The sequence below is a fragment of the Solanum verrucosum genome, unplaced genomic scaffold (assembly GCF_900185275.1).
Source record: "Solanum verrucosum unplaced genomic scaffold, falcon-dt-bn FXZP01000022.1, whole genome shotgun sequence".
NCBI lineage: Eukaryota > Viridiplantae > Streptophyta > Magnoliopsida > Solanales > Solanaceae > Solanum > Solanum verrucosum.
In genome coordinates this window covers 4,214,829-4,326,761 of record NW_026020086.1, presented here as the reverse complement: position 1 = coordinate 4,326,761, position 111,933 = coordinate 4,214,829, and the positions used below count along the sequence as shown (strand labels likewise).

Below are 111,933 nucleotides of genomic sequence, written 5' to 3'. Positions count from 1 at the left end.
GAAAAATAAATAAATACAAAGAAAGTTTATTTAGATTTTAGGCTTCTAATTAAAATTTTGCTTTAGGCCTCGAATTATGTTGAGCCGCCTGGTAGCTGGAACTATTATATCTCATCTCATAATGAATAATATGTGATAGTTACTAATGAGAGTTGTTATGGATTATAATTGAAGAATTGGTAGCAAAAAAAGCTTAAAGTAGAATTTACAATTATGGTTTGCTTAAACTTGAATCCAAAAAAGATGTTTCAATAATTAATCTTTCTTGATTTGAGAGCTTCATATTTGATTGCCATAGGTTTGTTAGATCTATGAAACTTAATTATTTCATTATCATGCCCTTAAACCACTAAAGTTCCTAATTATCATGATGGCCATAAGCTAATATTTGTTTACTATGAATGTTCGATCACTTTTCGATTTATGTGGCTTTGACATAGGTTATGCGACTCGATTATTTTATCAGATACTTGATAATTTTAACAACTAAAGCTTAGCCTAATGAGAGGAAATCACTATAGCGTTCTTTGTTTGTGTTGGAATTCATTGTTTTTTTTATTGTTAAATTAAGTAAATCTCTTCATGATTTTCATTATTTTGCTAAAATTTGAGAATTTAATTGGCAAGTAACAAATTGAATATTTGTGGGGTTTAGATGACTCTCTAAAGGTTGGTTTTTAATTTTAGTGCTTGTCAATTTTCACATTGTTTTCCAAGTCCATTTTGGTGTTTCTAGTCAAAGTAAAAAACAAAAAAAATGCACTGTATTTATTAGATAAACACAAATCATCATCCAAATCTTAAGATTTTAAAAAAGCAGATTATTAAAGAATCAAAATTTGCACCATTAAATTACTCCCTCCGTCCCATTTTATGTGGCACCATTTCCTTTTTGGTCAGTCCCAAAAAGAATGTCACATTTCCTTATATGGTAAGTTTATAAAGGTACAATTCCTCTTTTATCCTTGTTGGTCCCACTTAATCTTAAAATAATACTCCAATACATTTATGAGGAGAGAGAAAAAAGAGTCTACTTTTTAAAGGGCAATTTGGTAAACATTTCAAAGTCTTCATTTATTTCTTAAACTCCGTGCCCGGTTAAATGTTGCCACATAAAATGGGACGGAGGAAGTACTAATTAAGATATGATAAATAAATTATTACTTAATAAATATGAGTTGTTTTGGCCACTTTTTTCAAGTTTTGTGGCTGCTTTTCAGGTAAGGGTAGGGTCAGGTTATGAAATTTCCATTTGGAATTAAGTCATTTAATTTAAATTCAAGTTGGAAAACAATGATTAATTGAACTAAAATTCAAAACAAAATAAAATAATGACGACTTTATTTTTTATAGGAAGATAGAAAGACCACCAAAATATATTGTACGAGACTACTCCTCTCTTAATCAGAGATTTTAAATATTATTTTGTTTAAAGGGAATACTTTCATCCAAATAAAGTCTATGTGGCGTGAAATCAAATTAGTCAATCTTTAATATAAGTACCGATCGATGATTTTTTTTTAAGAAAAAAGGAAGATAGAAAGATAAGAAAGACTTCCAATTTTGACTTGGTCAATGGCAATTTGCAGTTTGGCAAATGGGAGTTACAAAGGTCAATATGTTGATGGCTTAACAAATGAATATAACCATTCATTTTGATAACAGAATAATACAAGTATTTATTTTATATTCACTATCAATAAAATAATTTTTTATATAATCAGTGAAATTTACCATATCATAAAATATTACATATCTTAATTGAAAAGAAATAGGGGTAAAAATTTCTTGAATTATGAGTCTTGATTGGATTTTAGCTAGACTTACGTAGGAAGCGAGAGAATAGCAAATACAAATTATATTTTCTCGTATATTTTCGGAACTTAACATCGATAACATATTCCATGTGATTTTACAAGTACAATATGCAGAGTGTATGTAGATTTTACCCTCCACCTCCACCCCTACCCCATCTCCACCACCTTATATAAGGTAGAAAAAATTATTTTCGATAGATCCTCAACTCATAGTAATTACAAGAACCATTTTCATTTAATTATTGACAAATTTATCCACAAAAACCCTGACAAATATAAATTCATACCTATATATATATTTTGGAATTTTTAAGTTGACTAGCTAGCAATAAAGTGATGAAAAAACATAGAAAGATCGTGGTAGACCTTACTGTCATTTTACGTGCAATTTGGTCCTCCTAGACTTTTTAATTTCAATGTTCTAAAGCAAAAAAAGTCCATTAATTTAAAATTCAGGGAAAATGGCTAAATTTTTCGTCTGACTAAATCTAAATTCGCAACGCTTTAATCCTAACAGTTTTTTTTTTCATTCCCATGTAGGCTCGTATCCGAGACCTTTGTTGGTGTTTTGTGGTCTTAATGTTAATTTAGAGCCTGTTTGGATTGACTTAAAAAAAGTAGTTTTTAAGTCAAAAATAAAAAGTCAAACTGAAATGACTTTTAAGTCGAAAAATAAAAAGCAGAGGGAGACCTACTTTTGATTTTTGACTTATTTTAAGTCATTTTTACCTTGCCAAACACTTCGTAACTTATTTTAAGTCATTTTTGACTTATTTTAAATTATTTTTTATATTTGTCAAATACTTTCAGAAATAAAAAACTGACTTAAAAGTAGGTTTGACCAACTTTTAAGCCAATCTAAACGGACTCTTAGTCATGACTTATTGAACAACCTTTTAATTTGTGGACTTTTTCATCACTTCACATAAAATTGATGATAAATTTATTTAACAATCTTTTTTTATGTGTTTTTTTTCTTAATTAGCTTTTATTTTGTGTGTAGGAACTTCTATATGTTAGCTTAACAATCGTTATCTAAAATTTGTCAGCTTAAGTGATTAATAGTTATGTTAAAACATATGATAGGTTGATTAAAGTGGAAATGACCTTCCTAAACAAAAATATAAACATCAATCAAAAAAGAAATGAATTCTTTATTAAGCAATTCTAACTAGCATGGATTTTTTTATTTAAATTGATAGATAGATTTTTTTTTATACATTTTGGATAAAGCATAATACTTTGTGAAAATGTATTATTCATTCATCGAAGAAGTGTCTAAATGGTCACAAATTAACAAAACTTATAGTTGTCTAATCACTAAGATGGTCGCAATGCATGATTTAGCTCAAGCACTTATACTTTACTAAAAACACAAGTCTTTAGACTCTCCTCAAAATTGTAAAATGTAACCATATATGAAGGCTAATGCATGTCTAAGGGCTAATTGCAATATAGAAAGATAATGTTGGCGGTAATATTTACGTATATCTTATTTATATGTTAAAAAGTTATTAAATATTTATAAATATTTGAATGTGAATTTATCAAATTGTTATATATTAACTTTGAGATAATTATAGAGATTTATATACTTTAAATTTTCGATCCGTCTATATTTGAATCCATGAAAACTCCTACAAAATTATTATAAGCAAAAGTCATGCATGCATGTTTAACGTATAATAATTTCCTCCATAGAAACCAGTCTGCACGTTAGGATTAATTTAATTTAATATATACTGATTAAATTAAAGTCTGAGAATCTAGGAATCCTGGAATTTATTTTTTTAATCTTTTTGCACAATATTAAAAAAAATTTATTCATAAAATAATGTTTTTTGGAATACGCTATAGGCTGAATATTAAAATACAATATAATGATTGATCTAATTATTATAATTAGTTGATATATTATTAGTTTCTCCCACCAGAAGTATATTAATGGATGTTTTGTTACAAACATGAGTTGTGGTGCACTGGTGGAAGTGTTTCACCTTAACCAGAGGTCTCGGGTTCGAGTCCTAGGTCTGGAAAATTTTTTGTTGGGAACGCCACCCCCGAGTGAGCCCTGCAGTATGCGATCCGGATTTAGTCGGAGCTCCAATATGGGCTCCGACACCAGGTGAGAAACCAAATTTTTTTTTGATGTTTTGTTGCAACTTGCATCCACCACAACTAATTGTTAAAAAAATCATTTCTTGTTTCATATTAATTTATGTGATATTTTTCGTTATTCATGGTCACGATTTAAGTTTTGACCTCGTTAAACAAAATTAGAAAATAATTTTGTGACCAACACATTAAGTAGCAAAATCCTAATATATCATATGTGTTTAAAATTGAGCATTTAAAGTTTGAACTTGGAATCAAATAATACCATTGCTTAGAAACACACTTAAATCGTAATAGTGATTTCACTGACAAATTTGAGAGAATAATCTAAGTAATTTGATCATTAGGTAGCATGTCTTGGAGTCTTAATATTTATAGTGAATGTTTTCTCTTTCGTTGAAGGGTTGGGCCATAATAATTTGTTTACTAATAAGAGAAGAAAACGAAATTTTCATGAATATATCTAGTGGCATAGGAAAAAAAATAAAATCAAAAGATGTTCAAACTTTGTATAGTGAGTAATTTTTTTTTTTTTGATGATTGGATGCTTCAAAATAATAATAATAATCAAGCTACACAATTTAACTAAATTATAATTTTTTTAACAATTTTAATTAAAAATAGTCTTTTATGAAACTAAACACGATTTTTAAGATTGGATTTACGTTTTTGATCCATTTTAGTTTCATGACCTTAGGCCCAATTTCATTCGAATAATAACAAATTTTACTTTTCGATAATTGGGTGCACCAAGAAAATAATAATCAAACAACATAATATTTACTGAGATTATAATTTTTAAATAAAATTAATCATGATTTTTAAGGTTGAATTTTTGTTTTTGGTCCATTTTAGTTTCAGGACCTTAGACCCAATTTTAAAGCAAAGGTCCATTTGATTTTAAAAGCGGATTAGGCGCAGCAAGACAAAGTTTTGAAGCAATTTTTTCTGAAAATGTTATATATAGAATTATATAGTAATTTTTAGTTTCTTTATACAATTTAATTTTTTCGACGAATATTGTTCGGATGACCATCCTAACATCATACTAACTCCGCCCCTCGATATATTACTATGTGTTCTCCTATCTTCGTACATATATAGAAAAAATAATTTCCTTCAAAATTTAATATAACAAAAACCAATAGAATTTTGATATATATATATATATATATATATATATATATATTTATTTATCTTATTTATTTTATATCCACAACTTGAACATATATATATCCTCTCATTACGTCTTTCTAATCATGGTAGTTAATTATAATTAAAGAAAATTTCAACGTTAAGTTTGTATTCTACGGATGAACAACATGTCACTATATATAGTTTGGGGTTATTTCATCAAATTGTCATATTATTTCATGGAGAAACTTAGATATATTTTACCATCATATATATTAAAATTATCTGTACTTTTAATATATTATGTATCTTACCACTAATTAAGAGTTTTCTACCATATATTGAGGAAGATACACTTAGATACATGTATTTTTGCTACATGTATCTGACCACTAATTAAGAGATTTCGACCATATATTGTGGAAAATACACTAAATACATGTATTTTTGCTATTAGATACACTAAAATAGGGAGAGAGGCCAACAAGATGGGGAGGCAGACGAGCAAAATTTGTTATGTAATCCAGATAATGGGAATCACACTAGATATATGTATCACACTATGTATATATATCTAGTGTGATTCGCATGTATCTCGAAACCAAATACATAGGAGAGTTGTTGTGAGATGGGAGAGAGGCGAACAAGATTTGTTAATGTATCTAGATACATGTGAATTCATTTGGATACATTGTATCTAGAACAAATTACACATAATTTTGATCCCACAATTCCAAGATACATGTATCTGAACGCACCAAAATCTAGTAAGATACTCTAATATTACAAATTAGAGTGTATCTAAGTAATTAGTTCATAAACTAATAGGATTTAGGTAAATTTTCTTTATTTAATCAAATAGTGTCAGGTTACTAATTTTGTATTAAATTTTGACTGGTCACTAGAATTGTTGGTCAAATCCTAAAAAAACACCTCCAAAATTAATCACAATTTTTGATAAATCACTAAAATTTAGCCACAAAATCTTTGACGGATCACCAAAACTTTTGCGTAAAAAATTCACCAACACATTTTTTTTTGCTTCAAAATTTATCTTAATTAATTAACTCCAAATAATTCCAAATTGATATACAACCTTCTTATACCCAAACACAAATATTGTGGGACAAAGCCCAAAGCATGTTATGTATAGCTGGTGAGAGCTCATTCTGTATGGTCCAAGTTAATACAAGCCCATTAACTTAATTGCAACCACTGTCTGGTGTTTAATAGGTTTTAATTTCATACAATTATTTGGTATTTGATATTTTCTAGTTATATATATATATTATGTCTAAATTAAACAAGTAAACACATATGTCCAATGTGGCCATTTGTGTCTTATGTGTATTATAATGTCATGCAGGCTGTGTGCATGTGTGTCTATTTGTTCAACTTTATATAAGTTTAAGTTTCTACTTGTATACATCTAAAATTGAAGGACATATATATTAGCTGAGACCAAACTAAATGACACATTTATGTAAGTTTTATTGTCTACTATAAAAATAAAAATAAAATACTTTCTGTACATTATATAAGTACTGGTGTTACCATTTGAGACAGTGAATTGAAGAGGACATGAATATTATATTATATAGTATATACAAAGGGCAACTATTAAGTATTTGTACATTTGGAATTATATTCAAATCTTTCAAATACGTTGTGATGTTCTAAACGAAAGACTATACCAAGCATTATTAATAAATGACTGAGTTATTGATCTGTTCAATAATTATATAAGTTGAAATGAATTGAGCTAAAATATCGATTATAATTCTACTTGCTTAATACTTACTAAGTTTTAATTATCTTGTTTGTACATTTATAATTCTAGGTACCTAATAAAACTTCATTTCTTTATTAAGACTATATAACATACTAATAAAAAAATTGTCTTTGTTGAATATATTTTTGACAAAAAAATTCATGAGTCAATATTGGCTATGTATCAATCCATTTTTTATGGATTGAAATTAGTTAAATTAATAAATGGACAGAGGTCACTCAAAATTGAGCGAATTATGTTTTTATTGACTAATTTGACACCTCGAAAAAATAAGTAATTAACAAAATCAATTTCCTTAAGATTTAATACAAAAAAATATGTACAATATATTAAACTCTTGTTATGCGTGTATACAAAAAAGCTTGGTTTAATAGAATTTTATCTTATATTTTTCTATTAACGACGTGAACATACATGTGACTTTTCTTCACACAATAACAACTTTTACTTTTTGCCAAGATTAAAATCTTTTTTTTTTTCAATGTACATAGATCATTAAAAAATTTCTATATAACAACATATCATTATAATAATCATTAAATTCTCACACAAATAGTTCCAAAATTTGACCATAAATGCCAACTTATCATAAAGATAATCCACTTTTAGGTTCCATGCATCGTCTTCATGGATATATTCAATGATATAGTCAAAAATTTTATAAATAGTATTTAAATTTTGGATAATAAGTAATTTTTTTCTGATGATTGAGTGCACCTAAAAAATAATAATCAAGCTAGATAATATTTAACTAAATTATAATTTTTAACTAAAAATAGTTTTCTTAATAAAACAAAATATGATTTTTAAGGATGAATTTACGTTTTTGGTCCATTTTAATCTCAAAACCTTAGGCCCAATTTCAAAGCAAGATCCATTTGATTTCAATTGCTAATCAGACCTAGCTAGACCAAGTTTTAAAGCAAAAATTGGAAGGCCACAAAATAATATAACTTTCTGTGGACGATGGAGCATAAGCATCTTGCATCGAGGAGATTTATGCATATTCTTAACTAACTATCGAGCTACTACTTTTTATTGTATTTACGGATTTTTAAAATACTATATATATAATTATATAGTAATTTTTTCTACAGAATAGTGTTCGTATGACCGTTCTAACACCCTAGTAGCTCTATCCCTGAAGCTATAACTAATTGAGCTACTACTTTTTATTGTGTTTACGGATTTTTAAAATACTATATATATAATTATATAGTAATTTTTTCTACAGAATAGTGTTCGTATGACCGTTCTAACACCCTAGTAGCTCTATCCCTGAAGCTATAACTAATTGAGCTACTACTTTTTATTGTGTTTTACGGATTTTCAAAACGTTATATATATAATCATAAAGTAACTTTTTCGGAGAATAGTGTTCACGTGACCATCATAACACTACGATAGCTCTATACATTTAACCTATAACTAATTGTTCTCCTATCTTCATATATCAGAAAAAAAAAACAATTAAGAAAATCAATTTCATTTGAAATTTAATATACTAATAACGCGCAATATACTAAATTCTTACTTTACACGAATACAAAATAGCTTGACTCAATGTAAATATTATTATACATTTTATTTTATTTTTCCATATCCATGACTTAAATATACATATATCCTCTCATTTGAATAATTACAATATTCATGTCTCGCCAAGACTAAAATCCAAATTCCCTTTAATCCTTTTCCCCCCTTACCTTAAAACCATAACAAATTTCTTTCAAAATTTAATGATAGGTAAGATAAATAATGTAGTGATTTTAACATTAAAATTTCCATTAACATGGGTTGTGGTGTACTAATGAGAATATTTCACTATTAACTAGATGTCTTGGGTTCGAGCCTTGAGTATGAAGAGAATCCTATTTGGAACGCCACCCTCGAATGGATCCTGCAGTGCGTGATTCGAATTTAATCGAGACTCCAATGTGGGCTCCGAACACCGAATAAAAAAAATAATTAAAATTTCCATAATTTTTCTAACGTTCAATTTCTACCACTAATCATATTACAATTGACTTCTTCAACCTCACAAAAACCACAAAAAAAAGTATATTTTTTAAATGACAAAAGTACCCCTATATGTACATGTGTCAAGTTCCTATAACCTATCTAATGTATCGCGGAACAGCGTAACACCTTACTATATCTGTTTTACCTAGTAGGGTTTTAAGCTTCTCTTTTAGCTCGTCTCTTTCTCTAAGAGCCGAAATACTCAAACCCCTTTTCATTTTTTCACAATTGTTCAGTGAATTTCTGGTGAAAAACCCAATTCGTTTCATATATTTATGCTAACAAACGAGTGAAAATAGAGGAAAACAGGCAAAATATCCAGTATCCTTTGATACTTTTATGTGGAAAGTAGAAGAGGGGTTTAATGGGTGAAGCTACAATGGATAGAATGGAGGAAAATTTGGGTCAAGAATTATCTGGGTTAATTGGGTCGGATCCGGGTTTGGATACATCATCGTCGTCGTTGTTTCATAGGAAGATTGAGTTTCATTTGGCGAAGAAACCGTTTAATGGGTTTATCAGTGGGAAAAACAATGCTGGGTTTCAGCTGGAAACACTGAACCCGAGTTCGGAGACCCGTAAAGAAAATGGGTCACTCGTCGCCGGGAAAAAGGGTGGCGGTGATGTGGTGATGGAAAGTAATGGGATGGATCCGGAAGTGAGCTTTGGAATTGCTTTCAGAAAGATTATGAGAATTGTGAGTTTCTCTAAAGAGGTTCTGTGCCTTTTTTGGAATTTTTTAGCTGATAAATTTATATGTTCTCGCATCTATTATTTATGTCAATTGAAGCTTTTGTCTTCCATTTGCTATATTTGCCCAGCTAAATATGGATAGTTTAGAATTTCTTTGCTTTTGATATTTGGGTTTTGTTTATATTTGATACTGCTTTTGAGCTCAATCTTTGGGTATTCTGAATTTTATTTTGATGTTTAGCTTTCAAAGCCTCTTCCTTTTTCCCATTTGTGATTCTAATAGCTCTGAGTATGTTTAGCATCATTAGTAGTCCTATGAATTTGCTTGTCAAATTCCCCTTAAGTCGCTAAATTGTGCTCTCTGTTACACTTTTTGGTCCATCTGTATCCTTGCAATGAGCAAATAACAGACTCGTCTATGAAATGGGTGGACTCTATGTGTCCAAATTCTACGAGATAAGGAAGTCCAGATTTAACGCGGAACTCTCAACTATGGTTTAAAATTACCTTTATATTGGAGCTCCGTCCGGGGTCATGGGCAAAATGAGGCTTTTTACTGATGTCGATGATAGTATTAGCCCAAAAGTCCAACGGAGGGCGAAGTTTCTCAATTTCGGGTAGTTCTGGGGCAATTTGATTTGATCTTCCCTACTTTTTTGGTAATTTATTGTTGAGTTGGTTTTCAAAAGGGATTTGTTCTTCTCTTCTTTTTTCCTCTCTTTCTCTTTGTTAGATTTGTTTTCATTTCACTACTAGTATTCAAGTACTTTGACATGACTATTTTCACTTAATTTGCACGTGGTTGCACGTATAGTCTGTTAGCTCCTTTATACTAGGAAGAATATCTTTTATATAAAAGGGTTGAGATGGAGGTCAGAAAGGTGATTCTATCAACACAACCACAAGTGCTCCTCAGTCCCAAGTCAGCTATATAGATTCTCACTTCTCCATTTAAGCTCAACTCATGTTGTGATTATACCAGATATTGAGTTAAATATAACTCATTATCCCAATTCGTAGATAATCAGCTATATGGATCTTTTTCTTCTATTGTGCCATATCTTTGGTTAGGTCTGAATTGATCACCTAAATGAAAAGGTTATTCTATGATGACATTTTTTGTGTGCTTGGCTGGAAAAGTATTGATGTTTTCTCCATTCTTCAATGCCTTCCATCCATTATGGCTCAGAACCTGTACAAAGTCACCTTTCTATGCGTAACCTTCAGTAGAATATAGGGTTCTGTCAGATGATTGTCTGGTAAACATCATTTTCAAAGCTTTAGAAGTCCCAAAAGACAACTTGTTATCCAACACTTACCAAAACAAATACGACGAGTTATTGGGTTCTGAGCTAAGCCTTGGAAATTGTAATGCCATAATGCTTTTCAAATTCTCCTAGCCCTATTTCCTACCCTTGCCCTTTGGGTTGATTATATTGCTCGAATCATGATTATGTATGCTTTTAGGTCACATTTTTCTATTTTCCCATGAAAACGTAAGGTAATCATGTGGCGTGAAGGGGTTGCTATGTTCAAAACTTATATACAAGCAAGCTAAGAGCTTCCTTGTTTAATTTTGCAAGGAGCTGAAGGACAATCTGTCTCCCACTCTGAAAGAATCTTATACCTTTATGTAACGGTACAATACCACTATTATCTGTTTGTCAGAGAAGTGAATCCCCACTTACATTAATCTGTTCCTTCTAATAGAGGTGTGTATTTTTGTGTAGGCTGTATAGTTGTCTACGGATGTAAAATGGTTTATAAAGCTTGTGGGTTGCCTTAAATCTTTTAGGTAGGATACCACAGCAATCATATTTTATGATAATCAACTTTTGGTAAGCTTATTCTGGCAATTTTTGGTTTACATTAAAGTCTACATGTTTTAACCCAAAAGAAATTCCGGTGTAAGGAAGGGTCTTTTTTTATGAAGTAAGATGAGAGAGATGTGATAAGATACCAAAGGCTCTAGGAGTTAAAAGCGCTGGTTTGATAAGATAAAATGGTTTATTTTGTGATTATATTGTCTTGTCCCTCACGAAGTGGGCAAGGGATGAAAAGAGTTTATATGTATCTTGTGCTGCTCTACCGTTCTTTGAAAGGTTTTGATTGGAGGCCCATTATCCTGTCGCATGTTATTGGAGATAACTTTTGGTCGTACAATGTCACAATCAAATCTGCACTAGACTGCATATGTGAACCCCAAACTAGTGTGTATCTTTTCTGTTGTCTTCTTTTCCTTAAATTGAGGCACTCTTTCCTTGTAGAGTGCTTTTTACCATAAAAATTAGTAGATGTGTGTCCTAATATTATGAACTAATTGATGTGATGTTAAGTCATGTACTTTTTCTATTTCAAGTAGCTCTGAGATTGTAGCTGCTGGAATGCGTGGAACTTATAGTTTCTTCCTCTTGGTCCTCTGATGAGTGATGCTCTTTAGTGGATTATGGAATTTGATCTTGATCTATGGTGGGCAAATTGAACTACTTTATGCTTTACCTTGTTCTCGTTTAACGAGTTCAAGAATATTGTTGGACAAGAATTACCAGATGAATCAACGAGGCCTGCTAAGACCATTTTATTTACGCTTGGAGACCAATTGTATTTTATGGAAGTCTCCACATTGCTTAATTATGGGACCGGTTGTTGTTGTTACAGGGAGCTGGCTTGCAAAATCTTGGGAATACCTGCTTCCTCAATTCAGTATTACAGTGTCTGACATACACTGAGCCATTAGCAGCATACTTGGAAAGTGGGAAACATCAAAGTTCCTGTGAGTCTCTCTCTCCTGCATATGCATGTTTGTTTTCAGCAATCTTAAAATCTTCTGACCTCCTTAGAGGAGGTGGTTACATTAATTTGTATTCCAGCATTTCACCTACCTTAACCGGAAGAAGTTTGCAGGTAAACTGCTAATGTGCTGTCTGGACCTCTTCTTAGATCTTTGAACCAATTGCTGAAATCAATCGGATTTGAATTGATAAATGTCATTATATTATTTAGTATTTACTGCTTCAGAGATTTCTCTTTCACCAGAATAAATGGTACCAAATGCACTCAAAACATGTCAAATTGGATTTGTTAAAAAATGTCTTACCCTACCTTTCTGACCCGTACTGTAAAATTTGATAGAAACTGGATAATATACAAAGTTTAATGGTGTACTGCATGAAAAGAAGTTTAAGCTATAGTAGGAGTGGAGCTGTTAAATAATTTAATACGAATGTACTTTTGGAGATGCATAGAGCCTCAGCTTACGTGGAATAACATTTATGTGTTTGTCTTTCAACTATATTGCACGCTTATAAACATGTTCATGCTAAGTCTGTCCATCTAAATTCATAAAAAGGATATGAACTTCTTTGGTCTTTTTGAAATGAATATTTGAGTGGACTGTATGAGCTGTCCACATAAACTAAACTTGGGTTTTGGTTTCTGCATATAGATATTATGTCGGTTCTGGACTTGAATCCTTAATTTTGTCAGAGCATATATGTTTGTTAACTTGTGTTTTATTGTTTTATTGAAGGTCGTATGGCTGGTTTTTGTGCTTTATGCGCCATCCAAAAACACGTGAGTCGTGCTTTGCAGGCAACTGGGAAAATACTGGCGCCCAAGGATCTTGTGTCAAACTTAAGATGTATCTTTCCTATTCCCTGTAGTTTATTAATTTATTTTGAATCTGTGACTTCTGCTATTAATCTACAATTTAAAGTTGTTTCTCTGGTTATTATTCTCTATTCTTCCGATGATTGATTTACCCCTTCCTCACTTGTTCTTAGTGTCCTTTTTCCCCAACAAGAGCAATGCAATTTCAGTCATGTATTGTTCGTAAACTTTTTATTTTTGTTAGGATATGCTGAGTTATCATTTAAGTCTGATGTCCAATATTTTTCAAAATCTGATGGCTTGACTTTTTATTTTTGTTTTATTTCCATGCAAAGTTTAGTTTAGTCAGAAAGTTAATAAAGGGATGATAACAGCAACTATGCCTCCGTCTCTAACAAGCCGGGGGTTTAAATAAGGGTATGATAAAAATTTTTTAGAGGCTGACAATAAAATTCTTGCTTCTCTATCCTTGAGATTTACACCAAGTATACTGCTTCAGAATATGCCTATTATTTTTCTTATTATTCCATATTTGAAGGCTTTTAGACATTTGACTATCAGGGTTAATCCTTAATTATGTGTTTAGGCATATCGCGGAATTTTCGAAATGCTAGACAGGAGGATGCACATGAATACATGGTGAATCTGCTCGAGTCGATGCATAAATGTTGCTTACCTTCAGGAGTGTCTAGTGAATCCCCCAGTGCTTATGAGAAAAGTTTGGTTCATAAGATATTTGGTGGGCGTCTTCGCAGTCAGGTGCATTTCAGTTGTTCTTCTGTTAGTGTGGTAGATCTAGTAACTTTTGGGGGTTCAGAAAATTTTTACTTGCTGTGACTTGATCTCCCTCCCCTCCAAAAAAAAAGAGAAGTGTTTTTTCGTTGTGTGTGGGTGGGGGTGGGGGATATTTCCTTGGTTCCTTTTCTAACAGTTCTTTGACTCCTCGCCCATCTGCATCTTTCCAAATCATCTGCAGGTGCAGTGCATGCAGTGTAAATTTTGCTCCGACAAGTTTGATCCATTTCTGGATCTAAGTCTAGAAATTTTAAGGGCAGATTCACTACTCAAAGCACTTGACCATTTTACTGCCAGAGAGCTATTAGATGGTGGTCAGAAGCAGTACCAATGTCAGCAGTGCAAACAGAAAGTGAAGGCTACTAAACGGCTAACAATTGACCAGGCACCTCATGTTCTAACCGTCCACTTGAAGCGATTTGGTTCACATGTCCCTGGGCAAAAGATCGATAAAAAGATTCACTACGGGCCTACTTTAGACTTGAAACATTTTGTATCTGATACCTATGTAAGAATAGTTTTCCTCCTCGCAGTCGAGAACTCCTTTACCTTGTTTCATTTAATATTTGTCATGTGAACCTGCTCTTATTTTATGATTTGACTAATCTCCAAATAAGAAAATTAGCAGCCTATAAAATGGACGATGAATTGACGTGAATGTTCTGGAAAATTCATTGCATTGCATGTCAAGTAGTTGAGAAGATGTTTTTTTCCATCAATTCTGATGATATTCTTGTGTGTGATAGTTTTAGACTTCACCAATGATGTATCAACTTTACATAACAAATAGTGGAAACAATTCGTATAGGCTCAAATACATGCAATACTGGTGCTTACTTTACTTGCTATTATCCTGCTTTGATACTTCTGTGATACTTTTTTGGTAGTTCCTTTATATCTTGAATTCCTCTATTTTTGGAAACTCATGGGATTCCCTCTTATTTTGCAGAGTGGTGAATTGAAGTACACACTCTATGGTGTGCTGGTTCATGCAGGTTGGAGCACCCACTCTGGTCATTATTATTGCTTTGTTCGCACTTCAAGTGGAAATTGGTACTCCCTTGATGACAATCAGGTATATACATTTTGCTTTCTATTGTTTGGCTTTTAAATGTTTCAGCGTTTCGGGAATTATTATTATTTTCATAAAAAAAACTTAAGCAAATGGTTTATGGTAGTGTAGTTTGGCTGTCGTAAGAATAGCTTCTGAATATTTCTACTCTTCTATGTACTTGTAGGTTGTTCAAGTGAGTGAGAGAAAGGTGTTGGAGCAGAAGGCATACATGTTGTTCTATGTTCGGGATAAGAAATCTCCTGTGCCTAAGAAGTCGGTAGATGTTGCCCGCAATGATAATGTGATTACTAATGGCATAGGAAATAAAATATATTCTAATCACAGCCAGAGATTTAAGGATACTGTTCAAAATGGATTTCATTTGAAGAATGAGGATTCCTTATCTGGTACAAAAGACCAAAGGGAGACATTAAGTGCCGAAGTTTCAAAGGGAACTTCAACAAAGGATCTGGCACCCCCAAAGGTTAATGGTGCAGTAGTTAGTGGGTTCTCTTCTCACGGAGGGGCTATACGGCCTGAAAATTTGTCAAAAGTACAAGAAACAGGTGACAGTGTAAAGGACCCTTCTGTTGTAGACACAAATGATGGAACATCCTTACTTAAAGCTAAGCCTGCTGTTCCAGTCTCCAATGGAACTCATAGACTTGATAACAAGGGTGGAACAAGATGCGGAGACTCTACCTCACTACCTAATGCCAATGTAACCATCAAAGAGTTGACTTGCTCTGCTGCAAAACCATTTCACTGTAGCAGCGTAAATAGTGACAAAGATCCAAGTACTCCTAACAAACTGTTGAACAAAGTCAAACAAGTGGAATGCAGCAAGGCAGACACCAACTCTCGAGTGGTAATATATATATATATATATATTTCTTATTGATTATTGTGCTATGCTCCTCCTTATGTCGTATCTTATTTCTTTCATGCTGGATCCTGGATACTGCTAACCAAACTAGGTAAAGAAGCAGTGCTTTTCTGATACAGCTAACCTAACTAGGAAAAGCAGTGCTTTTTCTTTGTCTTATGTTTATTGATAAATTTCCTTTCAGGTAAAAGACATCTCCAATGGCAGTTTAGGTGGTCCAGCTGTTGAAGTTAATAATGATGTTGGACAGAGAAAAGCAGGTGCTGAATCGTCCGGAGTACTGAGCCAACCAACTATGACTAGCTCAACAGAAAAGGTAGCTATTGACAAGGCATGCTTGAAAGCCAAAAAGAAGTCTTTCAAGAGTCGTGTCATCAAGATGCATCTCAGTTTTATGATCTTAGATCCAGCTTTGGGATTGAATAGGAAGAAAAAACTCAAACGAATGAAACATAAAATTGGAAAGAGAAAGCGTAGCAATCCCAGTTCCGTGGATGAGAGTAATTCTGATCTTGGGCCATCTACATCCAACTTATCCCATACTTTGATATCTTCTCCAATGCATTCTCAAAGAAAGAAGTCAAAATTTGGTTCCAATGAGAAAGTTTCCAGTGTAGATACGAAAACTGCTGGACACAATGGGGATCTGCTGAGGAATACAGTTAATGATGCAAGAGTTGTGAACAATGGCACTGTATTAGCAAATGACAAACAACAACAAAAAAGTTCTAGCTTGGCACCAGTAGGTAGTCAAGGTGTTGACAATAAACAGTCTACCGATTCTAAAGAGACTAAAGTAGTTGCAACACGGAAAGGTCTGTTGAATATGCTTACCAGAGGGTTGGAGTCAAGCGGTAAGTACTTATTTGCAACTACATGTGCCTTTGTGATTGTATTATTGCCTTTGTCAGCTGAAACATAGCTGCTTCCTATTTGATTCACAGTTGCTCGTTGGGATGACGTCGAAGTTCGTTCCTTGAATGGTGTAGAAGCACAGAACGGAAATTGTGTCACCATTGGGTACATTGGGGATGAGTGGTGAGTCTCTCTGTCAATCATGGGCATTCTTGTGTTTAAAGATCATAAAACGTATGCTCTAAGAATGCTGTTTGATCTTTTTTCTTGATGTGGATATTCTTTTGGGGAGTAAGGTCTCCGTACATCCTACCCTCCCTAGACCCATTGTGGGATTACATTGAGTATGTTGTTGTTTGTTGTTATGTTTCAAGTACAACTTTTGACAACATTTATTTTTAGGGATGAGGAATATGACACAGGTAAGAGGAGGAAGATTAGGAGCTCCAAAATTGAATTTGGTGGACCAAACCTTTTCCAAGAAATTGCAAGCAAAAAGACGAAGGTTAAGAAAGGGAGGCTTGAGCGTTCTAGCTCTGCAAACCAGCCTTTCAGGATATTATAATGAACCTGCGCAAACATATTTTAACTTGACCTATCGAGGAACACAACCCAATGAATTCCACACAAGGCGTCACTGAGATGGTAACGGTCTGCATCCCGGGCTTGGTCCAGTTTTAACTTTGGCTGCTAAGCTAATTTTTAAGCCTACCATTGAAGGCTTGAGCAGGTAATGTGTATCTTTTTTGTAGCAAGTGGTTTGCCTCAGTTTTGGCTTTGTGAGGTCTTGAGAAAGATGTAATGTTTGTGGACATTAGATCATATGACTCATCAAATGAATGACATTTGTGTTTGAAAATGTTTGTTTCACTTTCTCTTTGTCCATAAATGATATTTCTGTATTTCTAGATCTGGTGAAATATTTTTTTAAAAATTGTTCTTTCCTAAAACCTCAACTTTTTTTTCCAAGTAAAATACAGGTGCAAAAACAAAAGTTGAAACTGACAATGTTGATTTCATTATGTCAAATCTTCTTGATTTGGCTCACCATGTATGCTATAGATTTTGGGTGCTTTGTATGGTGAAGTTATTTTCGAAAGACTCTTGAGCAAATCAAAGAATATATATAATAAAATAAAAGAGAGATATAACAACTATTATAGGAAGGCATCACATCGCGTTATCATTTTGTCTCGGACAATATAAAATTCCAAAAAAAAATATAAACACATTGTAGTGTTTAAAAAATTGTAACTTAAATTAATTAGAAAGTAATCTTGTCGTTAAATAGCTTGTAGTTAATTATTTTTTTGATGATTTATTGTGAATTCATTGTTAAACCCTCTGCTGATCACCACAGAAATTGAGAAGATAATACACGCATAAGTGGCTGAGTTGAAGAAATGTATATATAAATTATTGTGCATTACATAACATTACAAATGTTTATATCTTAGGAAAATTCTTATTAGGTGGTGTTGAATTCGTTACAATTGCTAGTTTTAAAGGCAAAGAATGGAGGTAATCAAATTTTCTTATGATATCCGATCCGCTCAATAAGATTATATTACATAAGCGACTTCACTATAGGATTATAGGATAGGGAGCAAAAAGGAAAATGCTAATAATGATGAAGACGATGATAATGTAATATATTTTAATCTCCATATGTCTTCGATCCAAAAAGGTAAAAATTCTATACTTGGTTTAGGGTCTTAAAGAAATATCTTTTCATAAATCGTTTAAAATATGATGAGGGTCATGTTGAGCTATTCGTCATGAAGGAATATGGTGACTATTTCATTTCATGAATCGTTTAGATTATCACAAGGAACTTCAAGCATCCACCTTCCAAATTCACTCCATATTTTGTTGAAATTTTTTGCATATACATATTCATGTATAAAATATTGGATTCGGTTAAATCCATAATCGATACTTAGAATATTTAATATTCAATCGCTTTTATTTGACCAATAAAAAATCATGTGTTTCCTTTTTTAGTATTAAACAAGAACATAAATGGTAAGTTTTAACTTAATACATTGTTGAAGAACTTGTATTATTGTTTTTTTTTTTACTACTAGTCACTTACCCCTATCTCTCTTAGGTGTGGTATCAGAGCGAGCTTGTCTCACATGATAAGGTAACTCTAAGTTTACGCAAACACAAAGATATTATCGAGTAATTTTTTTTAGCTTCCATTGAAATTTAATGTAAGATGGCCTCATGATTCTCTTCACATTTTATTATCACTAGATTATGCTCTTTAATGATTTTTAAAAAAAATATTCAACCTCTTTTATTTGGCAGAAGGAACAAAATGATTGGAAAAGGGAAGAAGATTTAAACAAGAACATAAAATTCAAGTTTAAAATAGTAGTAAAAGGTATGGCCTCAATCATGTGTACTTAGAGGGATCAAAGTTGGAACTCTTTCAATCACATTATTTATTTGTTAGTCCATGAATATTGTGATAATATAATTTTTGCACGATTTTTTTGCAAAAATATTCACGGAATCCTCCGTATGAAGCTGGGGGAGCGGTACACACAGTCTCACCATTGATACGACATTTTTGGATATTTAGGAGTCAATTTACAAAAATAAGGCGATTTTCTTAGTTTTTTCGGGTGCATTAGCCCATGGATGCTTGGTGATATGGCTGTCGGACAATTTTTTTGTAAAACCGTTACGAAATCCTCAATAAGAAGTTGAGGGAGCGGTACATACAATCTCGCCATTTTTACAACATTTTGTGGGCAATTTACATGAATTAGACAATTTTCTTAGGTTTTCATGTGTCTTAGCCCATGAATATTGTGGTGAGATGAATTTCAAATGATTTTTTTTGAAAAACCTTCATGAAACCCTCCGTAGGTAGTTGGGGAGCAGTTCTAGTCTCACCATTTTTGTGACATTAGGGGACAATTTACAGAAATTAGCCATTTTTCTCAATTTTTGTGCATGTTAGCTCATGAATATAATGGTGATATGACTTTTATACGATTTTATTGCAAAACCTTTATGAAATCCTCCGTAGGGAATTGTGGGAGCGTTAGTATAGTGTCACCATTTTTACAACACTTTTGAGCATTTATGAGCCAATTTATAGGAATTAGGTGATTTTCTTAGTTTTTTGAATAACACACATGAATATTGGGGTGATATGACTTCCAGATTGCAAAACCCTTTGGAACCTTCCATAGCGAGTTGGGAGAATGGTACGTACAATCTTACCATTTTTACGACATTTTTAGGGGATTTTCTTTACAAGAATTAGTTAATTTTCTAAGTTTTTCGTGTGTGTTAGCCCATAAATATTATGTTGATATCACTTTCAAACGTTTTTTCTTACAATACCTTCACGAAACCCTCTGTAGGATAATGAATGAGTGGTACATAAAATCACGATAAAGAATGTTGAAACCTTACACGAAAGCTCATGCACGTAAAATTCAAATAATATTCATCATCATCAATGACAGAACCACATGTATTCGAAAGGTGTCAATTGATACCACTTTACACAAAAGGTACTATGTAGATAGGTGAAAAGTTTTATTTATATGCAATAAATTAAATTTACTATTATATTTTAACAACCCTTTAAAAAGTTTAGTTCCTTCATTTTATTCAAGGTATAATCTTTAAGTTGATACTCACAAAAGGACAAATAAATCTTAGACAAGTAAATCTCACTTTGCATCAACCATTTGCAACAACTATTCTCATTTTCTTGTAGAAAAAAAATCTAAGAAAAAAGTTTCTACTTAAAATATTGGACAAATACTCACTCTCTAGAAATACTTTTTCTTGTCCTAAAAGAATCAAAACTCACTCTTTGATTGTTTATTTTCAAGAATTAATGGAAGATCCATTGGTGGATGAAAGAGAAGAGTTACGTTGATGATTTCAACACTTGGTGGAATCCCACAACAAAGAAATGCCCATTTCTTAATACCGGTTGGTTCATCGATTGAAGGTTTAAAATTGAAAGTTGTTTTGATTAGTTTCTACGCCATCAAAGAAACTTTTAATGGCCAGTCACATTCGGATGGAAAAGGAATTGAAGGATGCTTCAATGGTCATTGAAAGTCTCATTTAATGGAGTAGAAACTAATAAAAATATCATTAAATTTTAGACCTTCAATCGACGAAACAATCGATTTCAAAAAATGGACTTTTCTTAGTTGCAGAATACCACCAAGCAGTGAAACCATCAACTCTTCCGTTCATCCATTATTGGATCTTCCATTGATTCTTGAAAATGAACAATTAAAGAGTAAGTTCTGGTTCTTTTAGGACAAGAAAAAAGTACTTCTATAAAGTGAGTATTGTTCAATTTTTAATGTTAAAATCATTTTCTCAGATTATTTTTGAAGATGAGATCGACAAAATCTGTCACAAGTGGTATTGATCCCTTGATTGGATTCAATCCAGTTGAACTAATATTTGGATGAAAAATAGCTAAAAAGATACAAAACAACTCAAAGTAAGAGATAAGGTCCACAGATCTACAACTTAATAATTTTTTGATCAAATCAAAACAACAATAGATCATGTTCAGAAGCATACCTTTTCCTCGAAGATAATTAAGAAATAGTCATTAGCGTTTGAGTGATGTTGAGGTTTAAGAAGAGTAGGAGCGGATTTGAGACTTCAGAGTGGAGGTCGATGAGCTGGATGTCTCTCTTTCACTTTTCTTTTTACTGCTTTTGAGTCCTTTCACTTTTTATTTTATTTTGTTTAAGTATTTATGTGGTTTGAAGTGGGCTTGTAAGGCTAAACTTTTATCATTTGGGAAAAAAAATAATATTTAATTAAGCATCTATTGCAAAGCACACTTTTACATTGTCTATTATTCATGAATCCATCTATCAATATATTAAATAATGTCCAAATAATGATGACTCAATTCATTTGAAGCAACTGTGTAGGAGGGAGAGGAAGACACTGAAAAAATTAGAGCAATTTACAAAGGCCTTGAAGGCAACAAAAAAAGAGAAATTATATCTAGCCTATGTTGTTTAAGCCAACAAAAAGGACTCGACAAAATGGTTGGATCTGGAGTCAAGAATGGAAGTTTTAAACCTGGAGGAAGCCATCAACACTTTTAAAGGGCGGCAGAGTAGAGCTAACCTTGCACTCTGTCACATGACCATTTGTAGGAAGATAGTGAACAAATATCAGAGGAAGAAAAAAGGAAAAAAAATAAGGAAAAAGACTTGCCAAATGAAGAGGCTCTCCTCCTTTAGAAAAGATCCGACAACAAAAAACAAGCACAACTCATGTAATCTGAAACACAACTGAAAAAGAACATTGAAGTCAATAGCAAAAAGGAGGACAAATTCAGAAAATAAAATACTTATTCTTGTTAATTGATTTATCGGCAATCAGGAGGAATATCAGTATCACGTTGATAATTTATAGCCAGAGAAGGTGGAGAAATGGATTAGTCACAGGAAGCAACATTCTCAGGTGAGGAAATGAAATTATGAAATCAAGGGAAGAAGAGGAGAAAGCGGCGAAGGGACAAAGAAGAATGAGGAGATCAAATTGGGAAACCCTACCTTGAGACTTCAGGGTGGAGGTCGATGAGCTATTTGAGAAAATCTGGATGTATATATATTCATATCTGGATTGGGTGGACCTGGGTCTTATTTGTTTTTCTGTTTTTGGTTAATGGTTTCTTATTTTAGTTTGGGCTAGTTAGGATTGGGCTTTGCCCATGGTGGTGTAAGGAGGTGTAAATCTATTTTCTTGATTTTGCAAAGACATGAATAAATACCAATTTTTACTTTTTTAAAAAAAAGTGTTATGAAGTGGGCTCAAGCACTTTGGCTATCCCACATGTACTTTCATTTTTATTCTAATAAAATTAGACCCAATGAGTCTTTGAGGAAAAACATGTGGTTATTTAATGTCAAATAAATATATATATCGCTAAAAAATTTAAATAAATTATTTATTGTCAATTAAGTCTATAAGTTGTTATGCTATATCAATATTTTCCTTTTATTTTCTGAATAGAGAATATCACAAAATCTATAAAATCAAAATTTACTATGAATTTCACCGCTAAATAACTCATAATCAATAGTAATTTTTATAATCTATCGCTATTCTATTACTAATAGAATTAACGAACGATTATTTTGATCACCTTACAACACAAACATCATTATTCAACATCATCTGAATAGAAATAAATGGTTAATCTAGAATCATCCATATATATAAACCCTAGTTATGGATCTACGACGAAAATGATCTCCGAAAAAACGAATAGCTACTTATCCATATCAATTTTGACGCTTGAGGAAGATCTACGGAGAAATCATTCTCCATGTGTTCTCTATCTATACCTTTTAAGAAACTACATTGCCATTTGTTGTCACCGACATCTTTATTAATCTCTCTCTATATATATATAGAGTAGCTTGCAATGTGGTTAATCCAAGTGACAAGCTATTGAAAAGCCACTTGACAATTTTAAAACATAGCTAATAAATATTATAATAAAAGATTGAATTAAAAGATTAAAAATATATTTGAATTTGAAAAATACATTAGATTTTTTAAAAGAAAGAAAAAAACCATTAGTTTAAAAACAAATGCCACAGTAGAAGAGTTCTAAATGAACTCTTACTTTTAGAATTCTTACAATTTCATAAATTTATTATTTTCAGATATTAAAAAATATATTTAAATTTAGTATTATGGAGAACTCTTAGTAAGTAGTAGTAGTATAAATGAGGAAAAGAAAACGTAGATTAATAAATTAATTTTTTTGAAAGATAACAAAAGAACAAAGGAGAAAGAAGAAAGAAAGGGAGATATATGAGGGGGAAGGGGGGAACATACAAAATTTAAAATTATCTCACTAATATCAAATATTTAACTTCTAAGAAAAAAAATATGAATTTAAGAAGTGTAATAAAAAGATCTTCTTTTGAAAAATTTATATAATATTTGAATTCGAATTTAAAAGTAATTTGAGTTGAAATTGAATTCTAACTCCTTAACCTCTCTTATATATACTCCTATAATTGTATATAATGTTAAGCTTTGAATTTAAGAAGAGTAATAGAAAGATTTTCTTTTAAGAAATTGATATAATATTTGAATTCGAATTTAAAAGTAATTTGAGTTGAAATTGAATTATAACTCCTTAACTTCTTTTATATATACTCCTATAATTGTATATAATGTTAAGCTTCCTTCACCTTTTTTTTATATTGATCATTAATTTTATTAATGAATTTATTGACTGCATTCTTCATATATAACTATCCATAAATTTTGAAAATATGATGAAGTAACTAGACCATACATATATTACTGTCCATAAATTTTAAATTGAAGAAATGCGAATAATAAAATACATTTGTTTTTTATTAATAAGAAAAACTTTTGACAATTATATATTAAATCAAGTGATAAGCTAATAAAATCAATATTAATAATTTAAAACATGATTCGTTGTCTCTATTCATATGAAAATCAAAGACGTAATTTACTGAAAATTTCCTCTTCTGCTTCATATTGAGAACACATAGTTGATTTTTTTAAAAGATAATATAATTTAATAGGTCAGAACAAGACATTTCAATCTAAAGTACTTAAAATAATATTTTAATATCATTCGCGCATCGAGAGGAGAAATATAGTGAAGATGATGTGACACCTCCCTATGACCTCTATTTTTATCTTTTTTCTCCTATTTTTGGCCTTTTCTTATCTAAATTATTTATTTTATTATAAAAATATAATACTTAATTTATTACAATTAAATATTTTACTAATGAAAAAACATTTACAACAAAGACTTTACCCTTGTCAATTTATATCCTCACCTTTTCCTATTTTCCCTTTTAGAATCCCAAAAGTCATTCTCTAATTAAAACATAACTCTCTCTCTTTTAATTCATACAGAAAATTTCAATTGCAATTTTATCTATTTATTTGTTCTTTAAATTATTATTATATTTTTGAGGGATAAGGCAATGAGACATATCACAACATTAATTGCCCAAATTAATTTTCTTAGTTGCTAAACATAACTTCAAGATTTATTTCATAGAACAACTAACAATAGTATATACATATCTATACTTAATAGGAGTAACAGACAGTATATCATAAGTCAGAAACTTATTTAATGTTAGTGTACAAAAAGTAATGGCAAATAATATGTTGGTACATTATTATTACCCTACAAACTAAATTAATTGCTTCATATATACCAACATGTTGTGATGGAGTGGATTCCTTCATGTTTTGGGTTTAAGTTCAGATTATAAATCGTTTTTGTTATAAGTATTTTATTTTTTATGTGAGATTTTTTAACACAAATTCTAATTTAATTAAATCTCAGCATGAATATTGAATATCAAATTTAAAATAAAATAAAATAATTGTTTTATACCGATAAGTTGTGGTGGAGTATATCTTTTCATCTTTAGTTATAGATCTTGTGTTCGAACTTAGAGTATACAATTATTTTGTTGGGAACACTTTACACTCAAATTTAGATACTCCTACTGAATGGACCTCCCCCCTCCACAACAACAACAATAACAAGAACAAATTTTCAGGCCAATAAGTTGTGATGGAGTGTACTCCTTCATACATAATTAGAAGTCCTGTGTTCGAATTCAAAATATATGATTATCTTTATTGAGAGGCGTTATCTCAATTTGAAATTTTTCGACTCGAATTCAAGTCAAACCTCTATAGGAATACCAAATACCGAATAGAAGACCAAAAAATAACAATAATTGCTTAGTATTGACAAGTTTTTGGTGGAGTGTACTGCACTCTTTTATTCTTAATCTCAAGTCTCGAATTTGAATTTAGTGTACAATTATTATTTTTTAGCGAGTGGTTCATCTCTTATATAAAAAATTTTGATAAACATTTTAATTAATCAAATTTAATACAAGTATCAAATAAAATAAAAAATTAATTAATAAAGTGGTATTGATGAAAATTGCATGGAAAGGAAATAGACAAGCTGTGGTGTGAAGAATACGTTAGGATAACAATATCATGTGACATAATGTATGAATGAAACTATATAATTAAAAAAATTAATAATTAAAGATAGAAATTGTAATTATTTATGTTAGTGGGGACTATGAAAGCAAATAATAATTTTTTAAAAAGGTGTTGATTGATTTCTTTTTACTCATCTCGTCCCCTCAATCAATGCAAATCATTAAACTCCCCACTAGTTTTTCCCTTGTCGGTATTGGCGTGCTCACACATTCGATCAAATTCACCCACCCACATCCTTTGGAAGAGGGTGGGGGTGGGGTCGTAAATATTTATCCGCACTAGATATTCATATTCTCGATCAAGTAATATAATTTGAGCAAGTAAATTTTAAGTGAGAATGCATATTATTTGTTGATGGTTAAGAAAGAAATCGAAATATGTAAGACATTTTTTTTTCATTTATTGTTGATTTGGTGTTAGTACTGACTGAGAACGAATAGAAGTGATTTTTTCTTTGAATAGAGATTGATAGTAAAGAATTCATCGTGAAATTTGATATAACTCGTGATTTATACATGTGTTGTGTGTTATATATACTTTATAGTTGAGTCAAATTGAAATAAATAGACCTGATAAAGTTAGGTTTAATGCGGTTGATTCAATCTCAACATGGGTCTCAATTTAATCTAATCATGTTTTGAAATAGTGAAACCTACTCGAGCTTAGGATTACGAGCCATCTGATTTCTCCAAGTGGGTTGGTCTAGTTTGATCTAACTTCTTTTCTTTCCTAACTTTTATGGTTGCAATTATTTAAATTATACGAAAATGGTGAATTCAAATCACTTTGATCGCTAAATTTATTATGTGTGTTATACTTGATTATTGAGTTGAATCAACATGGATCGACCTCATGTGCCTCATCTTGATTAATTGAATTTTAATAAAAAAAATTACTAAATAGAATCGTAGGTAAGTAGTACTCTTAACTCTCCTCATACTACAATTATTTTTTTATTTGTAGAATGTGACTAATGTCCACTAATTATTTTTTTTTAAAAAAAAACATTTTTATTGGACTAAACTACCAATTATGAAACCAATAGTCAAGATTTAAAAAAGACATTTGTGGAATGATTAGGCTTGTGGGGTACAAAACAACTCAAATAAATCAAAGACTAAATACATTAAAGAACAAAATAAAGTCCAAAAATGTTGATATTAACCTAAACCTATGATGTTTGAACAACAAACATTACTTACAAATCACAATCCCTAACTTAGTGATGTGACAAATATACCACAAAACTTGCTCTTTTGTCTAATTTGGCCCACAAAGTTAATGACTTTTATAATAAGTGGTCCCCTTTTAGCCCACAATGTGGCTAAGTCCTTATCACAAAGTTTACTATTTGAGGTGAAAAAAGAGAGCACCATCTTCTCATTAATAGAACATCAAGAAGATTTTGGAAAGTGGGGAGACTTTTCCGACCAATACAAATATCGAATAATTTTGTCCATCAAAATTTATATGAATACGAGGAAATCAATTAATATTCTGTCTTCATTAAGATCGGAAGCGAAGCTACAATTTTAAATTTATAAATTCAGAATTTTAGAAATACAGCTTATTGAGTTCTTGATAAGTTATTTGTATATATAAAGTGATTTAAAAAAAAATACAAGTGTAAGTTGAAATAAACCTATTAATTGTATCGAACTGTAGGCAAAGTTATAGCTCTACACTTAACATCTATTGTTTGCATTGACTTCATGACTACTAAGTCACACCGAGGATCGAGTTAGGGTGCACAAGGGATTTAATCTGAAGCTCATTGTTAATAAGTTAACTATGTAATATTAAAATTATTATTATTATTATTATTATTATATAGTAAATATTAAATTTTGTTAATTTTTTATGTGTTTATTTTTTTATATTTTAAATATATTTATTAAAATTTCTCACTACGCCACTAACTAACTAACTCCACTCTACATAGAGTTGGGGGACATTTTCTTTTGGAACTAAAGTCAATAAAAGTACAATTCTCACCCATATTTTCTCCTTATTGTCTTTTTTTAAAAAGAAAAAAAAAGCCTTTTTCCACCATTCATTTTATAATTAGAAAAAAAACGACATTGAAGAAAATGTATTTTGTGTTCATACTATAAAGAATTGATCTGTTTCTTTTTATATTAAAAATAATAATAAATTTTAGTTCTTAGGTTGTTGTTTGTAGATCAATTGTAAAAACTCACATGAGGATAAATCCGTCACATCAAATTAAATTATTAGTTGAACCTTAAATTATATAGAATAACAAAAAATAAGTCAATTACTTGTTATTTTCTTTTTTATAATTATTTTATTATATATAATGATTATTATTATTTCTCCATTATTTTTAACACAATTTTTTTACTATTACATTCTTTTTTATAGTAATTTTGTTATGCCTTACTTAAATTGAGTGTGACTCTGTATGAGGATCATGTTGCAAAGCAAGCGGGAGAATTTATTGAAAACAAAGTATTTACCCTCATAAGATAAGAATAAAATTACGTACGAACCATCCTTAACAAACTTTATTTGTGGAATTACACTGAGTACATTGTTATTATTTTTAAAAAATAAGTCTGTTAGGCACACTCTTATTTAAACCTTTCCAATCTCTCTTAGCTTCCGACCAAATTAAGGTATAAATTTGACAACTTGATATTCAACATTATATTTCCTTGCTTTTTTTTTCGTTTTATTTTACATAAAATATTTAGACAGCAACCTATTCCAGTAGTTATATTCCAAATATAATCTGTCTAATATTCCTCCAAAAAAAAATAGTTGGCACAAAAAAAGCTATTATCATATTATAGATAATTAGATACTATATAGTACGCGTTTTAGGTATAATTCAATATTCATCAATTGATATATTAATTCATTTTACACTCAACTAATATTTTTTTAGTATTTAATGAGCTAAATTTTTCAAACAAACAGGAATTAAAAGTAATTTTTATTTGTGTCAGTCAAAATTCAGAGAATATTTTGTAGACCAAAACAGTATCATATATAGTCAGTGGGTTGGGTACAAAAACAGCCAAATTATGAGTTTAAATTATTAGTTTTCTTCTCTTAATTTAATTAATTAGTTAATGTGTTTCCTTAGTGGGTGGTAAGTACTTCTTCATATTTAATTAGAGGTCTCGGGTTTGAATCTCCTTAGATACAAAGTCGTCTTTGTTCGGGAGAGATATAACCCCTATACTTTCCAGCGCGAGTCTGAATTTAATCGAGCTCCATATGTATTCCTTCATTTTTAATTAGAGGTTTCAGGTTCTAATCCCTTTGAATATAGAGTCGTATTTGCTAGGGAGAGATTTAACCCCTAAATTTTTTTATGCGAATTCGAATTTAATCAAACTCCAATATGAATACCAAACACTGAATGAAATACTCGATTTTGATATCACTATTTGAGTTATATTTATGGTGCATAAAAAACATATAAATCTATTTACTTTGGATTGATTATAGATATGCAATTAATATGATTAAAGTTTAAGTATGATTAAAGTTAAATTATTTTTGCGAATCATATCAATCACGACTGGTATGTGGCTGAATTAAGTTATTTTATCTGAATTTTTAGTTATATATGACTACATATCAATTATATATATGACTAAAATTTAATTATTTTTGCTTAAACTTCACATAAAAATGCTCGAACTTAGATTCATATTTGACACCTCATATTTGAAGTTGCTTCAAAATATAAGTTAAACAATAATGACGAATAAATACCTCATGAAATTTTCACTTTCTTTCTTCGTTCGCATTTGGACATAAATTTTGATTAAACTTTTTTAAAAAAAATGAAGTTAAATTTGTGTTTGATAATGCATTTCACTAGATTTTTTTTAATTGGATTATTACAGGAAGGAAAGACAGGAATATCTTAATTGATTAAGTGAAAATGTGAAGTAAAATGAAAAAGGAAAATTAAGATAATGATTTCATTTACTAATTGCATGGGATTAAACTTGTGGGAGAAGTAATTAATTATTAGGAAATATATGGTAACTAGATATCAATTACATTATAGTTTGATTAAAGAACCAAATAAGGAGATCATTTAATTCATTGATTTATTTGCTTTTCTTGGATAAAATTTAGTTTTATATATATATACTACCATTTTAGTTTGAGTTATTATATTAAACAAATTTTTTTGCTTGAATTAGGTGTAGTGTTGGTCATCAATAGTAGAAATTACCTTTAACTAATTCCTACTATTTTCTGTAATAAAGGTAATTAATAACACCATATTAAAAATAAAATTACATCTCAATCTTATGATATGATCTTCCAAATCTAAATAATGAAAGGGTTACAGTAAAAGTACAATTTTATTTGCTTGTTTCCATTGAATCCACTAATTTTAAATTCGAAATCTTAAAGTTACTTATAGTGGTAAGTTGACAATCCAATAAAATTGGTTAACTTTATTATTTTTATATAATTTTATAAACTCAAAATTAATTGTATTATTTTAATCATATAGGCCTTTGAGAGATATTTGAATAAAATGACAAAACACATAAAAAAATTTACATAAGATGCATTTAGTGATGTAGGTGGATGAACTGATCAGCATTGTGTTTGTTTGCATGTCACGCGTATCCCATGACTCATAATGTTATTCAGAAAATATTAAATTATCTATCGTGTTTTTTTTAGTTTTTTTTTAAGTAATTAGAAGTTATTTGGACTAATTTAATCTCATTTATATCCCAAATATAACATGTTTTTATTAAATATTTATGTTAGTGAGATGCTTGTAGTTTAAGACCAATTATCACTAAAAATAAAACGAGAACAAAATAATTAATATTGTCTATTTCTAAAAATCGCGATAAATAATTTGAGATGAATGAATAGTTTGAACAAAATAAAATATAATTAGAAATATAATATAAAAAAGTAAAGTATAATTTATTTTATTTTATTGGAAGTAAAGTATAAATTTTATAATAAGCTACTCCACTATTAAGGGTACGTAAGAAGCAAAATTTAAGCAATTATTCACGGAATTGTTTAAATTACATCAAATACTAAAATATCCAAACAAAAAGATAATAATAATCAAAATTTCCACAATTATTGCTCGTTATAGATCTTCCAAAATTTGAAGTACAAAATAAAAAATAAATAAAAATAAAAAGGTCAAAAAGAATATAAGACCAAAATTAGTAAAGAAATATTGAAAATCTCTCCTTGTTAAATAGCCATAAATAAGTTTAGGTAAAACTCATCTTTTAATATTAGAAAGTCTTTTGTTCTTATTTTTTTTAACTCTATGACAAAAGTGTTCATAAAGTGATAAGACCATTTATTTAAATTGATTTCCATTATTTACTATTTTAATTTAGAGTTTAAAGTTTTTTATATAATAAAAAATAGTGTAAAAAAAATACTCCCCATTCCAAATTAAATTATGTGAATTTTGATCAACATTATAAAATACATTTTTCAACATGTATATATTTAAAAAAATTCTCCTATAACCTATAATATTTTTGTATAATTTAAATCTTTTAATTTTGTGTTTGGTGATTGCATCTTGTTGTCTTATTGCAATTTTTATTTGAATTTGAATTTTGCTGCACTTAAACCGAAAGTGTTTCAAAATCAATATTCTCTACCTCTACGAAATAATAATAAGCTTTAAGTCCGCTATGTTCTCAAATATATAAATAGTCATATCACCTATAAGGTAACTACATACAAATTTTCAACGAAATAAATATTGATTTAAAGTAGCCAAAAGTAATTACTTTATTTTCTTTAGAATATAATATTAATAATAATTAAGACTCAAGAGGATCATAAGTATGTATTACCACTTGCTATGAAGTAAAATGATGATATGAATGAATGAGCATAATGCAGAATCATTGAATTCTCATCCAACACCTTTACTCCAAAACTTCACCAACCCAAAAATTTCTCATTTATGAACCCCCAAATATTTGACCATAACACATAAACTGTCAATTTTTACCATAAAGTTTCTTGATTTTTACTAGCTTCATTAGGCTCTCCTGGTTGTGTTTTTTTTTTTCATTTTTTATGAAAAAAGATTTGAACTTTCTTTTGTCTAGTTGAAAACACAGAGACAAAGCATTTATGTTTTGGTGTTTGTTTTCTTTGTTGGCTTTTTCATGCAGAGGTCAGACAAGGTAAGTTCACATTATTCATTCTTTCTTCCAGAAACCCCAAAAATCTTAGTTGTCCTCTGAAATTCCATTATCTTCTGAGCTGCTGTTTTTCATTTTTCTAAAGAAAGATTGGATTTTTATGCAGTTTGAGCCAATTGTGTATACTTCTTGAACTTTTGGTTTTGTGGGGTTCTGCTGAAAGTGTTTGTTTTGCTGATTCTTGGAAAGTAGAACAACTTTTATGTGTAAAAAATGGTGTTAAAGTTCTGAAAAAAGGGAGGTTTTTGGAGTTGTTTGGAGGGATTTTTTTGCTTCTTTCTTTTTCTCTCTGAGTTTTACAGTTGAAGTCATATCTTTCTCATTTTCTCACAAGAAAGATTTGATTTTTATGCTTTCTTAGTCAATAGTGTACTCTTCTTGAACTTTTGGCTTTGTGGGTTGTGGTAAAAATGGTGTTGGAGTTCTGAAAAAGGGAGATTTTTGGAGTTGTTTGGAGGGTTTTGCTTCTTTCTTTTACACTCTTGAGTTTTATAGTTTAAGCCTTATCCACAAATGGGAATAGGCATTCTTGGTTATTTTCTGCTTTTGACTGTGTTCTTTAGGCCTTCGCTTTGCCAACAGCCAAATACTGATGGATTTTTTGTGTCTGATTTTCTTCAAAAGATGGGGGTTACTAAAGTTCACAACTTTTCAGCTCACTTTTGTTCTTGGCAAGGGGTGGGATGTGATTCCAAGGATGAAAATGTTGTTAATTTGACAGCTAAAAGTTTTGGTTTATCTGGTGTGATTCCTGATAACACCATTGGTAAACTCACAAAGCTTAAGTATTTGGATCTGAGCAACAATAAACTCACTGGTTTGCCTTCTGATATATGGAGTTTAGGTTCACTAAAGTACCTTAACCTCTCACACAACCATATCTCTGGTGACCTTTCAAGTAACATAGGCAATTTTGGTGGTCTTGAAATCATGGACTTTTCTGTCAACAATTTCTCTGGGAAAATCCCAGATGCCATTAGCTCCCTTTCAAGTTTGCATTCTCTTAATCTTAGTAAGAACTTGTTTGATTCAGAAATCCCTTCTGGAATTTTGGGCTGTCATTCTTTGGAATCCCTTGATCTTTCAGAAAACAGACTCACTGGTTTTCCTAATGATTTTGGTTCTACATTTCACAAGCTCAAGTTCTTGAATCTTGCAGAAAATGAGATTCTTGGTAAAGATTCAGATTTTTCAAGAATGGGTTCAATCACTCATATCAATATTTCAGGCAATCTGTTTAAGGGTTCTGTTGTTGGTCTTTTTGAGGGGCCATTGGAAGTGATTGATTTGAGTAGAAACCAGTTTGATGGTCACATTTCTCAGGTAAACTTCAGTTCCAGCTTCAATTGGTCTCATTTGGTTTATCTTGATTTATCTGAGAATCACCTTAGTGGAGGGATCATTAGAGAATTAAAGAATGCTCGAAATCTTCTATACCTTAATCTTGCAGATAATAGATTTTCACATCAAGAATTTCCACAAACTGATATGTTATCTAGCTTAGAGTATCTGAATTTGTCTGGAACTAGTTTGATTGGCCAAATTCCTCAAGAGCTCTCGTCGTTGAGTCGCTTGAAAATCCTTGATATATCCAAAAACCATCTTAGTAAACGCATTCCTCCGCTGAGCAATAGAAATCTCCTGGTTCTTGATGTTTCATACAACAATTTGACTGGTGATATCCCATTGCCACTTGTAGAGATACTCCCAAGGATGGAAAGGTTCAATTTTTCTTACAACAATCTAACTCTTTGTGCTACTGAATTCTCCCCTAAAACACTCCTTTCGGCTTTTATCGGGTCATCAAATGGATGTCCTATTGCTGCCAACCCAGCTCTATTCCACAAGAAAGCTCCGAAACACAGAGGACTTAAACTTGCTTTGGCATTAACTTTCTCTATGGTCTTTCTGCTTCTTGGTTTACTGTTCTTGGCATTTGGTTGTCGAAGGAAAACCACGATATGGGCGGTTAAACAGAACTCTTACAAGGAAGAACAGACTATTTCTGGTCCTTTTTCATTCCAGACTGATTCAACAACTTGGGTTGCTGATGTTAAGCAAGCAAACTCAGTGCCTGTTGTGATTTTCGAGAAGCCACTGTTGAATTTCACATTTGCAGATCTCTTATCTGCAACTTCTAATTTCGATCGAGGCACATTGTTAGCTGAAGGGAGGTTTGGTCCAGTTTATAGAGGCTTTTTACCAGGTGGCATTCATGTGGCAGTGAAAGTGCTTGTTCATGGTTCCACTATGACAGACCATGAAGCTGCAAGAGAGCTCGAGTATCTTGGCCGGATAAAACATCCTAATCTTGTTCCATTGACAGGATACTGCTTGGCTGGTGAGCAAAGAATTGCCATTTATGATTACATGGAGAATGGGAATTTGCAGAACTTGCTTCATGACTTGCCACTCGGGATTCGAACTACTACTGAAGACTGGAGCACAGACACGTGGGAAGAGGAGGATGATAATAACAGTATTCAGAATGTTGGTTCTGAAGGATTGTTAACCACTTGGAGATTTAGGCACAAAATCGCGCTTGGCACTGCTAGAGCACTTGCATTTCTACACCATGGTTGTTCACCTCCCATTATACATAGAGATGTCAAAGCTAGCAGTGTTTATCTTGATATGAACTTGGAGCCTAGACTATCCGATTTCGGATTGGCCAAAATTTTTGGCACGGGACCCGAGGATGAGATCACTCGCGGTTCACCTGGATACATTCCCCCAGAGTTTCTTCATCCAGAGAGCAGCTCACCTAAATATCCTACACCAAAGTCAGATGTGTATGGATTTGGAGTAATCCTTTTCGAGCTAATTACCGGGAAAAAACCAGTTGAAGATGATTATCCACAACACAATGATGCTAATTTGGTTGGTTGGGTTAGAGGATTAGTAAGGAACAACGAGGGATCAAGAGTTATCGATCCAAAAATTCGTGGAACTGCATCACAGACACAAATACTAGATGCCTTGAAAATCGGTTATCTATGCACAGCTGAAGTTCCCGCGAAACGACCAAGTATGCATCAAGTAGTTGGACTGCTTAAGGATATTGAGCCTACACAACAATGAAGATAAGAGGACACAAAGGCATTGGCAACAATGCAATTTTTACCTCTTGTGTTTTTTGGTATTTTGAGTTCTCTTTTGTGTTGTTACCTAACACAAGGGGAATTGTACAGTAGTCCAATATTTTTGTTTGCTACTTTATGCAATGTTCTCATTTTCCACTGGAAAAGTTTTTAAGTTGTAGTACAAAATAGGCATTTTGCTTGACCCTTGATGAAGAACAAATTTTCCACTCATTGTCATTTGTCTTTCAATTCTTTGAGATCTTTACGAGTTACTCTCCCCGTTTCAATTTGTTTGTGTTACTTTCGTTTTTAGTCCGTTTAAAACAAGAATATCACCTTTTTTGTAGTGTCAAACTTTTGTGCTTGGTTCATGATGTTGTAAAGATTAAAATCACTGTTAAGAGTTCATGGGGCCTCCCAGAATTAGTCAGATTCTTGCTTGCTGAGTGCTGACAAAGAACAGCATCCAAAGACACTTTATGTATCCAAAAGTGAGATGGTCACTTTTTTTTTTGGTGAATACTCACAGCGAAAACAATCGCTTGTAGAAATATTAGGTACAACTTATGTGGTCCGGTTTTTTCTCGAAGTCTACATATAGTGGAAGTTTAGTGCATTGTGCCGCTTTTACTCTTATACAAGTATTGCAATACGTGTTTGAGCCCTTCAAAAATATTGTTGCATTCATATAAGTTTTTTTAAAAAATAACATAGATTTTAAATAGTCCAACACACATCCGATGATATTTTTAAGAGTCGAAGCAACAAATGTGTCGAATGCTTTAAAAAAATGCTTTTACATCCTTCTCATTGTATCTTCAAAAATATTATTAAATCCATATCAAATCATCTAAAAATATATAAGTTCAGAATGATTCAATGGTTGACACACTAATAGTATTCTTAAGAGTGTGAGCAACATACGAGCGGAACTCTTTAAAAAATGTTGTCACTCTCATGTTAAATTTTATTGAATGAATAGGTTTCAAAGAATCCGACACATACTAATAGTTTTAAAGAGTCTGAACAATATAAGAAATTTATAAAATCTCAACAACATAATTATTAAGGCAGATTTTTTTCATTATATATTATGATGGACCTGGTTGGTGTTAATTTATGGGGCTCCATTCAATTCTTGGAAATAGTAATTGCAGAAAAACAATAAAGCACCACTGTTTCTAGCGGTCCTTTTCATGAAGTATGTGTAATTGTGTATATAGGACAAGAAGTTTAGAATATTCTAATTCCTCTAACATTAATTTAATTAATCACTTTTGACTAATTTTCTGTGTTGTTTATGTTCAATCATTTAGCCTTTTATTGCACAAAGGTGGAATGGTGAATGAAGTGAGTGAAAATTATATATAAAAAAATATTAGCATCTACTTCCTTGGAATTTATGTTGATGAGAAGTAACATGTATTTCGGTGAATTAGTTAAGATATAGATAATCTGATATGCATAAGTGATGTATATCAGGTGGTGAAATAGTTGAGGTACGAATAAATTGATTCGTACAAGTAACATGTATCGAACGGTGAAATAGTATAGGATATACAAACAAGCTTGTAGGTACTAGTGACAGTCGTAACAAGTAATCCGATGATGAAATAGACGAGGATCTTGTACGAACAAGTTGGTTCATATAGGTATTCATGTATCTAACGGTGAAATGGTTGAGATAAAGACAAGCTTGTCTGTACAAGTAACATGTATCCTATGGTCATATGGTTGAGATACGAATTAGATGGTCTGCACAAGTAACAAGTATCTAATGGTGAAATAACCGAGGTACGAACAAACTGATGATCTGTTTCAAGTAATCAGTATCCGTTGTCATAATATGATTTCAACAAGAGAAGACAAACAAATGTGTGAGTACTAGATACTAGCAAGATACTTTCTCTGTCCCTAATTACTTGTTCATTTTTCCTTTTATAGTTGTCCCTAATTACTTTTACATTTTGACAAATCAAGAAAGGATAAAAAATTTTTTACCTATTATACCCTTAATTAATCTTAAATTTTAATTCATTCACTTCATAATTAATAGAATTAAAATGATAAACTCACTATGTTAATAATTATTTTCTTAATAAATATGTCATTTTAAAAGTGGACGAGTAATTGGGGACCGAGAAAGTATGTCCTTACAACATACTGTAGTAAGTCACAACCAACATAATCAGTAATGTCATGATCTTGGAATCTTGAAAAAGTTACCTGTCACAAATGTAGGTACATTAATGGAGTATAATAATAATTCAATATTTTGAAGACATGCATGACAGCTTGGTCACTATTAGTACTAATTTATTAGTATAATTGTTAGTATTTCATTGGTTTGGTTTTGGAGCATGTCTGAAAAATTTCTGACTCAATGTACTGAAGGATGGAAAACACTGACACCCATAAGCACTCTGTACTACTTTTCCGTCTCAAAATATTTATCGTATTTTTTTACTTACTTCTCTCTTAAGTAAATATTTTCTCTATTCCTAATTACTTGTTCAATTTTTCTTTTTATTTATTTCTTTTTACTTGTCTATTTTGACAAATCAAGAAAGAATAAACTTTTTTTACCTACTAAATCTGAATCGTGCACTACATTACTGATTCACGGATGGCGTTTCAAGCTAGATTTTCTTCATATTCGAGGCTCGAACTTGAGACCACTAGTTAAGGGTGAATCAGAAAAGGTATTGAATGTTCAAGCCAGCTGCAGGAGATATGGCTTGTAGTATTTAATATTTGGCCCTTTTTTTCTTGCTATAATTATGGCTGAAGTTCATCAGTAACCACTTTTTGGACCGCTATTTAAAATATATCTAACATCAGCAAAGTATTTCAAGTTTAGCTACAATTATTTCTTGAAGTTTGATTTAAAAAAAAATAAAATACAAGACATAAATGTTTACTTGTTTAACTTTATACAAATTTAAATGTCTATTTATGCACATAAAAAGTCAAAAGACATAAATGTCAGTTAAACTCATATTCAAGGGTATTATGTGTAACTTTTTTTTTTTACCCTCCCTAGGAGCTCCCACCCCTTTTGTTCCCTTGGTGACTTAAACTCGCAACCTTCAGGTTGGAAGTGAGGGGTGCTTACCATCCGAGCAACTCCCTCTCGTCGGTATTATATGTAACTTATTTGACCCCATTATACTTTTTCTCATCAACAGAATTACAGAATGAGTTGATAGTCTCCAAAATCATACATCATTAGTAGAATGCAGCTACTATAGTTTCCATTCCAAATGTATATATTAAAGTTTCACAAACTAACCAGTAAAGTTGTAATCACTAACAGGGAAGAGCAAAAAAATAAATACATTGAAGGGGGGAGAAAAAGTGAAAAATAAAATGATAGCATTATACAACATTCTACTGTTTCTGTGTTCATAGAAAGGACAGATGATTGGCATCACAGGTGACAGGGATGGGAATAGCCTTCGGGTTTTACCTGTCATCATACAATATTCTACTCTTTCGTATGACGTTCATGCTTTCCGGTGTATACCTATTTTTCTTCAAACTCAACATCAATAATATCTGGTTGGGATTTTGAAGGACTGGTACCACCTCGACTGCCTCTAGAAAAGAAGTCGTCTCCTTTCGGCTGCCACACAACATTTCCACAGTTGGCACAGCGAACCGTTGAATTCTTGTTTCCAATAAATTGCCTCCTACAAGATGGGCACTGACCCTGCACGGATAAACAAGACGTGTGACAATGGGCTGAAAGCTGCAAACTAGTCATCGTAGCAACACAGCATTTTCTCACAATGTAGCTCATAAGCATAGAATTAAGATTCAAGAATGTGCCAATTATCTGTATGTAACAGTGTTATCGAAGGTGCATTTAAGCCCTAAAGAGAGGCACAAAACATGTTGATCATCAAGGCTATATGGCATACTTTCCCTTGCTAATGAACGTAAACCTGAAGAGGCGACACTAAATCATTGATGTTTCATTTTATCATAACTTTTTCAATTTGTTTGTCCATATATTTGTTAGAGAATTTTTTATTATAAATATTTGTATTTTTTTCTCTATTACCCCCTTTTTTCACTAAAGCCCGTGTTTTGTTTGTGCTTAAAATGGGCCTTAGAATTTTTTTGCGTTTTACGCTTTTCACAACACTGGTATGTAGTGGAGGAAGATGTAGGAGGCAGCCACAACTTAGCACTTCTTCCTCCTATAAGAAAATCCCACTTGTTGTGTTCTGCTGCTAATTGCTATATAAGCCTTTTCCCTTGTAGAACATTCAAAATGAACAAATACAGTCTAATGATGGTAACACACTTATTACTCCCTCCGTTCAAATTTTTTGTCTTATTTTTCTTTTATAGTCCATTTCAAAAAGAATGTCTCTATCCTTTTTTATGGCAATTCTTTAATTCAACTTTTCATGTGACATGTTTAACACCACAAGATTAAAGAGTATTTTGGTACATTTTACATATTTTTAGATTAAAGTTACAGAAAGTATCCCATTTTCTTCCCCTTATCAATTGTGGGATTGAACCGCCAAAACACTCGACTCAACGTAATAATACAACACCCGCCCACCCCACACACAAAAAGGCATAAACATCATATCAGGCTTATATAACACTTCGAATATAAGCTTATCATGTCATGACATCAACTCGTCAATTAGCTTAAGAGGCAACTACCAAAAGAATAATGTCCAAGCCAAAGATCCATTTAAAATTTTACTACACTGCCTCTTTCTCCAAAACCTGAATTATTTTTATTATTAATTGAGGAGTTGGATCAACCAGTAATGTTACTTAATAAAACTCAGTCAAAACAACAGTTCAATTCATACATAATTACTTCTAAGCACAAGGGTATTGAGAAATAAAGTTACCTTGACGACTAGATTGTTGGCAACAACCCCAATAAGAAGAGGTCCAGCAAATGGTAGAACCCATGTTGCAATTATCAGAATTCGAAATAGCCAACCCGATAGAGCAAACCACAGAAAGAATATTGTCTGCAAACAACACATAAGACTCAGATTTTGAGCAAGATAAAAGACTTGGATTTAGAACAAGGTAACTTCGGAGATATTACGATATGTTGAAAAAAGGCTCCTAGAAGCTTCAAATACATATGACTACCTTAAAATATAGAATAGAAAATATCCAAGCTCATGATGATAAGATCTGTAGAAGTATATCTGCCAATAACCCACAGCCCAAGATAGAAAAATTGGAGAAGGATGTATGACCAGTTAGTATGAACTGAAATGCAATTAGATACCAACTCATAGCAATTTTTCTAATGACTTTTACAACAGAATTGTGGCATTCGGAACTGTACTCTGAACTAGCAACTGCATTTGCAATGATTCAAAGGGTATATGAAAAGGTTGAAATATACTACAATGATCAAGCAGCCACAGCATATTGAGAACAACTTACATTATATGAAATCAGAATATCGAGCTTTATACCAACTTTACTACTAGAGTAAATGAAACTTCTATGACAGGAAGTGTTGTTCCTATTCTCACGTCCATAGAAGAAAAAGTAAACAAATCCCATATACTTAACACTTCTATGATCCTTCTCCACCTCATAAGAGGACAGAACAAATGAAATTCAGCTCATCAATTTCCCCAGCACAACTTGCAAATGTATCTAAATTCTCATAAGTCATAAGAAATCAATGACATGTGGTCTAAGGTATTTAAGAACTGTGCTATAAGTTCACATGGCATGTGTCTTCGAAAAACAAATAACACTTACAGCAGCACTTCTTCCCAGCGGAGTATCCATAAAATCATTCAACTGCTTCCTATACTGCAGCAGCAACAGAAAAAACAATTAGCATGATGCTCACTGGCAGGAGCAAAAGAAATCCCATAACAAACTTGAAAACACCAACTTAAATCAACTAACTTATACGTTTTAGCTGAAATAGAAAAAACAAGTTGACCTAATTCACATGAAACTAACTCATAGGATGGATAAGAATCCATAATACAACAACAACATACCCAGTGAAATTCCACTAAGTAGGGTATGGGGAGGATATAGTGTATGCACACCTTACCACTACCTTGTGGAGATAGAGAGGTTGGTTTTGAAAGACCCTTGGCTCAAGTGCATCAAACCAAAAATCCATAATGAACTTTACGAATCAATTAACTAATCGCTGAAACCATAAACCTGATTGGCATGAAGAAGAGTCCGGCATGGAAGTAAAAGATCCAGAACATACTCTATGGCACTAAATCAACTAACTAATTGGAAGGATATTAGTACTATATTATATCTATAACATGTTGGAAAATCCAGAGCTTTTACTCTCTATCCCATAGTTTCAGTACTAATAGCTTTTTGAAAAAATCCACGATTAATTGGGGAAACTCAAGGTGATCTATGCCCGAAGGGTTATACAAGGATGAGTTGGCATATCCCATGGGATTAGCTATTCCACTTTCTATATGGGATAGCTGGGATAGCCAATCCACCATTTTAGTACATTCCATGGGATTGTTATCCCTTCACCCACAAACCAAATGTGAGATAAAATAATCCCACATTTTATCCCATGATTCTTATGTCTTACCCCACCAACCAAACAAACCCCAATAATAGATGCGTCCTTCCCAAAAAAAAATAACCTTCTGGACCATTTCTGGATTTGTGCATCTCATCCTTGCACAATCTTCTATTTATTACTCCTTCCGTCCCAAATTATTTGTAAAGTTTCGCTTCTCGAGACTCGAGAGTCAAACAATTTGAACTTTGACCAACATTTTTAAATGTATTTTTTCATCAAATTGACATGAGAAAAGGCGCTACATGTTATAATTTTCGTATAGTTTTTATAGTATCTAAATTTTCATTGTAAAAAATGGAGTTGATCTTGATACAACCTTAGGAGAACCACACCCTAAAAGCTAGCTATTGAGGTGGGAGAACCTAAGGAAATATAAGCCCCACCACATCAATTCCCCATTTAACCGCCTTGGGATAATCTCATAACAAACCATCACGCTCGACGTCTGCACGCTATACATTGTTAGCCCCAGCCGAACACTACCCTACCGGCATCACCATCCAAGACACGATGGTCCCAGAGGGTGGTAGGTGACTCGAACACCATTAATACAACCTCAAGAGAACCACACCCCAAAAGCTAGTTATTGAGAGAACCTAAGGCAATATAAGCTCCACGTCAGCTCCTCATTTAACCAATGAGGAACTCAAAGTCCAATTCCTTGCAATAATATTATAACAAACCACCAGGCTCGGCAGCTGTGTGTGGTGACTCTGACACCATTAATACAACCACAGGAGAACGGAGAACCACACACCAAAAGCTAGTTACTGAGAGAGCCTAAGGCAATATAATCCCCACGTCAGCTCCACACCCATTTAACCGACGTTGGACTCAAGTGTTATTCCTTGCAATAATATCATAACAATCTAATCCAATTTAGCTTCGAAGATTAGTTAAATTGAGCACAGAGAGAGTACTATCACAACAGTAATATCATAACAATCTAATCTAATTCAGCTCCGAAGATTAATCAAATTGAGCACACAAAGAGAGTACTATTCTCCGCATACAATACAATCAAACTAAACTTACTATTAGTAAATAGAAAGGAGCAATAGGATAAGCAAACAAACCCTAGGCAAATTTGATCTAAAATCAAGAGAAAAAGTACGCCACTTCCGAGTAATCTCAAATTCACGGTCAATTTCTCTAGCACGATCAGCAGCAGACTGTGCAACATCTGATGCTTTCCTTGAAACATCATATCTCCTATCAACACGCTCCGCAGTCTTCTTCGCTTCATATAAAAACTGTTCAAAACCATCGTTGGCATTCCTCCACACATCTTTCCATGCTTCACCGGATCTAACTCGTTTAGCGAATCCATCAAAATCACTCCGCCTGAAAGCATGTGCATAAGTAACTTGCCGAATAGGTAGGACTACCTTTGTTGTTGTTCGGTTAGTAAAACGTAGGGTTTTAGTAGGGTTTAAGGGATGCCATGGTAGGCTTATCGCCATAATCGCCTGAAAAATTGAAGCTTTTTTTCGTTTTCGGTTTCAGTGGTAGGCGATTGAATTTTCTGGTGGACAAAAGTTTGAGGAAATTTTAATTTAGCCCTTGTATTCTTGAGAAAATGATAAAAATGGTCCCTCATGTTTGATGGTAGGTTCAAATTAGTACCTTTAAGTCTATGAACTTTATAATTTTAATCTTTTTAAGTTTGTCAAAAATTACTAGTCCCTCTATCCAAATTTATGTGGGATTTTATTTTTTGAGAGTCAAATAGTTTAAGCTTGATCGAAAATTTATGTATGGAATTTTCAAATTTTTTGAAATAAAATTTATATATTTGTAATCTATGTAAAAAGTATTATAAATTACAATAATTTACATTTTAAAATATATGAAAATATTTACAATTAAAGATAGATTTGTTTGAATTTTAAAATTTTGAAATGTGTTACGTAAATTAAAATGGGTAGAGTAATATTTTTAGTCTATGTCAAATATTTATTGAACATTATATATTAGATTTGATGGGAACATTAGCATAAAGGAAATTAGCAGAAACTAACATTTAGAGGTTCGAATTTTGTAGTTTCTGTTATTTTTTATTTACTTATTGGAGTTTTATGTAAATTTTTGCTAAATTTTTTTTTATAGCTTTGTAGGAATTTCTCACAATTTTGTATTGTGTATTTTGAAATTTGATAGGATTTAATGTATTTAGAGTTTATAATTTAAGGAAATAAAGTTGTATTTGAAGCGGGTAAATGAAATGGAGGTTTAAATTTGGAGTGTTGTGTAACAAGAATGTGTCACCGAGACTTAAAAGTAAATTTTATATAGTGATGGTGCTCCCAATAAAATTGGATCGTATATTATAGGGACAATTCAGAGGTGGTGCTTTCGATAAAATTTTCTTCATTCTCAGAGTTCGAATTCGAATAGTTAATTAAACGTAAAACAATTTCATCACTGCACCACCTGGTCGATGATTTGATATGTTAGCATCTGTATGTGGACTAGTTCTGTCCATTCACTAGAGGCATCTCATTCCTTCTCCAATAGTCATAAAAATAAATAATTAAATAAATGTTGTCAATTTCAAGATTCTTTTTTTTTTTCAATTAACCAAAAAAAAAAAAGAATTAGTGAAAGATGTCCATCATTTGGATATATAAAATATTAGCTATAGTTTTGTAATTATTTTTTCGTCGTTTGTACTTTGTACCACATTGATGGTTTATCTAATTTAATAAACAATCTCAATTCGTAAAATAATCTCTTAATATTTAATTAACTATACAAAGTAGTAACTAAATTTAGAATTTCAAATTATTATTAGTAAAATTAGTTTATTAAAATACATCCCTAATAAAACTTGTTAAGAATTATACTGAAATAGCTTTACGTATTCTATTTCGCATACCAAATAATCTCTTAATGTATAATTAACTATACAAATTAGTAATCAAATTTAGAATTTCAAAATATTATTAGTAAAATTAGTTTATTAAAATACATTCCTAATAAAATTTCGTTAAGAATTATATTTTATGAGTCAAGAAAAATAAATCGGTGAACTAATTATCTCATTCTTTAAGACAAATAAGGTAATTATTGTAACATTAAATTCTTAAATGGTTAGAGAAAGTCAAAGATATAAAATTAAATGTGATGGTACAAAACATTAAAATATTCATATGTACCTTTCGACACGAATTTGGTCATAAAGTCATATTCACCTTTTTAATGGGACTCTGTTGTTCAAAGCAATATGGGACTTTTAGGGAAACTAGCACTTATAGTCCATGACATATTGATAAATTATGATTTAGAGTAATTTTGATGATATATGGTTAAATATATTTAATTTTCAACTAATTTATGGTATGTACAATTTACTCTTGGTCTAGTGGACTATAAATTTTCACAAATTTTAAGTTTCTCAAAGGTAAGCACTTTTGATTTTTGTTAAATATTTAACAAATTCTTACTGCTACATTTAATCAGAAAAGTGATGAAAAGATTAAGCAAAAATAATAGAATTTTTTGTCAAAATTTTTGAAACCGCATCATAAAAAAGATTACACCGAATATAATTAACGAAAATTGCAGTAGACTCCGAAATAAATAAAAAATAGTACAAACTATAAAATTGTACTTTCAAATGCAAGTTTGCGTTGATATTTTTTTATAATTACCGATCAAACTTAACAATCGTAGTTTGATAAGTATATTGGGTTTTTAATTCAAGAAAATGTGTAGATCGACAAATTCACACACCGTTTTGGTGAAGATGACTAAATAGAGGCTCATTGTTAGAGTCTTGTATGACAATAATGTAGCACCAAAGTTTAAATATAAGTTTTACATAATGGTGCTTAGATCGACTATATTGTATGTGAAGGATGTTGGCCTAATCAGAACTTTCATGTTCAAAGGATAAGAATAGCGGAAATGAGGATGTTGAAGTATTGTGAGAAGGATAGATGTAGATACTCCAATGAGGAGGTGTGACTAGTTTGTTATAGTGTGATTAAGAGGTGTAGGGATAGGGGAAAGAAGCATTGAGGAGAGGCGATAAACATGACATGATATATCTCCAGCTTACCGAGGACATGATATTGGATAAGAAGTTATTAAGATTACAAATTAGAGTTGAAAGTTAGTAAATAGTTGAGCATTGTGCCGTTGTTTAGGGAAATAGGTTTCTCCTTGCATACTAATAGTATTAGCACTATTATCATAATCTTTGGCCTCTCAATTCTCTTTATGTTGCTTAAGCATATTTCTCGTATTATTTGTGATGTCTTCACTAATGTTTTCTCCTTTTAAATCTGTTTTGATATGGATTACTTGACTCAAGTAAGGTCTTCTACACTCTACTCTTCGTAAAACTCACATGTGAGATTACATTGAATATGTAATTGTTATTGTTGAAGATAAAAAAGAGCTCATTTTTTAATAATTTTAAAGAACCAAAATTACTTATATACAAATACTTAGGGACTATATTGAACATCACGTAAAAACAAGGGACTATTTTTGTCATTTTTTCTATGCAAAAGAGGGTTACATTTTTTTTCTTCCCTGAATAAAACAAGCTTTCACCTCTGTTGTGTTTGGGTCCTCAAATTTTGTGTTAGTCCTTTTTGCTCTTTCCCCCAGATAGCAGAAGAATCCTAGAGAGAGAGAGAGAGAAAGGGAATCCTAGAGAGAGAAGCATGTCGGACGAAGAACACCATTTTGAGTCAAAGGCAGATGCTGGTGCCTCAAAAACTTACCCACAGCAAGCTGGAACCATCCGTAAGAATGGTTACATCGTTATCAAAGGCCGTCCCTGCAAGGTCTTTTTTCTTGCTAGTAGTTCATATTTATGATTTTTTATGAATTGGGTGTGTGTAAAAATCAGATCTTTATGAACCCTTTTGCTTGTTTTGTTGTATAAAAAAGTTTCACTTTGCTAGTAGTTCATATTTTATGAATCTTTATGTGTTTTTATGAATTGAGTGTGTGTTAAAATCAGATCTTGATGAACCCTTTTGTCTGTTTTTGTTTGTGTATTAAAAAGTTTCACCTTGCTAGTAGTTCATATTTTATGAATTGGGTGTGTGTAAAAATCAGATGTTGATGAACCCTTTTGCCTTCTTTTTTTTTCTGAATCTGATTGGTCAGATTTTCATTCTGGATCTTATTACAGCTTTATTTTTTTAGATGTATTTGCTGATTGAAGAAAAATGGTGTGCTTATTTTATTAAGCTGCAAATCTGAACTTGTATTGGTGATTGATTAGTGTTATTACTCCCTAAGTTTCTAATTTATGTGATTGGTGTTTGACCAGGCATGGAGTTTATGGAGTTTGCACCTGTTTGGCCATAGATTTTAGTAAAATAAACTTGTAATAATCCGTCTACTTTTACTTGTTCACTCTACTAAAAAATGATGTCCACTCTAACTTGTCCAGTTTAGAAAATCGAAGCCGTCCCTGCAAGGTTTTTTGGTTTTATGATTTCACCTTGCTAGTAGTTCATATTTTATGAATCTTTATGGGGTTCTATGAATTGGGTGTGTGTAAAAATCAGATTTTGCTGAGCCCTTTTGCCTGTCTTTTTTGTATGCTACAATCTTTCACCTTGCTAGCAGTTCATATTTTATGAATCTCTTTATGGGGTTTTATGAATTAGGGGTGTGTAAAAGTCAGATCTTGATGAACCCGTTTGGCCCCTTCTATTTCATATATTTGTGCCTGTGAAGAGGCGGATCCAGGATTTAAGTTTTATGTGTTCAACCTTGAAGATTCTTAGTTATGGATTCATATCTACTATTTGTTGCAAATTTCATAGATTTTTTCACATAAATTTATCATCGCAAAGGAAATACTGGTTCAGATGAATCCAGTATGGGACTCTGCCTCTGCCAGCCTGTGATGTTTTCTGCATCTGATTGGTCAGAGTTTCTTCTGGATCGTCCTTTTGTTGATTGTTAGATCTATTTACTGGTAGAAGAAAAAGGGTGTCTTTAAGCTAATTGACTAGATTTAGAACTTTTTTAAGAAAAAGGGACAATTTTTTCAAGGGAGTCTTGGCATTTCTAGTGCTGGATATAGCCAAGTGGAGCAAGGCAGTTGATCGGAACTCAAATTTATTATCTGCTGAACACATTGAATCCCTTGCTCTCAAGATAATAAACTTTCTCTGTCCGATGACTCTTTGTAATGTATATATACCATTTGTTCATTCAAATACCATCCTAATAATGAATCATGGCTTTGCCTGAACTTGGAACTGCCTCGCATTGTCTGGAGAAGGTTGTCAAAGAGGATATAATATCTCAATATTTCTCATGCTCCTAGGTGATAATGGACCTTCCGGCAATATACAAGCTGAATGGTCTAATTACGGAAGATATTCAGGGTTTAAAGTTCATGAAAAAAGACTAACAAGATAGTATAGCAGTATTAACAAGTCTTGAGTTATTTGTAATTTTGTTTTTATTCTTTTCGTTGCAACCTTGTATATTCATTTACTGGTCTAGTTTTGGATGCATGGCTCTTCAAAGAAGGTTCTTGAGTTTTATTATGATAATCTTGAGCAGGTTGTTGAGGTCTCCACTTCAAAAACTGGAAAGCATGGACATGCTAAATGTCACTTTGTGGCAATTGACATTTTCAATGGAAAGAAACTCGAAGATATCGTTCCATCCTCCCACAATTGTGACGTAATGAAGTGTTTCTTTGCCGTCTTTTTGTTTCTACTGTTGTATGTTTGGTTTACCAGCAATGGAAGTTTCATTTTTTCTGTTTTGTACATGTTTTTCTCAGGTGCCACATGTCAACCGTACCGACTATCAGCTGATTGACATCTCTGAAGATGGTTTTGTAAGTTTTCTTTTACCACTTATGTGAAGTGGAACAGTCGCTCTACTCTACCTGGAGCTAAAAGAGAAAAACTAAACATGACCACATTGTTTTTTATGACCGAGATTTTATGGCAGACCGGTTTAGATGAATATCAACAACTGAGATTTCTTGAGTTTTTAATCCACTTGTTTTTGCATAAGGTTCAGTTTTTATTTTGAGCGTAATCCAAATGATGCGTCTATGGTGGGTTCTATTCCTTTCTTCCTTGTAATACACACACACTCATATGCATAGACACACAAATGCTTCGTTTTCTTGAAAGCCACCAATTAAGTTATTTATTGCAAATTATGTCAGCAAAATAAACAGAGACCTTAACTAAGTTTCTATAACATATATTGTAGTACGTCAAAAGTATTTTATAGGCTTCATCTATGTTGCTCAGACTCTCCAAAAATGTTGCCGCACTACTTTTGGAAGTCCGAGCAACATAGGTCTTCATTTGGTTAGCCTTTTGGTTAATCATTTTTTTCACAATGAAAACTTCAATCTTCATCATTTTCTTAAGCTCAAAATGGTATGGTGAAACTGGTTGATATCACATTATGTTAGTGTGTGCAAAGAAGAAATTACGAAATGATACTTTTTTAGGTGTTAGTAAGATCAAATTGATTAATGGCAGGCAAGTGATAGTAGAAAATAACTTGAATATCAAAGTGAGGCAATATTTTTTTTTGTCATGTTCCTATCCCTTGAAGTTCTGTTTTCAAAGCTAGAGGTTTCTTTGGCTGATTCTTTCTTGTGGCAATTTGTTCGTTTTGTTTTCTTAGGTCTCCCTTCTTACTGAAAGTGGAAACACCAAGGATGACCTCCGGCTTCCCACCGATGAAAGTCTGCTGAAGCAGGTATGAACTTTGGACAACAAGGGAAAGAACGTTCCTAATATCTTATCGTACAGTATCAAAGGGAATAATGACTTCTTGAACTTACCGGCGCAAGTCATTTTTCTTACAACTATATCTTATCGTACAGTATCAAAGGCATTCCCAGTGGCTGAGCTTTTTTGTTTTACCTTACGTAGGTTAAAGAGGGGTTCCAGGAAGGAAAGGATCTTGTGGTGTCTGTTATGTCTGCGATGGGCGAAGAGCAGATTAATGCCATTAAGGATATTGGTACCAAGAATTAGTTGTGCCGCGACATCATAAAATCACTGCCAAAGCTATAAGACATTATTATATTCTAATGTGGTACTTTGATATCACTAGATTATAATCTCTGTTATTTGCACTGTTGAAAACAAAAGAAAGAAAACTGCTGCTATGGCTAGAGAAAGTATTGGCTTTGAGCTTTTGACAGCACAGTTGAAGTGAAAATCCTACTTTTATTTATAAAAAATACTGCTGCTTTTATGTTTTGCATAACCTGCCTGCATCCATTTCTTCTTTGGATTGTTTATTGTTTCTCATTAAGAAATAAAGCTTGTTTCTTTGAGACAGAGGCTCTATCGGGAACAACCTCTTTATTTCTGAGATAGGAGTAAGGTTTGTGTACACTTTACCTTCTCCAGACTCCACTTTATAGGACTACACTATGTGTGTTACTATGTGTATTGTTGTACTAAGAAATCAAGCTTTTTTTTAAGCAGAGGATTTATCGGAAACTAACCTATTTGGGGTAGGGGTAAGGTTTTTATATACTCTACCCTCCTTAGACTCTCTGCGGGACTTTACTAGGTATGTTGTCGATGTATTAAGAAATTAGGCTTGTTTTCTTGAGCTATAGGGGTAAGGTCTGCGCATATTCTTTCCTTTGTAGGCTCTACTTTGTGTGATTATGCTGTGTATATTGTTGTACTAAGAAATTAGGCTTGTAACAATTTGATTGCATATTTTAATAAATCACGATGACTTAAATGGTCTACGTCCTATAGTCCTTTAGGCAAAGAAAATGTCCTTTAAACAAAATTTCTTATCATTTCATGTCTCGGTAGATGGAGTAGATGGAGTTACCTAGTATTTGTATATGTCGAGGGAGAAAATAGTTGTAGAGCTAAGTTCAATGGGATAGATTCATTTGAATCTATTTATTAAAAAATTATGAATATGTACGAAGGTAAAAATAATTTATTGTTTGTATTTATACTAGTTTTTGAATCTCCTCAACCCAATGGGAAAAATAAATGGGATATTCTTGCACTTTTTTCTTTTAGAAATCCCTGCTAGCGAGTTGCGAAGCTAGAAAGTTTATTGGAGATTCAAGATTTAATATATATATATATATATATATATATATATATATATATATATAAAGAAAATATTTTGGGTTATTTACCTTATATATTACTATGACGAAAAGTGTTTAATTGTCAAGCCTTAGCTACAAATTGATGGCGTGTTTGATGATATTTCACATTCACTGACTTAAAATCTTGAACGTCGACTATTATTGAACACCTTTGGAGACAAATAACAATCTATACATCTTATAAAAAGTTTTATTTTAATGTAATTTGTCTGAACTTTTCATTACAACATTGTGGGTTTCTAAATGAATTGGGTATTAAAATTAGAAGAGGATCATTTGATTTTGAACTTGCCACATGTCATTTCGTCAAAATTAAGGGCAAATTTGTGTTAAGTGTATTGGGAGGTTTATATTTGGACCAAAAGTATAACAATGATGATATATTTATACTAAAAATATTACGATAGATATATTTAAACTATTTTTTAATGGTAAAAGGGTATATTTGACCTTTATTCCGTTGCGTTTTTGCCAGCTGATTCAATTTTTTGTTTGGACTACATACATGACTATTATTGTAATAAATAAGTTTTAGGTTAATTCAAGAACGTAAATCCGTTGTAGTCTAGTTGGTTAGGATACTCGGCTCTCACCCGAGAGACCCGGGTTCAAGTCCCGGCAACGGAATCTTTTTTTCTTTTTATAACCGTGAATCGACCACTAGCTCACGTCCTTTGAATGCATTTTCTTCTCTATTTAATTTTTCAAAAGCTGCATGTTTATAGTTTGATTAAATTCATGTTCTTCACAACTAAAAGAAAAACCAAGAAAATAGAAGAGTATCAAACAATCATTTTTTGCTTCTTACCAATAATAATAATATAATAAATAGTAAAAATCATCACAACCAGCCATTCCTCATATATATCTCTACCAAAAGGGAGATGTCCAAAGTAACTCATTAAGGAAAACTCGATATTTATATCAAATCAATAAGTAATGTCCTAATTTGTTAGCGATTATTTTAACTTTGTACTTCTATTTATCGTATTGGTTGGATTCAAAGCTGGTGTTAAAGGGTACGAATAAACTTACTATACCTCAAGTACTAACCTCAAAAATGGACAAGTTTCTTCGATTAGGAACAGATACAAGATTCGTCACTATAAAAAAGGATAATGGTAACCCTACCTTTAACTACTATATTTATGAATTTCAGAGTAATAGAAATACATGTCCTATCGAGACAAAATTTGGAACTTGCTATTTTCCTTCATATAGTTGGTTTTCAATCTTTAGGATAAATACATTACATCATTGCTCTTATACATTCCAACCACTATCAATCAAACAACCATTTCTGCTTCTTTGATACTGTTAGGAATCCCCACATCAAACCTCATAGTTGGCTTATATTGCTCAGGGACTTCAGCACCAGCCTGTACACATATTTCTACCACTGCAGGAGCTTGTCCATAGAAGCTCCGAAGCTCTCGTTGCAACGGTTGAGTTACATCGGGTACATGCCACACGTATCTTGGTGGTATTAAGTCGTCTAGCACTGCTGTCTGCCAACCATGTTGCCCGTTTCGTTGTTGGTGCTTGTGAGCTCCACAGTTTTGTGCTTTGTGTCCACTTGGACCAACATGAACTTCTGGACAGTATCCACAAACTCTTACTGGATACATCTTTATCAGCTTATTGGCTCCGGCCCTCATTTTTTCCCACGCTACGAGTGTTTCTTCAGCTAGTAATATCGTTTCTTCAGTGCTTGATGGTGGTTCTACCTCTGGATCGGGTATCTCGGCTAGAATTGGAGGTTTTGGAGATTCTGGTTCGGGATCAGGCAATTCGCTTTCATCTGCATCAACAAATTCTTTTTTTCCGGTCCATATGATTGGCTTTCTTCTCCTTTTTGTAGGATATTCAGGTAAATCAACGCCTGCTTGGATACAAAGCTCCACTATTGCAGGGATTCGAGGGATAGAAAATCTCTCCTCATGTGTAATACGTTTCCCTAGGCGATCGTATAGATGGTAGGATTCAAGTGGCACTATTATGTCTTCAAGAACTGCCTTTCCCCACTCGTGATGTCCTTTACGTTGCGAAGCTTGTGATCCTCTACATGACTTGAACGGATGCCCAACAGGTCCCACATGGATTTCATTACACCACCTGCAAAATTGGCACATGTAACGTCAAAAGAGTAAAGATTTTGAAGCAGTCATAACTGAGCAGTAAACTTTCTCATACAAGTAAAAATCACGCTTCTTTGAATTATCATTGAATATGAGCTAGAACTTCTGGAAGCATTACATACAGATTTAAGAATGATGATTAGTAGTTTGCTATTATAAAGCTTAAGGCACTGGAAAGAATTGCATTGAAGCGTAGTGCCTTTTGAAACACTAATCATTTACTAATAAGTCAAGATCAGGAAGAGAATTACTTGCAGCCATTAACAGTTACTACTTTCAAGAGCCGCTTAAGATTGTTAATCACTGTCATTCGTGAGTTGAACACATTGTACGCAGCAGGAACTAGACTTTTGATAACTAATCCGATCTTAGGTGGAGGCACACGTCTTTTAGGTAGTCGATTTTTCATTCTATCCCTGGCAGCTCTCCGTAGCTCCACAATAGGTATTGGGAAGGGCTTCTTCTCTTTTCTTGAATAGTAACGAGGCAAATCTGCATTTTGTGGATGATCACATCTAATACCAGCAGTTTGGACAGGACATAACTTCTCTGATGGCCTTCTAAGCTTCAATTCAAGTACCACCCCACTGCAAGTTTGCTGCAAACAGGTTCAGACACGAGTTTTATTTCAAAAATAAGAGAAGGATAGAGTATATCAACTCATAAACAAATCCTTTCACCCTCTCATTGCAGAAGAAAAGACTCATGATTTGACATAAACCAATGGTTCACCAACAGGCCAGTTATATGAAAGAAAAGGAAAAAAGATCCAAGTGAGGGAACGATTATCAATATCACCCGCTAGAGTTACATGACAGCTAAAGCAGGATAGGAACACACATAATAGCTAAAGCACTATACATCATTTACGGATCATAGCCAAAGTTATCTTTTGATCACCACACTGTACCTATTACGGTTGACTCATGACTTCCAAACCACAAAACTATGAACATAAGGAGCTAGTACAATGTCTGTTCTGATGTAAAAAAAGAAAATTGTTTCTATCTCGAACAAACTTTAGTATCTATCTCGAATAATCTTGAACCAAAAGCATAAGATATGAGAATTACAAACACTTCACAAGCACTAATAGATACATTTCAGTGATTTCACAAACAAAGCTGATATCATGGTGGCAAATATTTACCTAAACAGTTAAAAAAAAGATACTTCAATCTAAAATATAATGGGATAATATAGTATGTTATCATAGTGAACTAGGCAACAATTTATAGATAAGGACAACGTGGTAATCTCTCAAATATGATGAATTTAACATCAATACAGAGCTTAACTACAGCCTAATCACCTCCATTACATTACAACCTCATTTTGTTTTGTTGTATACAAGAAAGTTGTTACATTCTATTTTATTACACCTACTCACCCTAGATCTTGGAAGGACCTTTCTATTGCCCCCTCCCCTTCAGAGTAGGTTGGGGCGCCTGGAATTAGAAAATTAGCCACTTCAATGTATGTGCTAGGATAAGAATCATTTTTTTTAAAACAAAAATGATGTACGGGGCTGATAAGTCTTTCAGACAAAACAATGTACTCACACTGTTTTCCGGGACATAACATTACAATAAAATTCCAAATTAAAACATTGCCACTAGAAAAACAAACAGTTCTTTAATCCCAACTCCGCCTCAATCCCAAGCTAGTTGAGGTCAGTTACATGAATCCTCACTATCTATTCAGTGGTAATAATGTGAAATAATAGTTTATTACTAAGCAATATAATGCAAGTTAGCATTGGCAAACCTTCAAAGAATCAAGTGAACTTAAATTCAGCTGGGGTTTGCATCTCAAAATTCTAAATTTAGGCGGTTGACTTCTCCCTTTGCTATGCACCGAAACTGTGGTAGTGAGTTGAGAGTGCAGACAGCCACAATCCATTCTGCAACCAGAAAGCTAGTTAGGCTCACATCTAATTCTTGTTAGGTGCAGGCATAGAGACAAATCACACTTGCTTTTGGAAATAACATGTTTTGCGTTTGTGTCATACCATTTCCGTTCATACATTTAACTTGACTTGGATAACTATAGAAGTATACATAAGTCTTGATGTTGTCTTTGCAAACACACTATTTTGTATGTACTATAACATATTAACATTCACGTCTAACTTTTAATCCTAGCATAGCTTACGATTACCAATGCAAATCCTCAAAATTTGTCTGAACTAAACTTGAACCAACTCGAGCTAGCCACAAATTAATTTGTAAAAGGGAGAGACTAAATGAAATAAAATCTAGCCCCCTAAACACACATGAGCTAAGTCATAATGCTCCCCCTTAAAGCAGAATACAAGCTTCAACAACTCATCAAGGCAAATTAAAATAGTAAACTACTCAATTATAGATAACTCATAACCCCATAACAAACCATGCAATAGGTAGCACCGTAGCAGATAGAGAGCACTAATTATAAAAATAGAGATAATGGTCAAAATCACACCTGAACTAACACTTTTTTTGCGAGTTTCACATCCAACAATCACCATCTATATATTAGAACACACCTAGTTAAGTAGATGGTGACAGCACAGGTAGGAAAAGGGAACAACAGAAATCTATACATTTTAATACACAAAATGAACTTTCCCTCTTCAAGATTATTTTTTTTTCATGTTAAACTGAATTTCAATCAAGATAACAAAACCCCACGAGCTAAATTTATCCAAATGCCTCAAAATCAGCCCAAAAATATTCATATCCCAATTAAATTATAGCTCCAAAAAATGGTGCTAAACCAAAGTAAAATACAACAAAAATGAAAAAAACTAAAATTGAAATTGCATTACGGGAAGTTTTGGATTTCACCTTAAATCACTTGGATGAATATTTCATCGGAATAGGCAAAGCTCAAATTGAAGCCAAAAATTTTGTGGAGCTTTGAAACTCCGCGAAGAAGAAGAAGAAGAGTACAGACTAGTATTACTGGATAACGTTCTCGCCTTTTAATGGGCTTGAAATTATAGTGTCCAATGGATTAATGGGCCTCTAGTTTAGGGTCTAATTACGTGTCTTTCCGTGAATTGTTGAAATTATTATTCGTGCTAGAGTTTGGTTCTCAGATACATATATAAATGTTCAAATATATATGATCAAAATTAAATGTAATTTGTCCCAGATACACTATATATTCATGTGGATTCGTATGTATTTGTCTCTCTCACAACTAGAACTAGTTTTTCAAAACAAAATTTCTCAATGTCTAAACTCCAAACACAACTTTAATTTTTATAGCAATAACTAATTAATGAAGTTAGTTTTTACAATAACTATAGGACTAATTAATAAGTATACAACTTTCATAACTATACAATATATATTTTTTGTTACATTATATTTTAGTTGGCCTCTCATTTTCTTTCTATTTTTGAGGAGTCTTTCTTTATTGAAAACCACTTAGAGTACTATGAAAAAGGTTAAGCCAAAAGTCTTCAACAAATCCTATTTTAATGCTCTCACAAAGAATTCAACCGAACAAATCCAATCCATTAAACATTTGTCAAATTTTTCACATTTCCACTATTTATACTGCTAAAAAAACACATCCAAAAGTCACTAAAAAAATCACTTTTAATTTCAACAATAAAAAAAAAAAAAAATTTAAAAAACTTACTCAAAACAAAAAATATGGTTGGACAAAAAAACATGAAGTCTGCCGGAGTAAGGGCGGCGCCACCATCAGGGCAGCCACACACCTCCATTAGGGCGCCCGGTATGGCGGCACCACCACCGTCAATGGGGCAACAAGTTTCCATGGCCGCGACAGCCGCGACCACAGGAAACCAAACGTCACCAAAATTGCCTTCACCAGCTAACATGAACACAGAAGTGCTCAACCAAACACGTAAGATGCCTTTTTGCCCGGCTAAAGCTGTCGTTGGCGGCCTTGCCATAGTAATGTCGATCGCGTATTTGACCTTGTATTCCAAGAAAAAGCCCGAGGCAAGTGCCATGGATGTTGCTAGAGTCGTCACAGGAACTTCTAATCCAGAACACACTCGTCCTCGTAACTAATTATATACACTAATAGTGTAATCATAAATTTTTACATTATCAATATACTTAAATTAGGTTCGTTGATACGTAATTGGTGTTACGTATTCAATTGTTTTTACTTTTATGTTACAAATTTCTTTTGGTTAGTCACGTGCATGTGTTTTTTTTTTCTCTCTTTAAAATACAAGGCAATATATAATTGCTTGGTGTATCGTGCATATGTCACGATTTATAATAGTGTATGTAGTATATACTAAAAAATAAATGATATTTACCATTAGAATTTGACTTACAATTTTGATTTTCTTTAATTTAAGTGCTAAAAAATGGTAGAGATAGCAAAAAGAATGGTGTTGGCAAAAAGTTTGGTTAAAGCATTTTTGTTGAATTTTATGATTTTAAATTTAAAATGCGTATAATATAATGTATCAAAATGTTTTTTTGAATCATTTTGTGTTAAACAAGTTATATGAAATATTACAGAATAACCAAATATAAATATATATATTTTTTTTAAATAAAAGAACATACTAAAAAAAGCAAGAAACTTAACTTATAAGAGATAAAGTTTATTTGAAACAACTTAAAAGCTACACATAAGAATGACCTTTTGGGGATATATGTGGGCTTAGTCCAAAACGCAATATGACACAATGTTAAAAATATTTAAAAGCTAGATAAGCTTGACAATCCATATCAAACTAATAATTTGTTGGAATAACCATAAAGATATTAAAAATTATATCGACATGATTATGAATGAGACTCAATTTACTATATTTATCATGTTAAAAATGACTTGAAGACGCACATAAATATGAAGAATCCTACTCTAGTCTTTGGTGGTTGTACAATTGTTAGCATAAGATAAGTGTCACCTCAGTTATTCAAAATAAAAATGTTTCATTTTACGTGACACCCCTATTTTTTAGTTCATTTTCAAAAGAAAGTAATTTTATTATAATTAAAAATTAACTTCAAAATTCTTATTTAATCCTTAATAAAATGACTTACAACAACATAAATATTTAAAAATTATTTTAAATTACAAATTTAAATGTTTATTCTTTTTAAATAATGTACCAAATCAAATAATGGCTCATAAATAAAAAGAAAGAGCTATATATTTTGATTCTATCTCTTAGGGCCCGTTTGGCCATGTGATATGGTATCATGATATGGAATCATGAGATGAAATTGAAGGTTTGTTTGGACATGCGATATGAAATTTTTGTGTTGTATATTTTCTCATAAACATAAAAGTCCATAAGTTGTAAAACTATTAAAATAGCCCCAATTGTTTATTCAATCTTATCAAATAAACAAAAATTATAAAATCGCACAATAAATTATTACAAAGTTATTTGTTCTTCAGTTAAATAATTGTTTCATCTAACTTTAATTTAATTAAAAAAAATTGAACATAATTGTACTTGATATGTTCATATCTCTCAACTACTCTTACAAATAACCTATAAAGTAGAAAAAAAACATACATTAGTGAGTAAATATTAACTTAGAAGTTAAATGCACTAAGATAAAAATTAACAAACATCACTAACTTCTAACTATTTACAAGAAAAATCAATAGTTAAATATTATTGAATAACGAAATTTTAAAAAGTTACCACTAGTTTGAGTCAAAAAAACTTCTAATAAAATTAAATCAAAAAAATTATAACTAGTCCACTTGACTAAATATTAATAACTAATTGATCAAATTTTTCTAAGTCCTCAATCAATTGGACTTGATATCCTTCAGTCATGTGAACGAACATTTTGCAAATACTAAGATTAAGAAAGTGCGGCACCGCCAATGAAAATTGTCTTTATCAATATTATGCTTAGTCATAAGATTAAGACGTTTTTTTTTATTATGAAAAATCAAAAAAGTATTACTCCCTTTGTTCTCATTTATATTCACCAAATGAATTTCTACTTTATCATTTATATTCACCAAATTTAAAGTGATAATAAATTTTATATTGGTGAGAATAATAAATTTTAAAAAGTAATGATGTGATTAGAAATTTTATTTACATATGAAACAAATGGTTAGTAGATATAAATGTGGGGTTGTTTTAACAAAATATAAACTCATGGATCAATTATTGTATTAAAATATCTCAAATCATGATATGAAATCACATGGTGATTCCATATCATGGTTTTTGGAGAATATGATATCACCTCTCATGATATGGAATCATGAGATGAAATCAGCGTAAAATCGCATGTCCAAACGCTGATTTCATCTCACGACACCATATCGTGATATGATATCGCATGGCCAAACGCCTACTTAGTAAATTTCATTTTTTATCACATAAAAATAATTTAATAAATTATTATATTTATTAATAACTTTTTAATGAATACGATTTTTATCGAGGTGACACTTATTTTAGAACGAGACAGGAATTAGAGTATACTAATCCAATTGCATAATCACAAACGCCAACGCTATGTCCAAAATCACTATCCCCGAGGTGTTCTCCTCTCTATAACACCCGCCGCTCATTTTCCGATTCTCAATCAGTAGCTCCTCCGATGCTCGACGTTTAACTCCGACTCCGACGAAGATTCCGACGAAGATTCCGACGAAGACTATGGAAGTCTGTTATCACTCAAAAGTCAACAATTTTCACTTTTTTCAATCACCTCCGCTCCATTTCTGTAATTATCTCTCTATTTTTATGTTTTTCCTATGTTTGTTTGATTTTTCGTATTCATAATAGCTCGTGTGATGCGTAAATTCATTGTAAAATCATGTGAAACATCTTCTAATCCACATTGTGATTTGATTTTGTTTTTTTAGGGAAGAAGGAAGGAAAGTTATCGCTGTCTCTATCGCCATCTCTGCATCCAGTAATTTTCTAATTCCGGCTAATTTTTTGTGTTGTTTTTGTTTGCTCTTATTGATAGAGCAATGACTTACTTTTTGGCAGTGTTCTGTGTTTTAATTTTGTGAATTTAGTTAGTATTTGAAATTCTGTTGTTTTGAGTGAATTATTAATAAGAAGAAAGCATTGCGTTAGGGTTGCGAACATCTTTAGTGTTGCCGATACCAGTTTTATTTGTTTGAAATGTTGAACTGCGTAGCTGCTGGCGATTTGGATTATTCACTGTTCTACATTGAATTGGTATTCGGTAAGTAAGCCAAATACAGGAAAAGGACTGTGTGTGAGAGAGAGAAGAAAGCCGATGGGACTAGTAGTCCACTTGGAGGAAAATAGGTTCAATCAATGAATATATATATGCTACTCTTTCAAAATAGGTTCAATCAATGAATTATATGCTTTAACAATGTTATGCATGGAAGGAAATAATTTATACAACAATAATAACGCCTTAGTCGCAAACAAGTTGGGTCGGCTACATGATCCTCACCAATAGGTTCCCGTTTAAATTCTTCTCAGGTTATGCAAAATAAAAACCAAAAAATGAAAAGTACTAGAAGATCTTCATATTGTCTACTTGCATATGAATCTCTAATAGGGATAGAAGACTTCAAAAGCATAGGACCTAATGCCTCAAGGACCATCAGCTTAGTGTAGCCACTTGGGCAAGCCCGCACTGGATGAATGTAGAGGTTACGAACATACTCGATATTGATGGGAATTGTTGTGATGGAAGAATTGTTTACAGTGAAAAGGAAGTAAAATGAGCATAGTCTAGGAAGTGTCATGATGATAGCTAGTACTATATTGATGAAAAAGCTTAGAATCTTAAGCAGTCAATTGAACCTACGTATGGGGAGTTGAATAGTGGTTGACGAAGTATACATGGAACTCCGTTGGTAGAACATCAAAGAAGAGTCATTTTACTTATTATCAGCTGAAGCGTTAAAGTTTACTCTAGCTTGAAAATGGAAATAAAGTAGGTTTGTGCCTTCGCTATTTCTTGTTCTTAGTGAGAACTTTGGTCCTCTCCGTTTGCACCTCCCTTAAGCATACTATAGCCCTTCAAGTCTTCCTGAATTGATAACTTAAGGTTCCTTAATTTCTTGAAGGATGTTGGCAAGCTCCCAAATCCATGATCGCTATCTTGGATGCTATTGGAACTGTTGGAAGCTAGAATTTCATTCTCCTTCTTGAACGAAGCTTCACTTACTAGCGAAGTGATGCTATTATGATTTTGTTCTGCATGGCTGCATTCTTTGCTGATCAGCAATCAGTACGTTAAGCATACACATACGGCCCTTCTTTGTGAGAAGCTATTTTTCCTCAATTATTAGTTGACTGCTATAAATTTCGTAATCCAAAAAAGAAAAAAAAAGGAAAGAATTGGGAGTCAACATGCTATAAGGTTGGAATATCGCTTTTGTTGACAACAAATATTGCATGTGTGACAAGATGTGATAAAGGCATTTAATTCTGACCATGTTGAATTCAACTTTCCAATTGATCGGATCCATGGTGTAGTACATACAGTTTTAATATGACTGTTAGTAATTGAAGAATTCTTAGAACTGGAACTTGTTAATTAAATGGCTGAATTGTGTATGTAGAAGCATGAGAGATGCTTTCTGCGTGTAGAGGGGAGTGATAGTGAGAGGGGTGTAAGAGATAGAGGACATAGATTAACTGAAGAAACTCATTACACCATTCGAGCACATACAACAACATACCCAGTGAAATCCCACAAGTGGGGCTCTAAATCCCACAAGTGGGGCTTTGGGACGGTAGAGTGTATGTAGACCTTACCCCTACCTCGTGGAGGTAGAGAGACACCATTCGAGCACATAGCCCCAAACAAATGTGGCTCCCTTTGTTCTAATTTGCAAGATTGCCAGAGCAGAGATGTACTTCTATTATATTTATACTAAACTGGTTCATGTAGTTGTGATGCATAGTAAGTTGAGGACAGCAAACATCTATTTCTGAATGGTCCTGGACAATCACTATTTCTAAACATTTTTGGGGTGCAGTAGTGATATAAATGCTGTCAAGGAGTTTTTTTTTGGTGCTGGATGGGCTGAAACTGCAGAAAATGACTGAGGAACATTTGGAAGCAATTCAGATTGTGGTTGTGGGATGACATGGGAGGAAAGGAAGTAGAGATGCTTTGAGGACAAGGCTACAACTGCACATGCTCTTTAATATTATGTTAAAGTTGTTTATTCGCTGGTGTAATTTACGTCTTGTATATGAAAAAAATTGTATGACTGTGTTCACTATATCAATACAATAGTGAAAAGGTGTAATGTACTAATGTCCAGCAATATCGTGGTACTTGGCTTCTGCTGTTAATAAGAGTGTTGCTGAAAGGCAAGAAGGAGACTCCGTCTCTGTCCCCTCCTATCTGTTCAGGACTCTTGAATCAGGCTCGGTTATTCATTTATGGAGGGTTGGGGGGGGGGAGGGGGGGGAGGGCGTCACTGAAGATAAATTAGCTTCTTGAAGAATTTATTTATTTGTAAAAGTGTGTCATTCTAGTTCTTTTCTTTTTAAGGTAATAACATGTTTGAAATGCATCTAATTATGAACAAGGGGATGATGCTTGGCAACACAAAAAGGAATGTAGAAAAGCTAATTTCTAATAGAGGGAAAAATATGTTCAAGGACCGTCACCAGTAGGCGTGAAATTGTGGTTTCAGACTTTCAGGAGAAAGTCATTTCTTTGTGTTCATATCCAAGTTTAGCATACACACTGTTGTTGTCCCTGGCTATAATGTTATATTGTTTATGGTGACTACAATCATTTTCTGCAAATGATATTCATCATTTTTGTGAAACAAAAGGGAGTGCAGTGATATTAGCTACTCATTTTATTTTACTGCATCACTCATGTTGAATCCAGCTAATTTCCTGTGGCTTCCTTCTTTCCAGCTCACATACTTGGAGAAAAAGAAAGGAAAATAAAAAGGAATTTTGTGTAGGCTTTATGGAATGCTAGCATGTGATCTTATACTTGTAAAATCCAGAAGCTGCAGAATTGCCAACATGTTATTTTATAATTTGTAAAATACTTAAATACCTAAACTGCTGCATTGCTACTATGGCTGCCCAGAGATTTTGGCAACTGTTTGCTCAAGTGGCTTTCATGCCCGAGCTTGATTTCTAAATCATTTGGCATTATTGATGGATAAGAGAAATATGTATTGTTTAGGAATAGGATTTTGTGCACTATCCATTTTGTTTCTCTTAAAGCCTTCTCCAAAACAAATGCAAGCTATTAGGCTCTTCAAGTCTCTCCGTCTTCCTTTAACTCTCTTTATCTTCTGCAAAATCTGGCACCCTCCCCACCCCTTCTGTATTTCTATCTCTTCCAACATCTGCAGAAGAAGACAAAACTGTTGTATCCTCTCTCATTGTTGTTTCTGGAGACCTTTCTGAAGCTTAAAATGTTGAAGATAAGCCTTATGGTACATCAATGTCGCTTTTACCAGCAACCATTGTCAGTCCATTTACCATGTTTGAGAACATCTTGATAAAGTTGTTTGATGTAATGATAAAGCTGCCTAAGATATCATAGCTGCCATTTCTTCAGAAAGCTGGGTAGATTCCTCTGCACAGGACTCTGTAAAGGGGAAAGAATAGATCAATTGACCAAATTTACTATGACTGCACTAGTTGACAATGTCTTTGACAATTTGTTTTCATTCAAAAGCTAGATAAATCTTTTCTGTGCGTAACTTCAGTCTCCTGTTTTATTTGTATGTGCCAGTACAAGAGAGGTGTAGAACTTTATAAATGATCTAGAGAATATCGTTCTACTGCTCTAATTGACTTTGTTATCGGCAATTCATTTCAGCAATTGACTGCTGGCCATGGAAACTACTCCTGTTGCTCGTCTTTAAGGCAATGGAGAAATACAAAATTTTGTAAGTACTTTTTAGTCAAATATTGTTTTCCTGTAGAATGAATCTCAATGAGTAACTTTACATCATGAACAAATAAAAATGCATAACAGATAAAGTACCGTGTAAACTATTTTTGGCCATTTGATCTAGTTGATGCTCTAATCATTCTAAGTGACTCCGAGACAAAGCATCTAGTCCCTTTCTGAAGATTCAAAATAGAATTTCTTGGTTCATATATGTTTCATCCCCTAGTAATGCTAGAACTACTATGCCTGAAATTGGGTCTTAGTCAGATTGTTCACTCCTACTTTTGGTATTTTATGTCATCGAAAAGGACCCAACTTCTGTAGTTCATGGAGAGTGGTCCCAGTTAAGCTTATGACCCTGCTAATTAAAGAAGACGATCAGAAATGATTTGAAATCTCTTAGTCATCTTACAGAAACGAGATCAGCCAAGCCAAAAGGATGAACTACCAGATTCAGTAATAATCTGCATTTTGATGTGAATTTGCTGTTTTGTACTTGCATCACATGCTTGGACTGTCCTGCCAGTGCCAACCTTCAACCACATATGCAGGAAATTTTATATACTATTGAAGAAAAGAGTCCATAGTGAATGATGTAGGTAATAGTCTGGCATTTAAGTGGAGAAAGGTAGAGGTATTACCTGCCAAGTTTCAAACCTTGTGCCAATGGCCCTTGGGGATATCTCGGTTATCCTGAAACAAAAGAGGAGCCTTTTTTTTCTATAAGCTAAGAAAGAGAGAGCCATTGGGTTTGGAATTATCTTTTCTCTGCGGTTTTGCAAAACTTATTTGTGTAATGGAGTTTTTGCAAAAATAGGTAATTTATTTTGGAAGTTTCCAAACTCAGATTTGCAGAACTCGTTTTTGCAAGATTTAAAAGACTGAGTGTGTAGATTTTCAAACATGGTTGCCTGTTTTTGCGAAAAACCATCAGATAAAATAGTTTTTGCAAAAACTGGAAAGAAATCCAAACTTAGTCTTTCGCAAAACAGAAACAAATACCACCTTAAAATTTTGTCTTGTTTGGTTTGAGAAAAAAAGGAAGGTTATTAATCAGAAAAAAGAAGAGTAAAGTTGGTTCTAGTCTTGGACATACATCCTCGGCCGGATATCAATTTTCTTTTGCTTGGTCGCTTCTATTTTCAGACCATTGGAAGAAACTGACTCTGCTTTTGTCGTCTTGATTGGTTTTCAAAGTGAGTTCTGATTTTCGTAGATGGATTATTCAATTGGGATTTCCCCATATACTCTTTGTTCTATGTTTTGTATTTGATGTTGAATAGTTATCCTGGTTTTTATTTGCTATTGTATCAGTCAAGCTGGAGGTTGAACACCTAATGATCTCTTAATTGATTTTGCTTGTTCTTGCAGACGCCGTCCTAGGCAGTTCAGCTTTTGGCACAAGTAGGGAATCATGTGTCTCCCTTCACTCTTCCCCCCAACAAAAGAAGTATAATAGCGGTTTTGGAAATAATAGCTTTTATAGACAACATAGATCATTGAGACACATTATTGCAAGGTCCGAACTTGCTAATACCAGCTCAGCTGGTGCTGCTTATCCACTGTCAGGTGCATTTCAAAATTGTTTTACCATCTCTTTTATTCACTTGGACTTGCTTTTACAGAGATACATCTTCTCTTTTACAGAACTAGAGTTGAGGTCAAAAGTCAGAGCGATATGCTTTTACTCTGTCAGTGCTTTCTCTGCCATCTTTTTGTTCGTGATCATGCTTGTGCAACATCCTTTTGTACTGTTATTTGATCGATACCATAGGAAGGCTCACCATCTTGTTGCCAGGACATGGGCAACCTTGACCATTACTCCATTTTATAGAGTTGAGTTTGAGGGCTTGGAGAATCTTCCTTCTCCTGATACTCCTGCAGTATATGTGTCCAACCATCAGAGCTTTCTGGACATATATACATTACTTACTCTTGGGAGGAACTTCAAGTTCATCAGCAAGACTGCAATTTTCCTAATTCCTATTATTGGATGGGCCATGTATCTGATGGGTCTGATTCCATTAAGGCGCATGGACAGCAGAAGTCAATTGGTATTTTTTTCTTTGATGTGATTAATGTCAAATATCCTCATAGCTATACTGAATCTTTTAAGTTATTCAATTGTATGCCAACTATTCAATCATTTCTTAAATGGGTTTGGATCCTATTGAAAGGTTTGATGTTTCTACTTTCTTATTAGCTTTTATGAATTCAGGAATGTCTCAAGCGTTGCATGGATTTAGTCAAGAAGGGGGCATCCGTCTTTTTCTTCCCCGAGGGTACTCGGAGTAAAGATGGAAAGTTAGGCCCTTTCAAGGTAAGGTCTATGTCCAAACAACTTATGTTCCCTCTCTCTCATCCATCTACTCCCACATCCCAACCTCACCCCCACTCTCCACCCCCTAAAAATGAAGAAAACAGCATAAGCTTTCAGAAAGTTTCCAATTCACTAGGTAGCTTCTTGTTAGAATAGAAATATTATCTTCAGATATGTCTTTATCCCCTTCCTATAACATCTGGTGTGTTCGTATTGGAATTTCAGCTTGTAGACTGCAAAAAGTAATAGTGGGCAAATAAAACCTTTGAATACAACCGAGTATAGACCTGTAGTTAATGTTGCAAGTAATTTTGAATGCCTCGATGCCTTAGCTGTTAAGCGTAAGGCCATAATCTACTCATGGTACCATATTCTGGTAATCCTTTTTTTTAGGTCATTGATTACATGAATTTATTGCAAATAAACCTAGTAAAAGGTGTACTGGTCTTCTGTTTAGCTCTCTTTTTTTTTCTTGCTGGTGGTGCAGAAAGGTGCCTTTAGCGTTGCTGCCAAAACCGGAGTGCCTGTGGTTCCAATTACTATTAGTGGAACAGGCAGGATAATGCCAGCAGGGCTGGAGGGTAGAGTATATCCAGGATCAGTTAAAGTTTTCATCCACAAGCCTTTAAAAGGTAATGATTCAGATGTGCTGTGTAGCGAAGCCAGGAATGTGATAAAGGATGTGCTCGTTCATCAAGGCTGAGGGATCTGTTCAACATGTACTTTCTAGTTTATCTTTTTCACCAAAGCATCACAAGTTAGGATTCAGGGAATATGTGCATACAGGTATGCTTTCCTAGCAGTTTGTCCTCCTATAATTGAGCTTCTGTCCTTTAATATTTTATGCAAATACTTTTCTTGACAACATCACGTTTCTACATATATTTTTATCAACTCTTTTTTTTTTATGGAAAAAAAGAACTGGAAATGCAGTTGTTTCCCCCCCTTGAATTTCTAGCGTAACCCCATTTTGGGGAGGGAAGGGGGAGAAAAGATGAGAAGCGTATAGAGGTCTTCTTTTCTTTTTTTGGTTTGCACTCGTTCATGTGATGCCAATATATTTTTTGTTTTAAATTGTGCTGACTACATTGTTTTGGTTCTTTGTGTTGGATGCTCTGATTTTACCTGGGACTAAATTGAATTGTTCTACTGCCAACCAAGCCCTTCTCAAATACGACAGTCGGATGACTCCGTAATATCCTATGTTACTCAGACTCTCCAAAAATGTTGCCTCACCCCTATCAGATCCTCTAAAAATGCACCATTGATGGAGGATCTGGCTCGCACCCGTCAACATTTTTGAAGAGTCTAAGCAACATAGGTACTATTAATAAACACTTTTATTACCTTGGTCATTTTCACCTGCAATGCTGCTATACCCTCTTTTGCAGAACTTTGTCACATCACGAGCAGTTTCATTCAGGCTAAAGGATATAAACCTGGTTGTGCATACTCTCTTATGCCTGGATGATATTTGTATCAATCAACTGAGTGATCTATCTATTCAGACTTCATCCAAAAAAAAAAAAAGAAAAAAAAAGAAAGAGATCCATTAGAGTTAAAAGGTGAACATTGGCTTTGTCCTCTTTTGTTGGAATTGGCAGCAGGTTCTTCCCAATTGTCATTTACATCAGAAGGTTGCCTTTTGTGCCATTACTCAATTGTATAGGGCTCTACTAATATTGTTCATCTGAGTTTCTGTTCTGTGCACTGATGTTGCAAGTAAGCGCTTTGACTTTGCGTATGCTTGTTTAGACATCTCAACTTGTCTTTACCGTGTCAGTTGGACACTCCAACTTACAAATGATCATCTAGACACTTTTCAAAATTTATATATTACGTCAATGCTGGGTGTCCACGAGACACAATGTGGGAAAGTTGGAGTTGTCTAGTTAGTTGAGAGTTGAGACCAAGTTGAAGTGTCTGGATTTGCGCTCTTAAAGTGCTTACTTATCAACTAAGGTCAAGTTTGAGTGTTTCTTTATGTGTGATACATATAACCTACTGAAGCTGGTTACCGTCATAAAGTTATGTCGTAAGAGGTAAAACTTATACCGGACTAAACAAAGTTCTCTAACTTTATGGCTGCAAGAAATTATCATTAGGTGATGGATAAGAGTACTTGGCCTACAAATTTTCATTAAATGAGCAGCATAATCAAAATTAAAGATTGCGTCGAAATCCGTGCAAAACATTTTGAGTGATGACCATTATGACTCGATTTCAACCTAGAATACTGGATTTCTTCTTGTTGCTCTCTAAAAAACAAATCTTGTATGTCCAGATCTTTAATATCTAATTATTTTAATCAATGATCAGATCATAAAGCTGCAATATGATTATTTTAGTAATACTATGCCTTATAATATGGAGATTATCCTATCTAATTAATCCTGTACATGTTTCCCTCTAACTTAACTAACCCCAAATCTGGCCAACAAACATGAATCTTATTGTATGCCCTAACTTTAGCATCTCATCTAAGAGGCAAAGTCAAGATTTTTAATTATATGAACTTTCACTCCTAATTTTTTTCATTGGGTTCTAAATAAATTATATATATATATATATATATATATTAACACAAATATAAAATTTGAGTCGAAATTATTGATTCGGCCAAACTCATATCTACTACATTGACTTCATTCTCGTCAAAAGCATTTAAAAAGTTTTAAATTTTATGCATGAACGACGTAAATATATTGACACAGAGAAATCACTCACAAGGCAATAAATTAGTGATAAAAACTTTTAAAGTTTAAAATATTTTTTGTATGTTTATTCAAGTTATGTATACATGCGATCGGCAAAATCAAATACGTACTTGCGCATTATATAATATGAAATTCCTACTAACCTCTAAGTTCCATCCTAATTAAGGTCCCACTCCAATTTTTAATTATAAAAATTAATCATTGAATAATTAAAATGAGCTAAAATATTACTTGAAACTTAGCAAATTTCAGAATAATATCTTCAATTTTAATTTTTTTTCCAGCTTAAGTGCTATATCCAATTCAAATAATGACATATATCATTCTATATTTTGTGAAATAATATGGAAATGTGATGCAAGTAAATTCAAGTCAATTTTAAAAAGAAAGAAACTTCAATAATATCCTCAATTTTTTTCTATTTCTTAAATTTTTTAAACATAAGTTTATTGCTTATTATTAATTTCAACACTTCTTATCCACAACTATTTATTTATAATAAAATTAATGTCAGAATTGAAAAGTTTTTATCAACCTGTAGTATTTACCAATTATATATATAAAAAATAAAATCCTCTATAATAAATTTTGTTATAAAAGTTAAGTATATATATATTTATATAGAATCGATCTTTTATATTATGTTACTACATTTTATGACAAATCATAAAATATTCAGTATTATAACAGGTTGGGGGTCATCGGGGGTGGGGAGCTGTCATTTTTACCAACTTCTCTTGAGTCTGTAAATTACTACATTTTCAGTTCCTTTCTCTAGGTATGTCTATTTTGACTTCATCTTTGTTCCCTTCTTAACCCCACCACCCCACAAAAACACCTCACTGTTTTCTTCATCATCATCCTCATGTCTATTTTCAAGAATTAATTTTTTAAGACTTCCAACTGTAAGTCCTTTTTCTCTGATCTATACTCATATATTGTTTTAATTATCGACTGTGGTTTCATATTTGTTCATTATGCTACAATATGTTTGTTTCTTGGACTAATTTGATCTGAAAGTGGTCAATCAAGCTTAAAAATTGAATCTTGATGGATTAAATCTAGAAGGGTTTGACTAAAAACTCAAACTTTATGTGTTACAGCCAAAGGGGATGTGTAATTTAGTGTATAGATGAGAAGAATTTTGTCTTATTGATGTTAAAATCATGCGATTTTGGAGCTTGGTTGTAGAAATATGGACTTCATCTCGATTCAGTCAACATGATGAGTTTGTTGAAATTATTCTGAAATTTTATAATTTGTTATACTGATATTGAGATTTAGAATTTGTTCAAATTTGGATAATTTATATCAAAAATAGTTAAAGAGGGTAGAGGAGAAGGGGTGTGTGGTGTGTGTGGGGGGGGGGGGGGGAGGGGGGAGGATCAGGCTTGCTGATGTAGTGCCAAATTGTAGGAAATTGAAGTATGAGTTAAGTGATTTTAGTTATCGGGCATATGAGCTAGTATCCGGAGATTTTGCATCTTGAAATTGCTCTTGCTATATATCCAGAATGCAGACCTTTTTCTTTCTCTTGAAGTTTGTGTACTTCTCGCGATAGATAAGCTGGTTTAATTTCCAAAGTCTAACTTCTAGTGGATTTACCGCACTGTAAAGTAGTAGCTTAGTGTGTCTGAGGTCAAGGTGAGCCAAAAATTTTAAGGGACCCCTTTCAATATATTTTCATTATTGACTGTGGTTTCATAGTGGGACTCCTTTCTTTACTATTTTGTTCATTATGCTACAATCTGTTCCTTTATTGGACTAATTTATATATCCATGTGCAAAATTTAATCTGAAGGTGGTCAATGGAGCTAAAAAAATCAATCTTGATGGATTAAATCTTAAAGGGTTTGACTAAAAATTCAATCTTGGTTACATCCAAAGAGGATGTGTCACTTAGTGTGGAGATGAGAAGGATTTTGTCGTTTTGGTGTAAGAATCCTGGGATTGGAACTTTGTTCTCGAAATATGGATTTCATTATGGATCATTTCTATCAAAATAATTAAAGCGGGTAGGAGGAGAATAGTGCGGTGGGGTGGGGGTGATCAGGCTTTACTGATGTAGTACCAAATAGTAGGAAATTGAAGTTCAAGTTAAGCGATTAGTTATCGGGTATCTAAGCTAGTATCTGGAGATTTAGCATCTTGAAATTGCTATTGATAAGCCAAGGGTCTTTCGGAAACAGCCTCTCTACCTCCACGATGTAGTGGTAAGGTCTGACTGTACCCTCCCCAAATCCCACTTGTGGGATTTCACTGGATATGTTGTCGTCGAAATTGCTATTTTATATTTCCAGAATGCAGACCTTCTTTTTCTAACGCTTGAAGTTTGTACACTTTTCGCAATAGCTACGCTGGTTTAATTTCCAAGAGTCTAACTTCTAGCGGATTCACCGCACTGTGAAGTAGTAACTTAGTGGATCTGAGGTCAAAGTGAGCCAAAGAGTTTTAAGGTACAAATAGTGCTTCATTTGAGACTTTTGGTTCAGCTTTTGTAGATTAAGCTCTGAAATTGTTACATATTGTAAGATGAACGGCTTCGTAAGAAAGCTCAGGAGAATATAATTACCCAATTGCCACAGTGGATCAAGAGCTGAAGAGCGTACCGAGAGACAAAAACAACAGGTCAGGCACAACACAATTTTCAGTGAAGAAAGAGAATAATACCATTGGTCCATTTCATTAATTACCGAATCGGTTCAAAATGGTTATAAATGTATTTGTGGAAAACTTGACCTCTTGGCTTGATGCTGTTATTGACTATTTAGAACTCAGGTTAAGTGGTTATCGGAATTGGAGCCAAGACTATTTCCTTTACTGCAGAAACTCTAGTCATATATGGCAACTTCTGTGAAAGTGGAGCTAAGATGTTTTAACGCGCCACTTTCTAAAGAATTTTTCATATGGATCATATAACAAGTCCTTTTATCTGCATTAACCATCTTAACATACAAGGTAAGACATTCAAAGTGATTATTTAATCAGTGGGAGAGTCTCCGTAACTTTGTATTGCAGATAAGAGGGGTCTAATAACAAGATTGCCTCTTGCCATCCCCTTTATTGATGTGATATTAGACTCAAGATATTACATCAACAGTCATCGGTAGATAGAAAATAGGAAGAGTGATAGAAATTAAGATATATGGAAGCTAGAAAGGACTTAGTCAAATAAGTGAAAGCAAAAATGAAGCATTCAATTAGATGATTGTATCCAAAGGAGAAGGGAAATTGAACTCGTACAAGGGAATGCTTATCCAAGTAATCAAGAGGGTTCAATTGGAGAGATTAAAGGGTCTTCCCCGTAACTCACAAAAAGAGCCTAAACATCTAATGTTCATCCAAAAACTAACTAATAAACTAACCCTACTTTCTGCTATTCATAATAGTAGATAAACTAACCTAAGCTAGTTACAATAATAACTTTGAGCTAAAAACAAGAAAAGTTAGCTATTTAAAATGTAGCCACCTCTTGCCTAAATCTCCACTTTACTATGTTGTAGACCTTCCGTGCTTCATTCATTGATCTTCTAGAGTCTTCAAAGCACTCCAAATCTAGTTGACAGTCTTCATATCCATGATGGCTAATCCATATTCCATCATCTATCCATCCTTTCCTCCAAAAAACAATGACAAACTAAAAGAGAAGTATAGATTTGCTAGGTGGAATTGTTAAGTACAAATACATAAGTAAATTGTTCATGTTGGAATTTTTTTTGTTCGGATTACCTTTTCCATTATTCTAAGCATGTCCTAATTTGGTTGTTCTCAGTTTTTTGGCAAAAGAAAATAGAAATGGTCCTTATATTAACTTGTTATGTTTTTTCTTTTTTCGAATTTCCATGTGGGAAACAAATTTCGTGCATTTTCATCTCCTGTTGGTTTTGTTGAAATTTAATAAAATCTAAGATGCAAGGCACCCTGGCAGCAGTTGTTTTCATGTTTTGGACTTATTGTGGCATAAAGTGGCGGATGGTCACAATGTTTTGAATACTTATCCAACGATTGGTATTATGTAATTATTGTTATCCTACAGAGGGACTAGAATTAGAAAGTCATATTCCATTTTTCATAGAATCAGGGTTGGTGTCACATTATCAATGTGATTAGAGTCCCCTAATCAACGGCATTGGAAATCACTGTGAAGAAGGCTATAATGTATAGTAAATAAAACAAACGCCAAGAGACATTGCTCTCACACATTTTCAAACTTCTACCCCCCCCCAGCTTATTCTCTACTCTGTGATTAACTTCAAATGTTATGGTCTGCTGCAGTGACTGTATATGTGTTTGACAGTACAAGATGTTCGACTGTGGTTCCAAGTCCCAATATGTTGGGGGGCAGAGAGAGAAGTTTGTAAGGTACTAGAATTTATTCTCCTTTACGGTTATTGATTATATTTTCTTTTCACTTGATTTTTGCATATTTTGAGTCCAAGGGCCCATTTGGATGTACAATATGAAATCAAATTGATATGAAGTTGAAGGTTTGTTTGGACATGCAATTTGGATTTCTTAAGCTGTATTTTTTCCTCATAAACATGAGAACCCCACAAGTTGTGAAAACTATCAAATTTTTCCCAATTCTTATATAATCTTACCAAATGAGCAAATCATAGTTTATAAACAAAATATTGGAATATCCTCAGGCTCCACATTGGTAAATCACATATCTCCATGTTCTTTTTATAAATAAATTTTTGCAATTACAAACTTTCAAATACACGTAATTTTATAAAGATTCACAACAATATTTAGTAGCTAGTTATTCTTTAATGTAATCCTCTCATGTGGTACGGATAATCTCTTCATGCTGAGCATGTGTAATTTTTTTGCAAAATTTAAAATGGTAGTTCTTTTTTTTGTTGCAAAATTCAAAATGAAATCATGTTTTTTTGGAAGAATTTGGGACTTGACATTTCAAATCAAGATCTCAAATCGCATGTCCAAACACTGATTTGAAATCATGACTTCATATCGCATGTCCAAACGCAAGCTAAGTATCTTGTTTTCCACTTGTAACTTTTACCTACTCTCGGAGATTAAGTTAGGCTTAATTCTATTGCAATGAGTTAGTTCTGCACCCATAGATGTGGCCTAGTGGTCAATAAAGTGGGAGGGGAACCATGAGGTCTCAAGTTCAAATTTTACTAGGTGATTTCTTCCCATTTGTCTAAGCCTTGGTGGGCAAAGTTACCTGGTATCAGTTGTTGGTGGAAGGTAGAAGGTATCTTGTGAAATTAGTCAAGGTGCATCTTATTTTGTTGGATAAGGAGATTATTCCTTATTTTATATACAATATCTCACATTAAAAGATCAAGGGTGATTGGATGAATAGGTTATGCTGATGCTTGATGGCTGTGCGACATGAAACAACAGGTGAACTGCCGAGGGAATGGGTGGGTTTTCATGTGCTAGCTATTATAAAAGCTGTGGGATATATATGGTTTGGTTTACATAATACCTTTATTGGCTTACATGATTATTGTAGGCTTTTACTATTATACTTTACATTTGAAGGATCCTCAGGCCTAGTAGTTAAAGCCAATGAAGCAGATATGATATTTTTGCAGTATAGCAATTTAATTCTGATGAATGAGGAGACTTAACATTAACAGTGTGATTATTACAGCTTTTTCACTGTTGATTGTTCTTCCCTGATTATCTTAGCTTCTTTTTGGCATCTAATATTGCTTCTTCACATTTTGGTTTAGGTTGGATGACTTGGATTCTACACTATCCTCTCCTTCTGCATCACTAACAACAAATACATGTGGCTTCAATATTGAGGGTTTAAAACGTTCAAGCCATGCGACTAGCAGTCCGTCAAGGTCTTTTAAGAGAGGAGTGAAAAAAGGATCCGAAGGACTTAAATCAATTGGTCGATCACTGGGATTTGGTGTCTCTCGGGCTGTATTTCCTGAAGATCTGAAAGTTTCAGAGAAGAAGTTTTTTGACCCTCAAGATAAATTCCTTCTGTTATGGAACAAACTGTTTGTTGTATCATGTATTCTAGCCGTGTCTGTGGATCCACTGTTTTTCTACCTTCCAGTTTTTGATAACAAGTCAAATTGCCTTCAGATTGATAGGAAGCTAGCTGTCATAGCCACTACCCTACGTACAGTGATTGATGCTTTCTATCTTATTCACATGGCTCTTCAGTTTCGCACAGCTTATATTGCACCGTCATCTCGAGTTTTTGGACGGGGTGAACTTGTGATAGATCCTGCACAGATTGCTAAAAGATACTTGCGATTCTATTTTATCATCGATTTTCTTGCTGTGCTTCCCTTGCCGCAGGTTAAAAGAAATACATTTCTCCATATGGAAATTTTATTTGCTTTAGTAATCTACGATGCCTCTGATGGTCACAGATCGAAAAAAGATACTAAACTATGGTTTTCCTTCTTTACATCATAAACCCTCTTTTAAAGGTTCTTGCTGATCTTATGTGTTTCCTGATTCTTTATATGTTAGGGCAGTCATCGAATGTTTTATGTGGGTTTAGTCTTCTACTTAAACACTTTTTTTGAATCAGAGAACAGTACTGCTTATCAATAGGTGAATTTGTGTATTCTAACTTACGTTTCTTTTTATGCATCTATGCAGATTGTGGTGTGGAGATTCCTGAAGAGCTCAACAGGTTCTGATGTCTTCACTACAAAGCAAGCTTTGCTTTACATCATCTTGCTTCAGTACATCCCCAGATTTGCCAGAGTTATACCCTTAACTTCGGAATTGAAAAGAACTACTGGTGTCTTTGCTGAAACCGCATGGGCTGGTGCTGCGTCCTATTTGCTATTGTACATGCTTGCTAGTCATGTAAGCTCACAAGCATTCTCTTTTACTCTCTATGATATTTTTGTGTTTTTTATCTGTTTGTCGGTCTTTATGTCACTTCCTTTTCTTTTCCTCTTGTCTATGCAGGGGAAGTGGGGCTAGCTAAGTATAGATTTGGGTAGGGAGGGTTAAAAGGCCTAGATTTCTTTCATTTTCTTATCTTAAAAGATTGGAAAAAAAGGCAGTCTTGTGTTTCCAGTTCAATTGCTGGTGATAGTGACACAATGGCTCACTTTCAATATATATTATTTGCATTGTTTCCTGAGTTGAAATTCGGGATGGTTCACTTATGGAAATATTCTTGCACCATGTGTGTAGGTATGTTGAAAGTTTAGAATGTGTTAAGAGTCATGTCCTAGTGGCTTCTTTAGATCTCTGAGTCTAGTGAATGCACATTTGTCAATTGCATGGAGCCTATGAATATCGTTTATTTATCTGTTCATCTTTTTTGACTCACATCTTATTTTATTAGTTTTGAAAGATGACAAAGGCTAGACTTTTAGGTCCAAATGTATGATCATGATCTTCTTTCTGCTTCATTAGACATGTTTTTCACTTCCCTTCTGTATGTATTCTTTGCAGATAGTTGGGTCTTTTTGGTACTTGCTAGCTGTGGAACGTTATGATACATGCTGGCAGCAAGCTTGTAAACACAATGCAACGTGCAACACTGATTTCTTGTACTGTGGGAATCAGTACATGACGGGTTATAATAGTTGGAGCAGCATAAGTGACTCAGTTTTAAACGATGCTTGCCCTGCAGATAGTGACAACTCACCATTTGATTTTGGGATTTTTGATCAGGCTTTATCGTCTGGCATCATTTATTCCATGAAATTCGTGACTAAATATTGTTATTGTCTGTGGTGGGGGCTGCAGAACTTGAGGTGAGTTAACTTTAACGCTCAGCTGATATTGTGGTTGTCTTGATTGCTATGTTGTTTCAGTCTTCATTTCCTTGGTTAGTAGTTCTATCTTTAATTTAAAGTATAAATTCACTAGTGAGAATGACTGGTATATGAAGTTTGATTCATGCTCCTGACCGACATCACCTTTTTTGGACTCTGGCTGTAATGTTTATCATCTGTGTTAGAATGTCTCATATTGGTTGAGTAAATGAGTTGTTGTCTCCTTATGTTACCAATTTTTTTCTATAAAGAGTTGTTGTCTCCTCATATGGTCTTCGGAAATTCTCAACTCAGGAGCAAACTTTTGGGATTGTGTTAGATCTAAGTTCTATTTTCTTAACATGGCCTTCAGAGTTCCGACCCCATCCCTATTATTATTGATCTATCAAATGTTGGTCTCCTATGTTATATTATGCGATCTCCAGAATCTAGATGTCCAGCTCTTGGTGTGTGTGTGGGGGGGGGGGGGGGGGCGGTGGGTTGGTTAGAATGTCTCACATTGGTTAAGATAATGAAATATTATCTCCTCATATGGTCTTGGGAAATCTTCACCTAATAAGCTAGCTTTTGGGTCGAGTTATGCCTAAGTTTTGTTTTCTTAACAATCTGATATCTTCACCTTCGGGTCACCCTATCATCCAGGCACTGCCAGCTCCTGAGTTGGGGTTATCAGGTGGGGTAGGGGGTGGTTGTTTTTTCACATTCTCGAATGGTATCAGAGTAGAGAAACCTCGACAAAAGTATATTGTATTAGGAAGTACAACTATCTGTCATTAGTTATAAAATGGGAGAAGAGAATTGTATGAAGCAGACTTAGATAAATCAAAGAACTTGGTTTGTCTGTACTTCTGTAGCAGAGTGTGCACTTATACTTTAACATCAATACAAAGCCATGAATTTCTTCAAGAGAGCTCGAAGGATTTCTCTCGTGAAGACTCAGTTCTTTAAAGAGTTTATCATGGGAATACGTCTTAGGTGTCTGATTAAGTAAAACAAACAGTAAGTCTACTTAGGTGGAGAACTTAGATGTTACTCTGGACTGCAATCCTTTTCCCCTTTGTTTAAATTGGTAACAAGTGCCGTGGACTGCAATCTTTTGAAACTGTTTGAGGAATATGTTGAAAGTGACCAATGGAGAAAAAAGTAGATCTAGTTATCAACCCTTAGAACTGGGAAAAAAAAAGTACATGGATGTCAGTGGACTGCAATGCTTGAAAATGTATATTCATGATAACAGATGAAACTCAAACATGCTTGGTGTTTCATTTCATTGAATTTTCAATTTACGATAGTTGGCTTGCTTTCAAGGATAATAGAGGACATACTAATTCACTCTGTTTCAATTTGTGCCACCCTTCTGTATTAATGAGTTTTTAGTTCCACGACTCCATATTATTGTCCCATACTTCACATTGGTTGAGGGATGGATTATGTTATACACACTTCAGTGTGCCACTTTCTCTTAGCTCTTCAATTCTACGACACTCATTTGTGGGCATATTGGGTGTTAGAGATTTGTTTTTTACTCCCATATAATATAACGTCTAATGATTGTGCAAAAGAAGTTGCATTTTTACTTTGTTAAGATATTTTTCTATCGCATAGCACTCCGTAGCACTTCTACATTTCCTTAGCAAAAATAACTTGTGGAGGAATGTCCAGTTTGATAATTTACCATTTTATCCTTATTATTTATGCTTTAGTTATTTCCAAAATTCATTTCCTAACATTAGAGGACTTATAGTAATTAAGGGTGATATAGGTAAAATTATCATTCTATTTATTGCTTCTTAAGGGGTGTGTCATGTCAATTATGGACAAAGAAACACGGACGGAGGGAGTATTAGTTAATTTTTTCTATTCTAGGATCATACTTCAAGAACAACAATATAGAAGAACCATGACCACTTCGAATCCCATTTCGTCATAGGTACACATTGTTAAGTAGTATGCTCAAAAGTTGGATTTTATAACAGAAAATTTACCAAATTAGAAACCGATGATCCTTTTTATGGAATGCTGAAATGCATTATCTTTGCTTGATAGGCCTGCTTCTGACATTTTGCATAATCTACTGCACAAATACGTGTAAAATGTAGCATTACCAATGGAATTGAGGACTCTTTTGATATATATTTACGCTGCATATCTGTTAAATGCTGTATTATTTGATTGACAATTAATCTCTGCTGAACTTGTATTAATGATAATCTCTTCTTTTTTTCTTTCTTTTTGTTCTTTTCTGTCCATGCAGTACCCTCGGACAGGGACTTCAAACTAGCACATATCCTGGGGAGTCTATTTTCTCTATAGGATTGGCTATACTTGGGCTCATTCTCTTTGCATTATTGATTGGTAACATGCAGGTAATGATGGACTGAGAATTTTAGGTTTCTTTCTGTCAGTTTCATTTGATTTTAGCAGTAGTTATTGTCGGCGCTACCATCAGGAAAAGTATGTAATTAATAGTTATTAGAAGGATGAAGGAACATTGAAGCTCTACGTTAAGAGTTGGCTCGAAATAAAGCAACACTTTTTGTTTATCAAATTATGAATTGTATGGAAAGCTAAAAAGTGAGATGTAGAATCACATGGTTACTATTTGCAAGATATCTATATTATGGCATTCACGTTCTTCGCAGTGCAGTGTTTTTGGTAATGACATTTGTATCTTTTGAGAAATCTGCGCTCAGATTTTGGTGCTTTTCTGTTACAGACGTATCTACAATCTCTTACTATTCGACTAGAAGAGATGAGAGTTAAAAGGCGTGACTCAGAACAGTGGATGCATCATCGGTTACTCCCACAAGATCTCCGAGAACGAGTTAGGCGCTATGATCAGTATAAGTGGCAGGAAACACGTGGAGTGGATGAAGAAAATATAGTCCAGAGCTTGCCCAAGGATCTTAGGAGGGATATCAAGCGTCATCTTTGTCTGGCTTTAGTGAAGAGGGTAACCAATCAACTTATATATTTTTGTGCTTCTGTTACATTTACACACTTTTTTTCCACTTGTCTTTGAGCGGAATTAAAGTACGATTTTGAAATCCCAACGGAGATAAAACATTAGGTGATTTCTTCCCATCTGCGTAAGCTTTGGTGGGGAGTGTTTTCTGTTACATGTTGCTGATGGGAGGTAGCAGGTATTCCGTGGAATTAGTCGAGGTGCGCGTAAGCCACGATCATCAAAAAAAAGTCTATTCTGTTGTTTGATGGTTTCCCTTTTTCACAACTACATACTAATGAGATGATGGGAACTAGTTGAAAATGTTCACTCCACAACAGGCGTCTTGTTGCTATCTGGTTGTGTTTTACTAATAATCTATTTGTCATTGATTTCAGGTTCCTCTATTTGAGAATATGGATGAAAGGTTACTTGATGCTATTTGCGAGCGTCTGAAACCATGTTTATATATCGAGAACACTCACATTGTTCGAGAAGGAGATCCAGTGGATGAAATGCTCTTCATCATTCGCGGCCGCCTTGAGAGTGTGACAACTGATGGTGGGAGAAGTGGTTTCTTCAACCGCAGTTTGTTGAAAGACAGCGACTTTTGTGGAGAGGAACTTCTAACCTGGGCACTGGATCCGAAATCCGGCTCTAACCTCCCATCTTCCACTCGTACAGTGAAAGCTCTGACAGAAGTGGAGGCCTTCGCTCTTACAGCTGACGAGTTGAAATTCGTTGCCAGTCAGTTCAGACGTCTTCACAGTAGGCAGGTTCAGCACACATTCCGTTTCTACTCGCAGCAATGGAGGACTTGGGGTGCTTGCTTTATCCAAGCAGCGTGGAGGCGGTACACCAAGAGAAAACTTATGGAACTCCAACGTAAGGAAGAAGAAGAAGCCGAGGCATTAGCTGCAGGTAGTGGCAATTCTGGTGGCCCTACTTACAGTATCCGTGCAACGTTCTTGGCATCGAAGTTTGCAGCAAATGCCCTACGAGGTGTTCATAGGAATCGGAATCTCAAGAGTGCTAGGGAGCTGGTGAAGCCACAGAAGCCTCCAGAACCAGATTTTAGTGCAGATGCAGATTGATTTTGTTTTTGCATATATGCTCATTTTGATTTTGGTGAGTTTGCAATGAGGCTTTAATGTATAATTTTATGATTTAGAGTGTTACTACAAGAATATTGTGTAATTAAACATGGTTAGTATGACCCTCTAATTCAAATCTTTATTGAATTATAGCTATTTATGAAAATTTATATGATGTTGATATGAACGCTATTGACCCTCTTAACCCTAGCAGAGAAAAAGAAAAGAACTTTAGTGATTTTTTAACCTATGCTAGTCATTGTAGGTGACAGGAATATTTAAATTATATACATCATAGTGCTAAGATTTTGTGTTAGTTCAAATACATTGTAGCTGGTTAATTATCATTTTTACCGGCTCTAGGTACAAACATCTTCATTAACAAAACCTTAAAATATAAAGGTCAAGTAAATAAGAGGATTAACTGACTAAATTAACAAATAAACCATCCTTTACGATTTTTTGGTACAAGAATAATATGGTCAACTAAAACATGCCGTAATTGAGGATTGAATAGCCCTAAAATCCTCTTAAAATGTCTCCATACAGAAGGAAAAAAAAACTAAAAAGAACAAATAGATTCGTGGAAACGTGTTGGGTAGGTTACAGGAAGCAACTTTATACTATCAAAACCTGGAAGCAACAAACAATCTTGGTCCACAGCATGATATATGCGGTCTCTCTGAGCTCTCAGGAACTGCAATACGACACTTTAGTCGATCTTCACTGATGAGTAGATGAGCCTTGTGAACCAGAAGCAAGCGTAGAACCCGATTGTGCCAGTCAAGACAAAGAAAGCATATGATGCAATCAACATGTAGCCAAAGTAGAGCATACCAGATACGGGTTTTGTGATCTCGAGCTTTGTGAAGAAATAGAATGCTGCATACAGGAATAGGTAGAGAGCTGATGACCCTGAAGTGAGGTATGACCTCCACCACCAAAGGTAATCCTCACTGCATAGCTGGAAATAGCAGAGCACAATGGTAATCTCGGCACAGGTGACGATAAGGATGACGAGCACAATGAAGAGGAAACCAAATATGTAATAGAACTGCTGTAGCCAGATTGAGGTGAGGATGAAGAATAACTCGATGAATACAGCTCCAAATGGGAGTATGCCACCGATAAGGATAGAGAATACTGGATTCATGTACCAGGCTTGCTCTGGTACCTGTCGAGGGATCTTATTTGTTTTCACAGGATCCTCAATAGCTGGCTTCTTAAAACCAACATAACTGCCAACAAAAACGAGTGGTACAGCTATGCCAAACCACAAGAAAACTAATGCAAACATGGTTCCAAAAGGCACTGCCCCTGATGATTTCTCTCCCCAAATTAGAGCATTCAACACAAAGAAAAGAATGAAAACAACTCCGGGGAACATGAGTGCTGTCTTAAGAGTGATTTTCTTCCACTCAGATCCTTTGAACATCTTGTAAAGGCGGGCTGAAGCATAACCAGCAAAAACACCCATGAAAGCCCAGAGAAGCAACATTGCTGTCATCAATCCTCCCCGATTTGAAGGGGATAAGAATCCAAGGACAGCAAATGTCATTGTAACTACTGTCATTCCAAAGAACTGGACACCAGTACCAACATAAACACACAACAGATCAGAGTTAATTGGAGGCCTAAAAACATCACCATGGACCAATTTCCATCCTGTTTCTTCTTGAGCCTCTTCCTGGGTCTCCAACTGATTATACTTGGAAATGTCACGGTAGAGGGTCCGCAACATAATCATTGCTACCATGCCCGAGAGGAAAAGAACAATCATCAATGAGTTAACAATTGAAAACCAGTGGATCTGATCATCAGCCATTAAAAGATATGTATCCCATCTTGATGCCCACTTGATATCACTTTCCTGAGAGTTGAAGAACAGATACGAGAGTTACAAATTCATCACAACCAGCTAGCTTGCATGTGCAATTTATGTTGCAACGAACTTCCTTTTAATTGTTCATGATGAATATAACTTGTTAAAAAGTAAAATATCGTCTTGAGAAAAGTTTCATGAGAAATTCAACATTAAGTACCGTATAGGAAGCAGAGTGCAACAAGAAAAATAAACAGCATCACCAGTAAAGTCATTAATAGGACATGGGAGGTACTTTTGGGCATAAAAGATAATGGCTGATCAGGGTAGCCAGGCTAGTAGTATATGCACTTAACCAGTCGAAGAGTCGGACACGGAGACTTAAAAAGATAAAACATTATCTTCATAGTAGATGTGTTATACCTCAAATTCAACATCATATGTGAAGATAATTTCCTTCTTATCTTCAACCTCTTGGGGAGAATCAGAACTTGTAACAGTACGCTTGGCATGGGGATCACAAGTGGTCAATCGGTTTTTGCCATTCCATTCCCCATCATATTCGTGTTTCACACTGGAAAAGAAAAAACACAATTTACATATCAACAGTCATGACAAAGAAACAATAATTGAAGTTGAAGCATATGAACTACACAAAATTACCTGAATGGTTTCACTTCAAATCCCACAACTCTCGCAGCATCAGTTTGTGGATCCTTGTGAAACTTGACAGTGAACGTCAGATGATTATGGATGAAATGCTTCTCCTCCTTGCTCTAAAGAGTAGAAAAATGCAGAGGAAATAAGTTCACAATGCCTCCAGAGTATTTACAAACCAAAATCACCAAAAGAACATTTAAGTAATCTGATACATACTCCAGCATATTGTCCCTTAAGACCAACATGAAAACCATGCTGATAGACTGTAGTGTCCAGATCAGGCCTTTTGATAGGCATAACAAGAGGAAGATTATCCAAAATCCTGTTAAACGTCACATCTCATGTTAGACTCAATACCACAGAAACAGAAAAGAGGAAGCAAAATTTAATATGCAGAGTCCACAAGAGATATCTCACATGTTGACCCGATACTCATCTTCAATCTTCTCCTTTAACTCTTTGGCATTTTTTGCATTAAGAACAATATGACACACAACATTGCACATCTGTGGTTCTCTCATATGGAACTGCACAACACATTGTCCAGTCAAAACAAACTCCCCTTGTTAAAAGCATAAGACAACTGCAAACTGGGAACCCAGCACAAACCTCCACACCCTCCACAAAGAGAGGGAACAAAGAAGAAGCAGGGAAAAGACACACATCTGAGATAAGTAACTAACCTCAAAAGGAGAATTCTCAATACGATCACCACGAAGAACTTCACCAAGATTCTCTGCACTGTCAACAATTTGTTTTGGCGTACAGTAAGGAAGGGAATAATAGGAATAAGGAAGCTGTGTTTTTGTAGAGGTCAACTTGTTGACTTTCACCATCAGAGGGTCACCCTGCCCCAAAAAAAGAGAGGTAAAAGAAATCAATTTAGACAAAAGAACATTTTTTACCAGACTGACTTAGAAATTTTAGCGTGCTGAGGAGCTTTTCAAATGTGGATACCGGACAGAATCATCATTTAACTTTAAGAAACTTGTACATAGTTTCTTTGGACAAGAACAAGAAAACTTAATAAAATTAAAGCTTTTTCCTGCATTCTGTCTACCAAGAATGTCTCTCTCTGACATTGCTCCTAACAATACTAGTAACAAAAGAAATTTCCTTTTTCATTATATCAATCTGCAGAGTTATAATCTGCACACCACTTATTCCGACAACAAAGCATATTCACTAAACATCTGAACCGACAACTAAAATTCTCAACAAGGACAACAACTTACACACCTCAATTCCAAGCTAGCTAAGGTCAGCTATATGAATCTTTAGTTTCCAGTTCGCTTAATTTGGTCCCATTTCATTCCGATATTCAAATGACACTGATGTTATTAACTTTGTATAATATCTTTTATAGAGATAAAATATTCAAGAATTTCCTGATCCTCTGTGGACACAATGAACACTTGATATAGTATATCAATCAAAGACTAGAAGTAAAACCAATAAACACGATGAAAAGTTAGTGGTGGTAATCAGCCGAATGCAAGGCAAAGACACAATACATGAAACACCAAAGACATCCTAATTAAAACCATTGGTCCAACTTGCAGGCATAGACAATCGAAATGCCCAGAAACTCCTGCGCTCAACAAATGTTGGATAGTGGGATCAACCATTTGTATACTACATTCGAAAATAGAATGTTGATAATACTTCTTCTTTTTTATGAATAGAATGTTGATACTACCCGATTAGAACCATGTGTTTCTTTTGTACAAAGGGAAGTTAAGATTCAGACCATGACAAACACATCAAATCTAACAGAAAAAAAAGAGAGTAAAAACTACAGACACTTAACGACCAAAACCACTAAAATCCATTGAATGATTTGCATAGATCTAACCGAAACATAGCGCTACATACAATCGGTCAAGCTTACTAAATCTATATCATTCCACTCTCAAACTTCCTAATCTACACCAGATCTAACATATAAGCCGACAAATATCCAAATCAAAACTTAAATCACCAAATAGCACATGTATCAACAAAATAGAATCCGATTACATACTGTATAACAGCACACAAACTAGAATCGAGATCAACAAAGTACACTCATTTCTATCTCTAACCTCCAATATCACCACCGAATAATGTAATTACAACAAATAGCACACACAAACACACATAAATAGCACCAATAGCACAAAATATTAGCATCGAGATCAACAAAGGAAGCTCATTTTTTCCTCCATCGTTCTATCTTCAACCACTAATATCTCCACATTATCATGTAATTACAACAAATCGCACACATAACACATAAATTAGCATCGAGATCAGTACGGAAGCTCATTTTTTCTCCAATTTTCTATCTCAAACCTCCAATATCTCCACATAATCATGCAAATACAACAAATCGCACAGTACACACATAAATAGCACTAATAGCACAATAAACAGCATCGAGCTCATATTTTCCTCGTCATTCAATCTCAAACCTCCAATATCTCAACAAATCATCTAATTACAACAAATCCTACACTGCAGCTAGAAAAACTCACCTTCATGAAATCCTGAGGAGCAACACCTGGTAGATAAAAACATTGAGCTTCAAATAAAAACAAACATATCAGCACAAAAACCGAGATCCACCGGTGAATCAACTGAGGCCTTACGACCTCCATAGCTCTCTCTCACTGAGATCTAGATCCACACACAGACACACAGTGAAAATCAAAATCCGAGAGCGGTAGAGTACAAACTCCGCTTCTCTCTCTACAAACTTTCTCTTTCACTTTCTCTCTCTATATGTAAATCTTTCTTCAGAGCTTGGCGTGTATATATATATATATATCTAATGATACATAAAGTTAATTAGTGAAGACTGGGGTAAAATGTGGATTAAGGAATCGATTAAGAGATTAATGATGACCGTTGGATTGGACGCGTTTGTTGTATGATGAACGGTTTAGATTGGATCTGAGTGACTGCCGTCATCTATTTGAGTAAAAAAATATAGTAAAACATTTAATGAAGTACTAATGGACTATTATTGGTAGATTATTAGATTTAATTTGTATTTACTTACCATAACTTAGGTTATAAATTTTGTCATCCTATTTTCTTAAATTATGCATTTTTTTTCTCTTTTTATATTTTTTTAGTTCACTCGTTTCAAAATACTTGTCATGTTTCATTTTTTGAGGATTGATTTAATTAATTTTGGAGTTAAATGGATTAAATTATTTTAATATTTGAAAGTAAAATTTAAAAAATTCAGAAACTACAGAAAAAATGTTATATGATACAGTTCTTCCCATATAAATATGAGTAAAAAAAATACATCTTAAAATTAGAAGCGGGTTTGGAGAAAGCGAGGATGTTCATCCGAACCTTTCATAAAAAAATTACAATATTTTTTTTAAATCACAAGAGTAGAAATTTACTTGTGGTTTAGGAGTTCAAAATTCACTTTAAGGTACCAAGTTCAAATCTCAAACATTATATTTTTATATTTTGAATATTTGTAGTGAAAATTTAAATCCAGCACAATTTAATATATTGGTCAAAATATATGTAATTTAATTCATGAAAAAAAATGTGACAAGTAATTGATAGAGGAAATACTCTCTAGGCATATAATTACCTATTTTTTCTTGTTGAGATTTTTATAAATTGTTTTATTTAAGAATAAGATAGATCAATCAAAATTGACACCAATTTTTAAATTGGCAAATTTTGAAGGTTATATTTAAGTGAAATCCAACATCAGAGAAAAAAGGTAAAATATTTTATAAGATATCATTCAAATTTATATCTATAGTATGTGCGTTTTAGAGGTTCGATGTGGCACTCCTCGAAAGACATATATATGTGGCCTTAAGTCCAAAGCAGAAAATACGTATCATTAATTAATCAAAGTTTTAAAAGGAAAAAGAAAAATCATAGAAACAAATAATTAATTTTTTGTTTTTACAAAATATAGTGAGACGAGGATCTTCGAGGAAACGAGGTGCCCATGCATTGCAACTTCTGAATAATTATTTTATTAACATATTTATGAAAGTGGGAAAACACATGTATATGCATGTTACATTTTTGCAACTTAATATATTAAGTAATTTTTCTTGTCACTTATTTTTAATAATCATTCGATATCCAAAATTTACTAGCCGAACTTATTCGAGGAAATCAAAGCATTTCTAATCAAGATTTTTTTCATTTATCAAACTCGAATCGGGATCTTTGATTGAAATTGATTTTATTTTTCATTCAGATTATTATAATCCTTCATGGTATCACAAATAAATACCGAAAAATAATTCTCTACAATCATTTTCTATAACATTTTTTTTTTTACTATAACTGATTTACTTATATTATTGTATCATAGCAATCAAAAAGTACTTTGAACAAACAATACCATTGTAAATATAAAATAAATTGAAATTATGTTTTTCAAAAAATATTTATTGTCATACCAAGTCCTTTACATGACAATTACTTGGAATTTAGAAATATTAAAATTTGATAGAAAGCAAATTGAATCACTAAGCAATGGAAGAAAATTCCAGCTGTAAGAGCTTTACTTAAACAAGAAATAATTTGAGTATTTAATGACCTAGATTTGGACTGCCTACTTGTATTTGACTAAACAAAACTTTTATTATAGTACATTAAAATTAAATGCAAGTGTGTTTCATTCCTAAAACATACATATATAACAAAAGGAAAGGAAATTATATACACTTTACAATGACACAAATGGTATATACCATTAATGGAATTTATTTTGGAATTAGATATGCAGTACTTTCACCGTTAAATTATCTGTTGTGTTTCTTTTTTACACGCTTCTAAAAAAACATTAATATTAATTAGGAGGCGGTTTTGACTATTCCAACTACATGTTTTAGAGGAGTTTTGAGCGTGAGCCAACACTCATGCATTGGTAAGGACCCATAACTCGCTAAGGGACGACCAACCACCCGAATCACTATAGTAAACCTTTTCTTTACTAATATTTCGTCAAATACCTTCTACCTCGCACCAACACAAGTACCAGGTCACCTGAATAAACTACACAAAGAATTCAAACTGAAAACAAGAACATGGTTCAGCATTGTAACCAACAAAACCACTCATTTTCCATTTGTTAAACTTTTGAAGTAAGAATACAAATAAATCTTTCAACTTATCTCAGTGAACTGAAAAAAAAAAAAACAAGATCTTTAAACATCTTTGAACAATGTAGGAGCCATATACCAGCAACTAAAGAAAAAAAAAATCAATCAATAAATAACAATGCACAAGAGCGAAATGGCGAAAAGTTCAAGAAGTATAGCTTAGCTTCCGTTTTCAAGGGGAGCTTCGATTAGCCTCACTGATCGAGGAAGCATGAATTCGGCGTATACAGGATAATGAGAAGAAGGATAAAAGCCATCAATGTTGTCGCTTACCACCTCACACGAGACAGGTATCAGAGATCTGCCTCTGAAAAGGATCCAGTCAACATGTAGATCCTGAGTTTGGCGATCCCAGCACAAGCAAAGTGCTCGGAATATTAACTTGAAGAACTCGAGTGGACCTTGCTTGGTACCTGATATAATCAAACAATGATTTTCATAGGTGTGTCACGTATCGGTAAGTTAATATAGCAATGAAATTTTGGAGGATATTACAACCTTTGAATCCATGATACGTCCTTATAAGGGATACATTTTTTCTCACACGAGCATTTGGCCAAACATCTCTCATATCACCGACAACTCCGTGCTCTCTGAGAAATAGAACATGTCAGCTATATCCACATATTTCTCCTTAATCTTCTATACTATGGTTCAATCCAAGCATTTTAGCTCATATATAGAACCAAGCATGGTACCATTTCGCTTCACACTTCTGTAGTAACCACCGGTGGCAGAGCCAGGATTTTTACTAAGGGGCTCAAAATATGAAAAGTAAACACACAAAGAAGTCACAAGGGGATTCAACATCTACTATCTATATATACATAAAAAATAATTTTAACCATGTATAAACAATGTAATTTTCAAACCTGGCTGCGCTCCTGGTAATGGCATGCAATCTAGGCGATGACAAAAATTTAAATCATAATTTACTATAGCTCGCGCTACTAGTTTAGTTATTTCATTTTTCTGTGTAATAATCCATGTTCATAGAAAGCAAAAGTTGCCATTGCTCAAATGAGAGGGAAAGAGGATGTTTCCAATAGACGCTCGGCTCAAGGAAAAGCAAATGAAAGCAGTTCGGAAAAAGAAATAAGGGAAGTGAATAAGTCTTGGCAGAGGTAAAAACAACATTGATCTATAAATGTCTCCCAAATTTATTCACACAGCACAGTATTACAAGGCTTTGAAATCTACACGGCACAGAATAGTAACGAGTATTGTCTAGTCCTGGACTAATGTGTCCACTGGGGTTAATGTTCTAATAATACAAATACAGTAGTTAATGATATTCTAAACTCGATTATGTCTGAATAGCAACAATTTTCAACTGCATTTTGTAATCGATATATTCCAAATGTTATATTGGAAGAGACGACAATTAGTTATCTGCATATTCAATGTGATAGATTAACCTGGCCTAGCAAAAAAAGCCTACGAGTTCGCCAGTTGTCAAATTACAACTTAAGGCAATAATTCCCTTGTTTGAGTAATTAAAATAAGGCAAAATTATGTGGTCTAACAAGAAAACTAGCTAGTTAAGTAGTGTCATTGCAAGGTCAAGTTTGCGAATAACTGAATATAGTAAGCAAGGTACTATAATAGTAAGATTGCAGAAGTGATACAATAGAAAATAAAATGCCGGCATTATTACCTAGATCTCCCAAGAAGAAAACGACCTGTAGTGGATTCCTTTTGGGTATTAAATCCTCCACAGTACACGACGGATAAGCTAGGGGGCAAGGATGCAATATGCTGCCAAGTGAGCAAAGCACCTCGCCTGCGAGCACGGGGACTGAACTCATCCATGGTTGTATTAACAATCTGAAATGAAAAACCTGGCGGCTCAGCGCCTTTCAGCTGGAATGTGTGGAGTCTTTGTCAAGGGAGCAAAGCATTCAATAACCCATGCAGTAAGGGGTCATTTGGTTGCCGATTAAAGTTATGCAGGTATTAGTTATTCAATAATCCATGAATATTTTTTACCTTTTTCCCAGAGTTAAATTCTAAAAGTCATATTTGGCCATAAAATTTTGGAAAACCTGGAATTCAATTTCAATACCAAAAAGCTATTTTCACTTTTTTCACTCCAAATCACTCGCAAAAATTTCAAAACAATTCCAATTTGTATTCATGGCCAAACACAATCCGGGAATCTCAGAAGCTCAGTTGGTTGGCTACATGAACTTTCACATTGTTGGTGAGGGTTCGATTCCCCATCATGTAATTCCCTCCCCCATTCCCCTTCCCCTTTGTAATACTTTTTTTTTAAAAAAAAACTCCAATTTCCAAATACCATTTTTCACTTTGAAAACAAAAACGACTTTTTTTCAAATTTCACAGTTTTCATGGCACAAAGCAACTAATAACATGGTAATAGCTCTTCTACTTTTGGATAGTTCCCTTCCTAACCAGCAACCAAACAACTCCTAAAAGAACAAAGATGAAGGTGAAATGACATTTAAAATTAAATAGATCAAAAGGATATTGCCCATGTTGCGGTGCACGGTACTGTAGAACCCCAAGACATACTTCCAGGCACCGAAGGTGATTCAGACAACCAAAATGTTCCCCCTTCTAAAAGCTCAACCTTCAATCGAAACCAGATAAACTAAGATAGCTTGTATAAAATAATTTTGTTTGATTCTCTCTAAACCAGATGCTGAAGTTACATTACAAAAGAAAACATGGTTCTTTAGGGGGAATAAAGACCTTTTCCTTGTCGTAAAATATGGTACAGTGCTGATCAGAAGTGTCTTCAGCTCCTTTCCTTGATATTCCAAACTGTTCATAACCTAGTTGGTAAAAATAAAACGATACATATAACGACCAGCCATTAGCTCCTTCAACATCAAGAATACTAACACAAAAACATACCCAGTGTAATCCCATGAGTGTACGCAGACCTTACCCCTACCATGGGAGGTAGAGAGGCGGTTTCTGATGGGCCCTCGGCTCAATGATCAAGAATACTAACACTCCAAATGAAAAAGGGAAATCATAAATGTTGTCCTATAATACTTATCAATAAAATAAAATTAATAACTGAAATACATCCTTGTAATTCTTAAGACACATGAGGAACTCCCTAGACTGAATATGAACAATGTATTGTAAAATGCATCATCTTATTTTCCATGAATAAAGTAAACTTGGTAAAATTACAAATTCTATTCAGCAATCAAAAAAAGAAGGAAGAAGGTATTCAAAAGTCTATTTTTAATGACCAAGGAATCTGTTGTTTCAACTTCGAAAGTCGAAGATAATGTACTCATCCCTTTACCCTTCTCCACTTGAATACTAGACAACCGTGTTTCAAGCTCATAATGTGTGTCTACTACATCCCACTGTACTACCTTTACTATTAACAAAATCTTTAAAGTTACTCTAGTTGCTAAGGTTCATATCTATCATACACAACGATCATTTGGGGAGGACATGATGATAAGAAAAGGTGATAGAGGCAGATACTTCATCTATCCCATGTGAATAGAATGAACACAAACATTTCTTAGGAGAAAATTATGTATAGCTTTAACGTTTGTTTGCTTATTACCTTTCTTGTTTTTGCCTCAATTTGCATCATAACATGTAGAACCATTTTGATTCAACCCCTTTTCTCTTCCTACATTTTTCCTCATGCTTTCTAAGTCATAGACATGCTAGTTCCTACAAGTCCAGAAATAGGATATGTCCAACACTAATGCCTATTTTTCATTACATATACTACACCAGCCTCTCTTTGAAGTGCTGCCTATAATGCCTATTTACTCTATCTCTAATTTGAGGCTTGACTCCGAACAATTCATCCAATAAATTGAAATTTTAACATTAGTGGATCTGGTTCCTCCAAAGCAATCAAAATATAAAGAATTTAGATGCCTCTTTAAGCTCCACGAGAGGTAACCTTCTATCTGGTGGACCAAACACTAAAACATAGGCATTGTTTGGGCATCGAGTTGAGCAAGCCGAGCCAAATTGAATTAGAGACAGAGCGCATTACAATACTATGTCAAGCTGAGTCCAACCGAACTTGCTATAATAAGGAGTAGAGATGAACTAAGCTATAATATATTCAAGCTCGACTGAGTTGGAGACAACTCTTCAATATTTGTTTTACGAAAATCAAGTTGAGGTTATACTGTTGTAAGGTCTAAGTTTAGTGGGACTGGGATGGTTATCTGAAAAACTAGTTTACCAGGATATAGGGTGAGTATATAGCACTCTGCAGTTCATCCCTTTGTTACTCTTTTCTGGAAAACAATCTTCAAGAAATAATACAACAATCCTCAGAAGAAGATGAAAGTAAAAGTCAAAGATATCTCCTATCCTGAAACAGCTTTCTATAAACTGTAATTGTTCTCTTTACCAACTCCATAGCCCATCCCCCGTGTCTTCTAATCGGAGATCTTTACATGGTAGTCCATCATCCACATTCCTTACACCACCTCATTGAACATTATGTCCCTCGTTTAATGTATATGCTGCTTAATGCATTTTATGACAGTCAAACCTACAAGAATTGTATGATACTTATTTGAGTTGCCAATTGTGCTTGCTTACCAACCTACTTAATGTTTACAATGTTGCTCGGACTCCTCAAATATGTTGCAGGGTCCGCGTCGGATGTTCCAAAAGTTGTGCATTTTCTCGAGGAACCGACATGTGTGCAGCAACATTTTTGGTGAGTCTAAACAACATATATAATTCTTGAAGGCTGAACTTCTAATTATATACAATAGAAGCTCCCTCTTGATTAAGAAAATCTCAATATCTTACTCTTCGTAGCATATTTGAACAATAACTAAACTCTGGTCCATAACTCCATATATGGAAATATGTTATAAAGTCATAAAGACGTCAACTACCTCTCTGGCAACCATTTTCTGGAATGTCGCACACAAAGAACAACCAGAAAAGTTGAAAACAAACATCTTCAATTTGACTTAGCTATACTGGCTGCTACATTACAACCTCCACCCAAATTCTCATAGCCAATTGATTCTGAGCACAAGCATGTGGGCACTTTGAAACAATTCTTCAGAAAAGCAAAATAAGCTCTTCTTCCCAGACAATATGCAGAGATAATGAAGCTAGCTATAGTTCACAACTAACAACAATAGCACACCTAAATCATCACGTTTTCAGGAGTTTCATAGCTCAACTATCTATTATTCTCTTTACCTACCTAAACCATCACTCCCTTTGTATTAAAACACACCTCGGTGCTGAGTTGGTCAAATATTTGTTCCAATCAACAACAACCCGTGTAGGCCAACTCAGCATCAAGGTGTGTTTCAATACGAAGGAAGTGATAATTGAGATATAAAACTCGCAAAAAGGTGAGTTTTGTTACCATTAACTCAAAATAAGATCAATCTAAAAGATTTACCTTGCAAGCACTGCTGAATATAGTCCAACTGTGACTTCACACCTAAAAAGCAAACACAACCAAACATTGATTAGCAAATGGCTGCAGAAACAAAACACAAATCCATTTTCATAAAGAACTGCAAAAAGACACAAAACCCATAAAGCAAATAACAAATCAAAGCAACCCCAAATCCCCCATTTCAAAAAAAACCCACAGAAAATCCAATCAAGATCCACTTAAATACAGAAAAGCAACAAAAAAAATGAAACTTTATTCAAACCTTGCTGGGTACAGAGAATCATAGGAGAATAACTTGTAATAACACTTATACACAAATCTTTCCTCTTCTCCCATGAGTTTGGACTGTCCTCTAACTGATCTTCAAGAAGATTAAAAGTCATTACACTCAAAGAAACACTCATTTTCCCCAAAAAAAAATGAATCTTTTCTTAAGTATATTAAAAAAAAATTGAATCTTTTATTGTATAATCAAAGACCCTTTATCTACATGGTCATGAATCAATCATCAAATACAAATTAAAGAACAGAACAACAAAGTTCAAGATTGTTTTTATTTTATTTTTTTCTGAAAGTTGTAAACTTTTGAAATGTGTAAGAAATGGAGTTTTATTCAATTTTATTAGCTAAAGAGAGCAGCAGACAGAATCAATCAAAGACGTGTCTGAAACCCAGAAGAAAACAGTGGCCATTTTCAACTTTCGCACGTGCCAAGTCACACGTGTGAAAATGGGTCAACAACAGTTGGATTAATGTTTTTCTTTTCCTATTTTTTGTAAGAAAAAAAATTATCCAAGTTAACCAACGAAATGAATGTGGAAAGTAAAGCACGAATAATACAAAAGCATAAAAATTATTTGTTCTATTATAACCTCAGAATTTGATAGTCACGTGTGTAAGCCACCTAATACACAAAGTATGGAAATAAAAGATAATTACAAGAGTCTCAATGTCTTTATTTCTCATATAGAACAAAGCATAAGATAAGGAATATGAGAGTCCGTCGGGATGACAAATGGCTACATCTCAAAAGTCTCCGAAATAGGAGAAGAAGAAGGGAAATCACACAATATCGGGTTCGAACCAACACGGTACTCAACAAGTAACCAAATAAGCAAGGCAAAACTAGCTACAAAATGAGTACTCCTTTCATCCCAACCAGAGGCGTATCCAGGATATATAGACGATGGGTGCACTATTACAAAAAGATGGATCTAAGTTATAAATTTGATCAGTTAGATTTTTTTACTGAAAATCATTTAAAGTTTTAAAAATATAGGTCCAAAATTAACTTTTAACTATCCAAACCAGTTACAAAATCTTAGAAATAAAACAAAAACAAGATAGATAAAAGATTCAAATTTCTTACCTCACCTAGAGAGGTGCACCCAATCATCATCGTACGACATTATATGATATATCTAGTGTGGGTTCACACATCTATATTTAAATATTTTTTAAAAATATAACACTACTATATATGATTTCGGAAGGGGACCATGGGTTCACGTGAACCCGGTGAACCCCAACCAAAATACGCCCCTGATCCCAACCGTACTTCCTCAAACTACAACATGCATAGAAAACAACCCTACCTAACAATTTCAGAATACACCGTTCACAAGGCTTAACAACCACAATTCAATGGTCACAGTTCAATAACTAACACGTATCAAGTATGTCAATCACAAGTAACAGGTAGATCAATCACAAGTAACAAAATGCATCAAATCATAAGAGACAGCTCTTGCCAGAACCGTTTTCCTTCGACTTTATATCACATCACTAGTTGGAACCATTTTCCTTCGGTTTTATATCATGTCACTTATCGGAACCATTTTCCTTTAACATAACATCACATGTCTCATCACGATGCATAATAATATTAATATTAGCAAGTAAGCAATTTCACACCATAAAGAAGAGACAACAATTCAAGCGATTCAATTGAAAATAATGTTAAAGATATAATTGATAATATTTGACAATTTTAATTTCAAATCCATAAAAGTAATACTTATTTTGAAATATTTTTTCGAATCAAAACAACAATTAAAATGAAACAGATAGAGTACAAATTATCGGTTAGATGACATCTAAGGGTATCACAGAGGAGCAAAAATTCAAAATTTACCCCTTGTAGTATTAGATGCTTGTTATTTATATAATAATCAGATAAAAAAAATAATCCAAAAACAAAAAAAAACAAAAATTTGGATGCATTTAATTAAAATTTATATTCCATCATTGTTTAGGAAGATCCCAAGAAAAATTGATGTAATTGAGAATAATTATTGTTTTCATCATTATTCTTTCTTCACTATAAATATGATCATATTGTGCTACGATGTTTTCATCATATATCAAAAGTTTTTAATTAATGGATAAATCTAGAATTTTCTACTATTTTACATTTCTCCTAGTAATTTTCACTTTCTTTCTTCTTTCATCAAATAGTAAGTAATTTTTTTTATTTCTCCAATTAGTTACATTGCTACTTTATTGTTATTTTCCCCTTTGTTGGTTTTGTTTATTATCATCATTCAACCAACTTTTGGAATTGAATTAATTAAACTTAGAATTTATTTTTAAACATAATATTAGAACAAAATTTATTATCGATATTGGACCATTCATATTATACATGTTATTTCATGCTTCAAATGTCCAAGTCTAAACACATGAAAAGGAACAAAATTTTAAAATCTAACAAATAATTATATATAGGCGTTGTTTATATCATGATATCTTTTTTGATTTATTTCAATAATCACATCAATGAAGAGGAAAGGAGAAAAAGAAGAAGAGAAAATGAATGTTATTGATCGGAAATTTCTTATACACAAAGTCATCATCAAACGAGCGAATTATGAAACTCACTCTGTAATTCATACCTCTTGAGTTAACTTTTAAAATTGAATTACTTTCACTATCTTTTTAAGATTCTCATATACGACAAATATTTTCACAAAAGAAACAAACTTTAAAAAAGGGAACCTAAACTATCAACTAGTTAGAACTACAATATGTGCTTCACCTATTTACCCAAGTTTTATACAACCAAACATATATTAGGAGAAATTAATATTAAGGGTGGCTCAATAGTATTTGATGACTTAAAAGTGAATATTACTAATTAGTCACACATATCTATCTTACAATAGAGTCAAGCACTAAACAAGTATTTACTTGTTCTTTTTAGTATAAAGGATATTTATAGTTGAATTTATCATTTTATTAGTCGGCTGAGGAAAAGATAGCTCTACAAGGCTTGATATTATACCTCTTTTAAACGATTTCATTCTATTATTGTTTATGATTTAAAAAATAAATATGTACTCAACTGGATTCGTTAAACCATTTGGGAAGAATCGAACACATGCACTATAAGAAAAACTAGTAATTTCTTGCTAAATGATTCGTAGTCCATTATTGTGAAAATATTTCCCCATGGCACACCTAGAATATGGGGCCAAAAATTGTAGAGGAGCAGGGTCTGACGATTGGCTGACTTACCGAATAGATGGACACTTTGATCTTGATTGTGCAATCTAAGTCACAATGAAGGACTATCAATGCGGCTGAAGCTGCTAGATCCCACAATAGTAATTTTCAAACTGAATTCGACATCAGGAAGTGTTTTTACACCATCGATCGACATCGACTCATCCCACTTTTTAAGGAAGAGATCGATGATCCCAAATGATTCATTATCAATGACCTACCTTTTCTTTAAACCTTGTCAATGATCGAACTTAAAGATGTGAACTGATTAGTGTCATTTGATGAGTAACAAATGAGAGGGATATGGAGAGAATGACGTAATGAAAGAGGAAGTCATTGCTAGTAATAATGACTTGTCACAATCCATTGGTTCATAGAATTCATGTCTCTTTTTAATTCATTATAAAATAAAATTATCAATTGATTTCTATTTTTTAGCTATAGAATTTATCCGTCGCTTTTTTTTTAATGTTTTTTTTACAAGAATCTCAATTATTGGTTTATGCAGATATGCTAAGAGTTGAAGGTGGTGGTCTTTGTAAGATATGGAGTGGAAAATTCAAAGGGCCATGTTTAGTTCCCTATGATTGTGATGAGACATGTAGGTTAGAAGAAGGGGCTCTTCATGGAGAATGTGATTGGACTGGCATTAAGGGATTTGCTTGCATTTGTATAATTGGTTGCTAGTTAATTAATTGTGGTATTTAGCACCTAATAATTGTTCAGGCGGAATCAGAAATTCCACGACGGATGTTCTGCAATTTGTTCATGATAAATAAGTGGAAAAAAAAGAGAGAATTGGGGATAGATTCTGATTCCGATTCCAATCAAATATGAATAACAAGTGAATAAAAATGGGGTTTTTTTCCTTATTGCAATCCTGCTTTGATAATATTTCTTTTAATGAATTGAGAGTTTACTGAAAATAAATAAAATCTACATCTTATTTTATTCAAACTCTCACTCATGGAAATACTCTAAATATGTCATTATTGTCATGGTAATGTTGTCATTTTAGTGACCATTAACTGGTTGATATTGCTTATAGAAGTAATGTGTATAATTTTAAATAAAAGTTATTTAAAAGCCATTAAATTTATAAATATTTGTAAATTTAGACTATGCCTTAAATAGGGTTTTAAAATCAGTTATATGTGCACTTAAGCCCATTTCATATAATTATTTTGAGAAAATTGAATAATGTTTTGGTTTAAAAAAGACAAGTTTGGTTTGACTTTTAGGCAAAGTTCAAGATTATTTTTTGTTTTTTAAAAATACTATAAGACTATGATTACTTTTTGAAACTATTTAGAGATATGTGAGATTTATTTGTTCTTAATTAAAGATTTTGAATTTGAGTACTTAAAAATGAAACAAATCTTATCAAAAGCATGTGAATTTAAATTTAATTTGTCACGACCCAAAAATGGACGTGATGGCACTCGTCTTAACCCACCAAGACAAGTCAGCCTAAAACTCAACCATTACAATAAAATGCGGAAATTTTTATAATAAACTCAAATATACCCCCAAAATCTGGTTATCACGTGTACAAGCCTCTAAAGTATTACAATTGAATCAAAAGAAAATACAAGTCTCATATGACATTGTTTCTAGAGTAGAACAAGATCATAAACAGGAGTAAGAAGGATCGTTGAGAAGACAACCAACTACCTCACAAATCTCCCAGAGGCCTCGGAAAAGAAGAGAATAATAAGTACCACAAAAATCCAGGCTAACCTACAAAAATTTGTAGAAGCAAGGGGTGAGTACCAAACCACACGGTACTCAGCAAGTAAACCTCTAAACACGAGTTAAGGGGACAGAATACAAGTACTCCTTACACCCCAACCGAACCTTCACAACTACAATCTGTATAAAACCAACCCAACCTAACAGTTCACAATTTACAAAGCACATAGCTCAACACAACATCCTCAACAACAACAATAGTTTCATATCCTCAACAACAATACTCTAACAATTGCATACCTTCAACAATAAGCTCAATATTCATCAGTCACAAGTTCCATAGAAAGGCACTCACAAGATCAGCAACACACAAGATCAAGTTCACCAATAATAAAGAAGTGCAATGCAATGAAATGCAATGTCAAGTATAGTGATGCATGTCTGACCTAATGATACACACGCGCTGTCTCTCAGTCCGGGACCCATGAAGGACATATTTGTCCATGCATCCATCGCAGCGCGCGATACGACCCTCGATAATAGTAACCATCGCGGCGCGCGATACGTCCCTCGAAATATAGTATCCGTCGCGGCGCGTGACACGTCCCTCGAAATATAGTATCCATCGCGGCGCACGATACGTCCCTCGAAATGGTACATCCTCTTATCACATAACACTTATCACAACCATGTCTCAAAACCAATGCAAATGACATGTGCACACAAATAATGAGGAGATGACCATTTTCATAACAATACACAATTCACAACAATACAACCGTGATACAACATCAACAATGATTCAACAAGCCTTTCAAACAACTCTCAACACATCACACAAACAATTGATCACATTGCCTTTTATTATCCCTTTTTCATCATTAGAATTAATCAATGTGGACAAGTCAACCCATCACCAAGCCTCATTACCCTAAACACATATTACAAGGAAATACATGAATTCCATACACTTAACAAGGGTTTAGAAATCCACTTGCCTCAAATAGTCGAGCAATCACTCCAAGACTTGAGTCTTCCTTTCGTTGAACTTCCAACTCAAAGCAATCTATTCACATTAATAATTACAATAAGATTTCGAAACTAACCACACTTAGATTACTATAGGTCTAGCCTAGACCCAAAAACTCACTCAATTTATAATCAAGTTCTTAATCTTTGTGCCAATTAACATGTCAACTCTCATGTTTTCTGAATTTCAAGCCTATGGTTAAGTTCCAATTTCTCCAAATATCATAAATATAATGGTATTCATATGATATCATGCACCTAATATTTAATTACATGTCTCAATATTTCAAAGCTTGAATCATATGTGATAATTATAAGAAAATTGTGAAACCAAAAATTAATGTCATAACCATTAAACTTAACTACAACATACGACCTAAAATTTCAAAACCAAAACCATTAGTTGATTATCATAATTAATTTAACAATCATGTGGCCATCATTACATAATGATTGGCCACTGATGCATTCCCTTCCAATTCCAAACATACGTACATAAAGTGGCAAAAGTTAATTTACAACAATCAAACTTTCAACTCGTTTCACATTCAATTATAATAATAATAAAATAATAACAGTAACGAGTCAATATGCACAAACTTGCCTATATTATTCAAAAATCTAGTCTCAAGTGATTAACCCATCATTAGATCATTAGATTCATTAAATGATATCGCCATTACATGATTCTTAACTATAATATACTTACCATTATTTCTTGCCGAAATTTCCAACAACAATAACTAAAATTTAGACTTTCTCTCAAAGATATATAATTATACTAATGTATACTATCTATCCTAGAATTACTACAAATAATAAAAGTTGAACTTGAGGTTTACCTCAAGCACGAAACAATTTTCTTGCGGCACCAACTGCCTCCATGTTGAAGCCGTAGGTTAATTATTGCCAGACTCCTTTCCTATTCTTTTTACTAAATAAAATAATAGGTATTAAAAGTAATAAACCTAGTAACTTATTTTAATATTTCAGACTTGGCCTATTATTATTAATAATAAATAAATTACCCGCAAATTAATTAACTATTGTTAAATGACTATTCAAAATTATAAAAAAATGACTTTTTGGATCCGGGTCATTACATAATTGATCTCAATATGAATACGAGAAATATTATTGACGACAGTGTTAGAAACATATCACATCAATGTGAAAACTGGAGGGGGAGATTTATAACTTGGAGTAACAAAATTTGTTTTATTTGTCTACTATATGCTTAATTATACGATTTACAAATTTATATATCACACTCAATTGGGATGGAAACGTAACAAAACTCTATATTGTACTAAAACTACCCCAAATAATATATACTATAAATTATCAGAAAATCGTTAATTTTCTAGAAAACATTTTTCTAGCAGATGCTAATTATTGACTAAATGACATTTAAGTGAATTTAAGAGTACCAAAAATTTCAAATTTATCCCTTGGTGGATTAGATGCTTGTTAATATAATCAGACCAAAAAAAAAGAAAGGAAATTTGAATGCATTTAATTAAAAATTATATTCCATCATTGTTTTCGGATATCCCAAGAAAAATTGATGTAATTGAGAATAATTATTGTTTTCATTTTTCTTCTCTTTTGCCTATAAATATGATCATATTATGCTATTAAATTTTGATCACATATGAAAATTAAATTACTACTACTACAATATCAAAAGTTTTTAATTAATGGATAAATCTAGAATTTTCTATTTTACATTTCTCCTAGTATTTTTCACCTTCTTTCTTCTTTCATCAATCAGTAAGTACATGTTTTTTTTTTAATTCTTCCAATTAGTTACATTTCTACTTTATTGTTATTTTTCCTTTTGTTGTTCAATCAACTTTTAAAATTGAATTAAATGTAGAATCTATTTATAAACATGGTATTAAAACAAAATTCATTATTATTGATGTTGGACCACCTATATAACACATCCTTTTTTATGCTACAAATGTCCAATTCTAAACACGAGAAAAATGACTATTAAAATCTCAAATTGGTTAGATAGATATCATGATATATTTTAAAATTTATTTAATAATCACATCAATAGAGAGAAAAGGAAAAAAATTGGATGATATTGATCGGATTTATATATATATATATATATATAAACAAAGTCATCACCAAATGAGCTAGTTATGAAACTCACTCCGAAGTCCGTATCTCTTGAGTTAATTTCTGAGATTGAGTTATTTTTACCATTTTGTTTTTAGATTCTCAGTTAAAGCAAATATTTATTTTTATTTTTTTTAAAAAGAGAGAAATTTAAAGAAAAAATAAAGAAGGAAAGTATAATATTAACTAGTTAGAACATGTGAAACTAATATTAGGGCAACTCAATAATATTAGTGACTTAAAGTTGAATATCAACAACAATCCAATACACTACAAGTAAAAAAAACATACTAATTTGTTGTTAAATAATTCATAACTAGTATGATTTTTTCTTATAATTCATTATTAAATAAGATTAGCAATTGATTTTTATTGTTTAGCTACAGAAATTGTCTATCGCAATTTTATGTGATTTTTTTTTTTTACAAAAACCTTAATTGGTTTATGCAGATATGGGAAGTGTTGAAGGTGGTCTTTGTACAAGATGGAGTGCAAAATTTAAAGGGCAATGTATAATTCCCTATAATTGTGATGAGACATGTAGATTAAAAGAAGGAGGTATTGAAGGAGAATGTGTTTGGACTGGATTTAAAAAAGGATATGTTTGCATTTGTACATTTGGTTGCTAATTAATTAAAATTGTGGTATTTTCATGTATAATAAAAGGAAGTTTGAAGTTGATGATATATCAATTTTCTTCTTGATATTTTTATATTATTTAAGTATTTTTATTTGTGATATTATCAAGAGTGTACATATTATTTTCATAAAGTGTACGTATACAAACTATGTGATGAATAAACAATACTTAATTTTCTCTACATTTTATTTCTTCAGGTTAAGCTTTTATATATTTATTCATAAATCGTATTCGACCAATGCGATTTATTAAGCTTTTGAGTCAAATTAATAACTTCATCTCTTTCTTGTGAAAAAAAAAAAACTAAATTGAATAATGATGTTAATATGGAAACACAAACTAAAATCCTGTTAATAGAGAGCAAAATTATATTGAATTACAAATAAATTAACGTGATATGAATATACAAAACTAAACACGTGTAAACCATTTATCTCAAAATTAGGGAAGATAAAGGAGTAAAAAGTTGAAACATATCACATCAATGTTAGGGGGGAGGGGGGTTGTTATAGGTTGGAGTAACAAATTTTGTTTTATTTTTCTACTATTATATGCTTGGTTATACAATTTAGAAATTTATATATCACACTCAATGAAGATATTATGGAAGCGTACCAAAACTCTATATTGTAGTAAAACTACAAAAAAAAGAGAGGATAAAAAACTATTCAAAAAATTATGGATAAGGTACAAGTATTCTTTAGACAATGATTGAAATTCTAGAGACATATCTTAATTACCCTCCTCGCCCCCCCCCCCCCCCCCCCCCCGAACTCATTTTTTGTGATTTTATATACCTTTTGACTTACGTCGCACACTCTGAGATTTCAGTTATAGTCTAAGGGGTACTTGTGCCTTGTTTCAAAAAATTACAAATGGTCACCTTTCATTTTTTATTTATTTAAAAATGGAGATAAGGAAAAGGAAAATGAGGGAGGATATTACAAGAGAAATCGAACCCTCACAATAAGATGAAAGTTTAGATAGCCAATCAAAACTGAGTTCGTGTTATTAAACAATACCCACAATTATGGAGTGTCAAATTATATAGGTGAGACTCCTAGATATTATCATGTCGTTTCACTTATAAAATTGCCTATTTTTCAAAGACATAACTGAAATGTGACCATGTACGTAATGTATATACTACATGGCCATGGTTTGATTTAAACTTTGTAACCTAAAAAATAAAATGAGTCACTTAAAATATGACAAATAGAATATTTAACCTTCAAATGATGTAGGTAGCTCACTCAAACCTCTTTACATTTGTATCTTTTGTTTGAATATTTATTTTATCGCTATAATGAAATGCTATACATTACAGAGAACATATAATAAAATATAACATGAAAAATCAATTTCAAATAAAATTACTATTACAGTAGAATATTGTTATAAATTATGAGTGTTATAGAAAAATCTGATTATAAATTAGATTAGAGGAATCAGCAATCTATTACTATGACACACAAAACTACAAATATAACAATGATGAAAACATCATATAAAACAATTTGTTAATTTGCTATGTTTTTCTTGGTGATTTTGAGGATACCAAGAACATTGCTTCTTGAATTATTTAATTATAAATGTAACTTTGAGTTAGATAAATACCCAAAATTCTTATATAACTCTTTGCTATTTTAGAGAAAGAGAAATTTGAATATGGCTAAATCTCACATTTGCTTTTCTAATTTTCTGGTATTACTTTTTAACATACTCCTCATTACCTCCAATGGTGAGTTTTTTTTCTCTCGATATTTATGTGATCATATCATTTAAAAGTTTAAGTTTTTATGCACGATACATATTTATTAATCACACAACATATCTCCCTTCATGTGGGTGGGCCTTGCCTTTTTTTTCTTCAACTTCTTCATATATGATTCAAAGATCTATCGAAACCAATTTCTCTATCGTACTAATGTATAGGATAAGATTTAGATACATACATACTATATATTCTTCCCCGAATTCCACTTACAAAACTATACTGAATACATTGTTAATATATGAATCAAAATATTATTTTTGAGAATGAGTATCAACCAAATATCAAAACTCATAATTTCTTCTTATACTCTATTATTTGATTTTGAATTGTCTGATTATCTCATCTAAAATTCAAACTATCTAAAAATTTATAACAATTTATTTTCCAGATATTGAGGCTGTGGGAAATGAAATTTGTGAGGTATTTAGTGGCACATTTAGAGGGCAATGCTATGTATCATCTCATTGTGAGACAAATTGCAATAAAGAAGGATATCCCTCTGGACAATGTGAATGGAGGGGAACTAATTGGGGATTTGCTTGCATGTGTCAATATCTTTGTTGATTGCATAATTATTTTCGAGTTCGAACTTCTAAAAATGAAAAAAAAAATTATATTAGAAGTATTGTTTTAGAATTAAGTTCTGCAATGCGTATATTCAAATTTATTGAAATTTTAATATAAATATTAAATATTAATATAAAAATAGACGAACAGGAGGAAGGAGCTGTTCTACCCGCCGTGTAAATTTTTTGTGCCACTTGTCACTCCAGCGATATTGAGTTGGCGAAATTAAGCTTTCCACATAGGCGATGGCGCTAGATATAATACAATTTATGTCTCCTTCGATAAGGATATAATTATCATACTTAAGATATACAACAACTTTGCGATGTTCATATTGTAGAGTCAATAATGATTCTTCATGAACCAAAAAAGTGCTTCCAATCCATGAAAAAGACTAGTGATGAAATATAAACATGTCCATGATTTCTTGTCACCATATTCCTTCATAACGAATATCTCAACATGATCCTCATCATAATCCAAACGACTTATGCAAAGATATTCCTTCAAAACCCCTAAACCAACTATAGGATTTTTTCCATTTGGGATCGGAAACATATATATCAAGCTTTTCAGAAATGGGATCAAAATATATTACAATATTATCCTCATGGTTATCATCATCGTTATCATCATTGTCATAGTTATCATTGTCAACATTATATTTTTTGTTCCTTACCCTATAGTGAAGTCGTCCATGCAATGTAATTCCATAACGAATGGAGCGGATATCATAAGGGTAGCAATTGTAACGAATTCAACATCACCTAAGTGATTGTACGTAAACATGAGGGCCTTGTAATCATTCTTGGAGGAGTCGAAACAAAGTCCTCCTAGTGTAATGAATTCATCTTCCCATGCAAAATAGTAAAGCTCAAGTACTTTGGTGCAACATCTAATGGCGGAATTCCACAAGTAAATATGCTTGTCTACATTAATCAGTATAAGATCATGACAAGAATCCAATATCATAAAATTATTCGTATCACGTTTAGAAAACTCCCTCCTTTTCATCAAAGAAGTACAATCCAGCTCTTCCACAATCATGAGTTGTTGGTTTATCAAGGTAAAGCTCCATCGTTGTCTTCGCATTGAAACTTGACTATTATTAGATATCGCTATAATTGTTCCTACTCCATATTGATGAATAATATTACTCGAGAGTTTGAAATTTGGGCTTGAAAACAAATAATACCATTGCTCAGAAACACACTTGAATCGTAATAGAGATTTGACTGATAAATTTGAGAAAATAATCTCAATAATTTCGTTGGGTAATATGTTTTGGAATCTTGATAGTTTTTTCTTTCGTTTAAGGGTTGGTGCCATTATATATATTAATAATAATATTAGAGGAGAAGAAGAATATGATAATAATTGATAAGACTGTGAGCTTTCTATTCCTATTTATAAGAAAGAAAAATACAATATTGGAAAAGATATTCTAGTTCTATAAGGAAAGGGGTCGATTCTAATTATTTTTAGGAAAGGTTTAATATATTTATATGGTTTTCTTCCTATATATCATTAAAAAAAAAAAGGAATCTCAATAGTTTTAGGATTTTGAAAGGTCCTTCTAATCATGGTAATTAATTGGGAATGAACATGATATTGTATTAAAATTTTAATTTGGTAATTCGATTTTTTATTTTTAAAAATGTTATAGGATTATCATGTCAATTTTCTTAGAAAAAAATTATTGTTTTTTCCGATGTCAACCTAATGTGAAAACTTTATTTTTTTCCTTAAAATATTTTTTTAAGATAAAACACAAGCCTCGGCTCTAATTAGAATAAAAAATGTCTTTTTATATTTACTTAATTTATTAAAAATTCATTTTAAATTACAATTATACCACGCGAAGCGCGGACAAGTTTCCTAATTAAGAGGATAAAGGAAGATGAATTCTCTTTATATTACATTGTATTCCATTCTCCAATCTTCTTAGCATTTTATTAAGTATTATTTCCCATGTTCCCCTCTTGAATCTTCCATTTAAATTTCAACTTAAAGAAGAATTTTTAATGGCAGTAAATTAACAATAATCACGGCGTCTTTGATTTGAAAATTGTCAACTAAAATATAGTGAGATTGAGTATTGAGAAGAAAAAATATCCAAATTTCCATTGTCAAGTTAGAAAAACATCATTGTATGGAATGACTACGGTTTATTATAATAGAATTATTATAAGTATTTTTTAATAAAAAATAAATTATATTTTTTCATTTCTTTTAGTTTGTTTCGAAACATTAAAGAATGTTTATTTCCTTTTTATTAATTTTTAAACTTAACTTCCACGTGACATGTTTAAGGACACAAGATTAAAAAGTATTTTGATATATATATATATATATATATATATATTAATTTAAGATGATAGAAAAAATAAAACTTTTTCATTAAAAAGAAGAAATAATTTTGGATTCTAAAAATAAAAAAAATGAAAGCTACACCTCTTTTCTATTTTCACAGATCTCTATTACCATCAAGTATAAAGTTCTGAAATGAGCACTGTTTTGTTTGTAGATGACGTAGCAAGCACTGTTTTATTTGTAGATGACGTAGCAATAACATATTAAGAGAGAGCCCGACTGAGGCCCTTCACAAATTCCAGAGGTAAGAGATAATGAAGAGGGGGAATTATTTGTCCTATCTGATTCAACTCTCTGGAGGGCACGTTTGAAGAAGCAAGGAAGGAAAGATGAAGATCCCAAAGATGTTCTACTTCCACTATAGAAAAGAACACAAAAAGAAGAAACGTAAATTGGGGAGGAAGACTGGAATACATTCCAGAGTATCTACGTTTTGATAAGTATGTGAAGACTGTAATTTTGATATACCTTTCGCTATATTTTTATAAACATTTCACATTTGTATTGTTCTGGGAACAAAATTAGCTGGAACCCTCTAAACTTGCTTTCTTCAAAGCCACAACCTGCATGTCTGTAATTAGTTGAATAGATCTAATCTAATAGTTTTATGTGATGAAGATGTGCATTTAATGTCTCCATTCCACACCCTATAGATGTTGAAGATATGCATAATTTATTGACTTTCAACCTCAGAAGGTCACCCTGTCCCAAAAAAGGAAAGATGAAAAATCATGTAACAAGAAATCAATTTAGACAAAGGAACATTTTTAGAAATTTTAGCGTGCTGAGGATCTTTCAAATGTGGATAGAACTATCATTTAACTTTAAGAAACTTGTACATAATTTATTTGGACAATCACAATAAATAGTTCATAAAATTAAAGCTTTTTACTGCATTCTGTCTTATCAAGAATCTCTCTAACAATTACTAGTAACAAAAGAAATTTAACTATTAGTTTTACTTAATTCTGTACATTAATCAGTATAAGATCATGACAAGAACTCAATATCATAAAATTATTCGTATCACGTTTAGAAAACTCCCTCCTTTTCATCAAAGAAGTACAATCCAGCTCCTCCACGGTCATGAGTTGTTGGTTTATCAAGGTAAATGAAAGTCTAAAGCTCCATCGTTGTCGTCTTCGCATTGAAACTTGACTATTATTAGACATCGCTATAATTGTTCCTACTCCATATTGATGAATAATATTACTCGAGTGTTTGAAATTTGGGCTTGAAAACAAATAACATCATTGTCCAGAAACACACTTGAATCATAATAAAGATTTGACTGGTAAATTTGAGAGAATAATCCCAATAATTTTGTTGGGTAATACGTTTTGGAATCTTGATAGTTTTTTCTTTCGTTTAAGGGTTGGTGCCATTATATATATTAATAATAATATGAGAGGGGAAGAAGAATATGATAATAAGAAAGAAAAATAAAATATTGGAAAAGAAATTCTAGTTCTATAAGGAAAGGGGTCGATTCTAATTATTTTTAGGATAGGTTTTAATATTTTTATATGGTTTTCTTCCTATATATCATGAGAAAAAAAAAAGGATATCCAATAGTTTTAGGATTTTGATACATCCTCCTAATCATGGTAATTAATTAGGAATGAATATGATATTGTATTAAAACTTTAATTTGGTAATTTGATTTTTGATTTTTAAAAATGTTTTAAGATTATCATGTCAATTTTTTTAAAAAAAATTATCGTTTTTTCCAATGTCAACTTAATGTGAAAATTTTATTTTTTTTCTTTAAATATTTTGTTTAAGATAAAACACAAGTCTAGACTTCTAATCAAAATAAAATTTATCTTTTTTATTTTTACTTAATTTTAAAAAAAAAGTTTTAAATTACAATTACACCACGCAAAGCGCTGACAAGAAAGAAAGATGAATTATCAAGGCATAATAGAACTTGGATTGAAGCTTTTGATTGGAATTTAAGAGTTTGAAATTAGGAGTTCATGTGATTCATAGGGCTCTTGATACATTGTATTCCATTCTACTCTTGAATCTTCCATTTAATTTCAACTGAAAGAAGAATTTTTAATGGCAGTAAATTAACAATAATCATAACGTCTTTGACTTTGAAAATTATCAACTAAAAAATATAGTGAGATTGAGAATTTAAAGGAAAAAAAAAATCCAAATTTCCATTGTCAAGTTAGAGAATGAGCACGGTTTAATATAATAGAATAATACTTATAATAAAATTATTATAATTAAAAAATAAATTATATTATGTTTTTCTTTTAGTTCATTTCGAAACATTAAAGAATGTTTCTTTCTTTTTTATCAATTTGTTAATTTAGCTTCCACATGACATGTTTAAGACCACAAGATTAAAAAGTATTTTGGTATATATATACATATTAGTTTAAGATGATAGAAAAAATAAAAAAATTTCATTAAGAAGAAGAAATACCTCTGAATTTCAAAAATGAAAAAAATAAAAGCTACACGTCCGATTTATAGGCCACTAATTAGCTTGAGCCGCCATTGAATGATGATTTTCTATTTTCGTAGTTCTTTATTATCTTCTAGAAGAAAGGTCTGAAATGAACACTGTTTTGTTTGTAGGACGCAATAACCGTATATCAAGAGAGAGCGAATGAGGCCCCACATAAATTCCTCTGTAAGAGGTAAGAGATAGTAAACAATAGAAGCATTTTATTAAGTCTTTGTGTTTTTTTCTGATAATATTTTCAATCTTTGTAAGATTTTTTCTGATAATATTTTCAATCTGGCCATCAGCCTTAAAAGGTAAAAATTTAACGATCGACGTATTTGATTGATAGGGACAATTGGAGTCCTACTTGGTGCAAATCTCCGTGGATACATCAAAAGACACAACCACCGACATATGGAAATACCAAGAATTTTCTATTTTCACTATTGAGAAGAAGACACTAATAAGAAGAATGTGCTGCAAAAGGAAGATTGGAATACATTCCAGAGGAAAACGTCAATAATTTATGTTGTGTTGACAAGCAACTAAACTATTTGTTTTTAGATCTACATTTTAAAATTATCTTTAGCTATATTTTGATAATTTTCAATTATAAAACTTCGTATTGTTCAACTACTATATTCGTATATTCAGTCTATTCATAGTATATTCGTAATATGCATAAGTTGTAAATTACTCTCTCTGTCCCAAAAAAATTATATTTCATTTTTTGAAAGTACCTCATTTTCGAAACTTCTTCATACTATTATCAAATGAATGCATCTATCTCCACCGTATCAACTTATATACAACATGTATCATATTATACACATTGATCATAATACTAATTAATCTAACACGTACCATAACTCAATTAGTATATAGCATCCTGCTTTTTTATATGTTCGTCACCTTATATTTATAATTACCCACATATATATGGATTTACTTATAAGTTATATGATAAACTTCTTTGTGATCACGAATTAGGCTTCATGATAGCATAGGTTGACCAAGTCAACCTTTGCTATCAAGGTCTGGTCTCTCATGATCACGAGAGTCAACTTTCCTGGTTAACCCCAACTATTTTGTGATCGTGACTTTTGTTTCGTGATATATGGTACATATCTTTAAGTTCTAAAGTTTTTTGAAACATGTTTGAAGCCCACAAGATTCAACTCAAGGCATACTAACAAGTCATAAATTAAATGTTCATACCAACATTAATATAAACACTTTTGGAACATAATTTTGAGCGCAAACTAATATTTGAAATGAAGGGTCGAGTTGTTACAAATAGTATCCTATATGATATAAGTCGTTCACTTTTTAAAAGACATACAAATAATATATAGTCGCGTAGTTTCTTATTCTTCAGTACTATGTATTACTAGGTTTAGATGTAGTTTCATTTACTTTATATCTTGCTATATTTTTGTCATATTATTCTTACAATTTTGCTTCAGAAACATTTCGTTTAAACCTCTAGAGGTTAGGATATATAAGATCATCGCATTTACTATTTTCTCCATATCTCACTTGTAAAATTCCACCAAATCGATGTGTTCTTATTGTACGTTGTACATTCATAGTAAAAGCTAAACAAAAAAAACATGCATAATTTAAATTCATCTTATTTATCGAAGAATACCTTGTTGCTGGCTCCTAGTAATTTAGCTAGAGGAATCAAAAGATCCATTTCTATGAGAAAAAATAATAATACAAATAATACAACAAGAATAGAAACAAGTCAAGCGATGATTTTGAAGATTTCAAGCTAAGAACGACATTTGTTTCCTATTTGGTGTTTGATATATGTATTGAAATTTGATTCAATTCGAATTTGTGCATTGTACAATATATTTTTTGGGGCGGCACTCCCAACATAACTTTTTCTATTCCTAAGTACTCGAACCCCCGATACCTCTGAGTAAGAGTGGAGGAATCACAACCTATATTGTTTTTTTTTTCTTGAATATATTATTAATTCTGAATTTGACTTAATTAATTAACTAAGAACCCAACTTCTATTCTCCCTATAAATATCTTATATTCATTCCACTTAATCATATAACTCTTTGTCACATTTTATATATAATTAAA

General features: G+C 32.7%; 9 protein-coding genes and 2 non-coding genes across 12 annotated transcripts; 7 read left to right on the top strand and 4 right to left on the bottom strand.

Annotated features, from left to right (window-relative positions):
* Nucleotides 1-9,048: 9,048 nt before the first annotated feature.
* On the top strand, nucleotides 9,049-17,646 carry LOC125824299 (ubiquitin carboxyl-terminal hydrolase 23). The gene is made up of 10 exons (XM_049503648.1): nucleotides 9,049-9,577; nucleotides 12,232-12,346; nucleotides 13,103-13,213; nucleotides 13,769-13,941; nucleotides 14,159-14,485; nucleotides 14,927-15,052; nucleotides 15,216-15,899; nucleotides 16,102-16,771; nucleotides 16,862-16,955; nucleotides 17,175-17,646. The coding sequence occupies exons 1-10, from the start codon at nucleotides 9,245-9,247 to the stop codon at nucleotides 17,335-17,337; spliced, it is 2,796 nt and encodes a 931-aa protein (XP_049359605.1). The 5' UTR covers nucleotides 9,049-9,244; the 3' UTR covers nucleotides 17,338-17,646.
* A 14,039-nt stretch (nucleotides 17,647-31,685) lies between these two features.
* On the top strand, nucleotides 31,686-35,355 carry LOC125824301 (probable LRR receptor-like serine/threonine-protein kinase At2g24230). The gene has a single exon (XM_049503650.1). The coding sequence runs from the start codon at nucleotides 32,555-32,557 to the stop codon at nucleotides 35,120-35,122; it is 2,568 nt and encodes an 855-aa protein (XP_049359607.1). The 5' UTR covers nucleotides 31,686-32,554; the 3' UTR covers nucleotides 35,123-35,355.
* Nucleotides 35,356-38,345: 2,990 nt separating this feature from the next.
* Nucleotides 38,346-43,236, bottom strand: LOC125824313 (uncharacterized). The gene is made up of 4 exons (XM_049503662.1): nucleotides 42,787-43,236; nucleotides 40,891-40,944; nucleotides 40,008-40,133; nucleotides 38,346-38,836 (listed from the first exon to the last, which is right to left on the bottom strand). Exons 1-4 carry the CDS (start codon nucleotides 43,171-43,173, stop codon nucleotides 38,651-38,653), a joined length of 753 nt encoding a protein of 250 aa, XP_049359619.1. The 5' UTR covers nucleotides 43,174-43,236; the 3' UTR covers nucleotides 38,346-38,650.
* LOC125824741 (U6atac minor spliceosomal RNA) lies at nucleotides 38,526-38,658 on the top strand. Its single transcript, XR_007442808.1, has one exon. It is a non-coding gene; the product is annotated as a U6atac minor spliceosomal RNA (small nuclear RNA).
* Nucleotides 43,237-46,268: 3,032 nt separating the features above from the next.
* LOC125824314 (eukaryotic translation initiation factor 5A-3) lies at nucleotides 46,269-49,887 on the top strand. Its single transcript, XM_049503663.1, has 5 exons — nucleotides 46,269-46,509; nucleotides 48,257-48,379; nucleotides 48,483-48,539; nucleotides 49,352-49,426; nucleotides 49,603-49,887. The coding sequence occupies exons 1-5, from the start codon at nucleotides 46,387-46,389 to the stop codon at nucleotides 49,705-49,707; spliced, it is 483 nt and encodes a 160-aa protein (XP_049359620.1). The 5' UTR covers nucleotides 46,269-46,386; the 3' UTR covers nucleotides 49,708-49,887.
* Nucleotides 49,888-51,379: 1,492 nt separating this feature from the next.
* TRNAE-CUC (transfer RNA glutamic acid (anticodon CUC)) lies at nucleotides 51,380-51,452 on the top strand. The gene has a single exon. It is a non-coding gene; the product is annotated as a tRNA-Glu (tRNA).
* Nucleotides 51,453-51,953: 501 nt separating this feature from the next.
* Nucleotides 51,954-55,922, bottom strand: LOC125824310 (APO protein 2, chloroplastic). Its single transcript, XM_049503660.1, has 4 exons — nucleotides 55,792-55,922; nucleotides 54,731-54,866; nucleotides 53,215-53,561; nucleotides 51,954-52,940 (listed from the first exon to the last, which is right to left on the bottom strand). Exons 2-4 carry the CDS (start codon nucleotides 54,863-54,865, stop codon nucleotides 52,112-52,114), a joined length of 1,311 nt encoding a protein of 436 aa, XP_049359617.1. The 5' UTR covers nucleotide 54,866; nucleotides 55,792-55,922; the 3' UTR covers nucleotides 51,954-52,111.
* A 3,644-nt stretch (nucleotides 55,923-59,566) lies between these two features.
* Nucleotides 59,567-66,912, top strand: LOC125824321 (1-acyl-sn-glycerol-3-phosphate acyltransferase BAT2, chloroplastic). The gene is made up of 7 exons (XM_049503670.1): nucleotides 59,567-59,655; nucleotides 59,798-59,847; nucleotides 63,736-63,805; nucleotides 65,182-65,379; nucleotides 65,458-65,864; nucleotides 66,029-66,130; nucleotides 66,618-66,912. Exons 1-7 carry the CDS (start codon nucleotides 59,589-59,591, stop codon nucleotides 66,831-66,833), a joined length of 1,110 nt encoding a protein of 369 aa, XP_049359627.1. The 5' UTR covers nucleotides 59,567-59,588; the 3' UTR covers nucleotides 66,834-66,912.
* A 2,677-nt stretch (nucleotides 66,913-69,589) lies between these two features.
* On the top strand, nucleotides 69,590-80,820 carry LOC125824302 (probable cyclic nucleotide-gated ion channel 5). 2 transcript variants are annotated; one of them, XM_049503651.1, is made up of 8 exons: nucleotides 69,590-69,752; nucleotides 73,123-73,209; nucleotides 74,562-75,147; nucleotides 75,457-75,669; nucleotides 76,270-76,574; nucleotides 78,850-78,961; nucleotides 79,312-79,548; nucleotides 79,938-80,820. In XM_049503651.1, exons 2-8 carry the CDS (start codon nucleotides 73,151-73,153, stop codon nucleotides 80,631-80,633), a joined length of 2,208 nt encoding a protein of 735 aa, XP_049359608.1. In that variant the 5' UTR covers nucleotides 69,590-69,752; nucleotides 73,123-73,150; the 3' UTR covers nucleotides 80,634-80,820. The 2 variants fall into 2 exon arrangements, with proteins under 2 accessions (XP_049359608.1, XP_049359609.1); XM_049503652.1 differs by lacking the exon at nucleotides 69,590-69,752 and adding an exon at nucleotides 70,473-70,491.
* A 246-nt stretch (nucleotides 80,821-81,066) lies between these two features.
* On the bottom strand, nucleotides 81,067-85,894 carry LOC125824303 (transmembrane 9 superfamily member 9-like). Its single transcript, XM_049503653.1, has 7 exons — nucleotides 85,632-85,894; nucleotides 83,799-83,963; nucleotides 83,533-83,642; nucleotides 83,332-83,437; nucleotides 83,119-83,231; nucleotides 82,879-83,029; nucleotides 81,067-82,503 (listed from the first exon to the last, which is right to left on the bottom strand). The coding sequence occupies exons 1-7, from the start codon at nucleotides 85,752-85,754 to the stop codon at nucleotides 81,346-81,348; spliced, it is 1,926 nt and encodes a 641-aa protein (XP_049359610.1). The 5' UTR covers nucleotides 85,755-85,894; the 3' UTR covers nucleotides 81,067-81,345.
* Nucleotides 85,895-88,330: 2,436 nt separating this feature from the next.
* Nucleotides 88,331-94,295, bottom strand: LOC125824571 (uncharacterized). The gene is made up of 7 exons (XM_049503970.1): nucleotides 93,914-94,295; nucleotides 93,652-93,693; nucleotides 90,972-91,054; nucleotides 90,748-90,849; nucleotides 89,914-90,128; nucleotides 88,755-88,849; nucleotides 88,331-88,669 (listed from the first exon to the last, which is right to left on the bottom strand). Exons 1-7 carry the CDS (start codon nucleotides 94,053-94,055, stop codon nucleotides 88,416-88,418), a joined length of 933 nt encoding a protein of 310 aa, XP_049359927.1. The 5' UTR covers nucleotides 94,056-94,295; the 3' UTR covers nucleotides 88,331-88,415.
* Between the last annotated feature and the right edge of the window lie 17,638 nt (nucleotides 94,296-111,933).

Bases quoted from the DNA above. Each gene is read 5' to 3' on its own strand.
- LOC125824299 (XM_049503648.1), top strand. From the start codon at position 9,245: ATGGGTGAAGCTACAATGGATAGAATGGAGGAAAATTTGGGTCAAGAA. The intron at 13,942-14,158 runs GTGCATTTCAGT...AATCATCTGCAG, and splicing joins GTGGGCGTCTTCGCAGTCAG to GTGCAGTGCATGCAGTGTAA. The intron at 15,900-16,101 runs GTAATATATATA...ATTTCCTTTCAG, and splicing joins CAGACACCAACTCTCGAGTG to GTAAAAGACATCTCCAATGG.
- LOC125824301 (XM_049503650.1), top strand. From the start codon at position 32,555: ATGGGAATAGGCATTCTTGGTTATTTTCTGCTTTTGACTGTGTTCTTT.
- LOC125824313 (XM_049503662.1), bottom strand. From the start codon at position 43,173: ATGGCGATAAGCCTACCATGGCATCCCTTAAACCCTACTAAAACCCTA. The intron at 40,945-42,786 runs GTTTGTTTGCTT...TTGCTGCTGCAG, and splicing joins TTAGATCAAATTTGCCTAGG to TATAGGAAGCAGTTGAATGA. The intron at 38,837-40,007 runs GTAACTTTATTT...TTATCCGTGCAG, and splicing joins CCAACAATCTAGTCGTCAAG to GGTCAGTGCCCATCTTGTAG.
- LOC125824314 (XM_049503663.1), top strand. From the start codon at position 46,387: ATGTCGGACGAAGAACACCATTTTGAGTCAAAGGCAGATGCTGGTGCC. The intron at 46,510-48,256 runs GTCTTTTTTCTT...AATCTTGAGCAG, and splicing joins TCAAAGGCCGTCCCTGCAAG to GTTGTTGAGGTCTCCACTTC. The intron at 48,540-49,351 runs GTAAGTTTTCTT...TTGTTTTCTTAG, and splicing joins ACATCTCTGAAGATGGTTTT to GTCTCCCTTCTTACTGAAAG.
- LOC125824310 (XM_049503660.1), bottom strand. From the start codon at position 54,865: ATGGATTGTGGCTGTCTGCACTCTCAACTCACTACCACAGTTTCGGTG. The intron at 53,562-54,730 runs GTTTGCCAATGC...ACCTGTTTGCAG, and splicing joins GTTCACTTGATTCTTTGAAG to CAAACTTGCAGTGGGGTGGT. The intron at 52,941-53,214 runs GTAATTCTCTTC...CCAATTTTGCAG, and splicing joins GTAACTGTTAATGGCTGCAA to GTGGTGTAATGAAATCCATG.
- LOC125824321 (XM_049503670.1), top strand. From the start codon at position 59,589: ATGGAAGTCTGTTATCACTCAAAAGTCAACAATTTTCACTTTTTTCAA. The intron at 59,656-59,797 runs GTAATTATCTCT...TTGTTTTTTTAG, and splicing joins ATCACCTCCGCTCCATTTCT to GGAAGAAGGAAGGAAAGTTA. The intron at 65,380-65,457 runs GTGCATTTCAAA...TCTCTTTTACAG, and splicing joins TGCTGCTTATCCACTGTCAG to AACTAGAGTTGAGGTCAAAA.
- LOC125824302 (XM_049503651.1), top strand. From the start codon at position 73,151: ATGTTCGACTGTGGTTCCAAGTCCCAATATGTTGGGGGGCAGAGAGAG. The intron at 73,210-74,561 runs GTACTAGAATTT...ATTTTGGTTTAG, and splicing joins CAGAGAGAGAAGTTTGTAAG to GTTGGATGACTTGGATTCTA. The intron at 75,670-76,269 runs GTAAGCTCACAA...TATTCTTTGCAG, and splicing joins TGTACATGCTTGCTAGTCAT to ATAGTTGGGTCTTTTTGGTA.
- LOC125824303 (XM_049503653.1), bottom strand. From the start codon at position 85,754: ATGGAGGTCGTAAGGCCTCAGTTGATTCACCGGTGGATCTCGGTTTTT. The intron at 83,030-83,118 runs GTAATTTTGTGT...TTTCTTTTCCAG, and splicing joins TTTGAAGTGAAACCATTCAG to TGTGAAACACGAATATGATG. The intron at 82,504-82,878 runs GTATAACACATC...TTCAACTCTCAG, and splicing joins CATATGATGTTGAATTTGAG to GAAAGTGATATCAAGTGGGC.
- LOC125824571 (XM_049503970.1), bottom strand. From the start codon at position 94,055: ATGAGTGTTTCTTTGAGTGTAATGACTTTTAATCTTCTTGAAGATCAG. The intron at 93,694-93,913 runs GTTTGAATAAAG...TTTGCTTTTTAG, and splicing joins GATTCTCTGTACCCAGCAAG to GTGTGAAGTCACAGTTGGAC. The intron at 88,850-89,913 runs GTAATAATGCCG...TCTATTTCTCAG, and splicing joins TTTCTTCTTGGGAGATCTAG to AGAGCACGGAGTTGTCGGTG.